Source organism: Perca flavescens, chromosome 1 (assembly GCF_004354835.1).
Source record: "Perca flavescens isolate YP-PL-M2 chromosome 1, PFLA_1.0, whole genome shotgun sequence".
NCBI lineage: Eukaryota > Metazoa > Chordata > Actinopteri > Perciformes > Percidae > Perca > Perca flavescens.
The window spans coordinates 16,460,037-16,564,447 of NC_041331.1; the positions used below are offsets into that span (position 1 = coordinate 16,460,037).

At 41.0% G+C, this 104,411-nt stretch overlaps 3 protein-coding genes across 6 annotated transcripts; 2 read left to right on the forward strand and 1 right to left on the reverse strand.

Annotated features, from left to right (window-relative positions):
• Nucleotides 1-30,277: 30,277 nt before the first annotated feature.
• Nucleotides 30,278-77,980, forward strand: dmxl2 (Dmx-like 2). 4 transcript variants are annotated; one of them, XM_028568931.1, is made up of 56 exons: nt 30,278-30,682; nt 41,673-41,798; nt 42,069-42,140; nt 42,261-42,339; nt 42,537-42,681; nt 44,585-44,651; nt 44,745-44,917; nt 45,786-45,966; nt 46,084-46,264; nt 46,757-46,975; nt 47,076-47,347; nt 48,482-48,751; nt 48,956-49,185; nt 49,369-49,571; nt 50,196-50,317; nt 52,584-52,673; nt 52,806-52,914; nt 53,009-53,128; nt 53,256-53,483; nt 53,842-54,128; nt 54,702-54,874; nt 54,975-55,629; nt 55,927-56,256; nt 56,342-56,461; nt 56,593-56,728; nt 58,576-58,686; nt 58,916-59,085; nt 60,156-60,253; nt 60,373-60,538; nt 61,034-61,298; nt 61,431-61,624; nt 61,817-62,209; nt 62,560-62,742; nt 62,852-63,148; nt 63,269-63,460; nt 63,589-63,665; nt 64,066-64,196; nt 64,676-64,921; nt 65,231-65,413; nt 65,738-65,821; nt 67,953-68,143; nt 68,296-68,429; nt 68,521-68,606; nt 68,765-68,966; nt 69,567-69,684; nt 71,100-71,165; nt 71,923-72,009; nt 72,265-72,386; nt 73,123-73,261; nt 75,181-75,241; nt 75,412-75,539; nt 75,650-75,727; nt 75,851-75,942; nt 76,068-76,120; nt 76,629-76,846; nt 77,451-77,980. In XM_028568931.1, exons 1-56 carry the CDS (start codon nt 30,596-30,598, stop codon nt 77,658-77,660), a joined length of 9,450 nt encoding a protein of 3,149 aa, XP_028424732.1. In that variant the 5' UTR covers nt 30,278-30,595; the 3' UTR covers nt 77,661-77,980. The 4 variants fall into 4 exon arrangements, with proteins under 4 accessions (XP_028424732.1, XP_028424803.1, XP_028424882.1 ...); XM_028569002.1 differs by lacking the exon at nt 71,100-71,165; XM_028569081.1 differs by lacking the exon at nt 65,231-65,413.
• Nucleotides 77,981-79,541: 1,561 nt separating this feature from the next.
• gldn (gliomedin) lies at nt 79,542-84,357 on the reverse strand. Its single transcript, XM_028580608.1, has 10 exons — nt 83,531-84,357; nt 83,039-83,090; nt 82,933-82,950; nt 82,699-82,797; nt 82,096-82,188; nt 81,775-81,891; nt 81,302-81,385; nt 81,077-81,202; nt 80,727-80,877; nt 79,542-80,634 (listed from the first exon to the last, which is right to left on the reverse strand). The coding sequence occupies exons 1-10, from the start codon at nt 84,056-84,058 to the stop codon at nt 80,169-80,171; spliced, it is 1,734 nt and encodes a 577-aa protein (XP_028436409.1). The 5' UTR covers nt 84,059-84,357; the 3' UTR covers nt 79,542-80,168.
• A 5,038-nt stretch (nt 84,358-89,395) lies between these two features.
• cyp19a1a (cytochrome P450, family 19, subfamily A, polypeptide 1a) lies at nt 89,396-93,168 on the forward strand. Its single transcript, XM_028580621.1, has 9 exons — nt 89,396-89,659; nt 89,760-89,910; nt 90,007-90,161; nt 90,619-90,783; nt 90,936-91,050; nt 91,148-91,259; nt 91,544-91,706; nt 91,842-92,083; nt 92,692-93,168. The coding sequence occupies exons 1-9, from the start codon at nt 89,464-89,466 to the stop codon at nt 92,947-92,949; spliced, it is 1,557 nt and encodes a 518-aa protein (XP_028436422.1). The 5' UTR covers nt 89,396-89,463; the 3' UTR covers nt 92,950-93,168.
• Nucleotides 93,169-104,411: the final 11,243 nt, after the last annotated feature.

Here is a 104,411-nt window from a genome sequence, read left to right on the forward strand (position 1 = left end):
GAGCCATACCGCCAAAATTTAATTCAGAATTTATCAACTTGAATTGCAATTTATTGTCACATTGTTATAGAGGCTGTTCTGACCTGGTTTTAACATATGTCCTGAGTGATTGGATCACAAGTGGACAGCTCTAGGTGCGTGTGTTTTCACCTGTCTGTAGAATGTGTCCCCAAATGCGTCTTGAGTAACAACTTATGATCGAATCTCACTTCCCCCCGCTCCTTAATGTGGCCCAGGACACATTGTTATTCTCACTGCTGTTAGAATGTGGACATAAGCGGCTCAAACCACCTCTGAATGGGGTTTTTAAGAGTTTTCACCTGTACTTAGAGCTGTCCACTTGTGATCCGATCACTCAGGATGGTAGTTACTGCCAGTTGAGAATAGGATCAGTGTTTTCTACAGTATGGGCCACATTAAGGACCGCTTACTCAACTGTGAGTGGAACTATTTACTCATTCAAAGTATTTATCATGTCAAAGAAACCACTGAGAGTGAATATCATACTGTTGGGGATGTGTTTTTGTTCCGGTGCTGCCTGCTGTTATATTCCCTGCTGTCTGGAACTCTGTGCCACCCTGGTTGCCTAGAGAAGGCAGCCGCCAGTATACAACTACCAGTGTTGGGCAGTTACACATTAATTAGTAATAAATTACTGTAATATGTTTACTTTTCAAAGTAACGAGTAGTGTAAGGGACTACAATTTCCAAAACAGTTACTATGGTTATGGAAATCTATTAATTATATATATATATATATATATATATATATATATATATATATATATATATATATATATATATATATATATACTGTATATATATACTGTATATATACTTACATTCTCTTTTTGCTAATTAGAAGCCAGTGAGCCTGAGTGGTCAAATCTGTGGCTGTAAAATTGTTTAATTTCCTATAAATTCTTTCAATAAAAGCCCCCGTTATTTAAAAGCTTTTATTGTGAATCAGCAAAATCAGGAATTATTATGTTATATTGTCATTAGCAGTTACTTAACCCAACTTCTATAAGCAAACATGAAATGTAAAATAACTTTTTTAAGACCTCATTCTCTCCTGCCTGAAAGACTGTGGGCAGCGCTATTTCATTAGTCATCGTACGTTTCCAACGTATGATTTATGTGAGTGTAACAACTGAAATGTGTACACACACACACACACACACACACACACACACACACACACACACACAACCAGCCTACTGGTGCAAACGGAAATTATGTACATGTTTATTTGCATATAGAGTGGAGAAGAGACATCTGATCACAAGTGCTCAGATCAGGATGCATTTGGAGACACATTCTACTGCCAGGTGTTCACACACGTATTCAGAGCTGTCCATTTGTTATCAGATCACTCAGATCAGATTTTAATACCGGGTGGAAATGCAGCCTTACTTTCTTTCTACTCTTTTTCTACAACCACAACATAATGACCAACCTGTTGCACACGTTTAACTGACTCAAATAAACACAGACACGTTTTGATTACCTGAGTGCTAATTTGGGCCTTGCACAGTGCTCAAAAGTATTTTCTCTGTCATTTCGACATTTTCTGTGTGTGATCCAAGCTGAAACTCCATTAACCGTTCCCAATATAGACTCACTTTCACTTTCCCCAACCGTGTTCATGGAGAAGACTGAAAGAGATTGCTCTAGTGGAAATTTGAACAGTAAGTGAAATAATATCTACCTGTAAAAGAAGCAAACCCAGTTAAATGTCTTGATAAAATATGACATTTTTCAATTGTATATAATTTGTTTAAAGGTCCAATATGTAATATTTGTACTGTAATAAATCCAAAATGACACCAATGCCTCATCAGATATTAAGGAAACATGTTAAACTGAAATACTATCTTTTCTGACAACAATGCTAATTTCAGTATTTTTTCTTTTTGAAATTGACATTCCGTGACGGAATTTATGTTTATGTTTTGATCTGTGTGTTGTTATCAACGGCCCAGTTTGACAGGCAGGCCGGGTTGCCAGATATACCTGTAAAAACGTAAACCCAGCGCACTACAGCTGTAACGGTAGTACAGCCATGAAAGCAGCAAACAAACGAACAGGATCAACGGAGATAAATTCTACATGACATAAAAAAAGAAAACGGCATGTTTCTAACAGTTGCGTGACCAGAGACGTAACAACGCCCTGGTAAATATTGGAGATGTATTTGAAAGATGGAGACAGCTTAGAGCCCAAAAGGACGCAGAGTTGGCTTATTTTCTCCTGAACAGGTAAGCATTAGCTCCACGCTAATTTATCACAGCTACTAGGGATGGGCATTTTTTATCATTTCAACATTTGTGTACTCACATTGAATTATATAGCTAGAGTAACCGAGTTGGTTACTCGCAAAAACAATTGAGACATAGCCAGTAAAGTGATCCCGACTGGTCCTGGCTAACGCCGCCATGCTAACCCTGCTAACTGTTAACGTTACCGGGAGGACCAGGCAAGCAGCCCATGGCTGTTTACAATGTGTAGTTCAGCGGCTGGAGCCGACAACGGTGAGTTATTTTAAACCACGAGAGTGGGGCTGTAAATCAGAAAGAGAGGACTGTGAGTTTGCAGTGTGTTTAGCGATTGTTGCCGTAATTCTAAGCCAATGAAGTGTGTTCCGTCGGCAAGGTAGTGGTATTTTTAGCGTTTCGTATTGTAATTCTAAGCCGAGGAAGTGTGCCTGACTGGTGTCTGGAGAGAACAGTGAGGTTGTTGTGTTTTTAGCGGTTCATACTGTAATTTTAGAACGAAAAAGTGTGTCTGTCAGTTGGTTACAGAGCTCCGCGTGAGCACGGGCTTTTATGACTGTCAATATAGCCAGCATCTACCGTTAGCTACTCCGCTGTGCTGTGGAGTAATGTCTGGCTATGTGAGAAAAGCGTCCAGCTACATTGTTGTGAATGCTGCGGTCTCAGCCTGGCAACCTCCGTGAACTTCGAGTCTGGGCAGGAGGGGGCGGGGGAGACGACTCTCCAGTATTTTGAATTGGTAGTGCAGTAACTATTTTAACCGCTAGCTGCCAGTATTACACACAATATTACATATTGCACCTTTAAAGCTGAACTAATCATGTGTTCAATAATATCAATGGATCTAAATGACTTATTTGCAAAGCTCTCCCACAGACATCTTTCAGCTAATTGTTTTGATTTTCAAACACCTCTCTTATCAACTTTGTTTCCGTCTGCAGCAGGCATCTGTATTCTGTGAAAAGTTCTGATAAACCCACTGTATGCCAGAAAGACAAAGTTAGCAACTAGCTGGTGTACATAAAGGAGTAGCAAAAGAGCCAGATTTTTCCCTCAAGAGCATTGTTCTCCAACACATTCTCCATAACAACTTTATGAAGTGATAATAATGTTTTGTTCACAGCTTGTTCCAAAAAGAATCAATAAATGCAGTTTTTAATGCATCTTGTTTCATAAGCAAATTCATTTTTACAAACACTTGTAGATATTTGCTCTTTTTGAGTTATTTTTATTTCCTTTCTCTGTTACTTTGAAACTCAACCTCAGAATAAATATGAGGATCTTCAGTCAATTCCCATTGTTTCCCACATGTGTCAAAGGAACCCCTTGCATAGCACCTGCTGAAAAAAACAAACCAGTGTTACCTGGGGAAAGCCACACTGGATGAGGCAATGTCTATCTCTGCTGGTGACATTCCTGTGTCCCTTTTCCCCTCCCTCCTTTTTCTTTCTTCCTTTACTTCACCACACATGCACATGCACACGCACACACACACACATACACACACACACACACACACACACACACACACACACACACATCCCTGCCACACACACCCCTGCTACACTTGAAAGTCACCAAAGGTCAACCTCTTTAATCTCAACTGACACAATCGTTATTGGATTCTCCTCCGCACTTCTAATGAATATGGATACACATACATACATAGGCAAGCTGGTGTACATGTGCGTGCACACACTCACATTTGCTCACCCTCCATTTCTATTTGTTGACACCACCTACCGTACATGTAGATGCATATTGTTGCTATTACCCTTGTGCTGTGGTGTAGTCCCCCCAAAATCGCACACACCCGTGCACCCCATAAGCACCACCACACTCAATAACACATACAGTACATGAGTTCGCACATAATTAAGGGCATTCCAAATGACTGGGTATGTGTATGTGTCAGAATACTTACCCTGTACATTTACTACCAATTGACACCTTTACTGCTAATTTACTCTCTGCACTGATTGCGAACAGCTGTCTGCTCTGAGCGCATCCACCGTCACTCTATTAACGAAGACAAATGGCTGACGTGAAAGTTCTGTCACAAAACTATGTTGTTACAAATCCTTGCGCATTTCTAAGTGGGTATACAGAAATCCTGGAGCTTTCTTTGTGGGTATAGGGGGTACACCTGCGTAACATAGACTATACTATTGTAGGGCGGTTACAAAAATTCAAAATTCAAACCTGTCTTTTACAGAAAGAATATTGGAACATCGCCTTTAATTTTGACAGGACAGCTAGGTGAGAGAGAGAGGGGGAAGACATGCAGGAAATTGTCACAGGTCGGATTCGAACCGTGGACCTTTGCGTCAAGGTATATTCCTCTCAGTATATGTGCGCCTGCTCTACCCACTGAACCAATCCGGCCACTGGAGCATCATTTTTGGCCAAGATTGACAGCCCTACACTACTGCCCTTGTGACTTGCAGGCAATCAAAGCATAAAATGTGTCTTCACTGATACTTCTGCTGCTGAAATGTTTTATCAAGAGAAATAGCATTCTCAGTCAGATGTAAAGTCGTGATAGCTTTAATTTCACACATGTGTGGGCACAATGGATGTGAGCGTGGTGGTGTGCACCACTGGGAATATGAAACATATTTGTTTCTTTCCTTTTCGGCAGAGCAGAGTCTCGACAGTTACGGATCACTCAGTCTCCATTGAGTCACTGTGGTCATAATGTCAGCCTAGGGCTGCACAATATGACCTAAAATCAAAATCACAATTAATTAAACATTTTACCTCGATAACGATAAATAAACAATAATTAATCACGTTGTTCTTAATCATCTTTTCTGAAGCAAAATGTTTCCAGACAACGAACACTGCTCAGTTGCTCAGTTGACTCAGACTCTGTGTTTGAGTTGTCCTTCATTATGCTTTCCATGCGGCTGACTAGCCAAGCCAAGTGGCGTGGTATCTGTAAGCATTTTGAGCGCCGTATACAGCGGACGGGTTGGGTTTAGGAAAAGAAGAACCGGTTGGGTTTAGGAAAAGAAGAAAGCTACGGTTGGGCTTAGGAAACGTGACACGCAGCTTGGGTTTAGGAAAAGAAGAACTGGTTGGGTTTAGAAAAAGAAGAACGGGGTGGGATTTAGTAAAAGAACAAAGCGACGTTTGACTTTAGGAAACGTGACAAACACAGGACACGAAGGAAACGTGACACGTGGGACACGATCCCCGGTCTCCTGGGTGAAAGTTCTGTGTTTGACCCATCCACCACCCTGACCAACCTCCCTATGTGGATTTTCGCCCTTTCATACTACTCGCTACGGCGTAAATTCACACGCAACAAGGTAATGTAACTCAATGGAGGCCAAACGCCATTGATAAACACGCCAAAAAGCGAGTATGCGTCTTGATAACATGCCAAAATGGCATACGAATTGGCGTGTCATACATACGCCACTTCATGAGATCAGTTTGTTTTAACCTATCAAAGCTAATCCCGGAGCCTACAAGACCAAACCTAAAAAACCCTCTGAACTTAACATTGTTGGATTAATTCTATCCAATAAGAGTAATAAAAAGCATTTTCTGCCAGTGTATTTGACCTTGGAATTAGTGATCACTGCCCGGTGGCCTGTATCAGCAGTATTCGCCTAAAGAGATCCCCAGCCCAAATTATTGTAAAGCACCACTTTAAAAATTTTAATGAACAAGCCTTTTTAAATTATCTCCATCATAGTGATATTCATCGTACATGTGAAATTCTAGATACTGAGTTGGCTTTGGACTATTTAATCAAGACCTTTCTATCAGCCATAAATAAACATGCTCCTTTTAAAAAGCACCAAGTAAAAAAATAGATCAAACCGCTGGTTTACCACTGACCTATCTAAATGTATTAATGGAGAGAAACAAAGCCTGGTCCCTTGCTAGAGGCTCTGGCAGTAATTCCAATTGTACGTTTTTTAGACAACTCAGAAACAGATGCACATCTATGGTGAGGGAAGCCAAATCTGAATACTTTCTGGACTTAGTCTCTAGCTCATATTAAAAAAATGCACATTTTTGGAAGGCTGTAAATTCTAATAAAAATAACAACTTCTCCTCAATTCCTAACCAGATCATGGTCAATAAATATCTATTGTCTGACCATAAAGAGGTTAGTTTAGCCTTTAATAAACATTTTGTAGCTGCTGGTCACCTTTTTACAGAAATAAAAACACCTTTCCCATGTTTTGTAGGAAAAGGGTTGTTGAGGCAGTTTTCATGTCAGTCCTGGACTATGGTGATGTATTTATAGACAAGCATCCTCTTCAACTCTTAAATCTCTAGACTCAGTCTATCACTCTGCCTTGAGATTTATTACTGGTTATGTCTATGGTACACATCATTTTATTTTATATAAAAGGGTTAGATGGTCTTCTCTCCAAGAAAGAAGTGATACTCACTGGTATTTCTTTATCTGTAAGGCCCTTTTTGGAAAACATCTTACCTGCCATCTTACCATACAGAACTACTTTGTCATTCAAAGGGACCTTATCAGACTCTCTCTGCTGACTGGCTTTTACTTCATGTTCCACGAGCTCAGTCAGTTCTTTTAGTTTTAGTGCACCTGACTCCTGGAACAAAATACAGCACTTCCTTAAAGTCAACTCACTTGTGCTTTTTGGACATTTTAAAAATCTGATTTTGGACCTCTAAACTTCTACTTGTAATTGCTTTACATAGTTGTATTTCTTTTGCATCCTGGTAGTCCTGACCTGTTTATCACATTGTTTTACCTTTTTGGAAAAGTTTTAGTGTCTTTCTATGCTCTCATGATGTTGTTGCTTCCTTCTCTATGTTGTTTTCTTTGCCTTTGTAACTCAATGTCATTGTGAATGAGGGCTGCCCCTCAATGATCTCTCGAGTTTAAATAAAGGTCGAATGAATGTACGTAGGCACAGTGGTGCTTTGAGCTAAACGCCTAAGCTGGCACTTTAACATGATCACAACCAAAATGCTGGCATGCTGTTGTTAAGCAGTTACACATGTTTACCATCTTAGTTTAACTTCATGTCAGCATGCTAACATGTGCTAATTAGCTCAAAACCCAAAGTTCACCTGAGTGTAGTAAATTAAAAAAGTTACTGATCAAGAAGTTATTACTGTGTGGAACATGAATGTCTCAACCGAATTGCATAACATTTCACTCAAAACCACCAATGTCAACCTTATTGTGGTGCTAGAGGAAAAAATAGGAGATCATCAACATCAAGGATTTATCCTCTGAGGATAATGAACATCTGTACAAAATTCCATGCCAATCCATCCTGTAGTTTAGATATTCCCACCTGGACGAAAGTGGTGGACCAGCCAACCAACTAACCGACCAACTGACCGACCCACTGACCCATATTTCCATTCCTATGTCGCTAGCATGACTAAATCCTGCTCAAATCTTCTTTGGATCAGGCATATGGGTTGCTTTGGAACTCACTAATAATCAACCTGTTTTGTCCTTTAGGAATGAGGACTTGTTGGCAGTGAGACATTTATCTAATATTTTTACATGCTCTGTAGAGAAAACTCTTGTCTTGAAGGGTAACATTAATTATTCTTGGATGTGCCCCAACATTGCATGCATACACACAACACAAGGTTGTTGTGGGAGTTACAACACTTAAAATCCAAGCTGGCAGTCTTAAACTTTCTCCAAGCTACAATGGTGTGATGAAGCACTAGCCAATGACAACAGTAAGACAGTTACTTCATAATTTAATATCCTCCAGGAAGTAGCCAGCTATCTATATTTAAATACTTTCCAAATAATGGATGGAATATGAGATTTGGATAAGGTCTTCCAAGATGGAGCCCCATTCATACCAATGGATATTGCTGTCTTTGGCCATAATGCATTCACATTAGTCTTTCTCTCTGGCTGAACCTGGCTGACTGCCAGCATCCATGATTGATGCACAATCAATATGTTCACACAGCTCTTGGAGGCTTTTAAAAACTCTTAACTAATAGTTGTAATAAGTAAAGCATATTTTTTGAATGCATGTGATGCTCAGGAAATGTTCTTAGTTTTACAGCGGTTTCTTTAATGTACAGTATGTGTATGACAAATCGTCTTTCTGGGCCAGAGGGAATCACTTGATCTGCAACTACTACTACTACTACTACTACTACTGTGTTCAGTATGACGATAGTACTGCATAGCACATCAATTTTCTAGAGAGATTGTCCAAATGGAGGAGAAAAATAAACTTCACAGTTCTCAGTGTGTGCTCCATTATAATTCAGCTCATACATTAAACCAAACTAACTACACAGGGCCTCACCCTGAGGAGTGCCCTCAGGAAGTTTTAAATTAAGTTTGTTTCTATCTGCATTTAACATTATTACTCAAAATTATATTGTTATTGTTGGAAGAAAAAAATAGTCAAACTATAATAGGCTAAAATGCAGGACCCAACCTTCCCTTTGAGTTTGGTGCTCTTATACTTTGTCACCTTACTTCCTCGTCTGCTCCCACAATTATTACTACAACAACTAAAGGTTGCCACCTAACAACAAACGTTATGAGCTGTTTGCACAATAGACCTATACGGCCGTTTGGAAATTACCCATGGGTGTACCATGTTTGTGCAGGGCCTTAAGGCGAAAAAGGGGGATCACAGACTGCATAAGCTTAGATAGAGCTTAGATTCTGCAGAGCACCACAATATCCAGTCAATGTTGACGTGCCCATTTTTTAGCTTTGTCAATTATTGAACTTAAGCAGCTAATTGAACAATTAGCTTTAGTTGAATAAAATAGTTGCTGTTAAATAAATTCCATTTTAACTGTATTACTTACTGATAGTATTAGTAGTGCTACTATGCTGCAGTTCAACATGTGTCAGTGCCTGAAGCTAGTTCTTAATGACCATCAAAGTGTGATAGCAGGAGCACATTGTTAGGAAAAGCTGTCGAAATAAAAATTTGATTCGCTCTCGAAGGGCGCCATTGATCGTTTCTATGTAGCAGTAGGTACACCAGTAAAATTATAGGATAGCACCAATTTATATTTGGCTTTTTGTCTCTGTGGCTCTCTCTTTCCACAGTAAGTCATGATGCTGTTTCCTAATGAGGTTTGGCTGTTTGGAAACCTCCCATTTCCACTGCAAATTATAGTGAGCTAAAATTAAACCTCTGCCTCGTCATCCCTATTTTAAGGCATTGAGGCTGATGAATAATTAAGTTTGCTGCTTACGCCATGACATCTGTTATTTATGATATAAAATATAGGCCGTATTCTGACCACACGTGCGCACTTTACCTTTGTTAGTTTTACAATGTAAACATGTTTTACAGTGTAAAAGGGCTAACAAAATGTGCGTCCATTGAAGTGGGAAAGACAGGATGGGGCTAACCCAGCAGTGTATATGGTTTTACAGTATCTGAATATTTCAGAAGGATGACTCCTATTTTCCACCTGGGCAGCGGTGTAGAGACAGAGGCATAGAATGAAAAAGTCTAATTTGCAACTTTCCCCCACAGTGCATCTGGAGGGAAAACACCTTTTAGCTGTTTGACTGTGCACTTGGCCTGTCAGCACACAGCTGGAAGTGAATCTCAGCAGAACTGAAGATGATCTAGGCAATGGAGAGAAAAGCCATAACTACAGTCTAATATAACAAAGAATAAAACAGTCTAGCAAAACAGAAAAGCCCATCTGTGCCACGGTCTCAAAACAAGTGTATGTTTCATTATGTGTACTTGTATTTTAAGGGATTTATATCCAAAAACAAGTTTAAGTCTTTTGAGAAAAAAATAACATTTTCTGGCTTTGCTAGATGCTAAAAATGTCAGGTCTAGTTGTGATTAAATAAATCAAAAAACAAATCTGGCAAAAACTGCAAACACAGTGTAATATTTTACATTTACATATTTTGAAATAAGTTTCAATCCAAGTTAAAATAACTTGCAAAAGCTTATCTTTTGCAAAGTGAGGCCACCACCATCATGAGTAATTAAATGAGGCTCTGTATTAGTAGTTCTTTCAGCCTTATTTTAGTTTTGCTGATTAAATAATTCTCGCTGCTCTTTTTGAAACTCCTCACACACTAGGCTGTTTTGGCTCTAACTTGTGATTGCATCAGATTTTATACTTCTGCTGGGTTATGCTGTTTTTATTAGCAAGGAGGGAAAGGGGTCAAGGGGCAATACAAAATGTGTTAAAGGAACTAATTGGAGTGTGTGCGGATGTGTGTGTGTGTGTGTGTGTTGGGAGCCAACACACTCAGAAGGTGAATAGGGAAAATAATTGAGGTGAGAGGGGTGAAGGCAGGCTTGGTTTTCAGTGTTTCGTCACCGAGCAGATCATTTGTCTGAACCAAGAGCTGTTTCATCACAATAGCTTAACGCACCTTGACCCACTAAAGATAAATGGTACTCAGTGATATGACCTTTGATCTGGAGATATGAAAGGGTGGTGACCTCTTCCAGTTTATGATTTAATCTACTGGAAAGTGGGTAAGTTTGTGTGTAAGTAAAAAGGTTAGCTTTTAGGAATCTTCATATCTGATTGTAAGTTGAAATGTAAGTTTGTTTTCTCGACCTGTTTAAACACCCAATGTGGACCTAAATAAAATGCATTTTAACTAATGTGTAGTAGTCACATAATTGAAACTAATCCTTCTTCTTTTATCACAGAAAAATACCTGAGTTTTCTGTTCGTACGAATTTCAGATTATATGTTTCACCCTGTTTTTTACATTGTTGATTTGATTTTGATTTGATTTGTTAATTGCTGATATTTATCAGATTATTTAAAATCAAAATGATACATTTCAATAAACTTCTAAACCCAGACATAAAAGACTAAACTCTACACACACATTACTGCAGGATAAGCATTTAGAGGGGAATTATTTAAAAGATAGATAAATGAAAAGGTCTACTGTGACACCCAATACCATACTACTATCTACCACCATAATAATAATAATAATAATGTAATTTATATAGATAGATCCTACACCACGCATACTGTACATTCAAATGCCATCTCACATGGAGAGTTCATTTTCCAGTCTATTAATGCTGCCGTAAGATAAGGTTGTAAATGCAGTAGAAATGGCTGTGCTAAATGAATAGACTACACAAGTAAAGAAAATTACAACCGTAGGAAATTACTGTAGGAAAATGTCTGGACAACATCTGCTGATTCTATTAAAGGTCTAATGTACTATTTCACCTCTGACTCTTAAGATCCCTTTCTTTACAGAGCGTTTTCCATCTAGGTTTGGTCCTGATTCCTGGAGTTTGACTAAAAAGGGTGAAATTACAGCCATATGACCCTGACCTATTCTGCTTCTGCAGCTAAGACTTTAACTGCCACAAAAATTACTGTTTCCTATCTAAGACTAGCCGGCAGTCATTATTTATCCAGCAGGCTGCAACTCACATCTACACCCTGGTGTGTTTAACCAGTTCTAATGCACAAAGTTGTAAGTTCTGTACCAGCCACTCTGCTCTGGATCCAGCTGCAGTCTTTACAATTACCAGATGGTTTAGATTGGGAAGAAAAACACAATACACCACTTTTAGCCACATTTGGCTGATAGCCCTCAGTAATATGAGTGTCTGTGTTTGAATAAACTAAAACAGTGGGTGTGATTGTCTTTAGATGAAATACTGCGGTGGCCGAGACGGTTCAACACAAATACAAAAGCTACAACACAAACACAAAAGCTATAACACAAAAGCTAGAACACAAACGCAAAAGCTACGACACAAACGCAAAAGCTAGAACACAAACGCAAAAGCTACGACACAAACGCAAAAGCTAGAACACAAACGCAAAAGCTACAACACAAACGCAAAAGCTACAACACAAACGCAAAAGTTACAACACAAAAGCTACAACACAAACACAAAAGCTATAACACAAAAGCTACAACACAAAAGCTACAACACAAACGCAAAAGCGACAACACAAAAGCTACAACACAAACGCAAAAGCTACAACACAAAAGCTACAACACAAACGCAAAAGCTACAACACAAATACATAAGCGACCGTCGGCATACAGGAAATATGCTTTAATCCAGCTATTTTATGTCTATTAAATCAAGTCAAGAATCAAAATTGTATTGTTCAAATATAAATATGTCAGTAGTGAATGTTTATTTGCCTGTGTTTTGGTATTGACAGAATCTCTGAATTTGGAGTGGATTTCTTTTTACGTTGTGTTGTATGTATTTTAGTAATCACAGCATTTTGAACACATTTGCTTAATGTGTGTTTTCGCTCCTAGATATGTCTTGTCCTTGGCCACAGTAACTACATGCTCATAAAACCCTGGGGACTGGAAAGATGGTATAGGATAGTGTGTCATTCACAGACAAGAACCTGCTCTCCAACTATGTGCTGTGGCAGATGACAGACTCAGATAATCTCGTAACTATGAAATTAAGCAGTACTGAGAACAGATAAACAGCATTACAATAATGAACCTGCAGTGAATGCTCAGCTAATGAGACAAGAAGATGCGGAACATACTATGGTGACTTTTATTCCAACTGAGGAATGTAGGCCCTGTGGTCACTGCGGTGATGCAAGTTTGCTTCACCACTCATGAGTAGCTGTGTCAAAAAAGAAAAATCCTTTAAAGGGTATTTCCAAAGGAACTTATTAAACCTGGGGGCCTAATGTGCTTATTATTGAATTTAAACACTAAATGTCATGTGTAATTTACAAGTTGTGTGTGGGTGTATATCAAGGAAAAACATTTGAAATGGAGCACTGCAGAAAACAAAATGTTATTGATGTTTTTGATTATTTTTGACAATGCAAACATGTGGGAAACAGCTTGAACAATGCAAATGATTTGAAATTACTATATCTGTTGCCAAAAGGGCAGACCCTCAGAATGTATTAGAATAAGTAGCCCAAAGAGGTTTCTCTTTCCTTTATGCATTGCACTACTCTTTATCATCTCACGAATACACGTTCTACTATTCGTACTGCCCACACATATAGTACTAGTCATGGGAATTTACAGGTCATAGTGAAGGAATAGGAACTGCCAAATAAAGTGAGGTAGCTTCACAAGCAAAAAGGAAACGCAGGTCACCCTCAGGTCTTTTGAAACCGAACAAAGAACAATACAAACAAATGGTATGACAAGCCCTTTAGGCTATCATGCACAATCCCAATTAGCCTGGCAATCCTCAAATCCAAACGGGTTGTCCTGTCTTACATCACAGAGTACCCACACGATCAGTCTGTTGAAATCACAGCTTTAACAATGAATTATTTTCCCTTCTTTCTCACACACACACACACACACACACACACAACATCAAAGACAATGTCATAGTAGAAACAATACATCAACCAGCCATTTCACCATATGTGTTGTGTCTTTAACAGGGGTGTGAAGAGAGCTCTGTGGCGGAGACCCTCATTAGAGGCCTGAGTGGCTGTTGAGCCAGCAGATGCTAAGGGGGGGGCACCTCTCTGGCCCTGTTCTCTTCAACACACACAGAGTCCAGGAATTTGCGTGTCTCACCTTGAGCTGTCAGTTTGATGTGCCAAACACAGATTCACTCCCATTTATTTGGAAGAGAGCTACTAGCAGTGCTTTACGATGCAAATTCCACTGTATCCTTTTATGTGGAACCTTGCTAACATGCCTGTCATGTCATGCTTTTTTAGCAGAGCTGCTTTAAATGCTGCACTCTCAAAGCCATGGTCAGGATCAACGGTTCTGCTGCTCTTAACCTGGAGTTAATATTTCATGAGTGGAGAAACTCTGAGTCAAGCTGGGCGCTCCCAAAGCAACCCATCCTCACAGGTGGACTCATGATAGAGAATTATTTAGATGTGAATAGAAAGGAACGTTGGAGAGCGTGTAAGAGAGGGAGGAGGAACTGAGATAGTACCTGCTCTTTCTTCTGGTTTTATTGCCGAGCTATGGTCAGATATGGCATCATGCGTTTTCTCTGCGGCGTAATCATTTTACATAAAGTTCAGCAAGTGTCAAAGGAAGAACACTTAGCTTTTGGCCTGTTTTGGTACACATATTTCTCATGTGTTGTACAACCCGGTTTATACCTAACTTAAAGTAGACTGGTTTATCTGCAATCAGCTCGCTTTTTTATTATTTATGATAAGGGAAAAGGGAAAGCTTGTGTTGGTAGATGGTGGCAAATTTGTTATTGCACTGTTCGTTTCAAATGAAACATAGTGTGATGATAAGGCCTGCAAAAACACACTGATGTCCTCTGATGTCCTCTACATTCTCCCAACCTTCCCAGAACACAAGTATATCTCCTTATCACACACAATTAGTGCACAGCCCCAAAGTAAGCACATGAATATAAGCTCATATGTACACACACACACACACACACACACACAAACACCCTGTTCCAACAGTAAATCAATTAGCCCATCCGATGATGATTAACAGCACAAAGGCACAGCACATTTTTCTGCGCAGTTGGCTATTTTTGTTCTAGATATATTACTTTCTAGTCCACACAGACCTTACTGATTTTTATGAAAAGTAATTTCTGCATGCCAAATGCTGTTAGGAACACAGATGTATGAGTATCATATTGAGGATGTCAACTCAGGAGAAATGTGAGCTGTCCAGCATATTGAATTGAGAATTTTTTTCCGCTTTCAAGAATCATCTGTTTTGTGGTTTACAGATATGCATTTGAATATGAGTCAATTCAATTTGCATTTGCAGGAAGGAGATCATTCTCTTTTTTGTTTCCTCACTGGAACCTATGCTGTAACATCATACTTTTTTTTTTTTTTTTTTTATATCAAAGCCAGTACACAAGTACACAAAGAATATGAAAAATACATAGTGTGTTTGACATCAGTGATGAAAGCAAACATAAAATCCCTTTGTGAAGTTGTTTTATAATGGTCTGTGGGTGCTGCCAATGTTTTGCGTTGTCTGTTACAGTCAGTAAAGCTTTATGTGATTTTTCAATTATAAGTTATAGAGTTTTTGTAACATCTAGTAGGGGTGGAGCCTTATTTTGGCACACAATATATGGCTGGTAGTTCAGGGTATTCTGAATCTGCAGTCACTTTATCCAGAAGAATGCAACATAATGGGATGTGAAATAAATCTTTAATCCCCCATTTTTATTCTTAGCTTCAGTAGTTTGTCTTTGCATGCCACTGTGAAAGACAGTGTATAGGAGGCAATTTGATCAGATATTCATTATTTTCATGTCGTTGAGTCCTTTGCAGATGAAAAATAGCTGTTAACTCTGCTTACAGTGCGTGCAGGTGATTCTTCATGAGAGCTGACAAGTGTTTGGGCTGTACTTCTACCTCATCTGTAATGTACTCTGCCAGTGGGGACCGAGACCTGTATTTTACCCTTAAACGCTTTTAGTGACTGGTGTTGCTCAAATAACCAAGTAGCGGTTCCTTACTGATCATTTTGATGGCAAAAAAATTAAAGCTTCAGTAAAAATGTTTCTCATATTTACATTGAATCAAATGGATTTGTGTAATGTGAAAGGGTTAGTATTACAGCCAAACTCAATGAAAATGTGTACTCTGGAAGTCTGTGCAGCCTGTAGCCACGAATGGAAAGAGTATTAGAATATTTCTCACAAGTAGAAGTACTGTTACTTTAAAGAAATGCTACCTAAGTTTAAAAAATTATGTTATATGATATAACTATTAAATTCAAGCACCTTTAGGTTACAAAATAAAGTGCATTATGCCAATGTATACACTAGTGGTACAACATCACACCATCCACATATATAACAGCCTTCCTAGAATTAACCACAAAGAGAAAAAACTCAACAACTGATCAAAAAGGACAATAAATAAAAAGAGCTACAGAATGCACACGGCAGCAGTAGTTGCAACAAGCCTTATTAGGCTATATTAGTTAGATAACATGACACTTCTTATAGAACTAGCAGTAGAATAAAACATCAACGAGGCAGACAACACAGAGATGTAGACAATATACAGTATGCACAGCACATTTCATTTCATTTAATTAAAACGCAAACGCCAGGAGATATGCAAGGAGTTGAGTTTACATTAAAACAAAACGATCTGCCAGTTAACTGCATATGATTGTGTTAATCAGAGCATACTAGGCCAAATTGCCTCCTAATAGGACTGGTTGCAATGCTGATAGTTAAAATTATGGATCCCTCCAGGGTTATGGTCAGGGAGAGGGATTAAATTGGGCCAGAACAATCCGGAACTGTGTTCTTAAATTCTACTTTGTCTGTTTGATATAACACAAACACATATATACATATATATATATATATATGTACTTAGCATAAGTGAACACACCCATGCTAAAATTGACTAAAAAGAGGAATACAAAATCATCTTGTGGAAATTGATCTTAATGCCTTAATTAAAAAAAAATAAGGAAAAATCCAACCTGTATCGTAAATAAATGTTCTTCCTTAAAATACAGGGGGCATAAGTAGGTACACCCCTATGTTAAATTCCCATAGAGGCAGGCAGATTTTTATTTTTAAAGGCCAGTTATTATATGGATCCAGGATACTCTGCATCCTGATAAAGTTCCCTTGGCCTTTGGAATTAAAATAGCCCCACATCATCACATACCCTTCACCATACCTAGAGATTGGTATGGGGTACTTTCCATAAGATCATCTCTCAATGCAAATCAAAGCAGCTATTAGGCTAGCTGAATTAAAACCATGCCAATCTCTAGGTATGGTGAAGGGTATGTGATGATGTGGGACTATTTTAATTCCAAAGGCCAAGGGAACTTCATCAGGATGCATAGTATCCTGGATCCATGAAATAACGGTCTTGGTTCGATTCCCGGTCAGGGAAATGCCAGTACTTGAAAGATACCGGTTAACCACTTAAATGATTAGGTGTTGGGACAGGTTTTTCATTCGTAGTTGGTTGTGATAGCGCAGTGGACATGACACGTACCTTTGGTGTGGGAGACCCGGGTTTGATTCCCACTGCGATACATCAACTAATGTGTTCCTGAGCAAGGCACTTAACCCCTAGTTGCTCCAGAGGCGTGTGACCTTTAACATATATAGCAATTGTACGTCGCTTTGGATAAAAGCGTCCACTAAATGACATGTAATGCCCCCTGTATTTTAAGGACGGACATTTATTTATTTACGATACATTATTCATTCACAAAGAAAATCGGTGTCCTTAAAGGATGGATTTTTCCTCATTCATTTTAATTAAGGCATTAAGATCAATTTCCAAAAGATGATTTTTTTATTCCTCTTTTTAGTCAACTTAAACATGGGTGTATTCACTTATGCTAAGCACTGTATATATATATATATATATATATATATATATATATATATATATATATATATAAATATAATTATTTGGTTAGACATAATAACTAGAAAAATCAATGGTATAGCAGGGCTGTGTTTGTCTGAGTTTCCCCCAAAAATGAATTAATGAAGCTTTAGGTCTCTTGGCATTAAATTGAGTTTTAAGTGATTAAAAAATGAATAATAAATTACTCTGCAGTAGCCTACAGCCAAACCCCCACCCTCCAATTCCTTATTGAGAACCTGTGGTAAAGATGCTGCCTCGCTATCTTTATGAAGGTTCTGCCTCAAAGTATAATTTAAATCTATGATTTCTCTTTGGTCGAACTCAATTATTTTACTCAGAAAGAGATATAGAAATCCTCTGCAAAAGTTTTTCAATAAAGGTTTTACAATGAAAGATGGGTCCAATAAAAAGCAATAACACTAGCACATCCTCATTAAAAAGTGCTTTGTCATATTTCAACTCCAAAGGCAACGCAAGACCGGAAGACTTTTATTAACCTATTAGCATGTTAATTACTCCAGACAGAATAACAACACATGGAGAGACATAGCCCCACCCGGTCATTTTAAGTTGCAAGGAACGTGTCTCAAATAGTTGAGATGGATATTTTCATGGCACATTTCTCATTTAGACATATTTTGGGAAACACGTCCAACTCGCTGCTGAAAAATGATATTGTCAGTATAATGAGGGAGCCGCATTAAGCAGTCCTGGCTTTTACTGTTTGCAAACAAGCATCATTCATGATCAATATCCACAGCTATGAAAGGTGATCCTCCAAGTCTTTCTCAGAAGCTCAATTAATTTTGATTTTTGTCTTTCGTCTGAGGTTTATGAGTATAGTTTAGTGCTATACACTGCGAAAGGCCTCCTAAATTTTGTTTTTTTCGTGTTTAGCTCAGTCTTTGAAATACAGACTTGGCAGTTCTTGGCAGATTTGATCCTCAATAACTTCAAATACCTAAGGGCTGTTTCTTCCCATGTTGCATATTAGAAAGGTTTTAAATATATTGCCTCTTGGGAGGTACTTATGAGAAAGCAGAGGGGAGTTAGAAAAAAGCTGCAAGGATGGAGCAATGCTGGGGGTATGGGGAAGAAGTTGGTGCAGCTGATACCATTGTCCAGGTGATGGGTTATTCTAAAGAACCAGAGGAAAGACGTGACTTTTAATTATGTACAGGAACACACCGGAGACGCATTTGGAATTGCATGTGTGTTTCTGTGTGTGTTCGTATGAGACAGAAAGACAAAGATGGGGAGTTTAATGGAGTGTCCCAAGGCGAGTCTCCGCTGTTCCCCCTCATCAAGCACACTGGCGGTGCTTTAGCCCCATAATGGCTACCGTGTGCCCTGAGCCACTACACGCTCCACAGTTTCCTCTCACTCATTGCTCATTCTTATAGGCCAGGTGCATCCACATTACATACTGGGGGCGGGAGGTTGAGAGGATGCACTACATTAAGAGACAAGAGGCAAGTGGATGCCGCGATAGGGGAAAAAAAGAGATGCAGGGACCAAAGGGGGAAGGAGAGAGGAGGAGGGAGAGCCAGAGGAAGGGTGACTTGTGAGGGCGGGAGGGGTTTATGAGGTGATTATGGAAGGAATCACATAACAGCAGAGTCTAATCACAGAAACAAACGGCTGCCAGTCTCTGAGAGGGCAATGCTTGCTCTTGTTAACATGTCCATCTGGAGTCAAGTCACACACATTGTCAAACACACATGCAGAAGCTCTTTCATGCAGAATTCATTACAGACAATCATAACAGAGCCATTCAATCCACACGAGGTGGAAATAAAAACAAAGCTGACTAGGCTGCTGAACTTCTCTCTCACACAGCCTGTATATTTCTGTTTGTGGTCACTGTTTTTTTTCCCTCCATCTTTGGTTGATTTAGAAAAACTCTTTTTTTATCAGGTATAAGAATTATTGGCGAACCCTAAAATGGCACTTCCAGTCATTTGTAGTTGACCTTTTTTTTTTTTTCTTGGCCTCTACTGCCCCCTAGTGATCGTAACAAGACACATTCTGTTTGCAATAATTGTAGAGGGAAAGGTCAACCCAGAATAGAGTATTATTACTGTTAGCAATCATGTGTTTGCGGACCTGATGGCTGTGTTTCACAGATTGGCTCATAGGTGTGGTCATTTGACAGTCAGTCAAATTGCAAGGAAGTGACATCATAACATACTTCTGTGTATAATGTATACAAGTGTGTTTAGTGTTTTGAAAATCACTGTGTGTATTTTGCAGTGTGAGGCTGACATTGTGCTTATAGTGGTGCACATCTGGGCCAACGTTTTGCTCTTTGAGTGTAAGGCTTTGATAATTGTGTAATACTTTTGATTTCAGTGTGTAAGCAATCGGCAAAAACTGTATTATTATTTGACTGTTTAAAGTAGTCACATGACATGTCATTGTGAGTAATTTTGAAATAGGGAGTATTTCCACAAAGCCTCTTTTTCTACCCAATTCATCCCAGAGCATTTTGATATGAAAAACTTTTGAAGTTAGGGAAAATGCAGTGTTGGCAAAATACAAAGCGGAGGGAAGAACTGTTTCTTAACACGTAAATGTGACATATCTGAGTCAGCTGAATGGCAGGATCTGCGACACTGTGCTTGCTGAGTGCCCTAGTTTCACATTACCCACTGCCACGAGAGATAATCTGACTAAACTCAGTGTTTTCAAGTTATCATTCCCACCAATCACTAAGTGGCATGCAAAATGAATAAGGTGATGATTCTCATACTGATTGTCTCTAAAGAAAATACGAATTTTTCTTTATTGAAGGGTAATTGTTTTTTTTGCCACAGTGTTTCACTTTACAAAGTCCTTCAAATTACACTCAAATTCCATCAACACTTACAACATATTTATTGTTTCACTTGCATTGACACATACAAGTAAAATGACAGATATTTTTTGCTCTTCTGTTTTTATTTTTAGACACACACAGTTTTACATATAAATGGAATATCACTGAAGACATGACTTCCTCAGAGTAAGAATTACCTAGGATGATGATTAGGATTTTACTGAAAGAGTGCACTGGCAAGCAAAACATTTGTAGCTTGTAACTCAACCAAACTAAAACTAGACTATTTTTTTTTACCAGATTTAATTAGAAAATGAAAAAAAGGTGCAGGTTCAAATTTATGAAAGTGAGCTCTGCATCTCTCTGCACCTGGTATTGAATCTCATCTGCAGCTTTCTCTTCTCCCTGCCAAAGCCTAATGGCTCTTGTTTGAACAGGTATGGAATAGTCTTCACCATCTGTCCACCTCATAGACCTGCTCCTTTTATTTGGGCCTCTCTCTTCACAGGCTTCATTGTCTCCTCAGCTCAGATAAGAAGTCTATTATGAGCTTCCTTTACAATTTACAACGACAGCAGTAAGACCATCATCAAACTCAAGGTCTTTTCAAGTGCTATGGCCTTACACATTCTATTTCTCTTTCTCTCTTTCTCTCACACACAACACACCTATCAGTCTGAGAGTGATCTTTTAGTTGTCTCTCTCTCTTTAGAAACATCTTATCAGTCCTGATAGTTCAGATTAATGACCAGCCAGAGTACAAAGACACACACAGACAGAACAATTTACAACAGTCCACTTTCAAATCGGGCACTATTGAAAACACCATTTATTATTGCAGTCATTTTCTCTCTAATCTCCATTAGAAAAAATACCTTTTCAAACCTGAATACAATTCCTAACTAAAGTAGTTTATATTAAATACTGCTGAGCACCCAATGTGGGCTATTGTATAACTATGAAGCAGGGATTTAAAGGACTAAATATGTGCCATATTCCCTCCTACTGCAGCTGGACGCTTGGCACTAGGCACTAATTATCACTAACAACACAGTATATGTTTGCTACCCTTTTCATTGCTTTCTGAGCCACTGAGCAAACTTTTTTTTGTGGGGTTACTTTCCTAATCTATCTCTTATTTTACCACATTGGCCATGATATAATCATGAAAATCTCAGTGTAAGTTATTGAGCCAACAGAGCCGTATGTACGCTGGGGGGAGGGAGGAGCAAAGCTGCCCAGCAGCAGCAGTGGCACCGTGTGGTATAATAATTTCCTCCTGCTCTATAGGCTACTACATTCCTGGGGTTAACCCGTCTGCCTATGTCAGACACACGTGTAAATGCATACTGCGTATGTGCCTGCAAGAAAATACACACAAGGAGATGCGCACAGACTCACACATCCAGTAAAATCACTTATAAACAAAGAGACAGAATACATTTCACAAGCATAGACATACGCACACATGACCACGCGTCTGTAGCCTATTTACTTGTTCATATCAGTGCTAAAACAGTCCCTTGGATGAGTACCAGTAGTCATCAGTCAACAGTGCCCTCTTCTGGCATATACATTGTATTGCACTATCACTGTAAATGTCATACCCTATGTACCATTTCACAAAAAATTGAAATGTAATAGTTGTCTTTTACCATTTAAAAAACTCATGATGAGCTGATGGAGCACCCAACACCGTAGAGGAGTATGCTGATACACCATGTTTAGATTTTTGTAGGCCTATAATAAATGCTTGGCTGGACTGAAGGACCAAAACATGGTCCTGATGTAAGACATGTCACAACCCCACCAAAATATTATTTGTCTTTTGTGTCAAAAGACATCTGCACTTTAAATAGAAATCTGTCCCACAGTCAATGCTTGAATAGAACTGCCAAGTCACCATTGTTGTCCAAGGTGACTTAAGGAAATCAGTTTGTTGTTTTACATCACCACACCTAAACCTCTGTGTCATAGACCTGATTAAACAGAGCAATTATTTAAAGCCATTTTGAATTTATTTGAAATATTGATACGGAGCCATGACATAGTTCGCTCCAAATAGTTGTATTATACTGTATGTGATTTACTATTACAGGAAATTAGTAAATGGCAGAAAAACATAATTTTATAGAATTTGCTAAGCATCAAATGTTGGAAACCTTACTAAATGCAGGGTCAATTCAGGAAAGGTGTGACATTGTGAACTACAGGTACAGTACACTATAGGAGATTCCACTCGTTGGCATGTTGCCTTTATCAGATAGTTGTCAGGAGAGAGACGGAAACCAACATAACTTCATTATTATTCTGTACTGGTGACAGCAGTGGCCAGATGCATTATGTTTTAGGTTTGTCCGTCTGTCTGTGTGTCCAACCTTCCCTCCGTCCGTCCGTCCGCCTGTACATTGTCGGTCCGTTCATCCCGTTCTTGGGACGCCTGGAGGGAATCTCTTCAAATTTGGCACAAACGTCCCCTTGGACTTAAGTATAAACTGATTCGATTTTGAAGGTCAAAGGTCAATTTTCATTGTGTTTCCATGTCTAATAGGATAAAATGATTAAGTGATGACATTTAATACCCAAAATTTCAAAGGTCAGCTGTGACATCATATAACACTTTTCTGGCCTTTATTCATCACCATGACTTCAGAACAGAAGGGGAGACAATGGTGACACTAATTTGTAGTGATTGTATAGATCTTCTCTGCTGCCAGGTTGAAGATGTGCGTGAAGCATCCATGGTTCGCCAACAAATACACATAATACCTTTTATTTAATTTCCTTCAAAGTCTTCATTAAGTCTAGACAGACATGAATGTAAACTGCAACAACTGACTGGTTTTATTATTTTCTTGGATATGTTTCTTATTGACTGTAGTTGTTTTACCATTTTCTTAATGAATGTGGAATGTGTTTTATGGATGCAGCCTGGTATATCCACCTTTCCTACAATGTGGGACAATAAAGTGAATCTTGATCTTGAGTGACAGGAAATATTGAGAGAAAGAGAGGGTATGACACTGGACAAAGGTCCCTAGTCAGATTAAAACTTGGATATTGCAGCCAATAGTACCTTAGATCTCTTGGCTATAACAAGGTGCCCCACATTTAAATTGACTTCCAGAAAAAAGAAAAGCGTATGGTAAAAAAGGAATTAGTTAAGTTAAGTGAGGAGAATCCCGGTTTATGTGTGGTGTCTGCCTGGGTTCCATAATAACGTCTGACTGTCCCTTCCTTCTGATGCTAAAATGAAAGTGATGATCCCTCTGTTGACCTCTAGTGGTTGGCTGCAGAAGAGTTCCCCTGCCTTCAAAGTGCTGTTACTCAGTCGAACCAAGGCCAATCTTTTGTGGACAAATACAGTCAACATTCTTTTTTTTAAGAGTTTATAGTCACAGTAGTGTTTTCTTAATGTTATTCTCCTTGATATTTCAAAACGTTGTTTTGTAACAGGATATTTAAATGAACTCCAGTGCACACAGAGTAACATGTATGCATAGTTCAATGACAGCAGCTTCTGTGTCAGAGCATGCTTACCCACAGGTAGCCAACCTTTTCTACATGTCCCTGCTATGCAAACTCTGACTGAATATCAATGGGTCATCTCACACTCACTTTGTCTATTATTGTCAACAGTCCGCTCTACTGTAGCAACCCATCTGGGTTTTACCCAAACTACAATATTAATAACATGAGTAGTATTCTTCATTAGAGAATATGGGCTAGGATAACACAGTAAGAAACTGCTGAAGCCCCATGATGCATATATGAAGAGCAGATGTGTGAACCTCTTTCTTTGCGAATGTTGACATGCAAATTTGCAGTTTTGTGTGAACCAGCAAATGCCAAGGTAAAGTCATCTGAGGTTCATATGTATATAAAGCCTATGCATTATATAAACCAAATGACCATACAGCTGTTATGCTTTCATAAATGCCATCTCTTCTCTTTTCTTTCAGGACCTCATCACTTTCTGTCAGTGTAACCTGTTGCATCTCAGATGGGATTATAGGCTTTGGTGAGTGTATTTAGAGCAGGAAATGAGGGTCATGCAAGTGTGTTGAAAGTGTGTGTGTGTGTGTGTGAGAGAGAGAGAGAGAGAGAGAGAGAGAGAGAGAGAGAGAAACATGATGGTGGACACTGTGAGTAACAGCCACTATATGTCTGGATATTGCAGTAGGGTTGGAAGAAGGTTGATGCAGTGTTTGTAGTCCCCGCAAGGCCATTGGGAGACAGAGCCTTGATCTACAGAGAGCAGAATTAAATGCATTATAGATTTCCTCATTTCATGGATGGCTGCTTGCTGGAGGGAGCTCCAGTCCGGCCCTGAGGTGCAAGACATTCTGCTCCCCAGGACAAAAATGTAATGGAGCTTCTTCACAATCTTAAATAATTAAGCCAGTGCATCTTGTATAAATGTAACGTCATCATTGTCATGAAGGTATCAATATTTACTGTATTTATGTATATGTATTTATATACTATATTTTTTATCACACTTTCATTAAAACTAAATTATCAGTTTAAATTTCTGAGGAATCTTTTTTATCTAATTTTACGAGCAATAGAGACACCATTCATGCTGCTCTGTTGTGATTACTGGCATGTGTATTTTGCTTGTCAAAAGAAATGGGCCATAGACAGCAAGGAACAGAGAGCACAAGAGAGCAGAACAGGACATTTATTATGTTGATTGTTGCTCTGAAATGTTAGAGTAATATGGAGAGAGCATGAGAGAAGATTCAAGATCGCTTTCAGAACTGCTACTAAATTACATTATTAGCTCTTAGCCTCTACAAAATGGCAATCTGATGGCAGCAATGAGTTAGAATAACAAGATCAAAATATTTCAAGTGTCTTTTCATGAAATCCGGTGATCGGTAGGTTACCCTTGTTCATTAAAACAATTCTCAACTCTTACAGTTTCTTAGCACAATCAGAAATCAAAGCTAAAGAACTGCTAACATGGCTAGTACACTATGACTGTAAATATGATAACATGAGCAAAATGTATGCAGAGCTACACTTAAGGCCTTTTTACAGTCGCCACAGCCGACCTGTCCCTCGCCAATGTAACGTCAAAATGACGTAGATCTCGCTGGCGTGCCAGGATTTTGAGTGCACGACCAGAGGTTGTGCACCACTCTATTTTTTTTCCGCGGCACACAACAAAGCGGAAACAGGAAGCACGGATGAGTTTGAGGGGAACCGGATGCCAAGACTCTCAGAGTGACTGCAAGTCTCTCTTGTAAACTTACTGGGTTAAGATGAGTTATTTTATTGTGAATGAAAGGCATGATCCGACGAAGTAAGGTCATCGAATCAAATCGAAATATTGACGTCAATGCTGCTGCCAGTTCTGCCGTTGTTTACCTTTTTCTTCTTCTTCTAGTCCGTAGAAATAGCAAAGTCGGTAGCCTTTCCTCATTAGTGCCACCTCTGTTCAGGCAGTCAATGGGAAGCTAATGGCAGGTGATGGCTTGATAGCAACAAAATGGCTCCATAGGAGCTACGCTTTGTTGATGCTCGCTTACCCCCTTGGGAACGGAAAGTATACCGGACGCCTTAATCTTTTACATGTTCTGCACTATAATTTTGTTCATTAATTTCTCATTATCTGCTTAGAAAGGAGATGAAATGTGTCTAATGGCGGAAAAGCAATGCTGCATTCCAAAGTCTCTTGTATACGATTGGGCACATATCTCATCCATCCACTTGTGAGGAGTTATTAAAGGGCCTGATTGAGACAGAACAAAGGAGGGATTTGGAAGCAGGCTTAAAACAGGCCACTCAAGTGTTCATCCATCTACCCTATTCATGAACAGATGTGTAGTACATGCCTCCAGTCTCAGACCATGCTGCATGCAGTCTCCGTTCTTAATTTTCCTGCTCCTAACATTTCACAAAGCTGAATGCGTTCAAGTCAGTCAGTTTTTCCTATAAGCAGTTGAATAATAAACTCAATTGTTATTATTCTTAATCTTCAGGTCTATATTCAATTAAAACTGTGTTCTGCCTTTAAAACAACATGCCTAAATAAGAGTACAGGGAAGTAACACATTTCACAACAGTAACACAGCAATTTGTGATTCTTATTGTTGGTTTATTTGTTCTTTTTTCAGTTTTCTTGCGTGGTTAAGTGAAATTACCTCTCCTCATCCCTTCGGCATCAATAATTTCTTCTTCCATATCACAGTATTCGATTTTGTTGTGAATCCTTTTTAACCTCATACACCTGCTTCACTATTATACTGTAAGTCTCATCTGTCCTCACTTTATTTCTTCTGCCCTTCCTGTTTCTCTGGCTGGCAACGCAGCAATCCTACTCAGACTCTCGTGTCTGCAGAGATACTGAAGATGGATGACAGCTATTCCAGAGCTTTGTCTCTGTCTTTGACACTGTGCCTTCTTTTCCATCTCTCTCTACACTCTTGTTGCGTGCCCCTCCTCTACCCACTCTGAGGAAGGCCAGCCTCTCTTACTGTGGTTAAACTAGTCCATCTGTCTCTCCTGCTTTCCTGTCCAGCCAGCCTTGGGCTAAGTGATACATTTCTCACACCTGCAGTTGTTTCAGGGATGATTCACTGCCACTGCTGATGTGCATGAGGTGTATTATTTATATTATTTCCTTTCCTATTCACGGGTTCAGAATCCCAGAATATTCAGGTCTGTCCCTGTGCTCCATAATGCAATTTAATTGATGTGTGTGTGTGCTGGGGGTTTAAGAGTGCATTTGTGTTGTGGAGGAGTTTCCTCTGCCCTCTTTGTGCTGTAACAGGATAACCTGTTTTTTCGTCTCCACATTATTGAGCTTTATTGTGTTTGTCTCATTCATATTTGGACCACATCCTAACCTATTCTAAATTATTTTTGGCAGCAGGTGCCTGTGCTCACGGCATGTGTGTGCATGTGTCTATTTTCTAAGCACCTTTGCGTGTGAGTGATATACTCTGGTGTATAATTTGTCAGACACAAACATGAGTTCTTCTATGCAAAGTACAGTATAGAGGACCAGATGGTGGGTGTGAGCAGATTTCTGAGGTGGCTCTGAAGTGTGAAGAGAAGATCAAGGGCTTGGCGCACAAAACTCTCTCTCTCACACGCACAAGCACACACACTTTCAAAACACTTGCATGAGCCTCATTTCATGCTCTAAATACACTATTCTCATCATAGGGTAGCTACCTTATATACTTATTTGTTGGCTCTGTTCTCTCTGCAATGATATCAGCACCCTTGGTCAATTGCACAATCCCTCTGGTACTGGTACTGATACTGGTAGAGATCAACATCAACAACATCATCTCAAGAACAATCACATGCACACATGAGTAAGCCTGCTAGGAACCTATTTTTGTCCAGGTTGGTGAAATGTGTGAGAAGTAGAAACATTTGAAATACAAAGAGAGGTGCTTTAAGGTAAAGACTTGAGCTGGGAGAGATGCCCTGACATCATTGAGCTGGGAGAGATGCCCTGACATCAGTCTGGCCTCTAAAATTATTCAAAGCCAAAGGTGCTGAACGAGGCACAAGATTCACTGACTTAATCTACTGCTTTATCTGAGTTACATAATGGGACATAGTCATCCAGGGAGTTTGCCGCTGATTTATAATGGCTTACAAAGAGCTGGTTGTACAGTCTAAACATTACACTAGTTATCCTATGATCATAATTACTAAATTATTAGAAATTATAAGTTGAACAATCTTGAGCCCCCCCACCACACACACACACACACACACACACTTCAATCAGCGCAGATTGCACTGTCCTATGCTGAACATATTGTTTAGCATCAGTCAGTGCCCAGTCTATGATTACAGAACAGCTATATAAGTCTAACACTTACAGTTTAAAAAATAGTAGTCACCAAATAAATGGACAGACACAATTTACACATGCTACAGGATGAGTGTGCCTCAACCTTGTTGTCGACACTCTTTATGTGTATGTGTCACATTCTATCCAGGCTACTGCCTCGCAATTTTCTGTTCTGTTGTCCTGTGTGTCATGGTTGCTGGCAGGCAGGCCCTGCCTGATGATGTCAGTGTGGCTTAAACAACTAGGCCAATGCCATGATGGTTGGTTGTGTATCACCACTATGGATCCGTGTCAGTCCTGTAATGGCAAAATTACATTTAAGCACAATTCCTTATATTTTTATGTTTTATTTCTACTTTACTGCTCTCACAAATGCTGAAAGAGTCTATCTCATTCCCACATGCAGATTTTGATTCTAACTTTGTGAGACATCCAGTCTGGAACATTATGTGAGCCTGAACCGATAAAGGTACAAGGTCACCCTAAAACTATCTCTAGTTTTCTCATGCCAGTTAAGATGTAACGGGGGGGTGAAAGTCATACAGGGAGGAGGAGGTGAGATGACTCCAAGATGTCTCTTGCATTTCTCTGATTGTCTTCATGTGAATCAGATTGCCTGTCAAAATTGTAGCGTCATACTAAGCTAAGTGCGTATGTGCTGTCACTCTGAAGATGCATAAAAGCCTGGTGTTTCTGTTCACTCATTGGAGAAACTGACTCCACACTGGGCTGCGGCCTTTTGTGAAATCATGTTGATCCTATATTTGCAAATATATCTTTTTTAATAAAATACAAAAACCCAACTTGGTTTTAGTCTCAGTCTGTCTTATTTGTTTCAATTTACTAAACTCTGAAATTTCCCCCCCTGCTGCAAAGGAAACTTCCATAACAGTCCTCTCATCATTTATGTAGAAACAATGAAGGAGCAAGAGTGACAATGGATATGTAAAACGGGGTACAAAAGGGAATGAAGATAAACAGTATTACAGTGATATGCTCCATTGAATCTCATCAATGAGATGAATGAGGGTAGATAAGGAGGTGACAGTTGCAGCTACAATGAACCTCTGCCATGTCTAGCTCACTCGTGCTCTGTTCTCTGTGAAACAGTTGTGGACATCATTGTCACAGCATTTCATACCTTATGTTGTAGTTGTGACAGCAGCTGTTTCCCATGACATTAGAAAAATGCCCATCATAATTTCCCAGAACCCACCAGTGACACCTTCCAATTGCTTATTTTTGGTTTGACTAACAGTCCCAAACTCAAAGGTATTTAATTTACTGTAATGTATGACCAGGGAAGCAGCAATCCATTACATTAGATAAGCTGGCATTTTGGCTGAAAAATTACATAATTTATTATCAAAAATGAATCCATAATAAAGCTAATCCATTCATCAACTAACTGTTTCAGTTCTACATACCCTGATACCCAAAGATACAAGCTAGTGAATTGTTGCAATTAAATAATTTAAACTCTAAGTAGGTTGGAACCAAATATTGGTTTTGCTTGCACTGTTTTATATGCATAAAAAAACAACCATTTATGTGACCCTTTTAAACTTGAACAACAAGAGGAGACCACTACAAATACCACATAATAACACAACAGGTCCATACTTTCAGTTAAAGTATGGCTGTTCCCTGCTGTATTTTAAGTCTACAGTTTTCTCTCATTCGGTAACTTATTTTTGGTCACTGACAAAATAACAGTACTACTCAATCAATTTTGGTTTTACCCTAGACCCTACATTTGTAATCAATGAATTTAAATCGCCGATAGTGGCGTGCTCCACAAACTGGCGCGCCGTAAAGATAGAAAGACAATACCAGAGCAGCTGTACAGTGCCCCAACAAGAATCACAGTTAATAATTAAAAGAAGTTTGTAAGTCATGTTAAAATAATAGATACGACGACATTATTATTGTATTTTAGTCAAAAATAATCCCACTGAGGCACTAAGTGAAAGGCAGGAGTTGATATTCCCAGTCTAGATTTCAAATTTCTATGGGCATTCAGTCGTGCCTGGACAACGTCGGGAACGCGCATGTCAGGTTCGCTGCAGAGATCCCGCTGCCTCGGCTCTCACGATTAATCTTAGGGATGGCGTTGACAGCAAGAGGCGACGGGCGGACAGTTTTACATGTTTACATACATTACAGGACCGGGTAAAATTACATTTATACGGGTCGAACACAAATCCACTGCAACCTTACCGTTTGTTGAGGAAGACGACGCTCCCAGGCCGAGGACAACGTTGACATTACTGATGGAATTCCCCGTCGTTGCTAGATGGAGAAACCGAAAGGGTGGACTCGTTATTAATAATTAAACAAAAACCCATCTTCTGCTAAAATATAAGGAAAATGCATCTGCATCAGGTGCTGACGGGAGCGGTAAACCCTGGAGATTCCTGCTATTCGGTGGGAAGCGTATATGACATTCCTTTCACGGTGAGGTTTTATTTTGATATTATTTCTCAAGTTAACACCCATTGAAGCTAACACTAGCTAGCTGGATAGTTAGCTCGCTAGCGTGATGTTGGTTGTAAACGGGCTGGCTAGCGAGCTAAAGCACAGGCTAGCCGGGTAACGTTAGTGTGCTAGCCATACTGCCGCACTGAGAGATTCACAAATAAGTCGAGCCTTCTCGGGGCATCCTTAACACAAGCACTCTTTTTTTTCCATTTACCTTGACAGTCAGTCAGACATTGACAAGCTAACATTCTCAATTAGATGCTCAACGGTAATGTCTGCAACTATTATTTTAGGTTAACGTTAGCTATATTATTTATCGCTCCAAGACAGTTGACGCTAGCCACTCAAATGACCTTTAGCTGCATCTTGTTACATTAGAAGTAACGTTACTGCAAGGGAATCCCTCTGCGCAGCCATAACATTATTGGCAAATATTTTCAATGGGACACGCTCTGACAACATTTCGCAGTGGACACTTCAGGTGACTATGGCTTGACAAAACTGCGCATCGCTACAGGAGAAAAAGCTGTGTTTAGTCTGGTTGCAGAACCAGCTAAGCTTGCTACCATTTGGCGTTAAATCCTCCTCACGGATCATAGCTCGCTGTCACCCTAGCATCAGCTGCGCCAGCCATGACGTAGAGAGCCATATATGGATACATGAGCTAGAGGGCTGAATGGGCAGTGTTGTGTTGTTGAAAATAACATATTCAAAAACGTGGTCCATCCATCATAATTTTGACTTTAGTGAAATATAATTTGCTTACATTTTTATTACTAATATTATCAATCCTTTATCAGCTCATATGATTAGTCATTTAGACTTAATGTATTGATACGTATGCTGATCACACGCTAACGTTACCTTGAACCAAATCTTGTCCGTTATTTATTGTCTTCTTTGGTCTATCTATACTGTTTGTCTGTCAGAGGTCTGTCAACTTCCCAACATTTCTCTTTGTGCCTCAAGTTGACAGGACTGAGAAGACAAGTCAATATTCCATTTCGATAAGCAAGGCATGGGAAGAACTTATGATATTACAGCCTCTTGTGTGATGGCAAATTATCAGCTCTTGTATTGAGAACAGAAGATGAATGATCATGACTTTGTTAATAGCTAGATGATCTTTCATAACATCCAATTGGGCCCACCCCTCAAAAGCCATAAATATGTACAACAGAGATACATTTCTTTAGAATAGCATTTAACTGAAGCTTAGGGTTTGTTGTCCACAAAGATTTAAAGGAGAGAATATGCTTTTTACTTTGTCATTAATTCCGTTCAGTTTAGGATTGGTTCAAAATGGAAAAGTGATGTCATTATTTTTGCCTTGTTGATGACTACAGAGGTTGTAGCTGTCATGTCAGTCACCCGGACCAGATTCATGTTGTCTTTATGTATGAGTTCATACCAATAGTAATGTGAATGCATATGTTAAATTCTGCCAATGCAGGCTCACCGTAAATTCTTGAGCAGCTGCGTTGCACGGCACTATTTCCTCATACTGAGAACACTGAGCCTGTCTAATGGCTGCCAAATCTGGGCTTGGTCTGTTCCTGCTGCGTATTAGTGAAGTGGTGTTTTGTTTTTGTTGTTATATTTGTACATTAGTGCAATAATTCATTCATTGTCCTGTTCAAACTATAGAGAGGAGTCGTCCCCCTCTCCCCTTAAGCTTACCTCAGAATAAGGCTGTTTGAATGTAAACAGGCAAGCTATACCTCTGGTCATATCTGCTCAACAGCATGGGACAGAGTTGGTTGTGAAGCTAAGGCCTTGCACGTTGCCGCAGGGCCCCAGTTTCTATGCCTGGTGTTTTCTTTGTATGTCTGAGAGGGTATTTGAAGAACACTAGACATCATGTCCAATTCAGTTACACTCACACTGACCCCTAGGGCTCATAGGCCAGACCCTGACTTGCACACTAGTACAAACACACACACAGACGCAGTTCAAATGAGCAAGCATGGATCTAGAGTTTCATTGGATATGGAATCATTTTATCCTGATGCTGTTTGTTTCTGTGCTCCAAGATGGTCTCTACTATGTTGCATGCTCATCTTTGTGCATTGGCATATTGACAGAAATTGAAAGACATATTTAAATGGAGTTTGAATAATGGTGACGGTAAAACACAGGTACCCAGTGGGCCAATGGATGGTGGATATAGTTTTATGTTGAGAACCCTTGTTAAAATAGTCATAACGATGAGTAATAATATGAAGGGAAAATATGGCATGAAGTTAGAGATCTGTTCATTATTTAGGCCAAAGAAAATTGTGTTCTTTTTCACAATAAAAACATGTTAGTTGATTTTCAGTAATACAGTAATTGCATACATTGCTATTTCAATTTTGTTCATTCAAAATGGTCTGTTGAATGACAAATATGACAGAATGACTGTTTATAATTTTTGTGTAATTAGTGTGATTTGTGTCTGTTGATTACATTGTGAAAGTTAAACACTGAAGAGTAGATGATAAGGCTCCATATTCCTCTGAATCTTATTTTGATCTTGGTCTACAGCAGAATACAGATATTGTCGTATAATGTAAGACAGTGATGCTGACTGGCTGAAGGCGGACTTGATTTTATGAGATTACTTACATCCTGTCTGGGAATTTTACAGATTTCAATGTATTGTGGAAGTGTGAAATTTGTTTGCCTGTGTTGAAAAGTGTTTTAGACTTATGACCTACTTTTACATTTTACTATAGTAACACCTAGTCTAATGGTGGAATGCTACCACATTTTATTGGATTGTTACGGGTAGATATTTCACGTGTCCTAGTTGCATTTGTTTGCAATTGCACAATGTATTCAGGAATGTAGATATGGCAGTTTTTGTCAAATGTGCTTTGCAAACACAATTTTGGTCACCATTTGCAGAACAATGGTATGAGTATGACACATCAAAACATTAAAGACTAACCTTTTCCAAATTTATCAATTATGTACCAGAATTTTAAATAACAAGATATGGCAGAAATGGGGGCAGCCTATACCAAATCAAGAAATTGAGGCAAATACATATTATTTTGTCTTACAGTTCAAGAATTATACCAGACACCAGACTTGGTGTAGTTTGTCTTTTAATGCCCACTGCTTCACTGCAGTCATACTGCAGAGAATAACAGTGGGATCAAAGTACAAGTCTGTGCTATGGGCTTTGCATAGGATAATGCCTTAACACAGATTGTCAGTGAGTCTAGGTTACTACAGGCCGAAATTGATCAATTCCTGTTTTTAAATATATGTAGCTTTTGACTACAGCTCAAAGCCAGCCAGCTAGCACAAACATGAAAATTGGTACACATGGTAGCAGCTGTGGAACATGCTCACATGATTGCATAAGGCATGGGAAATGAGTGACATTGTATGGAAAGGCAGAAGTGATCTCTCTCTTCCTCTTATCTATTTTCATTATCACTGCACGTGACTGCATTCACTCTTCTAAAATACATTTACACTTAAAAGCAGCTAAATCCCTGACTCACTGTGGCTGCCATTATTCAAAATAGCATTTAAGGTGATCATAAATAGCAAGATGTGAATTGATTTCTGCAGCTCTCATCAGTAAACATGGCATGTGGATCACCATGCTGTCTTCCAAAAAGACTAGAAATAGAGTTTTCTGACAGATCTTTTTAAAGCATTATACAAAGGGTTTCCCTGAGTTGGGCTAAAGAAACCAGCCCAGATCGATGATCAGTGAGAGATGTTTTTGTTACATCAGACAGTAAAACACAGCATATCCTATTAATAACCTTTTTCTCACATACTGTATATATGGCTAACTTGAAAATGCAGTATTAGGACTTCTAGCCTGTATAGTTATAGCATGCCCCCGGTAAAGTGCTAGGTAAAAAGCAATTCAGGTAAAAGAGACAGTAGTTATATAAGTATAGTTTTCTAAAAAACAATACAATTACATTGCAGTTGTTTCCTTGCTCACCTGAGATGCAACTGCTTTGTCAATGTTAATGTGTCACAGAGAGGTAGTATTTATCCAAAAGCAGCAACATCCTTGAGCTTGAGCTTACATGACTGACGGGAAGGAAACCTTACTTCAGGGATGTACTCATTAAGTCAGCAGCTATATCTGCTGAATCAAATATAGCAAATCTTAAAGCTAGCTAACCATTGGATTGATTAGAAAGGGCATCCAGCAGACCTTCATGTCTTTATTTTATTTGTTTGAAGGGCTGCCTGCCTTTGATTGAAATAAATTCTTCATTGGCTAATAGTCATAAGGATTCTAATCTCTTACTTGACTTACTTTAAAGTAGGTATGCACCGAACCCGGAGTTCGGGTTCGGGCCGAATATTGGGCTATTTGACGGAGTTCGGGTTCTGCCGAACCTTAGAATTTTTTTTCACCGAACTCTACCAAAGAGAAGTAGCGAGGCGAAACTCAATAGAACGATCCATTGCAACAAACGCACCCATAACCGAGCAGCAGCTCCGCCATCTTGGGCTGAACGCAACACAACGTTCTATTGAGTTTTGCCTCTTGTTACTTCTATACTCTTTGACTCTATGCTTGCACTATGCGCGCTACGCTAGGCGACGTAATGACACCGCCGTTGATTACGGGAAGGTGTTTACGTGGGTGGACCGTTCAATGCAGTAGGCTGTGAGAAAGTGAAAATGGAACTCGTGAGCAGAAAAAGTGTTGTTTGGCAGTACTTTCAGTCAAAAGAAGGCGATTCAAGTCAAGCTAATTGTTCAATTTGCAATGCCGATTTGTCTTGTGGTGGCAATGGCCCCTAAACAACACACAACATCGCCGCTGTTAAGAAATTTGCGAATGATTTTAAAAGAATGTATAAAGAATACGAGTTGTGCATGAAGGAATCTACAGACAGCAGCCAAAATGCAGCAACTTCAGGTAAGGCAAAGGAAGGATAGTCCCAGTGTTAATGGATTGAGGATGGGAGTAGGATTCGGTTCGGTTAGGGGTTCGGCAGAACCTTAACCAGTGGGTTCGGTATTTGGCAGAATCCCAAAAATCATCCCTACTTTAAAGATATCTGTCTCTATTATATTAATATTATTGCCCCTCAGTAGATCAGGGTTTCCATGCGGTCTTAAAAAGTATAACCTTTCAAAATCAAAATTTTAGGCCTTAAAGTGATGGTTCGGACCTTTGCACCATGACCTCGAGCCAAACACCCCCCCAGAAGCTTTTTTCAGCTGGGTCTAAGATTGGGAGAGTTAGCGTAGAGCAGCGTTATCAGCTGAATAGCTTAGCGCAGGGGCTAATGGACCCACATTTGTATCTCGTAAATGACCCCACTAATAATGCCCGAAATGATACCAAACGTCTACTGTAGTACATATAGGTTATGTACTCATAAAACGATGGATTGAAAAGTTTGTAAGTACACCAGAAGTTTATGAACACTTGCCTGCTGGCTTCTGCTCTCTTCTGTTGTTGCTGCTGCCGGCAGTAAGACGAGTGCTTAGGGCTGTCTACAAATTACAACACCGAAAAGAGATGCAACAAAAATATTTTTTAATTTAACTTTTTTTTTTTAACTAAGTGCTGTAGTATAACTAGCAGGAGATAAGTAATAACTGAGGTAAGTTTGGAGACGTTACCTTATTTAATCATTAAATTAATAAATATTTTTGTTGTATCTCTTTTTGGTGTAGTAATTTGTAGACGGCCCTAAAGACCAAGAGCCCGGCTTTTTGAAGCATGAAGGCTACCGTAGCTGTAATACGTACTTTGAACTGTGTGGTGCGAGAGAGTTGATTGCGATATATGATCTCAATGCTAGATGGGAGAAATTCCTACACATTGGACCTTTTAAAAAGTCTTAACCCTTGTGTTGACTTTGAGTAACATTGACCCGTTTTCAATTTTTGTTTTATATCAGAAAATAGGGGACGTCTATGTAAGCGCTGAAAATGTGTAGAAGAAAAATTTAATTTGACTTGGGGAAACCTGCAGAAACTCTGGTAGATAAACACATGCCGACAGATCTCTTAACATCTAGCGTCAAGACCATTGTTGAGATGCTAGAGATGGGAAATGTAATTTTGTAATTTGTGTGTGTTGTGTGCTCATGCATTTAATGATTTGTGGATGTTGAAAGAAATAGAGGACACACACAAGCCAAAACCCAAAGAACAAAGCAGTGACGATAGGTCATCCTGTTTAAGGCAGGTGTGTGTGTGTGTGTGTGTGCGTGCGAGAAAGAGAAACAGAGCAGTCCTAGACAGTGTGTGACGGTGACCGCTTTTAATTCCAGCTATAATGTGTGGGAGCAAATGCCGCAGTAATAGTAAAGCGCAGAACTCCCTTACTTATCTTTTGTCACTTTATATTATACCACTGGCTGTAATGCTGTCCCGCTGTGTGACCCAGTGGTTCCCAGCCTCTCCTTCTGTTCTCCTGAATAATGAAAGACACAACCCGTCATCCTGACTGTACTGTCGCTTTGAGGCCAACTTGCCTGTCTCCCAGGTGCTGCTGCAATTCTACACATGGTTGCCAACCGCCAGTGAACACCATTGTATCAGTTTACCTTGCTGCCCTTAATCCAAATCTTGAAACAGGTTTTCCCATAAAAGGACAATTCCAGCACAAAATGAACCTAGGAGTTAATAACATATGTGTACAGAGTCAACCGTTCTCTGGGATATGTTTTCATGCTATCGAATGTGTCTCTAGCTTGGAACAAGCTACCGCAATCCAGAGATGTTCACAAGTTATTTTTTGGAAGTCCAAGTCGAGTCTCAAGTCTTTGAGCTTGAGTCCAAGTCAAGTCTCAAGTCTTTGAGGGGCATGTTCAAGTCAAGTCTCAAGTCTTTTTTTCACGAGTCCAAGTCAAGTCTCTGGCCATCTGATCTGTCCCTAACACTGTATTGTTAAATCTTGTGAATTCAAAGCATGTCCTGTAGCTACCATCCATACAGTTGTTGGATTCTCGTAGGGTACAGATTTGATCATTGGCAAATTATCAAAGATGTTTTATTAATATTAATAAAGTTATGAATATGGTTATTAATAACTTTATCAAATCGACAAACAATCAAAACGGGGCACCACCCTGCAAGTCAGGGACCAATAATCAAACTGTGGAACGGTCTCATTTCTGTGGTAATCCTTTAAAAAGGAAATAAAGGAAGGGGTGAATCCAAGCACGGACCTGATCGACCAGCAATTATTACAACAAGTACACAAATAATCACAAGCAACTGCTAATTAAGTATAATAAGATTTATTAACGTCACAATTATCAGTAGCTAATCAATAATCCTTCAATAATAAACTTGTATACCTTTTTACAATATCACAACCCAAAACAAAAACAAAGCAGCATGCACACGTGTGTGTGTGTGTGTGTGTGTGTGTGTGTGTGTGTGTGTGTGTGTGTGTGTGTGTGTGTGTGTGTGTGTGTGTGTGTGTGTGTGTGTGTGTGTGTGTGTGTGTGTGTGTGTGTGTGTGTGTGTGTGTGTGTGTGTGTGTGTGAGTAAGAGAGTGTGAGTGAAAAAGGAGGGGCGGTGTCGAAGTGTAGTCCTAACACAAAAACAACTCCAAAAATGGCTACTCCTGTGAGCTGCACAAAACTATTTAGCCTCAAGAGGGCGGTAGTGGTGCTGGGTGCACGGAGAGGGGTTGAAGAAGCCGGGGGGTTGCTAGGCAACGCGCACGCTTATCCGGTATGGTAGCTAGTTCCTGTGTTAGCTCTGTACGAACGTAAGCCGATTCCACGTGGCTAAACTACAGCGTTAGCTCGGGAGCTACGCGGCTAGCCTGTGTTGTGTGTGTGTGTGTGTTAGGAGAAGAAGAGTAAAGAAAAGAGGCACTCTGATCTTAGTTATCAGTAATGACCCAGTCCCCCTCAGCCACTCAGGTCTGGGCTAACGTGTAGTTAGGACAGACTCTGAGACTTTTGTTTTGCTGAGGAAAACGTCACTATAACCACTCCAGTGGCTAACACGTGATTTTTGCGATTCTATCGCAGACAGTAACTAAACCTCCATGAAAGGAGTGACTTAGCAGGTAGCGCTTATGGTTTTAACCAGCTACTTAACACAACATCAACAGTACCATGATCTATTGATACATTCACAGAACAGATTAATAATCACATATGGACCAGTACATGATTAAATCAGATCACCTTAATGGTAACAAGTGGTAACGAACCCTTTGCTCATTAATAAACACACTACTTATCTGTGCCCAGACGTAAGCCTCCTTACGGTGTGTTCAGTCCATTTGTTTCTGTCCATAGATTTCCACAGAAATGAAACAGAACGAATCCCCTGGCGCTTGTCAGCATCCACGGAGAAACTTCCTCCAAAAAGGCAGCAAGGGGAAAGTTTGGTCGACTTTGAGAAGAAAACGTTGTTTGTCCTTCTCCTGCAGATATGAAAACACTGGTGCGTTTTCAAGGATCCAATGAAATAAAATCCACTTTCTCCAGAAAATGAAAGTTCAGCACAAGCGCTTGCACGCTCCCCTCAGCAACGGAGTTGCAATGGAAGACGAGGATTTTCCTAGGATCAGGCTTTTTATAGGTTAAGACCCCCTGCTGTGTTTATGGTCCCGCTGAACCAATAGGAAGACTCGAAACTCTTGAAAGGGTGAAGACTACAATCTTGTAGTTCTTTGACTTCCTGCCAGTTGTGAGGCGTTTCCCTTCTGGCTGGCACTTTCGGCTTTGGGGTTTACATGCAGGCCAAGATTCCTTTGTCTCTGAGAACATGTGTGTCCTGTATCCAGAGGTCAGTTTAATCTGAGGCCTTTTGGTTAAAATCAGGTTTAACCAGACTCTTGGTCCCCAACACAGTACAGTATCAAAATCAGTTGTAGGATAAGTTTATGGGGTCTACTTAACACATCCCTCTAGCCCTCGGACCTGGTGAAATATTAACCTAAGTCTGTCACATCATATGGATACAACTATAAAGATACAATTTGCTTGTTCCCAAGGCAATCCCAGCATTAGCACAACACTTTGCGATGGTTAGCTTGTTACCTGTGACGATATACTAAATGTAATGTCTCTTTCACTCAAAAAAATGTCTAATGTCGAAGTGGAAATCAAGAGAATGGTGGCAGCGCCACACCAGTTACAGAACAACATGTATCTCAGTGTCAGTCCAAATAATGCACAATAAGCAGTTTGAACTCACTGATGTAATGCAATTTATTTATTTTTTAAGTGAGTTTAAGTGTACGGTGAGGCCAGCTTCTCCACGGCAGGTGACAGTGCGCACGGATCCGCTGTGCTGCGCATGGATGAAATAATGAAATGGTAAATAGGACTACTAATACGTGCAGAGTTAAGACAGTCAAGACGGCTCAGTGCCCACTGTGGACCGTGTACTTAATAGCATACAAATCATCACGTGAGTTTAAGTGCGACCCCATTTAAGTCCCCATCTCTGCCGCAAACCGGTGATTAGCTTGTAACGCTAGCTTTCGGGGCAGAGGGTAAATCGCTATTTCTATACCACTAACAAGGCTCAAAATAGCACCACACTTCAACGGTAGCATAATGAGGGTCCCTACATGTAAACCGAAGCATTGAGAACTTTGTAAGTGTACAGACAGTTTATTAAAAAGACAGTAGCGTTCATGTTTACATGCGGGCGCCATCTTGGAAAACAGTCAGCTTTCCAAGATGGCGCCCGCATGTAAACATGAACGCTACTTTCTTTATAATCTATCTTTTGCTTCGGTTATACGTAGGGACCCTCATTATGCTATCGTTGAAGTGTGGTGCTATTTTGAGCCTTGTTAGTGGTATAAAATAGCGATTTACCCTCTGCCCGAAAGCTAGTGTTACAAGCTAATCATCGGTTTGCGCTAGCTTGTTTCAAGCTAGAGACCCATTCGATTTAGCATGAAAACATATCCCAGAGAACGGTTGACTCGGTACACATATGTTATTAACCCCTAGGTTCATTTTGCGCCGGAATTGTCCTTTTAAGCGTGGGTAATTAGCATGTGCTGTGTTTGTCTACTCATTGCACATGTGTATGTAGGTATTAAAACAACAGTTTTAATGTTATGTTATATGGTTTCTGTGCTAGTATTACCATCACAAATTGCCAATGCTATGGCCGTGGTTTATTTTAACTGTCATGCTGTTCTAATCCTGTTGTAATATCTCAATCTGCTAATGCAATATTCATTCTAGAGATGCACCGATTACAACTGTTTAGGCCGATTCCGATTTTCTTTGAGTTAGGCCAGCCGATACCGATTTTAGCCGATTCCGATTTCATTTTTTCTAACCACTTTACAGCACAAACAAATATTTATTTTCTATCTTTTCTTTAATAGAACATTTTGCACAGAACATAGAACATTTTTGGAATAGATAATGCATCACTATAAAATAGAACTATATAAATTACTCCTGGTGTGGGAAATTCACACACATCTAAAGTGCAATGTTAGAACCATTTCCTTCTTTTCACATCCAATATCCAACAAAAAAAATGTGATTTTGGTTTTTGGTGTCGTCCCTCCAAGCCCTACTTTTTCCTTGCAGGTGGTGCATATTGCAAGCTTGTTATTTTCTGCACACACGCTGAAGAATTTCCAAACAGCTGACATGTTGCAGGTTAATTCACGAGGTTCCCTACATGTGCGAGAATAGAAACGCATGAAATCGGCATATGTCAGACTGACCTGCCGGTCAGTCTGACTCGCCGGTCATGGCCGAGCACGTGAAAACCGTCCAGTTCCAGTCACCGGCCGGTCTATCGGTGCATCTCTAATTCATGCTAGTACTATTGAGTGTTATGATGGTCTGCTTTTAGCCATTGATATGACGTTATATTATATATTCAATTTAAATTGATTCACATGGAAACCATTAAAAAGCTGTTACAGCATTGATGCATTTAGCAGTGATATTTGTGGTTTGGTTTAATTTGTTTATTGTGGCGCGATCTGATTTGGTTCCTTCTCCTGTGTCCATTTCTTTTTCAGGCCTATGGCTCAGGTTGTGATGTAGTGATCTTGGCCAGTGACTTTGAGTGTGTGCAGATTATCCCGGGAGCTCAAAATGGAAACATACAGGTGGGCTGTGTGGAGTGCTCCCACCAGCTTGGCAGGGTAAGTGTTGACTGCACACTCAGACACACTCCCACACGCAGTTTTTGTTTTTCCGTGTAGCCAGAAGACATTATCATTTACACTGAGCAAAAAAAAAGTACATTTAGCCCTGCGTTTGCTACTGTCTTGTACTGCCCATGCTCTCCTCTCCTTGCTATGCTGCTCTCCCGCACCACTCCCCCACTTACCCCTCTCCTGTGGGAATGGCTGTGCAGAAGCACTGATGGGGTGAGTAATGTTGTGATGATGAACACAGCTCTTTATTTTTAGATTGCTGCATCGTACGGAAACACAGTCTGCATCTTTGAACCTCTTTCTACCAACCCAAACAAACGGCACAAGGTGAGAATGAAGTTGGTATTTTAGACATATATAGTGGTTTAAATCATCATCTGGTGAACTTAATCACACTTGTGTGCCAATAACATTGCATGCTGTGTGTCGCTCTCCTATCACTAACAGCAACTTAACTATCAGTGGCAAAAGACAGGACAGTTTTTCCTCGATGCCATCACCTACAACCTGGCCTGGGACCCACAAGGTATGCCAATGCTTTCTTTGTTTAACTGATTCAATGACTAAATTAATACACACTAGGCACAGCTCCTATTACAGCCCCCTGTAGTTTGTCAGGAACGACGTGCATTATGTAACAGTCACAGTGTGCATGTGGCTCTGTGTACTGTAGTAGTCAACATTAGATGAAAGGTGTGTAACATAGTGCTTTTGTGTCTACAGGGAACCGTATCCTAGCAGCCACTGAGCGGCTCCAGCTGTGGGCTCCTCCACTGACAGATGTCCTGATAGAAGAGGAGGATGGACAGTTGAATGAGGACAAGCCCCACCCTGTCCTCAATGACTGGAAATGTGTCTGGCAGTGCAAGTAAGTTTTTTTTTTTGCTTTTGCACATAGTGTAAAAGCAACCCACATGATTGACATGGAAAAAAAAAACCTTGCTTCCAGGTTATGTTCATTAGGTCAACAGCAGAATCAAAATCCAGAGTTAATGTGTCGTAAAGGCCAATAACAGTTAAACAGAGAGTTGCTTTTGAAGTAGATGGTCTCGTAGTGCTGTCTTGATGAGGCAAATATGTAAATATCCCCATAGCTAGTTAACCAGGAATTTGATTAGACTAAGTGTCAAGCAGACTTCTGTGTCTTCATTTTCTTCCTTCACTCAGCTCTTGCTTTTTTGTCCTGTAAATATGAAGTCAGTAAAAACTTTCTTAAGATTGTCACAGGTAACTGTAAGAGAAAAAAATACTTTGTTCATCTTTGAAAATACTAGTTTACTGTCAGTTTTGTGATGAAAAAAAGTGGCTTTTTTTATTCAGAGCATTGAGGGAACAGTTGAATATTATGTGTGCACTTTTGTTCGTTTTGTCTTTTGCTAAATGAAAGTGAAACATGAGTAAAAATTTTTTCACGTAGAACAGAGTTAGTTCCTGCCCTGTATTAACTTTCATTTTTCCTCTTGAAGGATGTGGTGATACTTACTTTTTACTAATATAAACGTATAGGCAGTTACTGATCATCCAAACTCATTTGCACACAGCCTCAAAGGTTTACATGCACTGTTGTAAGCCACTCTTTTGAGTCTGCGCTGTCCTTTTAAGGCCGGTTACACACTGCACGCGGCGCGCGAGCGTGTCAGCCGCGTGGCGTGTGCGTTTATATTTCGGCTTCCATGTTAACAGGTTAGAGCTTACACACTGCAGGCGTGAGACGCGCGTCTCAGGCGCGGCTCGAGCCGCGTGCCTGCTAGAAATAGAACCGATTTTTCACGCGAGACGCGAGCGTGTTGGAAGCGTTTCCAGGCAAAATAGAAAAGGAAAATATGTTTATATATCATTAAGACACAAATGCATATTAATAAATGACATCTTGATGTTTGAAAGTCTAGGTTTTGACATCAATGTAGATATAAATGTAATACAAAATTTCAGAGAAAATATTTTCAAATGTTGCACTGGTCATACAGAACGAAATATTCTGTAACATATTTTGCAGTCAATACTGCCGATATTGTCTTGCTTTAATCAAATCAGTAGGCTGTATATAAAGGGTAGTAGGATATGCTACGATAACAACATGAGTGACGGTCCAACATCAGATAGGCTGTATAGGCTCTTTACAGCTACACAGACAGCCCACTTACCCATTTTTCAGAGTTTGAATCTGTCGGCACTATGTCCCGAGATCAGCCCTCCCTGTACCTAGCAGTAGGAGCAGCGCCGAGTCAGGCACGCTTCTGGTGTGTAGGACACAGAAAAATCCACGCAGCTGAGACGCAACAAAAACGCCACGCTCGCGAGACGCGTGCAGTGTGTAACCGGCCTAAGCTGTGTAAACAGACATAGACATGTAATACCATGTTAGTAATTGTCATCTGATGACACATGTGCATGCCCAGGAAAGCCACTAGAACAGGGAAGTGCAAGCTTTGAAATTACTGGCAATAGCCCATGCACAGAGTAACCACACACACTCCTTAAAGGAACACGCCGACTTATTGGGAATTTAGCTTATTCACCGTAACCCCCAGAGTTAGATAAGTCAATACATACCCTTCTCATCTCCGTGCGTGCTGTAACGCTGTCTGACGGCTCCAGCATTAGCTTAGCCTAGCACAGATCTCTGGGGGTTACGGTGAATCAGCTAAAGTCCCAATAATTCGGCGTGTTCCTTTAACAGCTGAACGATGAAACACTTGTGTGTTTCTTCTTTGGAAAGTTTCCCATGGAGAAGTGAATATAGCTGATACAATTGTTTGTGTTTCTCTCAGGACTGCTGCATCTGTTCACGTTGCCAAGTGGTCTCCTGATGGGGAGTACTTTGCAACAGTTGGGAAGGTATATGATTCAACACGTTGCAAAAAGACAAATTGTTGGAACAGTGGTGTTTTTATATATAATGGATGTTGATGCATGTGTTTGCATACGCAGGATGACTGTTTACTTAAGGTGTGGTATCCCACCACGGGCTGGCGTTCTGCAGTGGTGGTCCACGACCCCTCCGATAAAAAGCCTCTTCCTGTTCACTTCTCCTTTGTTTACCTGGCCCATCCTCGCTCGGTCACTGGTGTGTCCTGGAGGAAGACCAGCAAGTACATGCCCAAGTAAGATAGCCCACACACAATCACATGGTCAGGGTGGACAGTGACCTATTTATTTTTGACATCTATAAGTACATGTTTTTTTTGTCTTCTAAAGCATGACACAATTTCTTGGCTCAAATAAAGGGATTTTGCCTCTTTTGAGTATGTTTCCTGAACAGAGTTGTAAAATCCTTTACTGTGTACAATGCTAGTAGGGACAACAGTGTTTTCATCCTGTCTCTTATACATTTCTATTTTTGTAAGGATAAATTTGAAGGATTCGAAGTTGCAGCATTGATAATAAAAATACCCTGATTCCCAGTATTTAAATACCTAGCATGCTATACTTTTATGGCAAGTTTACAGTGATTTCAACATATGTTCTTGCATGCAACATTGAAAAAGCTCTATTTATCTAAAGTGTAGATTATGCAGGACTGCACATTTTTGTGATTCACACTCTTAGTAAACAGTCAGTCCTCTGAAATGTATAATTAATTACACATAATTTGTGTATTAAGCTTGTCACTGTAAAAAAAAAATAAAAAATCACACCTGCATGAATATTCCCAGAACACCAGCAATACTGGTGTTGCTGACTTTTGAATAGCTTCCCTTACACAAAGCGGACAGTCTGCCAGGTGTGAAGCTGTCGTTGAGTGCCTGTAGCTGACCATCAACACAAGTTGCTTTGTGTCCACAAGTGCCATGTGTGCATATTAAGAAAGTTGAATCTGTGGTGGAAGCAGACACTCAGAGGTCTGTTCCACTAAGTGAATCAGTAATTTCTTTAATGTAATCCGGACTCTCCTTATATTTCACTCAAGCCTTTCCGTTGAAATAGTAATTATTGATTGTGTAAGAGTTGCATTCCCCTGTTGTTTTCTAGGGGTTCGGTGTGCAATGTGTTGCTGACATCCTGCGAGGATGGTGTGTGTAGGTTGTGGTCAGAGACTGTGCTACCAGACGACAGCCTGCTTGGGGGACAGATCTCTGAGAACACGCACTCCTTCAGCTCCAGCCTGCCAGGCTTGGCAGGCAATAAGGACAAGATCCAGCATGCTTTGGAGGTGCACTTATGTACTTACCCACTTAGTGAGATCCTACCAGAAATAATTCATAAAAGAAAGTATAAAATGTGTAGTATTTCTGATCAACATAAACCTGTGTGTTGTTTCTGTCAATAGTCAATCCACCACCTGAAGCATCTGCGCCGGGGCCGCCGCCGATCCTCTGCTCTGGTGGCACACAGTGAGCTGCTGCCCTCTCAGCTTGGCACGCAGGATGCACACACTCACCGCCACATAGCTCATCATGCCAATGCCCTGTGTCACTTCCATATCTCAGCCAGTATTAACCCCAACACAGGTAGGGTGTCTTTGTTGAAACTGGCTCAGAAGCATTTCTTTATTTCTTTATCATATATCCATACATAGTTGCACTATTGACCATATATGGGTGTTCTCTAATGTTTAGGTTTTTAATGACTTCCTCTCTAATAGCGACGTCATTCAAAAACCACATTATATGTATGCTGCATTAGTTACTTGCAGAGATCCTGTATGTTGATCATTTTAAAATGTATTTGCTTAAAATGTATTCGATTAAAAAGTATTCGATTATAGCTTATAGTTTGATTGTTTTAAAACGGAATAATTAAAGAAATGGCTCCATTGTGAAACAATCCAAAACAGAATTTGGTTTCCTTAATGATAGTGATACGGCAGAAATGGCTTCTGTGACTAAAACTAAATGAACAGTGAGTAACTCAATGCAGTTGTGATTCAATTAGTCTAAAAATAGTTTTCTATGCCTTTTCACTAATTTCATCCATAATCCATATATCTCTTCCTTTGTCAGATATCCCATCAGTGCTGCCTGACTCTGCAGTGTTCAACCCAGACGATGGCAATGGTGGCGGAGGCTTCGTCGTTCACTGGCTCAACAATAAGGACCTCAGCTTCACTTCCTCCATGGACCTCTTTATGCTGCAGCTCCGTAAATTCTCTGAACAGCAGCTGGACCAGACTAATGAGGACCCCCTGGACCCCGAAGGATCTCCTATGAAGTTTGACTTTGGTACAACCCACAACCAGGCCAACACACGTTCCTTAAAACACATTAGCTTAAAAGTAACATTATGTTATAAACACATATTTATTTCTTTATTTCTTTTTAGAACTGGACGAGATGTCTGACAAAGGGTCCTCAGAGCACGGTGAAGAGGGTGAGCCAGGGGAGCAGGGAAGCACCAAGGCATCCTCCCCAGGATCCAGCTCCAGCATGCCTTTGCCCTCCATGCTGCTGGAGAGGAAGATGGAGACTCTGATCACAGAGTGGAACAAGAGCCCAGATATGTTGTTCACCATCCACCCTACCGATGGATCTTTCCTGGTTTGGCATGTGAAGTACTTGGATGAATTCAACCAGGGCATCTTTAGACAGGTTCAGGTGAGCAGAATATCTGGCAGGATGCGATACAAGCAGGATGTGTTTTTGCATCCTGCTTATAATTTCCACAATCAAGTGAGACAATTTTTTTTTTTCTCCAAATAAGTAACTTTTTCTTCTGCATTACATTCAATAGTGAATTACTTGCATACACACATAGTGGAAGCAGTATAACTGTAGTTTAACATTGTCTCAAATGTAAGGTGACTCAGCACTCCCCCAGACTTATGTAAGACTCTGAATATTCCTCTTCTTTCCTCTGTGCGCCTCTGTGCATGTGGGCTAAAAAAACTTTGTCATGATTCATAAAATTATTTCCTACAAATCGTGTGATCTTTCCTCAGTATTATTTATTTTATATTTGGAAATATAATGTGTATTATTAACATTTAATTCAATAATTTTTCACACCTTATTTGAATGTTTTCACATACTGTATGTACAATAATCCAGTTAACTAAAAATGAGAACCTACTACCTGAATGTTGTGCTCTTTGCTAAAGAGAAAGAAGAAGAGATAACATTAGCGTTGGAGTTTAGTGAATCTGTGTATTTCTGAAATCAGAGTTGCTCACTAGTGCACTCAAATACATTTTCACATGATTCACACACTTGGATATGCAGCAAGATGCTCAAAACTGTTAAGCCTGGCTGTCCTTAAGTAGGGTGGCATTGCAACACAAACAGGCTGAGGAGAAACACAGTAGAGAACAGTAAAGGATTGGAATTTGATTAGCTTTATTTTAGCTCCTACAAATAAGTTCACAGGTTCTTATTTATTGTAAATGCTTTGCACAGGCTGCAATGATACAGTACTGTATGCAGACACATAGCTTTTTGTCTTTTATGATCATAATAAGAGAACACCCATTGGCATTGTAAAATAAGAGCTTTATAATGCTATGTACACATGAAGTCCATATACGTATACTGTAGAAAGTGGTAGTGTGTATATGTAATATGCAATAAGCTATGTGAGCATAAACTAGCAAGCCAAATATTGTCATATTGTTAATGATGCTTCTGATGAACTAGAGAGCTGGCATCACATTGGTATTAATAGGGTCAGAGGGCTGTAGAGAATATGTGCCTGTGGTCCTAATGGTTTTTATTTTGAACCATTTCTCCCATTAGGTGTCCTTCTCCTCCCGTATTCAAGTGGCTTTTCCTACAGGTGATGCCAATTCACTGAGTAAAAACATCCTGATGTACGCCTTTACTTTGACTGAGGGTGAGAGTACCAGTGCAGGGGACCAGGGGAGGATGGTCCAGCATGTCTCCCACTCTGCTTCAGCCTCAGCCGGCCTCGGTTCACCCGCACTGGCCCCCGCTCCCAACCCTCGCCGTGGCATCAGTCCTGCTGTCATGATGGTCTCAAAGCATGTTGATGGATCTCTCAATCAGGTGAGAGATTGTTAGAAACAAAACTGAGAGCTTGGGATGCATTTTTTCTTCCAGGGTCAATCCATGCATGTTTTTTTTTTTTCTTGTATTCCTTAAACCCTTTCTAAAATTTCACACCAACACCATCATTTCATGTAAATTAACGTTTGTGTGTATTCAGCCTTCCCAGCCCTCTCTAATTTTTTTGTTTCCCTCTGTCTGTAGTGGGCAGTGACATTTGCTGAGCGCTCTGCCTTCTCCAACGTACTGACTGTGTCACACAAGTTCCGTTACTGTGGCCACCGCTTCCATCTGAACGACCAAGCCTGCCACACAGTGCTGCCACTGCTGCTGACCTCCTCTCACCATAATGCTCTGCTCACCCCTCCCTCAGCCCCTGGCAGCCTGGAAGATGAGCAACCTCCTACCTTTTCCCAACCAAAGGGATTTCCCAGGTATAGCAAGGCAGCGAAAGAGCATATATATAAAAACAGAAGAGGGGAGGAAAGAAAACTCATAAAGCGCACGGTTAAAAAGCCATAGCTGCTGCTTTCAAAGCACGCTTTCAAAAATTATGGACTTGTTGTCGTCTGCATGAAACATGAGTTCTGACAATGCATTTACTTTTCCATTAACAGGAAGCAGCTTCGTAATGCAGCTACAAGGACATTCCATGACCCCAATGCCATCTACAGTGAGCTTATCTTGTGGAGGGTGGACCACATTGGACCCCTGTCCTGCACTGGAGGGGTCTCTGAACTGGCCCGTATCAACTCTCTGCACACCTCTGCCTTCAGCAATGTTGCTTGGCTACCTACACTAGTACCCAGCTCTGTACTTGGTAAACACACCATGCATGTTTAATATGAATGTCAATTTTAACCATAGTGATTCTTGTTATAAGTAAATAATTACCAAGAACCTTCATGTAAAAGCGGAAGTTTCACAATTGAATGCTGAATCTTCTGAGCTTCTGCTTTTTGGTATTTGGTATTTGTCAGGACTAAACTGTGCAAAATGTATGCACATTATACAGTATAATGGCCTTCAGGCCACTACAGTGCATACCTCCAATGCTATGCAGTAGTCAAGTTAAGCCAGTTTTGCATGGAAGATTTGTACTAAAAAGATAATTATTTCTTCCTTGCCTTATTATTGCTTATCAAGATATAAACATATTTTCACGACTGTGCCAACAATATACCTTTTCCAAATAAGATCCAACCTGGATATAGTTTCTCTAGATCCTGGCTCTCTGCCGACTGTGGAAGGAATCCTTAAAGTAATAACTAAAGTTGGGAGATGCCTTCTATTGATAGACTTAGGCTGAATTTACGAGTATCCTTCAACTTTCAACTACCTAATATAAAAAAAAATAATAATTCTGTATTATTCACCAAATAATAGTTAATACATCATTTGACATCGTGGGACTTTCCAACTAACTTTGTGTTGTGTCCCTCAGGATCTTACTGTAACAGCGCCAGCGCCTGTTTTGTGGCATCAGATGGTAAAAACCTGCGTCTCTATCAAGCTGTGGTGGATGCCAGAAAACTACTGGATGAGCTGTCAGACCCTGAAACGTCTGTGAGTGGACACACTCAACCGTCACTGCACACAAAAACAATGTTTTGCTTATTAGGTTGTGATCCTCTCTGTGTGGAATCTCTCTTCAGTGAATCTTATGTATCTGTGTCTTCATCTCTCACACCATGGCTGTTTTAACAATCTGAAACGCAAGTGTGAAACGCAAAACTCAAGTAGCTTTGTGGGCGGATCTCGAGCGCTGTTGCTATTATGCCGGCGGGATAAATGAGTCTTGCGCCTGACGCAAATCTAAAATGTGTTGGTCTGAAGTAGCTCGGTGTGGTTTGGGCGTAACGTGAAAATAACCAATCAGAGCGTCATCTCACATTCCCTTTAAGAGCAGGCGCGCTTGTTCCATGGCGGATTGCTATTATGACGGCGGATTTACCTGGCGCACGCCAGCGGGAGCTGTCAGAGATGCGGCAAAGTAATAAATGCCCGTCTTGGCCGGGTGGCAATGTTGATGCGGCCTCTCGGGCGCATCTCCTCAAGTCTGGAGAGGATTGCTGCAGCCATGGAGCGTGGGCCTCCAAACGCACCACCTGCTCCTGTTGTGCCCCTTCCTCCTCCCCCCCCACTCCATCTCCGTCCACCCGCTCCACCAGGAGCACATCGCGCATTACTCCCGGATCAGATTCCGCCGGAGTGTCCAATCCCGTCGTAGTTCAACACCACGTCTCCTTAATTCCTCTAATATTTCCTCATTTATGTCATCAACACATCCATGATTCATGGAAATGTTGTGTAAAACACAACAAGCCACAAAGAATGCGAATTTTTGAGGACTGATCTATCCAAACACCTGATGCGCATTTTCAGTAATATTTTTCTTTGTAATTATGTATGGTTTGCAAAAATGGAAACTGCTGCGTCCGTTTAGATGAGAGAAGTGTATGCGCGTTGTGCACACGCTACATTATGGCCAAGCATGCGCCCCTAAAATAGCATCTGAATAACGCGCTACTGACTTTAGACCAGGTTTTTCCTGGTCTGTGGCGGAATTGTTTTCTGAAACTGCAAAATAGCACCAGATAACATTTGCGCTGGAACACGCCTCCTCTTTTCGCTGAACCGCCCCCGGGAGCGCAAATACATTCCCTAATTTACCGACGTGCGTCTGTGGAGGGAAAAGTCTGCTGTGCGTCGGGTGCAAAATAGGAATGATACATGCGTCGGTGTACAAAGGCAATTGCGCTGAGTGCAAGATAGGGCCCCAAGACTCTTTAAACTTTTTGTCAAAAACGACCAGTTATCGAGTCCAAAGCAGGCTTGTGGGTCGCTAATGGATGTACATCAACCATGAAACATCACAAATCCGATATTAGGGATGGGAGATATGGCCTAAAATCCATATTGCGATATACATTGCAGCCTCTTGCGATAACGATATATATCACGATATATAAATCCTAATAGAACCATTTCAGACCAGGTTACATAGACCCTAAGGAAAGCTGAACTGCTAAATGTATTTTTTTTTTTTTTAAAGTGAAATAAACGTGGTGTGTAGTTTTGAGAACATTTATTGTGCAAAACTGTAATTATACAACATAATGTTGCAGATAAATAAAATTCAAGTACACTAGTTCCAGAGACTTTAACAAAGAAAATGCTTAAAGTATTTGGTTTCTTTCCTTTAATGCAAACCATTCTAAAAGGCACTACACTTAGTTAGTTTAACTCCTTGGTTCTTAAATGCCACCCAAGATGCAGAGAACAGGAAAAACTGGTGTCTGTTTAGTTAAGGAACAAACACCAGCCCCTTGTTTAGCTTTCAGTCATGTTTACTCAAGATGACGATGCGTTGCAGCCAGTTGCAGCTTGTGGCTCTAAACTTCGTGGGTAGATTGCGTCATCAACAGGCATTATCGCGATAGTGCAATACAATTAAAATCTCTATTGTAGGCCAATTTTGTATCGTTTATATTACATATTGTCTCTATCGCCCATCCCTATCCGATATTACATATCATCACAAATATGAACTTCTTGTTATAGGCCAGCTTTTCAACATCTGTGAGCTTTTCATTTATTTTTTTAGGCTGCCTTTATTTAAAAATGTAACCAAAACTGTGTCTACATCAAGCACACAGATCTATGTTATCCATAAAGCTAATCTTTCTATCTCACTTCATAACAACCACCAGCTTACATTACCCTGTACTTCAAATCTTGCAATGTGCAATATTTTTTCACCGCATTAGTGGTTTCTAATGCAGTACATTAAATGGATATTTTACTATTTTTCATGTGCGTCTCTGTTTAGAAACTGGTGGGCGAAGTTTTCAACATTGTCAGCCAGCAGTCCACTGCCAGACCTGGATGTATCATAGAGTTGGACGTCATTACAAACCAGGTTAGCAGCTGCTCTATGTTTTTCACGCCCACCTCAGATCAGTGGTGTACAGAAATTCAAGGTCTTAAATCCTGAAACTTTCTAATAAATAGACATAGTAACCTGTTTTATGCTTTTTCCATGCGCATCCAGTGTGGTGCCAACACCCAGCTGCTGCATGTCTTCCAAGAGGACTTCATTCTAGGTTACAAGCCTCAGAATGAACCTGAGACATACACACCGGCCTTTCCATCTGGTGAAGGTATAGCACCTAGCTCAAATTAAAACTTTTTTTTTTTTTACATCTGTTTCCCCAGACTTTTTCAAACCAGATAATGTCATTTTACTATATCTAGATTACCAACCTGCCCCATTCTCTGAGAAGTTCTTTCTGGTGGTGATAGAAAAGGATCTCAACCGAAACTCTGTCTTGCAGATGTGGCACCTGCACCTCAAGTCTGTGCAGGCCTGTGTTGGTAGGTGTAGGGTACACACAGCTATGCAAGCATGCATCTTAAATGTGAAGCCTACCTTTTTATCTACATCAAACTTCCCTTACTGAGGTGTAGGCCAGCTATAATATTCCTGCGTCTCTTTCTCCAGATGAGCTGACCCCAGACTTTAGCTTCCAGAGCCAGCTAATGGTTCCCAGTCAAGTTGTAAATGCTGACTCTTCTCCAGAGACCTCACCTATCAGACCACTGCCTCGGTCAGCCTCTACAGCCAACTTGCAATCCGCCAGCAAACTCATCCTCAGCTCCAAGCTGGTGTACAGCAAGAGGCTCGACCTGCCCCACGGGGTGGAGGTTACCAGGGCCACCCCCTCTGCAGGTTGGGATGGGCACTTATTTCACACTTATGTCACACAAATGACTCATATCATGTTGTTGTTGTTTCCAAATTAAAAGGGACCTGTTAAACCCTTCTTTTCCCCCAATGTTGACTAGGTGAAATAGTCCCAAAATGGTAATCTATTTTAGCATATGACAATTGATTTAGAAATAAAATAAGAAATTTAAAAGGTGCTTCTATTTCTTTGGTTTCCCTCTTTAAGTCAGGTCAGGCAGATTTTAAGAAGTACCTGGGAAATCTGTTTGTCCCATGTGATGCAGAAATCAGGTTATAACTCAAGAAAATGCATAACATGCTTTAAATGTCTGTTTTCATACTGCCTCCTCTTTTTTGCTAGGTCATCTGAGTTCCTCTTCTATCTACCCTGTGTGCCTGGCTCCGTACCTGATTGTCACTACCTGTTCTGACTCACGCGTGCGGTTCTGGCGCTGTGCTGTGGAGGGGGATGAAGGGTATAGCGAAGAGGACCGGGACAACCATGTGTACCGCTGGGAGCCCTGGGACCTGATGAATGAGGAGGAAGACAACAACAGTGCTGTGTGTGTGTCTGGACGGCCTGTTGCTGTGTCCTGCTCCTACATTGGCAGGCTGGCCATAGCCTTTAAAAAGCCACGACACGGGCAGGTAGGAAATTTCAATTTGGCTTTTTAATGGTGTTTTAGTGTATTGTTCAGTACCAAAAACCTATAGCAATGTGGGAATTCATTTAAATGTTGTCATCACCTTGAGGTTGAAAATTGCAATAAAAATGCAAATGCAGTAAACATAATTTGGCAGTATAGCCTGGATCCTCCAAAAATAGAAAACAATTCCATATATTAGCATTTGAATACATATTTATGTTAAGTTGAGAATAGAGAGGAAGGAACTAAATAAGATAAACATACATTATGCATATTATACTTTAAAATTTGTGCTAACCGTCATTAGCCATTAGTGAAAAGGAAGTGATGAAACCTGACTATCTGAGGATCTAATTCTACTTGATACTCTGTATTTGAAGTATGTGGAGGTGGATGTTATTGAACTGAACCTGAGTTGAGGTCTATGAACAGCAGTCTGGCTTAGGAAACAGTTTTGGGTTTGGGTTTTCAGTGTACTTTAGGATGTGTTACAGGATAGAAGTCTGTGTGGGCACAGATGAGGAATTTTGATGAGAAATCTGACATTTTAAGAAAGTTCTCTTCTTCTCTTCAGCTGCAGGGTTCTGGACAGGACTTCTCCATGCATGTGTCCATCTATGAGTGTGAATCTACTGGTGGCTCAGAGTGGGTTTTAGAGCAAACTCTCCACTTGGACGACTTTACCAGACCCTCGTCAACCCTGGATCCAAGAGTCAGTGTGGACTCCAACCTCTTTGTCTACAGCAGGTCAGGAGGGCACTTCTTGTGTGTTTGTATCATATTCTGTCAGCCAATGTATGTTTAGCAGTATGGGTTTCTCATAAGTTAATCATTCTCTCTATGCCAGGTCTGACCTGTATATGAGCAGAGACCATAGCTCCCCCAACATTAAGCACTACGTTCACTTGGACTGGCTGTCAAAGGAGGATGGATCTCACATCCTCACTGTGGGAGTTGGATCCAACATTCTCATGTACGGCCGTATCTCTGGCGTGGTAAATGAGCCGACTAGCAGCAAGGAGGGGGTGGCTGTCATCACCCTTCCTCTAGGGGGCAGTATCAAACAGGGCATCCGCTCACGCTGGATCCTGCTTCGGTCTGTGGACCTCCTGTCCTCCGTTGACGGCACGCCGTCTCTGCCAGTCTCCCTGTCCTGGGTGAGGGATGGCATCCTGGTTGTGGGCATGGATTGTGAAATGCATGTGTATGCCCAGTGGCATCAGGACAAGAAGCCTGGGGAGGGAGAGGAGGGCAACCTATCATCTGCAGACATCGCTGGAGGTCAAACCATGACGGTTTCCTCCTCGGTCTTTGAAGGGAGAGCTAGGTCTAAGAGTGTGTTTGAAGGGAGTGCTGCAGTGGATGAGGCCCTTCGTGCCCCGGCAGGACTTCAGGAAGGGGGACTGTTTGAAGCTGCTCACTCCCTGTCTCCGACTCTACCCCAGTACCATCCCACCCAGCTGCTGGAACTCATGGACCTGGGCAAGGTTCGCCGTGCAAAGGTGAGTTTGTTTGTGCTACTGCGAAACGATTATTCTAAAGCTCTCATTTGTTTATTTAAAAACATCATTAAAATATAATGTAGGCTAGAGTACAGTGAGGCCCCTTTTTCTGGCTCAGACTAACCAAAAAGACAGTGGTTCTCAAACTTATAACACAATGTATGGGCTTGGTCCGGGTTGACTTGCCGTTCGGTCCCGTCTAGACAAAAACAAGGATATGTGGTGATCTAGCACATTTAATCCACATTGTTGTATACGCTGTATACCCATTGATCTTTGTATATCTCTGTATATCAGGCCATCCTTGCTCACCTGGTGAAGTGTATTGCCGGAGAAGTCGCTGTAGTGAGGGATGTGGAGGCCGGTGAGGGCGGAGCCAGGAGACATCTGTCCCGTACCATCAGTGTGACTGGCAGTACAGCAAAAGACACCATAGTGGCTGGCCGTGATGGGGGCAGGGACTACACAGAGATCAACTCCATCCCTCCCTTGCCCCTCTATTCCCTCATATTGGCTGACCTAGACACCTCGTACAAGGGAGCAGAAGAGGCTGCTAAGGGAACTAAGGGGGCCGACGGTGAGGGATCCCAGAAGTCCGCAGAGGACCAGTATGCTGACCTCTTCCAGGTAGGTAGAGTTAAGAGAGCTCTGATTATGTTATTAAAGGTGTAGTCCAATAATACATTTGACTCCTTTCCTACTGTGTTAACAGGTGCAAACAGTTACCACAGATGATTTTGTAAACTTTGCCACCGACAAGCCAGAGAGGAAGTCACGAGTTATCAACCTATCTCAATATGGACCTACCTACTTTGGTCCGGAGCATGCTCAGGTATTGCTGTATTTTTTAGAAGAGGATCTCATTTAAAAAAAGAAAGAAAGGGAAATTGCCCCATAAATCTAGATTATTTATGATATCATTCTGAGGTTCTGGTTGCTTTCTATCTTCCTTCGTGTGTCAAGGTATTGTCCAGTCACCTCATGCACTCCAGCCTACCAGGACTGACCAGACTAGAGCAGATGTTCTTGGTGGCCTTGGCTGATACTGTTGCAACCACCAGTGCTGAGGTCACCAGCTCCACTGATCAACAGTACACAGGTCAGCATATGCGTGTGTGTGTGTGTGTGTATATAGGTTACAATCATATTTGTGATATGGACGGTGGATTGTGTAACAGAGTAAATATAACCTATTGCACCAAGGTTTACTGGGGTTAAGGACTGCTGTGTCAGTATTCCTTGAACAGGAGTCATCACCACATTATACACAATAAACACTCTGGACCCTATCTTGCACCCGGCGCAGCGCAAAGTCCGACACAAATGTCTTTGCTAGTTTAAGACCGTCCAGAGCCCGCGTTGTGTAAATAGCAAACGCACCTGGGCTAATCTGTGCGCCCATGGGTGTGCTGGTCTTACAGGGAGGTGTGTCCAGGTTCTTGGCGTATTAGTATCATTAGTATGAGGCAGTGGAAAGTGATCGTGCCATTGACCAACAAAACCTGCTCTAACGTCAATAACGCAGCATTTCATTGTTATTTTAACAGTGCATTAGTAAAATGCGCCTAGACTTGTGCACACACAGGGACGCGTAGAAGCACACTAACATGCAAAAGACTAAAAATAAAAATACTGCAGTGTGAAATAGTATTATGATATGATCTGCTCGCGCTTTCACTTCACGCACGAGCAGATCAGTATCTTCTCCTGAAAATCTCTCCTTCCTGCGTAGCAAATCCGCCATCATAATAGCAACGCGCCATGGTACAAACGCGCCTGGCTTTAAAAGGGAATGGGAGATGACACTGATTTTTTTTGCATGTTATGCCAAAAACACACCTATGATTAATAAAGACATTAAGTACTAACCTTTTGAACCATGCGCCTGGCGCACAGACTTTTTTTTCCGCCGTATAACTGGCAAAAGTAGATTGATACACGCCCTAAACACACGCTTCACGCCATACGCTTAGATAAATTTCTTAAAATAGGGCCCTCTGCCTTATAATGTAACACATCACTAAATTAACCATCCACAATGTCTTTAGGTTACTTCTAATGCTTGATTCTCATCACAGTTATCTCTGTTTTATAGTGACTAGTGACATTACAAAAGATCATGGTTTGCTGACATCTTCTCTTTTTTTCTAGTGTCCACACAACTTGTTGCTTTTAATCATTTTAGTTTTTAGCTATTTTCATGTGTTGATTTCAATGCTCACATTCATGTGACAGTCACCGGTGGCAGTCTAAGCTCTTACATTTAAGAGTTATTTCATGTACAAGAATCCTCCCCATTGAAGTGAGTTTTAGCAAGAGATGGACCCGCTCCAGAGCCATCATTCTGTAGCTGTCCCTGCGTGACGATTTTGCTACAAAATCCTTTGCAGATGAATTATTTTGGACTTTGTATGTAAGATATAAGATGCACTCATACCTGCAGAATGGGCTTGTTTTGTAATTTGGCATGTTGGCCTGCCTTAATGTCTATCAGTCTATTAACTGTTACCCTTGGTAAGAGATTGTATTAAAGTTGACTAAAGGTTATTGACATAAATACTAAGCATACTTTTCCTTGATTGTGTGTTCAGGGATATAGTTAATCTCCAGCCATCAAATCTTTATTAACATAAACAACAGTGATTGTACTGCACACATGTTCCTCTTTAACTGTATATATACAGACACTGCACCTTTTCCATTATCTTTGTCTTTCTCTTCAATTTTCCATTCTTTTTATTTTGTCTTTTGAGAAGAAGACATAAGCAGGTTGTTCCAGGGCCAAGTACGCACAGAGAAGGTTCAGGGTCAAGAGACAGAGTCTCTGACAGGATCGCATGAACTCAAATGATACTGGAGTTTTGAAGGGCTTTGCCTTGTGCCATTTTAATAGAGTGGTTATAACAATGACAAAGCTGACAGCTCCCTGGTGTTGTGTTTGTGTAGGTGGCGAGGCTCTCGATGAGTGTGGACTGAGGTATTTGCTGGCCATGCGTCTTCATACCTGTCTGCTCACTTCCCTGCCCCCCCTCTACCGTATGCAGCTGCTCCACCAGGGTAAACCACAGTGCTCATTATACTGCTGCTGTGACACGTAAAAAAACATTGTTTTGTATGACAATAATAGCACTATATTGTCAGATTGAGATACAGACTTCTTGTGCATTTAATCTTTGGAATGAACTTGGGACATCTTACTCTCTCCTTATCTCTCTCTCTCTCTCTCTCTCTCTCTCTCTCTCTCTCTCTCTCTCTCTCTCTCTCTCTCTCTCTCTCTCTGTGGCAGGCCTATCGACATGCCACTTTGCATGGGCCTTCCACTCGGAGGCAGAAGAAGAGCTGCTGAACATGGTCCCAGCCATGCAGAGAGGCGACCCCCAGTGGTCTGAGCTCAGAGCTGTTGGAGTGGGATGGTGGATACGCAACATCAACACTCTGAGGAAAATGGTGGAGAAGGTATTAGGACAAATTCAGACAAAATTGACAGTTTCTAACATAAGGACAGTGATGCAAACAACTAACTTAAAAATGAAATATGGACTCTATGGGCTATGCACATCAGAGGTAACTGTGATATTTTAGACCATTTGCAAAACATTCTGCACAGGGGGAAGGTTGGTGGACAAATAACAGGTGTACCAACAATTTAATAAAATACTTCAAAACGGCTTTGTAAAGCTTAAAATGTTTCCTTTTATTGTTTCAGATAGGTTGTAGTTTCAGCTATATTAGTCATTTTTTGTAGTACTGTACTGTTCTAAATGACAGTAAAATGCTGTCATTTAAAAAAATTATTTAAATTAAAGCTGCATAGTTTCTGCCGCCCCCATGAGGAATTCTAAGTAATGACAACAAAACTGTCTGCGCGTCCACATGATACATGCTTTACATGACCGCTTACCCCTCCCTCCACCCAGTAGCTAGTAGCCAAGGAGGACACGCAGGATTAAAAAAGCATGATGGACTCATCAGAAGAGGTAACTTTTCTAGAAAAGTTTCTGCGCGGGAAAATCCCCGGACGACACGGTCTTCTGAACATAGTCATGCTGAGAAATACAGAGAGAGTTGTGTGGAGCTGATAGTCTTAACTAGCTTTGTAGTAACTCATTTGGCAATGGCTTGAATGTAACGGACGTTCATTAATATCAAAAAGTTACGCACTAAAGCTTTAAAATGTATCTTTAAAAATGGAGCATTTAGGTCAGGTGTTCCTTTCATATGTATACTCCCTGTAGTTCAGCCATCAAACGTATGTACTATGACTATGTACTAACAGTTTTTACAGGAAGCACGCCGTTATAATGATAAGCACCTATGATTATTGTGAAGAGCAAAGCTATTGTACATAGGTCTTTAACAGTAGCTAAATAAGGGGAGCATTTGTACTGGCATGTGTGATGATCTGCAGTGAGTGTTTTGATATTTTGATTCCTATGTTGTCTTTGAAGTGCATTTCATATCATTCCAGCAAATAAGTGATAACTATAATTATTGATTGAGTAACTGTAACTTTTGTGTGTAATAAGGTAGGTAAAGCTGCGTTCCAGAGACACAACGATCCTTTAGATGCTGCTCTGTTCTTCTTGGCCATGAAGAAGAAAGCTGTGCTGTGGGGGCTCTTCAGGTAGGACATTGTTTTTTAACACATAATTCTTTTTTTAATAGAGTTGCTGTTTAGTTTCAATAAAGTTTCTCACAAAAACTTTATGTGATACTGAGCTTTGTGTTTTTTTTCTCTCTCAGGTCTCAGCATGATGAGAAGATGACTCAGTTTTTCAAGAACAACTTCACTGAAGACCGATGGCGAAAAGCAGCTCTGAAAAATGCTTTCTCCCTGCTGGGAAAGCAGCGCTTTGAACAGTCCGCTGCCTTTTTCCTACTGGCTGGATCACTCAAAGACGCTATAGAGGTGTGAAGAGCACACACACTTTTACACTAAACAACAGCCTAGATACACAGACATAGCTTATTACTGTTGAGTCTGCTTCAACACTTCATTGTCATTTCCCTCACAGTGGACACTTGGCATAGCCTTGTTTTATGGAAATACAATATAGAATAAGGTGTGTTTGTATGAGAGTTTAATCATTCCATTACTAATAATGCAGATATCTTAGAGAGAAGTCAAAATTATACTGATAAGATGCATAAAAATCCTGTACAGTTTCCCTTAGCCAGGGTTTTCATACAGCAGTCAAAATATGCAGATAGCAAAAAAGGAAGATGGAAGCATGAGCTTTGAATGCTTCAGCTCCATATATTGGTTTCAGCGCAAATTACTACCTCACAATTCCTTAAAGTTGTGCACTTCATTGCGTACTTAATACTAAATACTTTACATTTGTTACTTAAACTGCAGATTTAATCCGGTCTTACCTCTCATCTGCTGTTCCATGTTGTGTAGGTGTTGCTGGAGAAGATGGAGGATCTCCAGTTAGCCATGATAGTAGCAAGGCTGTATGAGGCTGACTTTGAGAATTCATCCACCTGCCAAGGCCTCCTGTATGAGAAGGTCCTGGGCTGTAACAAGGATGGAAGTGGTTACCACTGTTCCAGACTGCACCCTGACCCGTTCCTCCGCAGCATTGCCTACTGGATCATGAAGGATTATACCCGAGCCCTGGACACACTGTTGGAACGAACACCCAAAGAGGATGATGAGAACCCTGGTCAGTTGGTTGCACATTTCTGTATTGCACAGCAAGATCCACTAAAACCTGTAAAACCTCTGCTCATTATTTGCATTGTGTGCTTTGTGTAAAGGCTTTGTCTTTCTCCTTTTCTTCATCCCTCTGTGATAGATGTGATGGTGAAAGCTTGCAACCCTGTGGTGTTTAGTTTCTATAACTACCTGAGGACACACCCTTTGATCATCCGTCGCCACTTTGCAAATCCAGAGGGTACTGTGGGCCTCACTGCTGAGAAAAGCAGCGCAGTTGAGATCAACCTCATAGAGCGCAAACTGTTCTTCACTACTGCCAATGCACACTTCAAGGTGGGCTCATCAAAAACATGGCCACTCAGTCCAATCCAGTTATTCTGATACAGTTGGGACCTAGTACTTTATCTATCTCTTATATTACAGTTGTTTTACAGACTGATACAATTTTAATTACAAAAGAAAACATGTGAATGTTATATAGTAAATGTTTAGTCATGGTTTTAATCATATCTAAATCTTCTTTAGGTGGGCTGCCCAGTTCTGGCTCTGGAAGTGCTTTCTAAAATACCCAAAGTCACCAAGAAAGCTAGCTCCTCGCCTCTCAGCAAAGCTTCATCCAAAGCCAACTTGAACTCAAGCCAACCCCTGGAAAATGGCACCCAGGGAGGCGTGGAATGGGGCTCCCCTGCGGCCAATGCCTGGGGAGGAAATGATGGTGTGGGTGGGTTGGACTGGAGCCAGCCTTTGGTCAAGGTGGAGGAAGACATTCTGAAGCTGGACTGGGAAGAGGACAAGGAAGATGATGATGAAGATGAGGATGATGATGGTGGTCTGACCATGAAGAAACCAGAGGCTGAGACCAAAGAAGACAAAGTTTTAGGGAGTGGCGGCCCCAACCTGCAGAGAGAGGACCCACAGGTAGGAATAATATTCATGGGTACCAAAGATGTCTCTTCCGACATGCTCGCGGCCATATTTGTTCCCGACACAGGGATAGAGCTAGGCTACAGAGACAGAAGTTTTTAGATACACTCAGCTTCTTAATGGAATTCAAATTAGTAATTTGCAAAATAAAGCCTCACAATGTTAAAAAATATATATTTTTGGTGAAGTCTGCACACAAAGCTGATTCATGGAAGCCTGTAGAAAGACTTGAATTGTGAATTTGGAGGCCTGAAGACTCTGGACTTCACAGGAATGCTCCTGTAAGGTCAGCGAGTCTGCAAGGTGCGGCCCTTTACCTAAAACTCTACTTTCATATATTTCAGGGTGAGTCAGAGGTGGACGTGATAGCAGAGCAGCTGAAGTTCCGCGCCTGTCTGAAGATCCTGATGACAGAGCTGCGTACTTTGGCCACAGGCTTTGAGGTGGATGGAGGGAAGCTCCGCTTTCAGCTCTACAGTTGGCTAGAGAAGGAGATAGCAGCCATGCATACAATCTGCAACTACAAGGTACACTTTGATCCTATTTGATGTGACGTATGCAACTTTATAGTCGCCTGTGTGTTGTTTTTTTCCTAGTTGACCATGGTTATTCAACATAAACTGTGTTTACACAAAGGTGGAGGGGAAGGAGGAGGACTCAGAGGTGGAGCGCTGGAGAGAGCGTACAGCGTCAGTGGACATATCAGACGATGCCCTGGAGCGCACAGAGGCGGGGGCCTACGAGCGTCACCAGATGGAGCGACGTCGTCTTCAGGCCAAGCAGCAGCACTCAGAGAGGCGCAAGGCGTGGCTGAGGAAGAACCAGGCCCTGCTGAGGGTGTTTCTGTCCTACTGTAGCCTTCATGGAGCCAAGGGAGGAGGAGTCACCTCTGTTCGCATGGAGCTTCTATTCCTTCTGCAGGAGAGCCAGCAGGTGCACATACACGCTCATAAAAACATATATATGTTATGTAATTCTACTGGATTAATGCAAAAAAAAAAAAGTCTCTCTTCAGCTAAAATAAAATCTACATCTTCTTGTCTCACTCTGTAGGAGACCACAGTTAAGCAGCTGCAGTCTCCTCTGCCTCTGCCTACTACACTGCCTCTGCTATCAGCGTGCATTGCCCCCACCAAGACGGTCATAGCCAATCCAGTTCTTCACCTCAGCAACCACATCCACGACATCCTCCACACCGTCACCTTAATGGAGACCCCGCCGCATCCTGACATCATGGATGATCGGGTTAGAACTCAAATAAGAATCTAACTTTATATAGACTAAGTATAGACTCTGTAGCCTTTTTCTACAGTCATCTGAAGTTGTTCATTTTGATGTTTAATAAGGTAAATGTGTCCGTCTTTCACCCTCAGGTGAATGCTCTGCACACTCTAGCAGCATCTCTGTCTGCTTGCATCTATCAAGCACTGTGTGACAGCCACAGCTACAGGTAACTGAGCCTCTGCAGTGCAGTGCCACAGGCCTACCAGTCTCTGCAAGATTGTATTTGCCTTCCTGAAAACAAAAATGTCTTTACAACACCATAGGGGCGTTTTTTTTGGTGTGTATTGGTTTCACTATTTATTCCCCAAAGTACAATCTCACTGCTCCATGTTCTCTCTCCTTTACACCATGATTGTAAGTTAAAGTAGTAGTTAAACATGTTGGGGAATTTGCTCTTGATCCTAAGCTTAGCTAACCGCACCCTGAATCTATCACAAAGAGATTGTAATGTATGTACTCATTTACTTCTAGAAAAGAAAGCCAATGACCTACAATGTTGAACATACTCTACATGTTTTTATGGTTGTTGTGACTCGCGGTTTACCTTTCTGTTGTTGGCTTTTCAGCAGCCAGACAGAAACCAACCAGTTCACAGGGATGGTGTACCAGGGCCTGTTGCTCAGTGAGAGGAAACGACTCCGTACAGAAAGCATTGAAGAACATATAACTCCCAACTCTGCTCCTGCACAGTGGCCAGGTAACAGTCCTTGTGTTACTAGCCACTGGTATTTTTGGGGTTGGATTGAGTTAGACTTTTACTAAAGGCAGAAATACTATTTAAAAAAAAAATAAAAATAAATACTCTCAAGAATTGTTTCAATGAGATTAAAGATAGATCATTTTCCAGAAGCCTCACATAATGCATAGACATGGCAAATTACATATGCTTGAGCATCAAAGACATTATTCAGAGAGAATATAAAAAGCAGAGAGAGCAGAGCAAAGCAGGCAGTCTGTGTTTATGCAGAGAGGCAGATGGTGTTCTATAATAGGAGCTTCATGGCCTCTGGGAAGGAAACGGAAAGACAGAGACTGATCACGCCATCTTGCAAATGTTCCATAAATGGGTTCTGTATTGTGCAGAGATAGTGTTTTTGTTCTGTCGAAGACGTGTTATAGAGTGTCTATCTTTGACTCAAATGCCATATTGCGTGCATGTGTGTCCTCGCTCTGCAGGTGTGTCATCCCTGATTTCTCTGTTGACGTCTGCCAGAGAGGAGGACCAGCCGAGGCTCAACGTGCTGTTGTGTGAAGGGGTCATGGCCGTTTATCTTGCACTGCTCATTCATGGCCTGGGCACTCACAGCAGCAATGAACTCTTCCGCCTTGCAGCACATCCCCTCAACAACCGCATGTGGGCCGCTGTCTTTGGGGGAGGGGCCAAAGTCGTTATTAAGCCAAAGAGGCCTGAGGCCCCACCAGGTAGAATTATTACTTTATTATTTTTTTTATTACTAATACCTTTTATATCCATCATCACCATCATTGTTGTCTTTTGTCTGCCTTCCTGGTCTTTATAATCTGTCCCTGTCCATATACTCTTTTCTTGCCGTTGTCCTCTTCTACTTCATCTGTTGACTTTCTACATTCAGACTTATTTCTGATCTCCCATGGCTCCGACCTGTCTACATAGTTCCGTATACATACACCTAGCTGTGTCCTGTTGATGCTCCTAAGATGCTGCTGCATTGTAGTGTCTTGTGTGAGTGTGCCCTCTGCCCTGTGTCCCAGTGCCAGCTGATTTTGAGGCAGCCAGGCCAGAGGACTCTCAAGAGGCAGGAAGACCCGAGCAGAGCAGCCTCACCCCAAACCCCACTCCCACCCCCACTGAAACCCTGCGCCCCAAACGACCCCCTCCTCCCGTTTCAAGGGGAGAGGGGTTGGGCACTGTGGCACCAGCAACTAAAGCCAGCTGTGAGTAACTGGGCTGGTGGATTGCAGTGCTGGTTTGCAGGATTGCAGTGCATGGTAATTGTACAGGTTTGCATTGTTGCAGATGCTTGACTTGCCCACCCCCCCTCTCTCGTGCAACTTCTATTGAATGCCCATAATAAACAACAAAGCTCACTAATGTTATGAAGACATTGTCGTCTGTGTTCTGTGTTATGATAAGCCAACAGCTGTGTGTGTTTGTGTCTGTGTGGGTGTGTGTGTGTTTGTGTGTACAGCATTGCATGTCCATGTTGTTAATGTCCTCCATGCTCATCTCATTGTGTCATTCCTATTGTGCCATCAAAGCAACAGCTGGGCCTAGCAAGGAGTGTTCAGAGGCCAAGGCTGATCAGCCCTCTCAGACTAAATCTGAATCTGAGACTGAACCAGGTACACCTTGAGAGGCTATTAGACAATAGAATACTATTGTAGAGCTGCAACTGCATAACTAGTTCTGTTTTGTTTGTTTGTAGCGTTAAATAAAAAAAAAAAAAAGTTTCTGTATATCAGTAGTTTGTAGTAGAGGTAATAACTGTATCATAAACTAATATTAGCTCTTGTGTGATAGCTGTCTGTCTGCATCAGATTTTTAGATTTGTAAAAACTAATCTATTTCCTGAGTAGCTGCGATGTATATGAGTGTGTTGACTGAACTTGACACTGTTCATTCATATTCATAAGGCCAAAGTAATCTGTGCTCACATTGTATTTGTGGGGGAGGAAGATACGGGCTGGCATTTAGACTCAATATCCCTGCAGAGTCTAAGATAGCTCTCAGCCAAGAGCCTTTCTAGAGCTGGTTAGGGGGATCTTAAATGCCAGCCCGTTGATAGGAATCACTTTGACAAATGTTAAAACTCTGTCCTTTTGAGTTCCCCCTGCAGAATTACATGCATGTCTTAAAGACACAGCCATACACAAATGTTACACGTTTTCTCATATGAACTCCGGACAATGTCGAACAAATCAGCTGGGATATGTAGCACAAGACAGGAGATTGTCCGTGTCAGACACGCTTCCACTGGAAATTCCCTGTTTGGTTTAGGCAAGGGGTGGCACCTGGGTAGAGGGCAGGACAGTGCGGTCACATAGCCATTTTTTTTTTATTTGGTCACAAACAATAAATATCAGGGTTCATACGTTTTGAAAAAGTTATGGAATTTGAAAAATGCAAAGATCCAGAAAGTTTTGGAAAAGTCATGGAATTTGATTTATTAAAACAGCATAATAATATGTGATTAATAAATGTATTTTCACGTCGTCTTAACCTCAACGTTGTATTCGGGGAGCGATATTATAAATCCCACTATCAACCACATACATGTCATTCATTTTATAGTTAAACCTCTGAGGGTAAATTTCAACACAGATTTGCATTCTTATTGTATAATGTCGACTGACATTTTCAGGAACACATAGTCATGCAAATCTGCCAAAAAGTCATGGAAAAGTATTGGTTAAAATGCGTATGAACCCTGAAATATACAATCAGTACCCGCCCTTACCGACAGATGTTCCAGTTAGACATTTTTGTTGCCATCTTCGTGTAAACCACCCTGCTTCTTCACCCTCGGATTTTCAGTTTGTTTTGTAAATGTCATCAACATGCCCACTCTGTCGCTGTGAATTCTCCGGTCAATGACCTCCTCTATTCACATACAGTATGGACGCAATCGGACATTACGCGGACTGTGTGCTAGGGAGCTGGCAGGGTAAAGTCTGTTTAATGTCAGGTCCAACTGATTCAGACGTTTGTGTACTCACATACAGCTACATAGCTCCGGGTAATGTCTAGATAATATAAGTGTTGCAGTTCAAGGGGCTACAGTTTCCGCCGTATCATGTTCCAGTTATTACTCATTTTAAAACAAAATAAACATCTTACATTGTGTTTGTCTCCCTTAAAGTGCTGTGGATAGAAGAAAATGCTTAGCACATGACTGCTGAACAAATTTGCCATTGTTTGATGTGTTTTCTGTGTGTATTTTGTGCCACGCACTCCATCAAATATACACTGATTCAATTACATAATGGTCTGTGTAGTATCCGTGTCTGACCGCACTGTCTACTCTGGTTTATGTCTTGTCTTGTTTTGTCTGGTGCAATGTCAGAATTTGTCACCCAGGATAATGGTGCAGGTTTGTGCACAACCTAGTGTGTCTTGACCTGTGCTTCCATCTTAAACGTCTGTATTTGTGCTTTCTGGATTTCTTTTCCAAGTATTATACATTTTCTTTTGAGTGCTATGACTCATCAAAGTCGTAGAACTAAAAGTTTTAACAGTAAAAGTTTATTATTCAGCTCTATTGCGAATGGATGTTATACTGTCCTCTGTGTAGTGTGGGTGCAGTTCAATTCCTCCTGATCTATTTCTTGACCTTCTTTTTGGCTTTAAAATGAATCTCCGCTTGACTTCATCATTTGTACAAAAGTGCAGCACACTGCCGTCTGCTGCAAACTGACCTTATCAGAGTTCATTGGGTTTGAAAGATACCATCTCTTCGTTCTTCTCCTCCCACAGTGGCTCCCCCTCAGCCCCCAGCAGAGGATGTGGACCGATACAGACGTAGGTTCAACATGAGGATGCTTGTTCCTGGACGCCCTGTAAAGGAAACCCCAGCCACCCCACCTCCTGTGCCCGCAGAGAGACCCGCATACAGGGAGAAGTTCATTCCCCCAGAGCTGAGCATGTGGGACTACTTTGTGGCCAAAGTAAGACATTAAATTCCACATATGTGGAATCGACTAATGAGATCTGTGACTCATACTCTGAAGGTTATTAATAAGTTATTCCTCAATCTGTCACTCTCCATCTCCCTTTTTCATTTACTTTTTCTCTCCCCTCATTATTTCCTCCCTCTCAGCCCTTCCTGCCGCTGTCAGACAGCAACGCTCTGTGTGACTCAGACGAAAGCGGCGCAGAGGATGATGAAGATGACGACGACGCCTTCCTTTCTGACACACAGATAACGGAGCACTCTGACCCCAACTCCTACAGGTGGGGCTCACCTTGTTTTATTTTGCTGCCATGTAATTCGGAGATCTTGCTTTAGATTTTAAACTTGCATGTCTGTCTGCGTGATACATAGTTGGGCTCTGATCCGCCTCGTCATGGTGAAACTGGCTCATCACAACGTCAAGAACTTCCTCCCTCTCACCGGCCTTGACTTCACAGGTACACACTGTCCTTCCCATTGATCCCAAACAGATCCTTAAATCTAATACACAGTACAGTAAGATCTATTCTTTATGAAGACACATTGAAATACTCATTGTCGTTGCTGCTACCTGTACAGAGTATATACTGTAAATCTATATGTGTTTGTGTCACAGACCTGCCAGTCATCTCCCCTCTTAGCAACGCTGTGTTAAAGACTATAGAGAATTGGGAGCAGCTTCTGCTGGAGCGAATGAACAGCTTTGACGGGCCGCCTCCCAACTACATCAACACTTACCCTACTGACCTTAGCGCAGGAGGTGGCCCCGCCATACTCCGACACAAGGCCATGCTGGAGCCAGACAACACGCCCTTCAAGTGAGTATTAAATCATACATACAAAAATATAGACACACGCTCACACACTAGGGTTGTAAGCAAGAGCATTTTACATAATTTTATTTGACTTCAGAATAGATTATGGCAATCCTAACATTAACGCCACTTTAGAAAGAATGAATGACAACAAATGAAAGGTTTACTGTACTACCACTGCAATACTAACGCTAACACAAACTAACTCATATTCCAAAAGAACTTTAGTGTAGCTCAGGAGCCCACCTAGGTACAATTTATTCACTAACAAATAATCAATCAAAGATGATGCACCCAAGAATTAGACCAATAAACAAGTTATTTAAATACTGTACAGCGCACAAAAGTCCAAATGGTTTAAGTAGGTGGATTATATTAGATGATACAGAGGAAAGGAAACTACAATAATGAAATCATTTTGGCTTTATTTGCCCTTTCCACAGCAACAATGCTTAAATGCATTTCACATAACACAGAACAGATTTCAGTCACTCATGCCGTATCACATTATATCGTATTCCATTCATTTGAAAAATAAACCGTGACATAAGTGGAGGCCCTCATAAGTGACCGACATATGTTTGTCCATATATTTTCTCTCAGGACAAAGAACCATCAGTCCTTTCCAGCCCGACGTCTTTGGCATTTCCTGGTCAAACAGGAAGTTCTTCAGGAGACTTTGATCCGTTACATCTTTACTAAGAAAAGGAAGCAGAGTGAGGTCAGCAGTCCACATGCATGTACAAATATCTGCTTGTTTTTCTTCAGTTCAGTGTTCATTAGCCACGATGATTAAACCCACTATTGTTTTTATTTAAAAAGTCATGTTAGTTCATATTTACACCAGAATGTTTGCTTTTAATGTTTTTTTTTTATATTTCCCCTAACACAATTACTGTATTGGCCTAAATAGAAGCATTGCCTCAAAAAAATAAGAAAATAATTTTTTTTAGTGGGTTTGTCTCACATTTAACTACGAGAGATTTAAAAGTGATCTATAAAAGAAAATGACCCTTTTGACTGGCTCTAGTTACTGTCACTAAACTCTAAATTGCCAGGATCGACATATTAAGAGACATTGTGACAGTGTTGAAAAAAAGTAGCTTAAAGATTATCATGATGATGGTGATTGATGAGATATGTAATAGTCATTAAACAACTGACATGCAGCCAAGGAATGTAGTGACAGCATGTCATGTTAGAAGACAGCAGAAGCCTAAAAAATGCAGTCTGAGAAAAGCTGTGAAGTGTGCATATATGTGACTAAAAACAGAACAAAGTCCATTTTATTATTAAAGGTGTTATTTATTGAAATACCTAAATAAGAATGTAATGTTGCTATTTGTTTGTTTTTTTAATATGAAAGGTATTTCAAAAGTCAGGGACATTATATATGGGCCAATTCAGTATATATTTTAATTTCACTTTAATTATTTTTGCACAGCATGCCTACCACAAAACAGAATCTGCACACTATCCACAGTCTTTTGAATTGCAAGACACTTAAGATTGGAGATGGTGGTTTACAGAGGGCTTTAACCCAGGCCTTAAACTGTGATAATTTGCCTCAGTAAATTAATATATTATAATACACAGAGAAGTGCTCACTGAGCATTTATCTCTCTTGTTGTTGATATTTGTTTTATCGTCATTATCATTGCTTTGACTCCTTAGACTTCTTAAAACAAGTATTGGACAGTTCACTGCCTTCTTAGATGTTGTTATTATTATGTAATCACTTTCATGACTGCCACTGTAGCTGCCCATCCAAAATTAGACAATAATCCCATGGGTTATGGTCCCATATGCTTGGTTTCTTAATTTTACAAAATGAATTTGCTAACCCGATTAACCAGATTACTTTTAATTAAATTGTAGTGCCCAGATCAATAGTTGATATTTCCACTTATCCTGCTACACAAGGTGGACTGTGTTTAGGGTTATTCATATTTTATCACCAAGTGTACATCAAAGATCATGTCAACCTTTTTTACATTTTCTTTTCATTCCATGTTTTATTTTTCTATGTTTGTGCATGTGTTTTGTCTTGTGCCGCGTTGGTGTGTTTTGTCTTGTGCCGTGTTGGTGTGTTCTGTGTCTATATGGCCTGTGTGTGTGTGTGTGTGTGTTGTGTAGTCTGTAGAGAACCATATGGACCGTATAAGCCCAAACTGCATAGCAGGAGCTAGCAGTCCCTATAAGGTAGTATCATTTACTGTACCAGCCAAGGCCCTGGCTCTGTCTGTCCGTCTGTCTGTTTGGGAGAGTGACTGTAAAGCCAAGCTTGAAGGAGCATGAAAGTGCATTCAACTTTAAATGAAGCAGTGTGCACCAATTGCACAGGGTTTGCATGTTACGGTTAGAGGTAGCACCTTTTGGGTGAAGCTCTTAATGTCTCCTCCCCAGCTTGGCCTGATAGTGACTGCTCTGGCCATTTTTCTGGCATAAAATGAGGCTCCAAGGCTTAAATCTAACGTCTAATCTCTTCCTTTCACTGGGACACCTACAGTATGACATCACTCACATAACCTGACATCCGATACCTAGCAATAACACGTCTCCCTGTGTTTCTCACTCCTTTCTCCTCTCTAGCTGGACTGATTCTGCTGGGCCCAAAAAAAAATCTCCCCTTAAGAGAGTTGGCACATACAGTAGAACTACTAACTTGCATGCTCACTGTCAGGGCTGTGAAAGGCTTGCTAATCGTGGAAAGTGTTGTCACCAGGAAATCCCGAGTCAATTTGTCAATATTTAATTACCTTTTACATGTGATTACTCATCTCCACTGGTGAATATGGCTTTACGCTACCTTTACATAAAGTGGGAATTATGTTTGGAGTAACTTGATGGCCCACAGCAAGTGTTTTGGAAGTATATATATTTTCCGTCCTACTCCTCAAGGAAGAAAGGAGGAGTCCCCTACTGAAACTTAATGTATTGGTTTTCTTGGCTTTTCCAGGTGGAGGCCGATATGGGCTACCCAGGAGGCAAAGCTAAAATCATTCATAAGGAGTCTGATATTATCATGGCATTTGCCATCAATAAGGTAAGTTGTGTGTGTCCATAATTTCCTAATTATTTCCTAGGACGTTTTCTGGAAAGAACTATTTAAATTGGCACTAAGTAAAGGGTAAATAGAGACCTTCTGGGACAGTAGCGAATTACATAACCCTTTCCAGGAACCTTCCTCTAAAATGTATGCATATATATAATTTTCTTTCTAGGAAATTGGAGGAAACTTTTGCCAAGTCCGCCTTTAATGCTCTTCCTCCCTCCTTGTCCCTCTCTGTCCCTTTTCCAGTCTAATTCCAACGAGATAGTGTTGGCCTCCACTCATGATGTTCAGGAGGTGGACGTGTCTACTCTGGTGGCTGTCCAGCCCTACACCTGGATAGGGGACGACGTGGATAAGGAGTCCCGCAGGTGAGATTCAGGGCAGATCATTGGTGGCATTTGTCTGTCCTCAAAGAAACTATTTCAATCATAATTTCAAGTTCTGCATCAATATTTGGTATGATGCTATTTAAAGCATGAGAAATGTAGCACGTTCTGGTTGCACACAGACAAAAGTAAAAGAAAATCAGCAATCCTAACGAGGGATGTCCCGAGCTGATCCTAAGAATCTGTATCAGGGCCAATCTGTACAGATCGTATCGATCCCATTAAATGAATATAATTATTGGATCGGACTTGGTAACGGCAGATACCTAATGTTAGAGGGTTCCGATTGGAATCGGGGCAAAAAATGTCAATTTTAGCAAAAACTTAAAATTAATTTATTATAAATAATTGGTTAATCCATCTTTGCATTTTCTGCAGTGTGATTGGGTACAAGTCACAGTAATTTAACAGATTACATTGTAAGGAATTATTATTATTATACAGTATATTGCTGGGAAGTAATGGGAAAAAATTGGTATAATGATAAATAATTCTAGGCCATATTGTCCCTACCGGTTTTACATCATACTTTCATACTTTGGCCAATATGATTGTAAATAGGTATTAAATTGCTTTCTTTGTGGTATTAAAGTCTTAAATTTAACTTGGTGAACCCTGCAGACATCCTGTGAAATATGTGAATAGCATTGTATATATGTTTTAAACACCTCTACAAAGCATTCTCAGTCATGGGTTACGGTTGTGTTTTGTTTCACAGCTCTGACGACATAGATCACCGTTCTTCTCAAACCAACATCGCCCAGCCAAACTCTGTGCCCTTTGCACCCCCGCAGATGCCAGTCTCTGCATCCATGCCATGGCTCGGCAGTGGGCAGACCAGCATGGGAGCCAGTGTGGTACGAGTCTATCTATGCACTAAAAAACACAGCTATACAAAAATAAAGCCAGACCAGGCAGTGATTGGTATGCAAATCTCAGTAATAGACAGTAAGGGGAAACTTGGTTCTGTTTTGGAGCCTATAGATGGCATAGAATATATGCTGTCACTCTGCAGTCTTTCTTTTCATAACATGCATTAGATGCATAAGTAACGTTTTAGATGTAAATGTGATGAAAACATATGATGCAAAATTAAAAAAGCAATTTGCCACTTGGATTTAATTCTGCAGTGTGTGGCTTCCTTCACATTTTTAGGAGAAGTTTGTATTTTGAATTCTTATCAATGTCGAGCCAAACTGAGCCATGCCGACTAAACATGTGCCCTGCTGAGTCTATGGAGGCTGATACAGAGAGGGTTGTGTGTTTGCATCGCAGAGATGGACACTTATAAACACAGATAGCAGCAGCTCTCAGCCGGTAACCCAAGGTACAGATTTGCGTCACACTTGCACGTGGCGAGGGTTCTCCATGTCCCAGCCATGTTGATAATTTGTGGCGGTGGTGTGTGATACACTGAGCAAGACAGGACAGAGGGTTACATACAGGTTCAGTGGAATACTGAAGAGGCTTTCTTAAAGGAACACGCCGACTTATTGGGAATTTAGCTTATTCAACGTAACCCCCAGAGTTGGCCAAGTCGATACATACCCTTCTCATCTCCGTGCGTGCTGTAATGCTGTCTGACGGCTCCAGCGGCATCAGGCCAGCACAGAACATGCAGGTGAATGGTTCCAGTAATCCTACTGCTCCCAATAAGTGACAAAATAACGCCAACATGTTGCTATTTACATGTTGTGATTTATAGAGTCACAGTGTGTACAAAAAACAACGTAACATGAGACACAGCCGTCTTCTAACTGTAAACAAACCGGGAACTATATTCTCAGGCGGAAGAATATAGTACTTGGGCGGAGTGATATGCTCGCAGCAAGCCTGTCTGAGAATATAGTTCCCGGTTTGTTTACTGTTAGAAGACGGCTGTGTCTCATGTTACGTTGTTTTTTGTACACGCTGTGACTCTACAAATCACAACACGTAAATAGGAACATGTTGGCGTTATTTTGTCACTTTTGTCACAATTCGGAGCAGTATGCTAGTTAGAACCAGTTACCTGCAGGATCTGTGCTAGGCTAAGCTAATGCTGGAACCGTCAGACAGCGTTACAGCACGCACGGAGATGAGAAGGGTATGTATTGACTTGTCTAACTCTGGGGGTTACGGTGAATAAGCTAAATTCCCAATAAGTCAGCGTGTTCCTTTAAGTGGGCGGTAGGGTCTGGTTAGTTAAGATCCCAGCCATTTAATGGACTTTGAGTCTATAGCATTGTATTACTCAGCAGTAAAGACCTACCACAGTAAGACAGTGTCTGACACTCCTAATATATGAAAGTACGTGTAATAACAAATTAGTGGTAATAAATAGGACTGGGATTGATAAATCATAACTGAAATAAAATAGAAAAGGCAACATTTTTATAAAGGAAATGTAAGTTAGCTCGCTCACGCTGAAGTATGCAGGCATAAGCACTCCAAACAGGGTAATCCGGCATCTTTGCATATTAATATTCACGTTTATGGTCACATCCTGTCATTTTGGTTTGACCCAGTGAGCAGTGATACACTGCTCAGTGTATAGAACAGAACTGTTATTTTTATTTTTTTCCAATAAAACAAGACAAAACTCTGACTTATTTGCTTGTCAATTTTAATGACATCATCCGTGAACATTTGTCAATAAGCTGATGAGTGGTACTGTGAGCCTGATTTGCAGGTTTCCCATAGAACACAGATGGAAGTTTTTTTTATACATTATAAGCTATAATTCATATTCTAGACATCATGCATTATAATATACATTTTGTTTGTTGTTTTTCAGATCATGAAGAGGAATCTAAACAATGTGAAGAGAATGACATCCCATCCTATATATCAGTATTGTAAGTGCCTACATTGAAGCCTCTTCATAGGAGGTCATCGTCGGTATACATTTTAATTTTGAGATTTCGAGATTATTTTTTGATTAATTTCTTCCTTCCCCTACTGTGTCTCTCTCTCTCTCTGTGTGTGTGTGTGTGTGTGTGTGTGTGTGTGTGTGTGTGCGTTTCAGACATGACAGGGGCTCAGGACGGTAGTGTGAGAATGTTTGAATGGAACAGACCTCAGCAGCTCATTTGCTTCAGACAAGCAGGCAACGCTAGAGTCACCCGGCTCTATTTCAACTCCCAGGGCAATAAGGTACACACACACACACACACACACACACACACACACACACACTACACTGCACCGTCTGTGTTTTGTCTATTCGGTGTGATTGTTTTGACTCCTCTGTACTCTGCTTGTAGTGTGGAGTTGCTGACGGAGAGGGCTTCCTCAGTCTCTGGCAAGTCAACCAGACATCCTCCAACCCCAAACCCTACCTGGTGAGATCACCTCCCACCTCTATAATTAAGCACACACATACACATCTTTAGACAAAAAACTAAATATGAATCATTAAAATTGATTTGTACCGTTTGTTTTTCTTGTCCTGTTCCTGCCGACAGAGTTGGCCGTGCCACACTAAGACCTGCGGTGATTTTGCCTTCATCACGTCCTCAAGCCTCATCGCCACTGTCGGACAGTCCAGTGATAACAGGTCAGCATCTGCACAGAAGAACATCACTATTAAAGACACTTAACGCTAATCTTTCTCTGTTGGTGTCTACAGCCTATGGCTGGTATCAACTGACCAATGTTATCCTTGGTTTACTTTGTCCACAGAAATGTTTGCCTGTGGGATACTCTGATTTCACCTAGCAATACCATGGTCCATGGTAAGAAATCCTAAATGTGTCAAACAAGCCTAATTTAGGGCGCCTGGGTAGCTCACTTGGTAGAGCACACGCCCATATGTGGAGGTTTACTCCTTGACGCATCTGGTTCGACTCCGACCTGTGGCCCTTTGCTGCATGTCATTCCCCCTCTCTCTATTATTATTATTATTATTTTTTTTTTAAGATTATTTTTTTGGGCTTTTCTGCCTTTAATTAGGACAGCTAGGTGAGAAAGACATGCAGGAAATTGTCACAGGTCGGATTTGAACCCTGGACCTCTGCGTCGAGGTATACACCTCTCAGTATACGTGCGCCTGCTCTACCACTGAGCCACACTCTCTCCCTCTTTCACATCTTCATCTGTCATATGAAAATAAATGCCTAAAAATGCCCCAAAAAATAATCTTTTTAAAAAAAAAAAAACACCCAGCCTAATTTAATTCTTTCCCCTGTATATCAAGTTGTTTTGTGATCCAATTTCACATTGGCCTCCAACCCTCCCCTACAGCGTTCCCCTGCCATGAGAACGGGGCCACTGTGCTGCAGTATGCTTCTAAACAGCAGCTGCTCATCACTGGAGGAAGAAAGGGATTTGTGTGCGTGTTTGATATCCGCCAGAGGCAGCTGCTACACACTTTCCAGGCCCATGACTCAGCCATCAAGGCCCTTGCACTGGACGCCTTCGAGGACTTCTTCGTCACTGGCTCTGCAGAGGGCAACGTGAAGGTGCTCCATCACTCACTGGCCTGCGAAAACACATTCGCAGTCATACTTTGATTGTGTACAGAGGATTAATGTCTTATTCTAGGTTCAGACCTACTTGATAACATCTGAAAATCTTCTCTCATACCTACATATAATATATTCTATTAATTTATAGATAAATGCAGACTGATTCATCTGCTTTAACCACATTAAATGTTGTTTCTGATGCTGATTTAAACGCTATTGGTTGTAGAGTGTAAAATAGCGTATTTACATTTTAAGCATTATTCTTTCTATGCGTTTGCTTCAAGTATTTAGTTTTCCCTTATTGATAAAATCACCAAAGTGGCAGCACATTTTCCACCAAGATACCTTAACCGGTTTTGGGGGAGGCTTAGCCTTACCTAGCCTCTTAACGCTTGTGATACAATGCTGGTTACGGTGAGGCATTTGTCAGTTTTGAAATCAGCTGTCAGCTCTATAAATTGGACGCTGTTTGATAAAGAACATACCACTTTGAGAAAGTGTCACAGCACTAAAATTGAATTTGAAAGAAGAAAAAAAAGAGAGAAAAGAAACTTAACCCCTTTTCCATCCTCTCTCCCTCTGCTTTCTCTGGCTCCAGGTGTGGAAGTTATCCGGCCATGGACTCAAGCACTCTTTTAGCACCGAGCATTCCAAGCAGTCTATCTTCCGCAACATCGGTGCCGGTGTCATGCAGGTGGAAACGCGGCCCGGTAACCGCATCTTCACCTGTGGAGCAGACGGCACCCTAAAGATGAGGGTGCTCCCTGACCGCTACAATATCCCCAGCAGCTTGGTTGACATCCTGTAACGCCTACTTCCACTTCTGAGGGTCCAAAGAGAAAAGAGACGGAAAGAAAAAAAAAAAAAAACACAAAAAGCTTACATAACACTTGCTAGGCATTAATAATATAATTGATTGGGGAAGAGTTAGCCAAAAGATCACCATGCTTTTGGCATCTTTCAGAGTGTAATGGGTTTACTGTTGATGTAAATCATATGCACAATGGAAAACGGAGCTGCAGATATTTTTGTTTTTTCCACCCCCCCAAAGGCTGAAGGCAAAGGGTATCATACTTGATTTTAAAGCTAGATTTATTGTAATTTTATTGAAAAATCTCTACTCTTAGAGTGTGTCCATAGGGAAGCTATGCATGTCCTGTTCTCGTTACGCGGTGCAATCACAGGTCTATTGATAGTGCTCTGTAAAAGTGCTCAAGCAAAAATTTTAAAAAGTGTTTAACTGTCGTCATTTTGTGCCCACAGCTGAAATCTCTTAGCATCTACTGTAACCAGCACTGTGGTTTGTTATTAAGTCAGTGGTTTCCAGTGTGAATCGAGTTGTTGGAATCTGCATTTTGTTTTTGTGGTTTTGCCCCCCCGACCACCCCACCCACCCTTTCACTTGCTGCCCTTCACCCACTCTGGCCTCTTCTGGTTTGGGCTTGACCCGGCTCGGTTTGGTCCCTGTGTGTGTGTGTGTGTGTGTGTGTGTGTGTGTGTGTGTGTGTGTGTGTGTGTGTGTGTGTGTGTGTGTGTGTGTGTGTGTGTGTGTGTGTGTGTGTGTGTGTGTGTGTGTGTGTGTGTGTGTGTGTGTGTGTGTGTGTGTGTGTGTGTGTGTGTGTGTGTGTGTGTGTGTCTGTTATCTGTGCGCCTGCCCGCCCACCTGCCTTCAAATGCCTGTTTGTGTGGCTGACTCACTGCTAAAACATTCCTGTTTGGAAGATGATGTGTTTTACTCCTGTGACTGTGATTTCAGTGTTTCCATCTGTCTGGTCCAAACCTGAATGCCCCCCCCCACCTCCCCCTCCCCCAGAGCAGAAACACAAAGGTTCACTTCTGGTTTTGCACAAGATATATTTTTTTTTTTTTTTATTGTATTTAAATTATTTATATGTTTGTGTTTGTTTGGTTGACCATTCCTGTTTAACGTATTGCCTTTTTATTTTAGGAATGTAAGGGGTTTTACTGTATCTGACTGGGAGATGTGCAAGACAGTCTACTGTATGTAAGTGTGTGTTACCTCGCTAGTTGTTTTTACTGTTTTATCCATAAGGAATAGATATTTGCACTCAAATTCTGGAGACACTAAATGTTTATTTCCAATAAATAGGATATTGAAAGAAGAAACTGTTACATACAAATGAATGTCTGGCTTTATTTGGCCTAGTAGTAAAACGTTTGAAATAGTTTTAATATATAAATTATATAAATATATATATATATATATATATATGAAATACCACAACAGCTTGTACAAACATGAAAGCATTTCTTTATTTTTTGGTTTGTATCATACCAGCTGGATTAGTTGTAACTTTTGTTAAGTGTATGTATGTTATTTATTAAAGAGATTTGTGTTTCTCTCCCTCTTTCTGCCCACTATGTGTACTGTATGTAGCTTAAGTGTTTTACCAATGGTCCTACTGGTGTGTGTGTGTGTGTGTGTGTGTGTGTGTGTGTGTGTGTGTGTGTGTGTGTGTGTGTGTGTGTGTGTGTGTGTGTGTGTGTGTGTGTGTGTGTGTGTGTGTGTGTGTGTGTGTGTGTGTGTGTGTGTGTGTGTGTGTGTGTGTGTGTGTGTGTGTGTGTGTGTGTGTGTGTGAGTGTGAGAATGCAAAAGAAACCAATATCATGGGTAGATGCTTACTAGGACACTTGAGCCTGGAGGTGTGTGAGAGAGAACAGGTGATGGTCAGTTTTACCTTTGTAAAGTGAATAAATTCTTTTTATTTCATCAGGGTGATTTGAAGCTGTTTTTTTCTGTCCAGAGGAATAAGCAACCAGCAGGGACCGTGATGCTTCATCACAAAGGCGGGTGGACTGTCTATACTGTATGTACAGAATATCAAGGGGATAACATGTACATTTATATAAAAGATCATTGTCATGCAAATACACTAAATAATGTAACAACACGGTTTGACACAAAAGTAAGTTATAAGTTCAATTTGTATAAATTATGAACCATTTGATACAAAATGATAAAATGTTTTCACACTGTTAGTTACTGCAAACTCTCACATGTAAAATAAGATACAAATACAGCAGGATTTATTTTTAACAATATTACAATAATTACTGGCCAAAAACGGATTTCTTTCAGTGAAACTGAATTTTCAACAACCCATTACTGACAGGAATGCTCTACAGGAAAATAACGGTGACACTGACGTGTGTACGTATCTCTCTTAAAAAATCTAAATATGACCAATATCCAACAGTGGAGTGGATATTTGGTAGTCAGCAGGCATTTGCTCTCACTATTTAACAGTCATGTCTGCAGGTTGTCTGCCATGTTCAGACAGTAGGTTTTTTTTTTTTACTCGTCAGAGATGAAGTGGACCACGTAGAGCCTGACGTAGCTGTGATCCCACACGTAGAGGTGTCTGTCCTTCGGGCTGTAGGAGAGCATTGCCAGCACTCCGCCTGGAGACCTCAGGTCAAAGGTCACGTTTATCGGCTTTCCCTTCAGCAGGTCAAAAGCAAATGTGACTCTGGTGTCCTTGGTGTCTGTGACATACAGGACACCGCAGGCGATGAAGGCGTTGCCGGCCTTGGTGCGGGGGTAGGTGGTGTTTACGTAGGACGTGACTGAGAAGGTCTTCTGGTCCAGCTGGGCCACGGTGATGCTCTCATCCACGCTGGAGGCAAAGATCAGCCACAGGCCATTCTCATCTGCTGCCAGTTTGAAGTAGGTCTTGGAGTTGTGGAGCAGGTAGGCGAGGTTGTGGTACAACGCGTTGTCAATAGTAAGAGTGTGAAGCTTCTTGGTGTGGAAGTCAAATCTGTGAACAAACGAGCAGCGAGTTGTTAACTAGAGGGAATGGAAATGATAGCAAAGCTTCTAACTCTGCATTACACCGTACTATCAGCTTACCTGGCAATGCTGGAAGTACCAGCGATGTGATAGTAGAAGGAACCGTTGTGAACAGTGTGGCCACAGCCTTGGTAGAACTTTCTGACATCCACAATGTCGCTGCTGCTGTTCTGGAAGGAGGCAATGCTTTTATATTCCTTCACAGCACGACCTGGGGAACAAAGAGCAAAATGTTCACCGCTAAGAAAATCATGTCAAGCTTATTAGAGCGCCTATAGAAGAAGTATAGGGTATACTTTATTAATTTCCCCTTGCGGGATTAATAAAGTATACCTTCTTCTAGTCTAACATCCCTGCATTGCCTTGACACATCAGTATCCACGCTGATGGTTCCTTTGTAACCAACTTACCAGAAAAGTGTTCCGCCACCCAAATTCGCTCATCGTTCAGCTGAGCGGTGTCTTTCATCCATGTGCCAAACGTGCTCTCCATCTTTGTCACATTCCTGGGGTTGATCAGAGACTTAATCAGGCACTCTGAGGGGAAACCAAATAACACCAAGCTTAGAGGCTTACATCTCTGCCACATGGCACATATAATAGCCTACATGTAGACACTTTTCTTTGAAAACACACCGTTCTTCTTAGCAGGCTTCCCGTGTAGCTTCACAGCCTCCTTTACAGATGAGGTTTCATCATTTGGAATTGCGTGTAACAGCCCTGTTGGAAACAATTTCATATTACGTTATTCACTGCTGTCACACACGGTGTGTAATTAACAAAAAACAAGGACCATGTATTAGATGTTCTGGAGCTTTTTTTTCATCATATCTTCTTTGCCAGATGGAGCTGCCCGGATGTTCATGGATATGTAGCTACAGTGGACATTCAAATTGCCTCACTTAAAGGACTTTTCATTCAAGTCCTTTAAACTGCTCAGAAAAAGAAATACATTTCCATGACAACTGTACAAACTGGTGGATTGTGTGATGCGTTTGAAAGCTTCAGACTACACAGACTTGGCAGCTACTGTTTCCAAAGTCAAGAATGAACTTTCAATCTCAACTGCAGAGTATATGTTTGATATAAGTCAACAAAGGCCTCTATACCCAGGGTATGAGCAGCATGAAGGTTGGCTCTGTGGTGCCTTGTTCTGGGAGGCCCCTGAGGGCCAGGAGGTCCTGGGGGACCAGGAGGTCCTGGGGGACCAGGAGGGCCAGGAGGACCTGTACAAAGAAGAGAGGACAACATCTAAACCCTCTGGATGAAAACGTTTGTTTTTTTTTATTAGATTTACAGTTGTGTCCCAGTTCTGGGCATTTTTAAAGACATTTTTGCAACTCTTAACATCATTTTAAGGTAAAGTTAGGGATGCAAAATGGTCATGAGTTATAAGTAATGAGTCAAAAGTGTTGTGTGTGTGTGCTTGCCCTCAATGATGACATCATTGGATGGTTGTCCCTTCTCTCCCGGCGGACCAGCCTCTCCTCGCTCTCCTTTTTCACCTGGTTCCCCGTTCTCACCTGACAGAGGACATTATGCAAAATAGCTCCAAGATTCCATTCATAAACTCAATACACTTTGCCCTATTGTTAAAAACCATGAATTATTCCATTGACTTCCTAGGGTGAATCATGCAGTGAAGTGGGAGAATACTGGGTCGGAGTTTTCTGGTCCATTTAGCTGAAGCCTAAAACCACAGAGATGAATAATATTAGCTAAGAATGTGAGAGAAAGGCAGCTGTTTCAACCTCTTCAGTCCTCTGCTGTGAATCAAATCTGACGTCATTAGGATAAATTGATAGATTTGTTGTGTGTGTAATGTGTTGGTATGTTTTGAGTTTGTGTGTGTGCATGATGTTAAGTGACTGTGCTGCTTCTTGGTATTTAGGTATTTCTAACCTCAGGTTATACTCAACCCTTTGACTGTTACATTGTACCCGTAGTTCTTCGCTAAAATGGCCAGCATTGCTCAAGGCATTGATAAAAATGGATGGTAAGTAAAAACAGAATAGAGCCTCGTTATGCCTTACCTTTTTTTCCTCTTTTCCCATCAGCCCCGGGCAGTCCATTCAGACCGGGTATCCCATCAGTCCCATTGTGGCCGGGCATACCATCCAGACCGGGCAAACCTACAGTAATACAAAAAAAAAAGTCCTCACCATGGGCTGAATGGAAAACACATTCAGCTAAGATATGGGTCACTAAACCACAAAGGAGACATGACTAGATTTTTTATTTGGATCCAGAATGAAGGCTTTACTTACCAGGCGGTCCTGGTGGTCCTGCAACAGAAGGTTTGAGGATGTTAGAGAATAAAAAGTGATAATTTGGACACGAGCAGGTAGTTTAAAGTATGCGAGTAAGACGTACCGGCGATGCACACTCCCTTGGTGCTGTTGCAAATGTCGATCAACAATTTGATCTGAAGAGAAAGAGGACATTTCAAAACATGATTCAAATATAGCAATGCAATAAATGTAAGCAACAGGGCCAGATTAATCACCTACATTCCACTTCCTCTGAAATCCTGTAAAGTACAAGGAAATACAGTACAAGTATAGGGAAATGTACTTGAGGGCCTTATGATTACGTTATAATGCAGGGGTTTCAGTTCGTATTGTGCCAGTGTTGCATACAGCATAGCCAAACAAATTTGCAAATAATCAAATGACCACGAATTGGACCTGGAACCTTCAGACCCCCTGATGGCCACGGGCCCCAGGACCAGTCTCCATTTCGACCGGTTGGTGATGCAGCATTAGTCAGCAATATCAAGATAATGTAAGACACTATAGAATGTGTACAGTATTTATAAATCAAATGTCCTTGCACTCCAATCCACCAGCAGGTTTCTCCTCTCACCGGGACCATGGAGTAAGTCATCATCATCATCATGTCATCCTGCACGTGTGCCTTGTGGTAACTCTGGCCGTGTCTGCGCTTGTGCTTCATCTCATCCTTCATCTTCTTCTCTGCTTCCTCTCCCACCTCCTGGCTGACCTCCTGTCCCTCCTCCTGGTGAAGCTCCTGCTGTAGCTCCTTCTCCTTCTCCAGCTCTTCGCTTCTCTTATTCCTGGAGTACTGGTATTGGTATTGCGGCTGTTCCCCTGCGCTCGCCCGCATCCCCACCGCTCCTCTCGGGACCTCCTGGATGAACTCCACCACGGAGCTCCGCTCCACCTCAGTCAGCTTCACCTCGGTCTGTTCTAGCAAGACGCGTTGCTGATTCTGCTGGACCAGGAGCACCAGGAGGCCCACAGAGTTCATCAAAGCCACAACACATGTCCCGTACAGCACCATGCGCTGAGGGAGAGTCATGCTGGGGGTCGGGATCCACATAGTTACCACTTCAGCTCCTCTACTCTGAGGGTCACCGGCCACCTTCAGCATTCACAGGGGAATACTATTCCAGTACAGCAGTGAATATAAAAGGGCAAAAGTCAAACGGGACAGAGAAAGTCCAAGTGTTCTGACCTTGTAGTCCGCTGCCACCAAAAATCGAATTAAACTACAACAACAGGAAGGAATTCAAAGTCCTGTCTGGATTATTGAAAGCTCCAAATAGAGTCCAGTCAGCTTCAGTGTCCAAGCTCCTAAGTGGGTGGTCTGTCTGAAGGGAGACTGGTAAATACAGTGCTTGTTGTCTTCTTCGCCAAGTGGAGAAGGGGTTGTGTGTGTGTGTGTGTGTGTGTGTGTGTGTGTGTGTGTGTGGGTGCGCATGTGCACACACATGCAAACCAGTAATGTAGGAGTGGGCATTACACAATCTTCTGGGCTTGTCTGGGAAGAAACCCCCGCCTGTTCAGTCACCTGATTTATATTCAGCACAACCCATTCTACTGCAGCGCCGTGGGCAGACTGACATCACACACACACACACACACACACACACACACACACACACACACACAGGCATTAACATATGCATGATGTACGCACAATAGCACTCACATACATAACATGAAAGCATGCATCACACCAGACAAACTGACTGGGCATTGATGTTTACATACGTGTACACATTGTACATTATTATTATTATTATTAAAATTATTACAACCAAGCTAATCTTGAATGAAAGAAAATACATGACATCAAAATGCATTAACATCATTATAGTTTCCATTGAGATGGTTCATGTCCTCTCTTCCCCAACTCCTGTATCATCCCTTTATTTCTCCCCAGGCGATGGTCCATGTCACTTCCTCACAACTTCCATCCACCGACTGCAACAATGACCCATTTCTATCGGTTTGATTTGGCCCAGAAAAGTGATATTACAATGCACAAAATGGCAGCAGGAAAAAAAGACATTTGAAGCATTCTTCACTGTGAAAGGGAGTTGATATTGCCTCTTTTGACTTAAGTGTAGGTGTAGCTTGCCCATTTTCTGTAATCATTGAAGTAATTACTTCAATAACAATACACTTTGTTTCAATATGTTCGCTATTGGCCTCATTGGTGACATAGAGCAGTGCAGGATTTATGTAGCTGACCTACATGCTCTTGTAGCCATGTTATGCCCCATGTAACTTTTACGCTCACACACACACAAACACACACACACACACACACGCACACACACACACACAAAGTAAGGTAGAGAGAGAGAGGGTAGACATGCAACATTACTGTTAGATTCCGGTCCTGAGCTCTCTTGGGGTCTGTAGTGTATGGGCTCCTGCCTGAGGCTATAGGTCACTGACAGCCAGTTGTTGGACAGCTTCAATTGCTCCAGCAGATGTGTAGATGTGTACGCACATACTGTACAATCTTAAGAGCAATGAGGTCGTTCCTTTGTTGTCTCTCATTCACCGGTCTCTGAGCTCGACCAGCTAAGACTGGGAACAAAAAGCAGAGCTATAGCAACCATTTCTTACATGGATCTCTGATTCCAATATCTCCCGTATTTTATATTTGAACACTGTCATGTTTTCAACGCTGCTAAATGATTCAGCTAAAGTGAGGATCCATTCAAATGAACCCTATGTCGGTATGCCCTCACAATCTCCTCCTCCTCTGGTCTCTTATTGAACTTTTCTGGTTCTGTTTCCTCCTTTCTGCGGTGCAGCTGCTGGGAGACTGGCCTTATCTCTCTTCTTAGCACCGGGCTGAGAGGTCCATGTCCGTCCTGCTGCTGCAGGCCAAGGACTTCATCCTCCCACCCTCTTCTTTTCTCTGTCCAAGAGTCTTTTTCTCTTTATACTGCTATCTATGAAGTTTCCCAAGGTAAACATGGCGTGCCACAATTGGGCAAAGTCATTGAGAGCAAACAAACTATAAATTGGAAATACATCTGTAAAATGGGACTCTTAATAAAATCAAAGAAAGCCAATTAATAAAAAAATATTTACAAAATTTGACAGAACCTTTTATATCGAAAAGTGTTGTGGAGAGTTCATGTTCTAGCTGTTATCACATCTCTTTTCCAACCCTGCAATGATCCTTTAAATCTGAATTTTGACATTAATCCCTCAAGATTGTTCAGACAGGTCACATAGTATAAAGCCTATATGTATTGTCTGCTCCACTCACTTTTGCTGCATGTTATGCCTCATAATAAATTCTGTTCAGACATCATACTTGTTCTGACATTTAACCACTTTCCATTTAGCTTTCTATCAATCATGTTTGTTCACTTCTGAACAACTCCCTACACATGTGGTGGAGACAAAGATGTGGTTGACCACAACACAAAGCACAGAGACAAGGTTACATTAACTTCTGTTTTGGGGAGAAATGGGGAGGGGGGGGAGTTGTCGCTGCTTAATCATGCAGAACAATCTAGTCCGAGCCATCATACAGGGCATCGTTATCAAGGCAGGGCCTCAGCACACAGTTGGCCATTTCAACTATGCACATTCTTGGACTCAAATGTGGGCGGTGAGTGAATTCACAGAATCCTTTATACAAAATGAGCTGATGGAACAAAGGCAGAGACAAACAGAATTGGCTTTGTCACAAATTGTGAAAATAAAATAAAATAAAACATCCACCTGCTTAAAATTAAGTAGGAGACACAGTTCACAGAGCTCATAGAGCATAGAAGTCAATATGCAAAAAAGGGCAGACTAACAAAAAGTAATACCTTTAACAAACGTATTACTTAAGTAAAAATGAGATAAATATAAAATATTAAAAAAAAGAAATGCATTTCTTTAAATGTATTTTCTTACACACACACATTCTGTTTTTTTACACACTTCAGGATAAAGTCTGGGATAAAATATTACGAGTTGTTGTGTTGACAAATAACACAGATGTGTCCGTCACAGTGTTACAGTATACTGTACATTAATACATTTATATATTTCCTTATTTGTTTGGGCCTAAAAATAGTTACATTTAAAGGTCTTGGGTCTAAAAAGTATGCATAATTTTAAATGATTAATTAACAAATTCACATAACTTCCTGGTGTCAACAGTAGCTTCAGTGCTGGGTGGGACACAGGAGCTGCAACAGATCTTGTGTTGTAGTCACCTCAAAATAGTATGATTTGGATTTCAATAATTCATCATTGCAGTAAATCTAAAGATCCGGTTTCATGCCTCACAGCTCTGCTTTGATGGAGGAATCTAAGAGTAATGACAAATACATACTGTAATTTGAAGAGATTGTAATGTCAGCAAATTGTTAAACAAAAAACAAAACAGTGAAAATTTTTAAATGCACCATTTAAATTCAGTGTTCCCTCGTCTTTCTTCCTTTTATTGTAAATAAATAAAGTAAATTAAAGTATGGATGATTCTTTTAAAAAACTGAATTTTATTGTGCAAGATAGATCAAACGTAATAATAATTACAATTAAAGCTGCAAGCAGCATTGGATGGACCCTCGCGCCTCTACTCGCGTAGGGGTTACTGGCGGACGGCACTCCTTGCGACCGTGCATTTGTGTGGCACTCAGAGACTGCAAATCATCACCAATGAAAAGGGAACTCCCTGCTGAGTTCAATGATACTTCACGCAAGACTCTGTCATACAGTTAATTAGCTGTGAAAATGGGCGTGGCTTAAGCATATGGGGCGGGGCAAATTATCACCAATGAAAAGGGAACTCTATGCTGAGTTCAATGATACCTCACACGAGACTCTACCTTAAATGGGTCACCAGTTATGAAAGGGGGCATGGCTTGAACATAGGGAGCGGGCCAAACCATGACAAATGACAAACGAACTCTCTGCTGAGTTCAATGATACCTCACACAAGACTCTACATTAAACGGGTAATTTGTTATGAAAAGGGGCATCGCTAAGACATAGGGGGCTGGTCAAACAATCACCAATCAAAAAGGAACTCTGCTGAGTTCAATGATACTTCACACATGACTGTACCTTAAACGGTTCAAAAACCATAAAGGGGGCGTGGTCTGAGTACATGGGCGTGGTTAAAGTATAGGGGCCAGCTCAGTATCACAAGTAGAACACACATTCTAAGTTTCATGTAAATCAGATGATGTTTGTCATATAAGTTTTATTTCTTGTTGCCAGCGGGGGGCGCTATGACCAAAAGTCAATATTGGCCTGTACATGTCCTCAGGCCTGGACCCTCGTTGATTGTGGGAAATTTCAAGCAGATATGACAATGTACACCGTAGTTACAGCCACTTCCTTGTTCATCGCTAAACACTCAAAATGGCCACCACGCCACGACCACACCGTCTGACGAAAAGTTTTTCTTTTAATAACTTTTCATCTTTAAGGTGTTGATATGATATGATACAGACCAAATTTGAAGTCCATCAGATTAAATCTCTAGGAGGAGTTTGTTAAAGTCTAACACCTTGACTTTTAGGCCTACTTCCTGTTGCCACTACAGAGCGCTATGACTTTGAGCCAATATCGTTATGTAGATGTCTCCAGGTTTGGACACCTGAAAAGTTTCAAGCCAACTGGACAATGTACACTTAAGTTACACCCACTTCCTGTTTCGATGGCAAAACGCACAAAATGGCCGCGCCGCCACGGCCATGCCCTAAAGTTTTTTTTTAATAACTTTTCATCTTTAACATCTTAAGATGGCACATACCAAATTTTAGGTTGATCGGATGAAATCTCTAGTAGGAGTTCGACACGTGGAAATGGCCGAAATCGCTCTAACTTTCAATTCAAAATGGCCAAGACTGTCTGGTTTAGGATATGGCTCCAATGACGTTTTTTGTATGTCTTGACATGCTACATACGTGTACCAAGTTCCGTGAGTCGATGTTAAACGTACTGCAGGGGCTACATTTTTTTTATTTTGTAGGGGGAGCCATTTTTTGTGCGCCTATTCTCAAAACCTTTAAAATACGTAAATTTTCAGCAGAATTGATGCGACCGCCAATTTTGGTGAGTTTTTGAGTATGTTAAGCCCTTCAAAAAGGCGATTAATTTCCCGGAGGAAGAATTCCTTCAGTTTCCAATAGGGCCTTTGCCGCTGTCGGCGCTCGGGCCTTAATAACCAGATTTCACATATTCTCACAGGCCAGGTGCTCTTTATTTATGGGAACTGCAATCAGATTCTTTTGATGTTCAAAGGGAGAGCAAAACTTGCTTTTCCAACATGTACCCGCTGAACTAAATCCTGTATGCTCAAGGGCGCAGGCACAAATCCAACCCCTCAAGGTTCTATGTGTATTGTTTACCATTTCCCTCCCCTGTTGTGGCTTTTGCGTTACCCTGACCTGGCTCGTAACCAGCTCAGCGTCAGACCTCGTATAAAGAGAAAGCCAGAGTATTGAGGCAGCTCTCGTCACTCGGACAGTTTGTCGTGTTTGTGCAGTCGTGTGCAGGTTGTTTTAAATCTGCCTTCTTATGGATCTGATCTCTGCTTGTGAAAGGGCGATGACTCCTGTAGGTTTGGGTGCCAAAGTGGCAGACCTGATCCCCATGTCCCCGAACGCCACTGCAGTTGGATCTCCGGGTATCTCTATGGTAACCAGAACCCTTATCCTGCTTGGCTGTCTGCTCCTGTTTGCTTGGAGTCACAAAGACAAGAAAACTGTGCCAGGTAGGTTCAATGGTTTGACACTTTGCAATTTCTTTCTTTGTGCTGGTGTTAATTTTGTTACTATTTTGAACTTTTACATTTATTTAATTTACAACGACAGGTCCCTCTTTCTGTCTGGGTTTGGGGCCACTTCTGTCATATGTGAGATTCATCTGGACCGGTATAGGCACAGCCAGCAACTACTACAACAACAAGTACGGAGACATTGTCAGAGTCTGGATCAATGGAGAGGAGACCCTCATACTCAGCAGGTTGGTTATCTCTGTTAATGCTGATGAATATAGTTACCATCTAATCAATCCGGGTGTAAAGTGATAATCTGAAATTTTTTCTTTTTTCAACATAAGAGCATCAGCGGTGCACCATGTACTGAAGAACAGACATTATACTTCACGTTTTGGGAGCAAGCAGGGACTCAGCTGCATGGGCATGAATGAGAGAGGCATCATATTTAACAGCAACATACCTCTGTGGAAGACAATACGCACCTACTTCACCAAAGGTAGCATTTCAACCTTTAGCTTTGAAGATTAACTGATTGATCCAGTTATTCCGTGATTTCAGATACAAGGAGGCTGTGTGGCATGTCCACACTCATGCAGTCCGGGAAAAGATACAGAGGTGTTAGATCAAGGACTACTCGGCTGTTAAAAAGTTCTTTCCCACAGCAATCAGACTGCTTAGCCAGAGAATGTGAACTGCACAAAAGAGACTCTGAAATATTTTATTAAAACTACTTATTTTATTCTATTTCAGCATAATCTTAAATGATTTATTAAGTGCTTTAAATGATGAGCTTGTATATACCGGTATATTGTTTAATTCTGTTTACTGACTGCATGGTGGATGTGTGAAACATATGTGGAGCATAACAATGACAAATAAAGAAATCTTAAATCTGGAAATCTTGCAATATTTGATTTAGACTCAGTCACAAAAACCTTGATTTTCTGTATCAGCGCTGACAGGTCCGGGCTTGCAGCAGACAGTTGAGGTTAGCGTCTCCTCCACACAGACTCACCTGGACGACCTGGAGAGTTTGGACCATGTGGATGTTCTCAGTTTGCTGCGCTGCACCGTGGTCGACATCTCAAACAGACTCTTCCTGGGTGTACCTGTCAATGGTAAGTAGGCATGCATTGATTTCTTAATTTATGTTATCATGCAAGTTTTAAATCAGATATACCTTTATTTCTGGAAAGATGATCAAGCACATGTGGTTTAATTCAGTTAAAATACGGTGTTCTTGATACCTTTGTGTTAACCCTGTGTCCAGAAAAAGAGCTGCTGCTGAAGATTCAGAAGTATTTTGACACGTGGCAAACTGTGCTAATCAAACCAGACCTTTACTTCAAATTTGGCTGGATTCACCAGAGGCACAAGACAGCAGCGTGAGTCACTCAACCACTTTATCATTCTTATCATCATGCTTCTTCATTGGACTTGATTTGTTTAAAAAGTAAGTGTTATATATCTGTTGCCTCACAGCCGGGAGTTGCAAGATGCAATAGAAAGCCTTGTAGAACAGAAGAGGAGAGCTATGGAGCAAGCAGATAAACTGGACAACATCAACTTCACCGCGGAGCTCATATTTGCACAGGTCAGTCTGAGAAATTCAATCTTTGCAACTTCTTTTTGCAAATACTCAGAGTTCTTCAATTTCAAAGAAAAACCAATCCCTTTTTGTCCTTTTGTCATTATTCAGGCTCTTTCAGCACTTCCTCCAACCCATATGTCAGAAATCCTCTAATGGTGAAATGAGTGAAGTAAAGCGGCTTATTCACATTTGTTTGTGTGTGTGTGTGTGTGTGTGTGTGTGTGTGTGTGTGTGTGTGTGTGTGTGTGTGTGTGTGTGTGTGTGTGTGTGCGTGCGTGTGTTTTCAGAACCATGGTGAACTGTCTGCGGAGAATGTGAGGCAGTGCGTGCTGGAGATGGTGATCGCAGCACCAGACACTCTGTCCATCAGCCTCTTCTTCATGCTGCTGCTCCTCAAACAGAATCCAGATGTGGAGCTGCAGCTGCTTCAAGAGATAGACACTGTTGTATGTAAGTAGCTCGTAAATCAAGAATTAAAGACACTGACACTGATGAAATATTGTAGAGATTAAGAGCTGTCTACCAATGCTAGAGTTAGTGAGTATTTCAACGTAATTATATCTCATGGCCATTGTCTCGTTGTAGGTGATAGACAGCTTCAGAACGGGGACTGTCAGAAGTTGCAGGTGCTGGAAAGCTTCATCAACGAATGCTTGCGCTTCCACCCTGTGGTGGACTTCACCATGCGTCGAGCCCTGTCTGATGACATCATAGATGGCTACAGGGTACCGAAGGGCACAAATATAATTCTGAACGTCGGCCACATGCACCGGACAGAGTTTTTCCTCAAACCCAATGAATTCAGTCTGGAAAACTTTGGAAAAAATGTAAGTAGATGAATAATGTTTTGCCAAACTGAGGTTCTGAGACTCAGAAAGTGTCAGCTAAAATAACTTAAAGTGAATAAATCAAGACCCATGTGAACAGACAATTTTCTACCAAAGTTAAAACAATTATGAATATTTCACGAGAAATGTCTGCATTTCTTTTTTCGTCCTTGCTTTTCTCACTTGTTTAAAGTGGGCAGGGCTTGGCTGACAAATGTGATGTCACGTACTTCCGTGCACCAATCAGGATTTAAGGAATTGAATCAGAATGTGATGACACTTGGTGGTTTATATTGCCACTGTCAGTTAAATCTGATCAAACCAGTCCTGATGAGTTTTGAGTGTTGTTTTTTTATGACTGATGTTTTGTTCTTTCTTGAATATTTATTTTAGTAAGTAAGTAAGTAAGTAAGTAAAATTTATTTATAAAACGCTTTTCACAGATAAAATCACAAAGTGCTGTACAATAGAAGAGGTAAAACAAACAATGTAGAATGTGTATACATATGTGAAATTAAAGTGACACTAGTGACACTAGTATTTTATTGACATATGTTGACAAATTATGATTCTACCTCTCTAATCTGTAACCCTCTGTCCTCCTTCAGGTTCCTCGTCGTTACTTCCAGCCGTTCGGTTCGGGCCCTCGTGCCTGCGTTGGCAAGCACATCGCCATGGTGATGATGAAGTCCATCCTAGTGACATTGCTTTCCCAGTACTCTGTTTGCCCCCATGAGGGCTTGACCTTGGACTGCCTCCCACAGACCAACAACCTCTCCCAGCAGCCAGTTGAGCATCAGCAGGAGGCCGAACAGCTCAGCATGAGATTCTTACCCAGACAGAGAGGAAGCTGGCAAAAACTCTGAGACTCTGAACTTTAGCTGAACCTATACATTTATACAGAATATATACATATATATGATCTCCATTACTTCATTTATATTATCTCATGACTGTACAAAGCTGTTTTATATTTTGGTATGTATTAAAAAATTACTGTTTTTCTACTTGAACTATTATGCATTATTAGAAATGTAAGTTTAGACATGCTAATACTTAAGTAAATGTAAATTATTGTGCAAATATTTTTTGTTGCTGTCTTGTTTTTTCTCTTTCTTCCTACATGTGATTATATATAGCCTATACATACATACATACATATATATATATATACATATATATATATATATATATATATATATATATATATATATATATATATATATATATATATATATATATATATATATATATACACACACACATAAGAAACAGTATGACTTTTAGTGTGAAAAACCCTCTCTTCTATTTTCTTTTTTAAACTCTACCCTTTTTTTTGCACTTCTAGCTATATTTTGTGTAGGAAATGTGCTACATAAATTTTTTACTTTATTATTAGAACACAGAATTTTATGAAAAGAGAATTTCTAAAAAATGAGTACATTAACAGTAAACTCCAACCTTAAAAAAACATATAAAGAAACAGGAATAATGTATGCATATTACTAAAAAATAGATATCCCTCACCGGTTCTTCTCTTTTTGTATTTGCAAATACTGGTCAGGAGGGGGCACTACAACACACAACACAACGATCTATCTTCAGTACAGCCTAAATAAAGCAACAAATCTGTTCATTATGTTCAATTGCTGTGCCTCTGGGCAAATGTGGCAATACAGTTCATTTTGCATTGCTTCCACTCTAAACACCATGGAGCAGGAAATGGTGTTACTTATAATACTTGCAATCATGTTTGCTGATGAGTAACGTGTTTAGTTGTTCATTATCAAAATCTGTGTTGCCTGTTCACAAACTTGTCCTTTTTCATGATTATTTACCACCACCATCAATTCCAAGTATTCCTTTTGGCTTGAAATTTAACATTTGCCTTCACATGAACTGTGGTAGACATTACATTACATGTCATTTAGCTGTTGCTTTTCTCCAAAGCGACTTACAATTGCTCTATATATATCAGAGGTTGCACACCCCTGGAGCAACTAGGGGTTAAGTGTCTTGCTCAGGAACACATTGGTTGATGTATTGCAGTGGGAATCAAACCCAGATCTCCCACACCAAAGGCACATGTCATATCCACTGCGCCATAACCACCCCCGCTCCAGGCTCTCCATATTCATGCTCCATCTTGAAATACGTTAGCCGGTAAGGGACATACAGGACATACTGCTCCGCCTTTCGCGTTTTCGCTGTCACATGATAAACTCACGTGTGCTGCTAATGCTGCTAATGGGTATCGTCGCTTCCCGGCCCCAGCAAGTTTGAAGAAGGAAACATGGAGGACCACACATATTCAAAATCCAAATTTCTGGAACAGGAGTCATCTTCTTCACCCAGAAAAAGGATTTTTGAAGCATGAAGGCTACCGTAGCTGTAATACGTACTTTGAACTACGTGGTGCGAGAGAGTTGATTGCGATATATGATCTCAACGCTAGATGGGAGAAATTCCTACACATTGGACCTTTAAATGTGTGAAAAGAAACAGAGGCGGGGGAGGCACAGAGGAATAGACAAAAAAAAATAGAAAACACTTGTGAAAGGTGAAAAGCTAAATTGCTAAAGCTAAACTGGTCATATAGTTTATCAAAAAAGTGATAAAAAAAGTCATAGTATAGCATATGTAGTAATATGTAGTCGAAGAAAGTGATAAAAAGTCATAGAATAGTATGTCAAAAAAGTAATAAAAAGTCATACATACTGACATACAGTCAGACCAAATAAAAGATAAAAAAATCGTAGTATAGTATGTTGAAAAAAGGGATAAAAAAGTCGTAGCATAGCGTGTCAAAAAAAGTTATCATATGATATGTCGAAAATAGTCATAGTATAGTATGTTGAAAAAAGTAATAAAAGTTCATAGTATAGTATGTTGAAAAAAACTTTTAGTATTGCATGTCGAAAAAAAGTGCTAAAAAAAAATATATAGTGTGTCAAAGAAAGTTTGGAAGATCATACAAACTCCACCCAAGAAGGAAAAAGCATAACCAGGAATCGACCCAGGGGTTAGTGTCTGCAGCACATTTTTCACCAGTGCTCTTTGCAGCATTGCTAACCACTGATCCAGCATAACACTGAAGTGTATTGACAAAAAGTCATAGCATAGTTTCTCGGAAAGAGTGATAAAAATGTCATAGTATACTATGTATAAAAAGAGATATTATAGTATGTCGAAAAAAAGTCATAGTATAGCATGTCGAAAAAAGTGATAAAAAGTCATGGTATAGTATGTCGGAAAGAGTGATAAAAGTATACTATGTCGAAAAAAGTCATATTATAGCATGCTGAAAAAAAGTGATAAAAAGTCATAGTATGGCATGTCGAAAAAAGTGATGAAAAGTCTTATTATAGTATGTTGAAAAAAGTAATAGTATAACATGTCATGAAAAGTGATAAAAAGCCATAGTATAGTATGTCGAAAAAAGTGATAAAAAGTCATAGAATAGTATGTTGAAAAAAATTGATAAAAAGTCATAGTATGGCATGTTGAAAAAAGTGATGAAAAGTGTAGTATAGTATATCGAAAATAGTCATAGTATAGTATGTCAAAAAAAGTAATAAAAATTCATAGTATAGTATGTTGAAAAAAAGTGATAAAAACTCATAGCATAGCATGTCAATAAAGGTGATAAAAAAGGAAAAGCCTTAACCAGGAATCGATCCAGGGGTTAGTGTCTGCAGCACATTTTTCACCAGTGCTCTTTGCAGCATTGCTAACCACTGATCCAACATAACACTGAAGAGCAGTGACAAAAATGTCAATTTACCATGTTGAAAAAAAGTGATTAAAAAGTCATAGCATAGTTTCTCGGAAAGAGTGATAAAAATGTAATAGTATACTATGTATAAAAAGTGATATTATAGTATGTCGAAAAAAGTCATAGTATGTCGAAAAAAAGTCATAGTATATTATGTCGGAAAAAAGTGGGAAAAAGTCATAGTATAGTATGTCGGAAAATGTCATATTATAGTATGTCGAAAAGTGTTAAAAAGTCAGTGTATAGTATATAGAAAAAAGTCATAGTATAGTATGTTTAAAAGGGCATACAAATAGTATTTAAAAAAAAGTGATAAAAAAGTCATGGTATAGCATGTCAAAAAAAGTGATAAAAAAGGTCATAGTATAGTACGATGAAAAAAGTAATAGTATAGCATGTCGAAAAAAGTGATAAAAAAGGTCATAGTATAGTACGATGAAAAAAGTAATAGTATAGCATGTCGAAAAAAGTGATAAAAAGTCATAGTACAGTATGTTGAAAAAAGTGTTAAAAAAGGTCATAGTATAGTACGATGAAAAAAGTAATAGTATAGCATGTCGGAAAAAGTGATAAAAAGTCAGAGTATAGTATGTCGAAAAAAGTGATAAAAAGTCATAGAATAGTATGTTGAAAAAAATTGATAAAAAGTCATAGTATGGCATGTTGAAAAAAGTGATGAAAAGTGTAGTATAGTATATTGAAAATAGTCATAGTATAGTATGTCAAAAAAAGTAATAAAAATTCATAGTATAGTATGTTGAAAAAAAGTGATAAAAACTCATAGCATAGCATGTCAATAAAGGTGATAAAAAAGTCATAGTATAGTATGTTGGAAAAAAAGTCATAGTATTGCATGTTGAAAAAAGTGCTAAAAAAAATCATAGTATAGTGTGTCAAAGAAAGTTTAGAAGAACATACAAACTCCACCCAAAAAGGAAAAGCCTTAACCAGGAATCGATCCAGGGGTTAGTGTCTGCCGCACATTTTTCACCAGTGCTCTTTGCAGCATTGCTAACCACTGATCCAACATAACACTGAAGAGCAGTGACAAAAATGTCAATTTACCATGTTGAACCATCACCTTATCGTGGTGGAGAGGTTTGTGTGTCTCTGTGAACCTGAGGGCTGTGTTGTCTGGAGCTTTGTGCTCCTGGTAGGGTCTCCCAAGGCAAAGTGGTCTCAGGTGAGGGGCCAGACAAAGAATGGTTCAAAAACCCCAATGAAGAAGCAAGGTAGAGATGGAGTGACCCTGCCCGGAGGAAGCCGGGGCCCCGCCTGAGCCAGGCCCAGACGGGCGGGCTCGCCGGCGAGCGCCTGGTGGCCGGGTTTGCCACGGAGCCCGCCGGGCACAGCCCGAACAAGCTACGTGGCTCCCATCTCTCCAGCCCATGGGCCCACCACCTGTGGGAGGAACCGTTGGGGTCGGGTGCGATGCCACATGGGTGGCAGTGAAGGTCAGGGGCGCGACGGACCAGACCCGGGCGGCAGACGCTGGCTCTGGGGGCGTGGAACGTCCACCTCTGTGGGGAAGGAGCCGGAACTGGTGCGGGAGGTGGAGCGCTACCGTTAGATCTGGTGGGGCTTACCTCACGCACAGTCTCGGTTCTGGAACCATACTCCTGGATAGGGGTTGGACTCTTTTTCTTCTCGGAGTTGCCCAGGGTGTGAGGCGCCGGGCGGGTGTGGGGATACTCACAAGCCCCCGGCTGAGCGCCGCTGTGTTGGAGTTTACCCCGTGGACGAGAGGGTCGCCTCCCCACGCCTGCGGGTTGTGGGGGAAAACTCTGACTGTTGTTTGTGCATATGCACCAAACAGGAGTTCGGAGTATTCGGCCTTCTTGAGACCTTGACTGGAGTCCTGCATGGGGCTCCAGTGGGGGACTCCATTGTTCTGCTGGGGGACTTCAACGCACACGTGGGCAATGATGGAGACACCTGGAGAGGCGTGATTGGGAGGAACGGCCTCCCTGATCTAAAACCAGAGTGGTTGTTTGTTGTTGGACTTCTGTGCTAGTCATGGATTGTCTATAACGAACACCATGTTCGAACATAGGGATGCTCATAAGTGTACCTGGTACCAGAGCACCCTAGGCCAAGGTCAATGATCGATTTCATAATCGTTTCATCTGATCTGAGGCCGTATGTTTTGGACACTTTCGGGTGAAGAGAGGGGCAGAGCTGTCAACCGATCACCATCTGGTGGTGAGTTGGGTCAGGGGTGGGGAAGACTCTGGACAGACCTGGTAAGCCCAAACGTGTAGTGCGGGTAAATTGGGAACGTCTGGAGGAGGCCCCTGTCCGACAGACTTTCAACTCACACCTCCGCGGAGCTTTTCGTGCATCCCTGTGGAGGCTGGGGCATTGAACCCGAGTGGACAATGTTCAAAGTTTCCATTGCTGAAGCTGCGGCGAGGAGCTGTGGTCTTAGGATCTTAGGTGCCTCAAGGGGCGGTAACCCACGAACACCGTGGTGGACACCAGTGGTCAGGGAAGCCGTCCGACTGAAGAAGGAGTCCTTCCGGGATATGTTATCTCGGAGGACTCGGAGGCAGTTGCAGGGTACCGGGGCCCGAAGGGCTGCAGCCTCTGCCGTGAAAGAGGCAAAGCAGCGGGTGTGGGAGAAGTTTGAGAAGACATGGAGAAGGACTTTCGGTCGGCACCAAAGTGTTTCTGGAAAACTGTTCGCCACCTCAGGAGGGGGAAGGGGAACCATCCAAGCTGTGTACAGTAAGGATGGGACACTGTTGACCTCCACTGAGGAGGTAATAGGGCGGTGGAGGGAGCACTTTGAGGAACTCCTGAATCCGACTAATCGCCCTCTATGTTAGAGGCAGAGCTGGAGGATAACGGGGATTGTCGCCGATTTCCCAGGCGGAAGTCACTGATGTAGTCAAACAACTACACAGTGGCAAAGCCCCGGGATTGATGAGATCCGTCCAGAAATGCTCAAGGCTCTGGGTGTGGAGGGGCTGTCCTGGTTGACACGCCTCTTCAACATTGCGTGGAAGTCTGGGACGGTGCCAAAGGAGTGGCAGACTGGGGTGGTGGTTCCTCTTTTTAAAAAGGGGACCAGAGGGTGTGTGCCAATTATAGGGGTATCACACTTCTCAGCCTCCCTGGTAAAGTCTACTCCAAGGTGCTGGAAAGGAGGGTTTGGCCGATAGTCGAACCTCGGGTTGAGGAGGAACAATGCGGATTCCGTCCTGGTCGTGGAACAACGGACCAGCTCTTCACTCTCAAGGATCCTGGAGGGAGCCTGGGAGTATGCCCAACCGGGTCTACATGTGTTTTGTGGATTTGGAGAAGGCGTATGACCGGGTCCCCGGGAGATACTGTGGGAGGTGCTGCGGGAGTATGGGGTGAGGGGGTCTCTACCAGGGCCATCCAATCTCTGTATGACCAAAGTGAGAGCTGTGTCCGGGTTCTCGTAGTAAGTCGGACTCGTTTCAGGTGAGGGTTGGCCTCCGCCAGGGCTGCGCTTTGTCACCAATCCTGTTTGTAATATTTACAGTATGGACAGGATATCGAGGCGTAGTCGGGGTGGGGAGGGGTTGCAGTTTGGTGGGCTGGGGATCTCATCGCTGCTCTTTGCAGATGATGTGGTCCTGATGGCATCATCGGCCTGCGACCTTCAGCACTCACTGGATCGGTTCGCAACCGAGTGTGAAGCGGTTGGGATGAGGATCAGCACCTCTAAATCGGAGGCCATGGTTCTCAGCAGGAAACCGATGGAATGCCTTCTCCAGGTAGGGAATGAGTCCTTACCCCAAGTGAAGGAGTTCAAGTACCTTGGGGTTTTGTTCGCGAGTGAGGGACAATGGAGCGGGAGATTGGTCGGAGAATCGGCGCAGCGGGTGCGGTATTGCATTCAATCTATCGCACCGCTGTGGACGAAAAGAGAGCTGAGCCAGAAGGCAAAGCTCTCGATCTACCGGGTCAGTTTTCGCCCTACCCTCACCTATGGTCATGAAGGCTGGGTCATGACCGAAAGAACGAGATCCAGGGTACAAGCGGCGAAATGGGTTTCCTCAGGAGGGTGGCTGGCGCCTCCCTTAGAGATAGGGTGAGAAGCTCAGTCATCCGTGAGGAGCTCGGAGAGAGCCGCTGCTCCTTTGCGTCGAAAGGAGCCAGTTGAGGTGGTTCGGGCATCTGGTAAGGATGCCCCTGGGCGCCCCCCTAGGGAGGTGTTCCAGGCACGTCCAGCTGGGAGGAGGCCTCGGGAAGACCCAGGACTAGGTGGAGGGATTATATCTCCAACCTGGCCTGGGAACGCCTCGATCCCCAGTCGGAGCTGGTTAATGTTGCTCGGGAAAGGGAAGTTTGGGGTCCCCTGCTGGAGCTGCTCCCCCCGCGACCCGACACCGGATAAGCGGACGAAGATGGATGGATGGATGGATGGAAAAAAAGTGATTAAAAAGTCATAGCATAGTTTCTCGGAAAGAGTGATACAAATTTAATAGTATACTATGTATAAAAAGTGATATTATAGTATGTTGAAAAAAGTCATAGTATGTCGAAAAAAAGTCATAGTATATTATGTCGGAAAAAAGTGGGAAAAAGTCATAGTATAGTATGTCGGAAAATGTCATATTATAGTATGTCGAAAAGTGTTAAAAAGTCAGTGTATAGTATATAGAAAAAAGTCATAGTATAGTATGTTTAAAAGGGCATACAAATAGTATTTAAAAAAAAGTGATAAAAAAGTCATGGTATAGCATGTCAAAAAAAGTGATAAAAAAGGTCATAGTATAGTACGATGAAAAAAGTAATAGTATAGCATGTCGAAAAAAGTGATAAAAAAGGTCATAGTATAGTACGATGAAAAAAGTAATAGTATAGCATGTCGAAAAAAGTGATAAAAAGTCATAGTATAGTATGTTGAAAAAAGTGTTAAAAAAGGTCATAGTATAGTACGATGAAAAAAGTAATAGTATAGCATGTCGAAAAAAGTGATAAAAAGTCAGAGTATAGTATGTCGAAAACAGCCATAGTATAGCATGTCGTAAAAAAGTAATAAAAGGTCATAGTATAGCATGTCAAAAAAAAGTGATAAAAAGTCATAGTATAGTATGTTAAAAAAGTGATGAAAAGTCATAGTATAGTATGTTGAAAAAAAGGCGGAAAAAAGTCATTGTGTAATATAGAGAAAAAAGTCATAGCATAGTATGTTTAAAAGGTCATATAAAAGTAAATACAGTATTTAAAAAAACTGATAAAAAAGTCATGGTATGGCATGTCAAAAAAGTGATAAAAAGTCATAGTATAGAATGTCGAAAAGAAGTCATAGTATAGCATGTTGTAAAAAAGTGATAAAAAGTCATCGTATAGTATGTCGAAAAAAAGTCATAGTATAGCGTGTTGAAAAAAAGGGATAAAAAGGGATAAAACAGTAATGGGATCGTATGTCAAAAATAGTCATAATGTAGTTTGTCAAAAAAAGTCATAGACAAACACATTATAAATGCAGAAAACCCTGAAAGAAGCACTAAACTTAAACAGTGATAACACAAAAACTGTAAAAGATCAAAGCTGAATCATTTTCTAACAGCTGAATATTTTTAAAATAGTTTAAAGTTTGAATGACTTCTGTAGGTGAAAGTATGTGGGAGGAGTAGCATTTAGAAGTGGAAAAAGCCTGAAGCAGATATATAGATTGCTTCGTTGACTTTCAATGTAGAAAGAAAAAAACTATAACTGGTGGAGAAAAGTTGAATACAAGCACAGATGTCCTTAAAGAGCTGAAAATTTTGATATTTGAAGGGTTTTTGTAGCTGAAAGTATGCAGAAGTAGTAGGCAGCCAAATACCGTACGGATGAATCGGATAACAATACTCTGAATGCTGCTGGTTTCAGCTGTTCCTCCAGAGATGTCAACCATTAGCTATCTTACTATCAGTGATGCAAGAGAGTGAAAGTCAATCTCAATTTCCCTGACACACAACCACCTGGGAGCTGCGTGTGCTGATTACAGTGAGATGAGGAGAGAAAAACACACACACACAGTGATTGGTAGGCTAATCAATATCTGCAACAGACCATTTCATCATTTCAGCAACAAGCTTACGTACTGTCAAAGGTGGGAGAGTGTGTGTGTGTGTGTGTGTGTGTGTGTGTGTGTGTGTGTGTGTGTGTGTGTGCATGTCACAGGCTGTTCCTGTTCCTTGCAGGTGTCCTGGGATATAACGAATTAGTCGCTATTTTCATTAACCACAGTCTCCTCCCTGTCCTCCATCAGGATGCAAATCAGTAGCTCTGCACTTTGTTAGATGTAGCGTGTAAATTTACCAGGAAAACGATCACTTCACAATAATCGTCATCATCTCTGTAACGCTTGATGTGTCTATTGAGAGTTAGGAGAGAATAAAGTAATTAAAGATAGATGTAAACACTGGGAAATATCAAGCTGAATGTCCACTGAATCAGTTGCTGCTAAGTTTCTCTCATACACCACCTGTTGCTCTTCTGTCAGTTTGTTTTCCCACAACCCAGAGATCCTTGAGGCGACACTTTGTTTGTTAGTCAATTTCCGCTGATAAAGTTACATTTAGAGGATGACTGAAGGCTAAACAGCCAGTGATAATGCCAAACAGATGGATCATAGGTGGTGATTTTAGTTTGAAATTAATAAACACACCATGTATTATCTGTAGCAGTTTACGTTTTAGAGTGCCATCTCCATCAACATCTGTCATATTTGTTAGCATTTACTACAGTGAATAGTAATTTCAGGGTGTAACAATGCCTTAACTATCACTTCCTTGCTGTTGTTTTCACTCACCATCAGTATCTATCTATCTATCTATCTATCTATCTATCTATCTATCTATCTATCTATCTATCTATCTATCTATCCACTTTAACATTTTGATGAACCCTCTGAGCCATGTATCCTGCTAGCAGCTCTGCTCAGCATTGCTCTATACTAAATGCTAAAGTCAGCATGCTAACATTATCACAATAACACTGCTAACATGCTTATGTTTAGCAGGTATAATATTTACCATGTTCACCATTTTAGCGTGTTAGTATGTGAATTAATTAGCACTAAACACAAAGTTGAGGCTGGTGAGAATGCCATTTTGGACGTGTGTGGTCTTACCCAACAAACTCAAACTTTTACCTGATGTATTACAATGTATAATGTATGTATGATCAATGTATTTAGTAAATTACATGGCAATAGTTTTTGAGATATATTACCAAAATCCAAAAATTTATTTACAGTAAATGTATTAAATCGTAATTTTTTTTTTCTATCAAGATTTAGGCAGTTTCAGCTGTGTAGTGGAGAGCTCCAGTGTACAGAGTACATACTAAGCTAATTCCAAGGCTGCAGGCTCCAAACTGTGGGATGTCAGGCATCTGCTAAATAGATCTGTGGTATCTTTCACTTCAAGTCTACTACAGGGGATTGTGTGGTGTGTGTGTGTGTGTGTGTGTGTGTGTGTGTGTGTGTGTGTGTGTGTGTGTGTGTGTGTGTGTGTGTCACTTTAGGAAATATTTTAAAAAGCGAATTGAATACTACTTTGTGGTTTCAAACTGTGACAGCTTTGCCTGCTTTTGGCAGAAAGATCGCCTGTGTGTCTATCATCATGCCAATGTCTTTTAAAAATTGAAAGTTTTCACACTGTGAAACACATTTTTAATATTGTATGGTAAGACACGTCAAAAATGCATACGCAATATGAATATTGCAAATCTACAACCCGGAACTACATTTTCCTTGGACCAGCGAGGGGGTATTACTGTATCGTTTTAAGGTATTATAACAGCTTACCTTGCAGAATCTGATGCACTTCTATGTATTCAGTCTGTTCTTCCTCTTGAGGCAGTCCATAGTTCTTCATTTGTGGTTTTCGTTAGTCACATGATGTATATTTTCCTTCTCGTACCATGTATTTCTATTGCTCCATGACAGATTTATAGAGGCAGGATGCCAGACAGCTTTTAAAATAACTCAGACGTAAGAGCCTTGCAGCAAAAACTTTTGACTGTCCTGCTTTGTCCTGTGATTGACAATCTGATTGATTACACACACACACACACACACACACACACACACACACACACACACACACACACACACACACACACACACACATTATGTTGTGCTAAAAATCCCAAATGCCAGTGGCCATATTGTCTCTCAGTTTCAGTCCCCTGCTGGATTACTGCTTCATTAAAGAGAGCGTTGGTTGCCATGGAAACATCTACCAGAAAGTTTAAACTGGTGATGTACTCATCTCTTGACATTGTCGGTACATCGTCAATGCAAATTGTAGCCTCCTACAGGTAGCAATGACACTGTTCTCCATGATGCTTGTTTTCATGTTTCTCATGTGTACTCATATGAACTGCATATTTCAGTGCTTTTACTAATCATAATAATTAAATCATAATACTTTTTTTTAAACGACAGTGGTCACAACTGAAGCCACATGTGCCAAACTCTAACTACAGTCTGCATTACCAACAGTCACCTGAACTAAACAGTTCAAATCTCCTACAAAACTCATTCCAAGCAACACAACTCTTCACACACGTCTCAGAACA

Coding starts and splice junctions, on each gene's coding strand:
- cyp19a1a (XM_028580621.1), top strand. CDS start 89,464: ATGGATCTGATCTCTGCTTGTGAAAGGGCGATGACTCCTGTAGGTTTG. Junction 89,660..89,759: donor AGACAAGAAAACTGTGCCAG/GTAGGTTCAATG, acceptor TTACAACGACAG/GTCCCTCTTTCTGTCTGGGT. Junction 91,707..91,841: donor AGAGATAGACACTGTTGTAT/GTAAGTAGCTCG, acceptor GTCTCGTTGTAG/GTGATAGACAGCTTCAGAAC.
- dmxl2 (XM_028568931.1), top strand. CDS start 30,596: ATGCATCTGCATCAGGTGCTGACGGGAGCGGTAAACCCTGGAGATTCC. Junction 54,875..54,974: donor AACCTCTTTGTCTACAGCAG/GTCAGGAGGGCA, acceptor TCTCTATGCCAG/GTCTGACCTGTATATGAGCA. Junction 56,729..58,575: donor CACTGATCAACAGTACACAG/GTCAGCATATGC, acceptor GTGTTTGTGTAG/GTGGCGAGGCTCTCGATGAG.
- gldn (XM_028580608.1), bottom strand. CDS start 84,058: ATGCTGAAGGTGGCCGGTGACCCTCAGAGTAGAGGAGCTGAAGTGGTA. Junction 82,189..82,698: donor TGGGAAAAGAGGAAAAAAAG/GTAAGGCATAAC, acceptor GTCCTCTGTCAG/GTGAGAACGGGGAACCAGGT. Junction 80,878..81,076: donor GGTGGCGGAACACTTTTCTG/GTAAGTTGGTTA, acceptor TTTGTTCCCCAG/GTCGTGCTGTGAAGGAATAT.